At 35.1% G+C, this 113,783-nt stretch overlaps 13 protein-coding genes and 2 long non-coding RNA genes across 21 annotated transcripts; 4 read left to right on the top strand and 11 right to left on the bottom strand.

The window, feature by feature from the left end:
- The first annotated feature begins 3,914 nt into the window (after window positions 1-3,914).
- On the top strand, window positions 3,915-7,509 carry LOC110227307. Its single transcript, XR_002331079.1, has 2 exons — window positions 3,915-7,071; window positions 7,193-7,509. It is a non-coding gene; the product is annotated as an uncharacterized LOC110227307 (long non-coding RNA).
- Window positions 7,510-14,659: 7,150 nt separating this feature from the next.
- Window positions 14,660-16,045, bottom strand: LOC9308568 (putative F-box protein At4g10190). The gene is given in 2 exon segments (XM_021021198.1): window positions 14,660-15,727; window positions 15,729-16,045. Coding segments are annotated over 2 exon segments (1,119 nt in total). The 5' UTR covers window positions 16,025-16,045; the 3' UTR covers window positions 14,660-14,904.
- Window positions 16,046-16,139: 94 nt separating this feature from the next.
- LOC9308567 (light-mediated development protein DET1) lies at window positions 16,140-19,032 on the bottom strand. Of its 2 annotated transcripts, none has more exons than XM_021021197.1 (10): window positions 18,827-19,032; window positions 18,092-18,748; window positions 17,831-18,019; window positions 17,488-17,556; window positions 17,336-17,392; window positions 17,151-17,231; window positions 16,912-17,073; window positions 16,734-16,829; window positions 16,552-16,651; window positions 16,140-16,455 (listed from the first exon to the last, which is right to left on the bottom strand). In XM_021021197.1, exons 1-10 carry the CDS (start codon window positions 18,896-18,898, stop codon window positions 16,316-16,318), a joined length of 1,623 nt encoding a protein of 540 aa, XP_020876856.1. In that variant the 5' UTR covers window positions 18,899-19,032; the 3' UTR covers window positions 16,140-16,315. The 2 variants fall into 2 exon arrangements, with proteins under 2 accessions (XP_020876856.1, XP_020876855.1); XM_021021196.1 differs by having other exon boundaries at window positions 17,825-18,019; window positions 18,827-19,031.
- Window positions 19,033-20,027: 995 nt separating this feature from the next.
- On the bottom strand, window positions 20,028-21,284 carry LOC9308566 (phytolongin Phyl1.1). The gene is made up of 2 exons (XM_021021195.1): window positions 21,167-21,284; window positions 20,028-21,037 (listed from the first exon to the last, which is right to left on the bottom strand). The coding sequence occupies exon 2, from the start codon at window positions 21,019-21,021 to the stop codon at window positions 20,239-20,241; it is 783 nt and encodes a 260-aa protein (XP_020876854.1). The 5' UTR covers window positions 21,022-21,037; window positions 21,167-21,284; the 3' UTR covers window positions 20,028-20,238.
- An 18,513-nt stretch (window positions 21,285-39,797) lies between these two features.
- LOC110227827 (RING-H2 finger protein ATL7-like) lies at window positions 39,798-41,248 on the bottom strand. The gene is made up of 3 exons (XM_021023572.1): window positions 40,874-41,248; window positions 40,706-40,788; window positions 39,798-40,248 (listed from the first exon to the last, which is right to left on the bottom strand). The coding sequence occupies exons 1-3, from the start codon at window positions 41,090-41,092 to the stop codon at window positions 39,864-39,866; spliced, it is 687 nt and encodes a 228-aa protein (XP_020879231.1). The 5' UTR covers window positions 41,093-41,248; the 3' UTR covers window positions 39,798-39,863.
- Window positions 41,249-50,862: 9,614 nt separating this feature from the next.
- LOC9310680 (E3 ubiquitin-protein ligase ATL59) lies at window positions 50,863-52,257 on the bottom strand. The gene is made up of 3 exons (XM_021020422.1): window positions 51,866-52,257; window positions 51,688-51,770; window positions 50,863-51,254 (listed from the first exon to the last, which is right to left on the bottom strand). Exons 1-3 carry the CDS (start codon window positions 52,061-52,063, stop codon window positions 51,011-51,013), a joined length of 525 nt encoding a protein of 174 aa, XP_020876081.1. The 5' UTR covers window positions 52,064-52,257; the 3' UTR covers window positions 50,863-51,010.
- A 4,607-nt stretch (window positions 52,258-56,864) lies between these two features.
- On the bottom strand, window positions 56,865-58,647 carry LOC110227119 (RING-H2 finger protein ATL7). The gene is made up of 3 exons (XM_021020421.1): window positions 58,119-58,647; window positions 57,944-58,026; window positions 56,865-57,392 (listed from the first exon to the last, which is right to left on the bottom strand). Exons 1-3 carry the CDS (start codon window positions 58,362-58,364, stop codon window positions 57,008-57,010), a joined length of 714 nt encoding a protein of 237 aa, XP_020876080.1. The 5' UTR covers window positions 58,365-58,647; the 3' UTR covers window positions 56,865-57,007.
- A 4,046-nt stretch (window positions 58,648-62,693) lies between these two features.
- Window positions 62,694-64,040, top strand: LOC110227411. Its single transcript, XM_021021506.1, has 4 exons — window positions 62,694-62,711; window positions 62,752-63,008; window positions 63,098-63,182; window positions 63,265-64,040. The coding sequence occupies exons 1-4, from the start codon at window positions 62,694-62,696 to the stop codon at window positions 63,901-63,903; spliced, it is 999 nt and encodes a 332-aa protein (XP_020877165.1). The 3' UTR covers window positions 63,904-64,040.
- A 1,815-nt stretch (window positions 64,041-65,855) lies between these two features.
- Window positions 65,856-66,903, bottom strand: LOC110227734. The gene is made up of 2 exons (XM_021023140.1): window positions 66,321-66,903; window positions 65,856-66,226 (listed from the first exon to the last, which is right to left on the bottom strand). The coding sequence occupies exons 1-2, from the start codon at window positions 66,885-66,887 to the stop codon at window positions 66,137-66,139; spliced, it is 657 nt and encodes a 218-aa protein (XP_020878799.1). The 5' UTR covers window positions 66,888-66,903; the 3' UTR covers window positions 65,856-66,136.
- Window positions 66,904-83,942: 17,039 nt separating this feature from the next.
- Window positions 83,943-84,622, bottom strand: LOC9308563. The gene is made up of 4 exons (XR_002331550.1): window positions 84,520-84,622; window positions 84,347-84,440; window positions 84,147-84,287; window positions 83,943-84,050 (listed from the first exon to the last, which is right to left on the bottom strand). It is a non-coding gene; the product is annotated as an uncharacterized LOC9308563 (long non-coding RNA).
- Window positions 84,623-85,563: 941 nt separating this feature from the next.
- Window positions 85,564-87,504, bottom strand: LOC9310679. Its single transcript, XM_002872447.2, has 5 exons — window positions 87,211-87,504; window positions 86,573-86,643; window positions 86,368-86,473; window positions 86,122-86,254; window positions 85,564-85,947 (listed from the first exon to the last, which is right to left on the bottom strand). Exons 1-5 carry the CDS (start codon window positions 87,285-87,287, stop codon window positions 85,780-85,782), a joined length of 555 nt encoding a protein of 184 aa, XP_002872493.1. The 5' UTR covers window positions 87,288-87,504; the 3' UTR covers window positions 85,564-85,779.
- A 4,138-nt stretch (window positions 87,505-91,642) lies between these two features.
- On the top strand, window positions 91,643-92,676 carry LOC9308562 (DPH4 homolog). Its single transcript, XM_002874565.2, has one exon. It carries the CDS (start codon window positions 91,671-91,673, stop codon window positions 92,349-92,351), a length of 681 nt encoding a protein of 226 aa, XP_002874611.2. The 5' UTR covers window positions 91,643-91,670; the 3' UTR covers window positions 92,352-92,676.
- An 804-nt stretch (window positions 92,677-93,480) lies between these two features.
- Window positions 93,481-98,746, bottom strand: LOC9310678 (probable sucrose-phosphate synthase 4). Of its 2 annotated transcripts, none has more exons than XM_021021135.1 (15): window positions 98,611-98,746; window positions 98,242-98,528; window positions 97,906-97,995; window positions 97,519-97,772; window positions 97,356-97,419; window positions 97,040-97,239; window positions 96,470-96,950; window positions 96,169-96,300; window positions 95,905-96,036; window positions 95,613-95,789; window positions 95,295-95,348; window positions 95,146-95,208; window positions 94,219-95,061; window positions 93,993-94,120; window positions 93,481-93,896 (listed from the first exon to the last, which is right to left on the bottom strand). In XM_021021135.1, exons 2-15 carry the CDS (start codon window positions 98,500-98,502, stop codon window positions 93,620-93,622), a joined length of 3,156 nt encoding a protein of 1,051 aa, XP_020876794.1. In that variant the 5' UTR covers window positions 98,503-98,528; window positions 98,611-98,746; the 3' UTR covers window positions 93,481-93,619. The 2 variants fall into 2 exon arrangements, with proteins under 2 accessions (XP_020876794.1, XP_020876796.1); XM_021021137.1 differs by having other exon boundaries at window positions 98,242-98,518; window positions 98,611-98,729.
- A 6,329-nt stretch (window positions 98,747-105,075) lies between these two features.
- LOC9308561 (RNA-binding protein 7) lies at window positions 105,076-106,471 on the top strand. 3 transcript variants are annotated; one of them, XM_021023096.1, is made up of 4 exons: window positions 105,076-105,216; window positions 105,310-105,512; window positions 105,594-105,756; window positions 106,180-106,471. In XM_021023096.1, exons 1-4 carry the CDS (start codon window positions 105,183-105,185, stop codon window positions 106,284-106,286), a joined length of 507 nt encoding a protein of 168 aa, XP_020878755.1. In that variant the 5' UTR covers window positions 105,076-105,182; the 3' UTR covers window positions 106,287-106,471. The 3 variants fall into 3 exon arrangements, 2 of the variants coding, with proteins under 2 accessions (XP_020878755.1, XP_020878754.1); XR_002331412.1 differs by having other exon boundaries at window positions 105,077-105,216; window positions 105,301-105,512; window positions 105,594-105,835; window positions 106,180-106,266; XM_021023095.1 differs by having other exon boundaries at window positions 105,081-105,216; window positions 105,301-105,512.
- LOC9310677 (molybdopterin synthase sulfur carrier subunit) lies at window positions 106,360-107,715 on the bottom strand. Of its 3 annotated transcripts, none has more exons than XM_021023098.1 (2): window positions 107,612-107,715; window positions 106,360-106,830 (listed from the first exon to the last, which is right to left on the bottom strand). In XM_021023098.1, exon 2 carries the CDS (start codon window positions 106,822-106,824, stop codon window positions 106,531-106,533), a length of 294 nt encoding a protein of 97 aa, XP_020878757.1. In that variant the 5' UTR covers window positions 106,825-106,830; window positions 107,612-107,715; the 3' UTR covers window positions 106,360-106,530. The 3 variants fall into 3 exon arrangements, 2 of the variants coding, with proteins under 2 accessions (XP_020878757.1, XP_020878756.1); XM_021023097.1 differs by lacking the exon at window positions 107,612-107,715 and adding an exon at window positions 107,040-107,141; XR_002331413.1 differs by lacking the exon at window positions 107,612-107,715 and having other exon boundaries at window positions 106,379-106,421; window positions 106,458-107,146.
- Between the last annotated feature and the right edge of the window lie 6,068 nt (window positions 107,716-113,783).

Here is a 113,783-nt window from a genome sequence, read left to right as displayed (position 1 = left end):
GTGCTCGCACCTGTCGACAACTCAACTCGCCACAATGGTCTCAACCATCGTCGTATTATCCGTCTCCGCCATCACAAAACACGTGGACTCCGTCACCACCGATGCCACCTCAACATTGGCAACCAAGAGCTCACTATACCGCTTCCACAAACTACTCCCAAGCCCCCTGGCTTTTAGATAGTGGAGCGACACACCACATTGCCACCGACATGAGTAATATGTCCATCACGGGATCGTACAATGGAGGTGACGAAGTAATTGTTGGTAATGGAGCAGGCTTACCAATCACCACTACGGGTTCTACTACTTTTCCTACAACTACAAAGAATTTATTACTTGACAATATTCTTTGTGTACCAAATATGAAAAAAAATCTTATTTCGGTGAATAAGCTATGTCGGTCTAATGGTGTTATGGTTCAAATGTGTCCTAATGATTTTCAGGTGAAGGATCTCAACACGGGGGCAACAATAATCAAAGGCAGAGCTAATGCAGGGTTGTATGAGTGGCCAACGATTTCTCCTGGATCTTCTTTTGCTTCAGCTTTTTCAATTTCAAAAACGTCTAATTCCGCTTGGCATGCCCGTCTTGGACATCCAGCAAATTCTATTATTCAGTTGATTTCTACTCGTTCTAGGATTCCTATGTCTTTCAAAACAATTTGCAATGCTTGTTCTATTAATAAGAGTCATAAACTACCGTTTTCTCAATCATCGCTCAAGTCTCATTCTCCACTTGATATTGTTTTTTCTGACGTATGGACTTCACCAATTTATTCGATTGATGGATATAAATATTATGTTATCTTTGTTGATCACTATACAAGATATACATGGCTTTATCCAATCAAACAAAAATCTCACGTTGCTACCATTTTTCCTATCTTCAGGGCATTGGTTGAGAATCGGTTCAAGACAAAGATCACCACGTTATACTCGGATAATGGTGGAGAATATATTGGCTTGCGGTCCTATCTTGCCAGTCATGGAATCTCTCATCTCACGTCACCACCACATACACCGGAACACAATGGCATTGCGGAGAGAAAACATAGACATGTTGTGGAGACGGGCTTATCGTTGCTATCTCACGCCAAATTACCACTTGAGTACTGGTCCTATTCGTTTGCTGCCGCGGTATTTCTTATCAACAGAATGCCTACACCGATTCTCTCCAATGTCTCACCATATGAAGCTCTATTTCATTCCGAACCAAACTACACAAGACTTCGTGTATTTGGTTGTCTTTGTTATCCATGGCTTCGCCCCTACTCACAACACAAGCTTTCTCCTCGTTCAGTTCCATGTATTTTTCTTGGATATTCTCTAACACAAAGTGCTTACATTTGTTATGATCTTTCATCGTCAAAAATTTTTGTGTCTCGACATGTAGAATTTTTTGAAGATGAATTTCCCTTTCCAAATTTCATAACTTCGTCTAACACTTCCCATGAGTCTTCTTCTTCTGTTTCCCATCCTGTGTCTACAACTCGGGTCTATCGTGAGCCACTCATCACCAGCTCAGCCCCTAGTTTGGATCCTTCCCCAACGTTACCACCTTCCGAGACGACACATGACACCAATTCACCGGCTACTACGTCCGATCAAGAAACTGAGCAAGTAGAAGATCATGTTGTGGAAGACAACAATGTTGTTGAAGAACCGGATCCTCTCCCAGTTGTCCCGGCAAATGTTCATCCAATGGTGACAAGAGCCAAGAACAACATTCGGAAACCAAACCAAAAATATGTGAATAATGTCACACTTGCGGAGGTAGAACCGACTTCTCATGTTCAGGCCATGAAAGATGAAAGATGGAGAAATGCTATGGGAGCTGAATTTGACTCTATTGTTCGCAATGGTACGTTCACACTCGTAGACCCACGTCATGCATCTAATGTTGTTGGAAATCGATGGATCTTTGTTATCAAGAGGAAACCAGACGGGACAGTTGATAGATTCAAGGCGCGACTTGTTGCGAAAGGCTTTCATCAACGACCAGGCATAGACTTCCAGGAAACATTCAGTCCGGTTATCAAACATGTGACAATACGTGTAGTTCTTGGACTAGCAGCTCGAAAAAATTGGGTTTTACGACAACTCGACGTGAACAATGCATTCTTACAAGGGAATCTTAACGAAGAAGTATATATGAGTCAACCACCGGGTTTTATTGACAAAGACCGTCCACACTTTGTATGTCGTTTACACAAAGCGATATACGGATTAAAGCAGGCTCCGAGAGCATGGTATAATGCGTTGAGAGATTTTCTTCTAAGCAATGGCTTTGTTAATTCATTGGCGGATGCGTCGGTTTTCATTTTTCACAAGGGAGAAGTTCTCATATACATGCTAGTGTATGTTGATGATATTGTTCTTACGGGTAATAGTGCTAAAGCAATTGATGGCTTTATACAAGCTCTCTCCCATAGATTCTCGCTCAAGGACATGGGTGAGCTCTCATACTTTCTCGGTCTTGAAGTCACACGCACGTCTGCCGGCATACGTTTGAATCAACGGAAGTACACGACTGATATTCTCACCAAGTATAACATGCTTTATGCTAAACCAGTGCCTACTCCGATGACTTCTGCGACGAGTCTCACAGGTTCTGATGGGGTTAGTTTGTCGGATCCGACCGAGTATCGTGCTGCTGTTGGGAGCTTACAATATCTTGCACTCACGAGACCTGACATTGGCTTTGCGGTTAATAGGCTATCTCAATTTATGCATAAACCTACAACAGTTCACTGGGATGCTGTCAAACGTGTGTTGCGGTACCTTGCTGGTACAGTAGATCATGGTCTATGGTTTTCGTCTCGTGCTTCCTTGGATCTTAAGGCTTACTCTGATGCAGATTGGGGCGGTGATAAAGATAACTATTCTTCCACGGGCGCATACGTTGTCTATCTAGGATCACATCCCATTTCTTGGTCTTCTAAGAAACAAAAAGGTGTCTCTCGATCATCAACCGAAGCGGAGTATAGGGCTGTTACGGAGGCTGCCTCTGAAGTCAAGTGGATTGTCTCGCTATTATCTGAACTTCGAGTTAGACTCCCGACGACTCCGATAGTTTTTTGTGACAACATTGGTGCTACGTACTTGTGCGCTAATCCCGTGTTTCACTCTCGGATGAAACATCTTGCATTGGATTATCATTTTGTTCGAGAACTCATTCAAGATGGAGTCATACGAGTAGTTCATGTTAACTCCATTGATCAACTAGCCGATGGTCTCACTAAACCACTTCCGCGGGCTCGATTTCAAGATCTTCGGGTCAAGATTGGAGTAACCAATGGTTCTCCATCTTGAGGGGGCATGTTAGAGTAGTAGATATATATGAAAATATTCCATATCTTCTTGTGTATATTTTAGAGAATATCTTCTAGAATTCTCTAGAATATCTCCTTTGTAACCTATAAATATAGGACTCCTTATTCATGAATAATACACAATTTTACTAAACCTACAATAATTTCATAATTATATAGTAATTTTTTTTTTTTTTTTGTCATCATTATATACACGTAACTATAATTTCATAATTATATACACGTAACTATAATTTCATAATTATATAATTTCGTAACTACGCAATTGCATAGTAACAACAAAACCACACGTTTATAAAAAAAAAGAACAAAACCACATAAGTTATATTACTCGAAAATATCAAAATCACACAATTTCATCGATTACAAAACGTAATATTTCATAGATTTTATTAGTCCGTTTTCTTACAAATCGATCCTATAAAATAATCACTATTACCATACACATGATAAAATGCATGTAGACCATTGAGCCTATTCTTCTAATATATGACCTCAAATATTTGGGTAGTGAAATTAAACTTGACTTGACATAAAAAAAAAAAAAAAAAAAAAAAAAAAAAAAAAAAAAAAAAAAAAATTTAAACTTGACTTTGGGCTATAAGTTTAATCATAGGATTTTGATCCAGAGTTCAATTAAAGCGTAAGTTCTAAAAAGTTTCTAAAGTACTTAAGAGTGCTAACACCAATTAAAGTTTTTCTAGAGAACTATATCTTAATATCTATATAAAAAAAAAATAAAAGATTTGTAAGATAAAAAGTTTAGCTTACGTAGCGGAATATTTTCTAGAGATTATGATATAATAAATAAGATATTTTCTAATTTTGGAACATATAGCTAGTTCTTCTTTCTTTCCTTTTCTAACAAAATCAAACAAGTTAAATAAAAAGATATAAAATTGTTCTTTAAATTCCTTTAAACTCGGTGTATTTGAATCTAGACTTCTATTTTGGAGATTACTAGTTAAAGCCGCTGAGAGAGGAAAATTTCACTGTTTTCCATGGATTTTATGGTTTTTATGGAAAACCAGGAATGAAAAGGTATTTTAAGGTATATAATCTGAACCAATAGATATAATAGATCACGCTTTAAGTGAACAATTAATCTGTGAAGAAACTCAATTGATTCCGATCGAATCAGTTGAAAATAGAGAAACATTCAACAATTATACTCAAATTCTAATATGTCGGATTGACATTTCGTGGAAACAATTGGATCCTACCATAAGTTTAGGATGGTGGTGCTTTCGGAGAGACCATCTTACAATTCTATTAGGAGCAAAATGTCACCGGACGAGCTCATCTCTTCTTCACGCGTAAACAGAAGCTCTTTTATGCGGTATGAAAATGATCCTCTTCAAAAGGATTGATTGTCAGATATTCAAGATAGATAGTACAAAACTAGTTTTGATGGTGCAGGCGCCGGAGGAGTGGCCCATTCCAATCAGATAGACGAAATTGGTTTGCTTCGTGATTCATTTCCTTCTTTCTTGCTTTCTAATATTCCTCGCTCATGTAATGTGATATATCATGGATTTTACCGTTTTTATCCATGATATATATGTCAATTTTAGAGTTTTTTTGTTATTTCTAGAGTCTTTTCTAGTCCTTTTCAGGTCTTTACACTAGGCCTGGGAATTCGAACCGTTCGGTTTATTCGGTTTCGGTTACTCAGTTTTTCGGTTTTTTTGGAAGATGAAAGCTATTCCGAAATTAACCAATTAAGATTTCGGTTCGGTTCGGTTCGGTTCGGACACAGTTTATTTCGGTTTTTGAATTCGGTTATTTCGGTTAAAAGAATTTGGGCCAAATAGTCTATAATGGGCCAAATAATTTTTAATGGGCCAATCCAAAACAAAAAAAAAGGTTTAAAAAAAATGTATTGAAAAAAAAAAAGACGAAGAAGATGAATCGAGGAGGAGATGCCAGCGGCTGAGATCTCCTGAAGCTCGCGGTGTAATCGGCGAAGCAGATGATTGAAGAAAAACAGGAGAAAAGAAGTGTAAATCAAAGAAGAACATGATGATGACGAAACAGAGAAGAAGATGATGATGATGAATGGTGAATTGAAGAAGCAGCAAACAAATCAGAGAAGAAGAAGATGATGGTGATGATGAATCGAAGAAGAAGAGAGAGGGTTATGGAAAGAGAAGATCAAGAACAAAATAATTGAAGAAGAACTCAAGAAGCGTAGGCGGCTGGGATATTAAGGTTAGGGTTTTTGGTTTCTTTGGTTAAACCGAAAATTTTGGTTAACCGAATCAAAATTTAAACATTCTGACCGGTTTTACTCAATTAACAAGAACCGACCGATTTGTCCAAATCTCGGTTCGGACAAATCGGTTTGGTTCGGTTCGAATTCCCAGGCCTACTTTACACGTTCAGAACCAATTTGGAGATTATGGATCATTCTGGAGCAAAACCGAGAAGTTATGCCACAAGAGCAATCCGGAGACCAAATACGTGCAAATGTCGATCGACACCACCCCTACTATTGGTCGACACCAACATCTGACGGCAATTCGATTTCGAGTCTCTTTGAAGTTATGAAGATTTGCAGAATCTCCCCAGAACATTTCTCTATTTACAAAGAAGTCTCTGCACGTTTTTAAGAACATATAAATAGATTTTTAGGATTTTGTTTTAGAGACATCTCTCAATCTCTTATTCTGTTGTATTCTTTGGAACTTGAACTCTTTGAGAGATAATTGGAGAGAGCTCCTCCAGAGAAGATCTTTCTTAACTCTATTTTCTTCTTTGTTTTCTTAATGCAATTCTATTCAATCATTTTGTTTGTTTCAATCTTCATGTCTGAGTAGTTTGCTTGTTAGGTTTAGGGATTCTCATTAGGGATTTAATTAGATGAATTAGTAGATCGATTACATGTTAGGATTAATCTTTAGAGTTCTTCACTTTATGTTGTTCTTAATGCTAGTTCTAGAGTAGCTAACTAGAACTTGATCATAGGATAATAGGTAGATTCAAGAGGTCACCTGTTACTGGAACTATATTAGGTGGGCAAAAATTAGATACATTCGAGAGGTGGTCTAGGAATATCTGTGAACATATCAAACCTGTTATTAATGCTAGTCTAATTCTAGGAGTTTACATTCGAGAGGTGGAACTTTCTGATATTAGGTTTAGTTAGTCAATACATTCGAGAGGTGATTGACTATACATTAGTGATTTGAGTTCTAGAACAGTTCGATAAATAATCCTAATTAATTTGTTAGATTTACTATTAGTCTATTTCCTGAGAAATCCCTAAAGCTGACGTTTTCCTCATCTGATTTAAAACCCGATTTACTTGCTTTGCTTTTATTTGATATTCTTATTTTTTGTTTAGCTTAATTCAAAACATGTTAGTCTATTGTGTGAACACGAGAGCTTTGTGGAATTCGACCCTGAAGTGCTACACACGATCTCTTATTTGAGAGAGTAGTCTTAGGTCTAATTTGACTCACATCATAATGATAAGACATATTGCCTAGCTAGTTACTCTAGAAGTTTATTTTCTAAAATTTCATCTGTAAACACTTTTCCTCCAGATTGAGCAACCAATCGTGGAATGACTTTTTAAATAATGTATGGTTGACAAAAAAAAAATCTCTTAAGTTTCTTTTTATTTTATTTTTCTTCATACTAAGAAACTTATTCTCTTGATTTTTTCAGACATTATTACAATTTTGGAATAATGCTAAGTCACTATCAAAGTTTATATACACCTAGGGCCTCCATAGGTAATAAGATGACCTACATGTGCCCAAAACGTCTCTATTGTATCTCTCACTTCATAACAACTGTCTGAATACCTCTCTGTGTTTTCCACAATTTGGTCGGTATTATAATTTTCGTCTACAGTCGTGATCAAACGGACATATGAGTCTTCTATGGGGCTCCCCGTCGGATACTGACTATTTCCCATCGGAGGATTTGGAGGCGAAGGGCTATAGACTTCACCACCCCATTCGACCCTTGTACCAGAACTTTCTTTGAATCTGCTTGATGGCCAGAACCCAATTTCTTCCAAGGAGGTGCCCATCAACAGCCACCAATTCCCGTTGATTTTGTCCTGTACCCAAACTTTAAATTATAGCAAAAAAAAATTTGGGGAACCGCGATAATCCATATCTGATCTCATTTTTGTTAAACTATAATTGACAAAAATTTTCATTGAATTTAATTTTTGAATTATTTTAAAATTTTAATATGAAAAATAATTTAGATATATTGGATGTGATACAAATATCCTAACACTAAATTTTTAGTACCCATATCCATATTCATATTTGCATACATCTACATATTACTATACATACCATATACTCAAACGTTCTTGAATGCCCGAATATACAGAGTTATGAGTACAATAGTTAGAAAAGAACTTACCTTCATTATGGTGAAGTCAATACCTTTTTTCCCAGTAAGTAGACCAGGAGTAAAATCTTCACTAACTAGTATCATTCCGGATCCATTTGGACAGAAGGGATTATAACACTCATGTCCTCCTGACTGAATCAAACCATATAATATGCGACTTTAAATCATTGAATTATCAATTATGCATAAGTCGTGTATATGGTATAAATTATATAAAAACAAGATCTAGTCCGCTCACATTTGTAAATACGAATAGCCGCGAGTTAGAGTCATGGTATAATTGCGGGTGTACCTAAAATGAATAGAAAATATGATTCATATACATTAATAATAGAAAAAGATACACCATAATACATCGAATATAAAAAATAGCGGATCTGAATTTATATTAACTTACGGTCCAACCAACTTGGATGAATTCATTTCCAATTTGAAAATGCATCCGAGTAGAGCTAAATTGCATAGGTTCAACTGAAGGAGTGAATGCATTAATATTCATAGACGCACCATTGTAACTCCTAGGTTTCCCTTTAGTAGTCCGCACCACAGCAAACTGAGTAGTGAATACAATGGTTGAGAAAACTAACATTGTGATATGGCTAAATTGTAATGCTCAGAAATTAGAATCAATATCTTATAAATTGGTATAAGTAATTTGAGTCAATAGAAACCACATTTTTGATGTATTCAAATATAACAGTATCAAATAATAGATAATATTAAATTATGAATTACAATATACAATTACTTATATTTCCTAATGTATCATCCACCATATATAAACTTTCCACGAAATATTAATCAAAATCACGTGTTTGTAATAAAGCTATACATTATTAACATGAATTTTTTGTAATATTTTTGTATTCATCAAATTAAAAAAAAAATATTAATCATTGTTTTAGTTAATAATTATGTGCAAACATTTTCATCTATAATTTTAGCTTTTCCACCAATCTTATTATTATAAAGTTCTATTATATATTCTTAACATTTCTTACTCGTAAGATAAAAACTTAAAGAAAGCACTTACATGATGACTTTCAATAGAAGATGTAGGTTTATAGGTTTTGCTCCACGAACTTTGCGGATTAGAATTATCGCCATCGAAAGATTTCATTTTCAAAAGAGCCTCTTTATTGACTCGAAGTATAGGAACGGTACCAATAGGACAGCCTACGCCATTCTCCCAAAAGTGACCAAATGTTTTGTTACTATGTGTCTCTCTTTTCATTTTTGACCCTCCGAGGTATGATATACGCATCTGCACATCAAAATCCAATATAAATTAATTAATTAGTCATACCAAAATTATATTTTAATAAAGGTACTCTTCTTAAATTAATCTACTATAAAAAATGTAAATTGAAAATCAAAAGTACATTTTTGAAATATCACTCGCTAATCAAAATACCGTATCAATTACTTATACTTCATATTAAATATTTTAAAAATTTTGGGTCATTATATGTGTATCCAATATCAGTTTTTAAAAAAGAAGGTAGCTTAGTTATTAGAAAGAAGTTTACCAAATAGCAATAGGGAAGATTGCAATAAAGAAAATAACAATAATTTGAAATATAAATTTGCATTTTATCTTTTTATTTTAACAATTACTGGAAACTTTACTTTTCTTTATGTAACATGTTATTTTGTTATATAGAAGTCTAATGTTTCACAAGGTAGGTGATATTTATTATTCATTACTGTTTTATTTGATTATGTAGACGTCTAACTTATCACATGACGTTCAAACCAAACTAAATCCTAAACTTAAATTCTTATTAGATTCTAATCTCCAATCTAGTGGACACACACAAAAATTACTTATCTCGTAATAATTACTAATTAATAAAATAATAAAAATAATCCAAAAATTATATCAGTCACAGTATTGCCAATTTCTTAATTACCATCTATTTACATAGAGTTGTAATCCTCTAAATATCAAGAAAATACATATTATCAATGCAATACCTTATAGTGAAATGTGTAGTTCTTCATGGATGAGTGGTCAAGTCCTGGTTGTTTGTAGAAATCCACGCAGCCATACCGCTCACCATTAATAGACTGCGTATTCATAAAGAAAAAAATATATTATCTGTTTTCATAATATTTCATAAGTGTTTCACGCATGATTTCATAACTTCTATCGTCTTTCTATTATACATATCCAAGGATACTTAGGATAAGAATTCTAATAATATATATATTTGATAAACACATTCAATTATTCTATAACATGGTGAGAAGATAAACCTTTATGATTTTAACCGCAGGTTTGTTGATAAGCTTAAGTTTTTGCTCTATTTCAAGATCTTTATTACTTTTTAATATCTTTGGTTCTTCTACAACGCCATGGCAATGACCCAATAGAAAGCTACAACATATAATATAGCACATCAATGGAAGTCCACACACTAATTTCATTTTCATCAACCTGTAGACTAGAAAAGTGAGATCATTAGTTTTTTTCTTATATATATATACAATTATTATTAAGATATAGTAGTTGGGGAAAGATTTGAAGAATTCATTTGGGATAATCACCTTCTCCCTATAAATGTAATATGTCTGAATGCTTCATTAGAGTAGAATATACATATATATATATACACTTAGTTAGGGGTTATAGACAAACTAATTACTTACAAATAGTAATTACATTTCCTTAAATCCATTCAAACCTAAATACATTGATATAATAGTATATATCTTTGAACCTTACACAAGTCAAACAAAATTTCTTCTTAAATTAAGTAATTTCTATCAATACATTTAAGAGATTTAGGGGGTGTTATTCAATGGTGGAGTTAAAGTCAATTCTTTAAGGTTTAGATTTGTTTTCTGATATTGGTTTTAAGAATCTGTTTGTGTGGATTTCAAAATCTCTGCAGTATATCTTGGATTTTGATTCTAATAATTTACTCATGAAACTCCAAAGAGGTTTCATTTGAAATGACTTAATATACAAAGATTTTACAAGTCTTTTAGTTTTGAATAACACTGGATTTTACAAACCTTAAAGAATTGACTTTAACTCCACCATTGAATAACACCAAACTTTTAAAATCTAATGAAGTATAAGATCTAATAACACCAGATTTTAACGTTAGATTTATAATCATTAGTTGAATAACACTGGATTAGTGTTGGATTTCAATTCTATTAAAATTCATCATTGAATAACACCACCTTACTGTTATCTTTAACGCTAATTAACTTTAACAACTGAAGGTTAGCATAATTAATTGGGGGACCATACATAAGTCAAACATAATTTCTTCTTCAACTAAATAATTTTCATCGATACATTTATGATATTTATTCATATCTTTGATGCTAATTGTTTTACACCAGCATGACATATTATTTTAACATTTTTCTTAAAAAGGAATCTGAAAATGATAATTTTAGTTAAGTATTTGTAATAAATTTATGTGTAGTTTGAAGATAGTAAATTTTTTGTTGCTTTTATAATCCTATTGTATAAAATATATTTATAAATAAATTAATTATATGTGTCGATTATTTTAACTAGAGAAATTAAATTCGAAACTTAATTTAACATTACTATCCTTATCGGCTAAAGCTGTGATTCATAAAACGGGAAAAATTACTAGGAACTTAAACCTTATTATTTCTAACATTCCTGGTGCAACAGTTGAGGGAGTAGTGAAAGGAATAGTTGATGAAACTACTGTTGAGGTGATAAAAACTAATTTATATCAATACATATAATATATTGTTAGTGATAATTAATTTTTTTACCGTACTTACAGGTCACTGCATATCCTTTTTATCATGATACCCTTTCTGCCAAGCTCTAGCAAACCAAGTTCTTTCGGTAAATCATTTTCTCCTGGCGAACAAAGTCTTTTTGGTGAATACAGTCCTTGAAAGTATGTTCGAACTTTTTTGTGCAACGATGATAGAAGTTATGAAGTTCAATATAAGTGATTTTAAATTGTTGTGTCTTATAACATCTAATGCTTAGCAAGTTTCAGAAATAGTAACTTATATATAAACTTTTGGCAGACAAAAATCATTAGTGAGGGACTGGCTAGAGAGTGCTTATTGTATTCAGTCATCTAACTATGAGATTAGTATTTCGTGATGTGACATATGAATTGTCAAAGAAGATATCACTCATGTCTTGACATGGAAATCGTAAGATCATGAAGAGAAATGTTCTCGAGCGATTATGAAGCATAGTGAACTTAAAGGTTATAGGGAATAAGGGAAATGGTTATTCATCCCAATACAAGCTGCAATTTTTGTTGCTAAACCATTGAGAAAGTGGTCTATGCTACAATACCGACAATATATAATCGTTAAACCATCCCAAGACATCGAACCTTCTTGCGCGCCCTATGTTTTTTGCGTACTAGTTCATATGTTATGAGGTTTTGTCCAATAGATTGGTTTTGATAAAAGGACCCGATTATCCTTGTTACGTGGGCAATCCAGTACTACAACATTGGGTAGAAATCACTTCCCCTCCACCAAGTATTTCTTCTGTGTTTGGTTTGGTGACACGCGTGGATAAGGATGGCGTTGTTTTAAGGTTCAAAGTGATTAGGTTAGTTTCACTGCTACCAACGAGTGATGTATTCTGAATTTGTTTGAATATTTATAGAGATACATTTTCACTCTCCGACACTTTAATGAAAGTGTTTGTGCGTTTAGGCACTTTCAAAGGAGAAGGTACTTTGCCAAGCTTAATTGTCCATATTGCCCTCAAACCAATTATCGTCTATTTCAAAACCGAAACCGTTTAGCAGCGACAATTTACCATCCCATTTTCCCATCTTCTTTACTATTTCTCGCACCCAGTAAAAACCCTAAATTCCTTGTTCTTTGCATGCTTAGACTTGGTCGATGATTTGGAGATCCGGCGATGTTCCCGGTTACATTCCTCGATTTCAGATTAATTACTCGTTCTTTGGTTCCACTTTGAAGTTTCCGTTATTAATATTCTCTAATTATCATCATCTTTCTCTACTCCGGCTACATTTTGCAGTCATCTTCAACATGAATATCCTTTTCTGCAATCCTAATTTTGCAGCCATCGTTAAGAGTTATCTCAGAATCTTGTTTTTTTTTACGTATGTTTTGAATGCTTTTTACATATAAATATTGTAAATATAGCATAATTTAAGTTCGAAAAGCTAAAGACTTTGAGTTTTATTTAATTGTTCGGTGGTTAAATCGATAATCTCAGAATAAAAATTGCTTTCTCACCATTTTCTCATTTTTTTTCAACTCGCCGGAAATCTGTTAATCTATTTAACTCTATTCTATCTACTTGATAATGAAGCAAAATCAATTATTGCACCACGAAATTTTAGATTTAAAACAAAATTTCTTTCGATTTTAGGATAAAGAGTAAATCTCCTTCGTTCTCGATTTATTTTATTTTTTCTCTTAAATTCGGATTTTCTGAATATTTATATATATATTTAAGTAAAAGAAATAAAATATAATCAATTTTTGTCGTTTATGTAGTTTGGTTGTAGAAAAAAAATTAAACCAACACAGTTACAAGAGCATTTTTGTCCAAAAAAAAGCCCAAATAGTCAAATGGTGATAACGCAACTTGACTTTGCCAAATGGTGAGAAGAAAACTCAATTTCTTACCAAACGTAAAAATTTATTTGAAAAAGAATCATCATTTGTTGGAGATGTGATTGCTTCTTTTCTCTAACATCCATAAGCGATACAAGTTTGAAAGTATAATACTTCACTCCTAGCCCAAAAAAAAAAAAAAACGCTTTCTCTTTTATGCTTTATCTTTATTATAACTTTTCATTCTCTGTTTAATCACTTACAAAAATGTTACTTTCATAAAAAAAAATGTTTCAAACGATCGTGTTATTAATAATAATTTTTCTCTTTTATAATTTTACTTATTTTAAAAAATTTTGAAAACCGTTTACAATATAACGCAAAAATTTGATAGAATTTACATAATATTTTAAGTATTAGTAATCAGTATCACAATAATTTAATACATAAACGTGATCCAAAAAGATTTGGTAATATTTGTTGAAAATGTGTCTGGTTCGTAACCTAGTTGTATATATAAGTCAAGTTGAGTGGTCATGGCATCGACATAACCAAAGCTAAGCTTATCATAAGAATTTCACAAATTGGAATATCATGGCCGTCTTTTAACATATACAAGTGGAGCAGGTTAACAGATTTCCAACTCAACAAAGAAAAGTTTGGATATAAATTAAACTACCAAATTAAAGTACAAGAGAAAATTAATATTTTGATCAAGTTTAGATATAGTTTTTGTTAATCCTAACTTTCTAAATCTTAACTGTTGTTGGAGCTTGTACCACAAGAGTTTATACAACACCGATTAGAGCTGTCAAAATAGGCTGTCCACGTCCATTAGCCCGGTCCAATATTGACCATTTTAGTTATGGACAAATAGTGACCATGTCCATTAACGCCCATGTCCATTAAGGACCATGCCCATTAATGCTCATGTCCAAATGGGCTGTCCATTGGTCACCACTAGAACAAATTTTTAAAAAAGCAAATTTCTGCAAAAGTATCAAATTCAATCTAAAAGTCTAAAACAAATATCTAAATAAACAATAAAGTATCAAATCCAAAAGCAAATCATAGCAATAAAGTATCAAATCCCTAAATTATCTATGATTTCGATTTTAAGAAACTTAGTAAATAACTAAATGAGTTACGATTTTTCTCCAAATTGATTTGACCTAACATTTTGAGTGCATTGGGCCGTATTGAGCCGCCCATGTCCATGACGTCAAGTCCATTAACGCCCATGTCCATTAAGGACCATGGCCATTAACGCCCATATCAAAATAGGCTTGTCCATGACCGGTCCAATAGGTGTTGGACACGGACAGCCCATGGGTGGCCCGCCCATTTTGACAGCTCTACCACCGATGAACCTTAACCCAACTCATTTCCTTTTTCTATGCACTCGCACGAGCAAAAGTACGGATCGGAAGGTAGGTGTCGTAAGACATAAAGAAACGAGTGGACACTTTTTTTTCTAAAAACGCCATTTTTTTTCTCTTAAAACGCCATTATATGACTTCTTTTAAAATCAAATATCAAGACTTGGATAGATAATACATAACTTAGTGTGACAATCATAGATTACTAGATCTTCTAGCTACTTCCTTTTTGCCTCACTCGAAGAATTATAAACCTTGTTGGATTTGAACCAAAGTTGGAACATAATTGTCGACAAGTGAGCATCGAGATTCTGCATCATGATGATCCACTTGTATACATTTATCCTTTCCCACAACGTGTAAGAAAACGTCAGAGACCCAATATTTACCGCGACACACCAAAACTTTGTTCTCCTGGTCGACCAAGAAATTCATCCCACGAGCAAAGCAAAAAGGCTTGTAGAGATTTGCTAAATTAACTGATAGGAATTTTCTCCATGACGCAGCTCCCGTACTCTCAATCGTAGTTGCAATCCATACATCTATATGGAGTTCTTGAATGATGCTCCGAGTAGCTATACAAATTTTTGGATCTTCTCTAGTAACTGATAAAGCAAAAATACGATCAGGAAGATGATCACCCGGAAGAGATACCCTTGCAAAACTCTCTGTTGAAAAATCAAAACCAAGTTTAAAATGCCCACTTGTGAAGTCGTTAGTAGAAGCAAGCCAGTAAGTGTTTCCATTAACAGACATGCCGCGGTCCGTACACCGCGGTATGAACCATTCCCTAATTATCTTACCAATAACTCTCCAAGAATTAGAGTTAAAGTCATAGATTTCGTAGTCAAGTAATACTGGGCTAGTATAATCAAATTGATCCATCCTCAAGATTTTGTACTTGTTGCATGAGGATTTACCGAAAGCATAGATATCGAATTTCTTGTAGGAATTTCTTGGTTGGATCCACTTAATTTCACATGAACACGGATTCGAAACAACTAGTCTATTGTCTATGGTGGTGCATAGCAATAAGCCGTCGCAATGAAAGACTTTGCAAATATCAATCTAAAGAATCAGAAAGAGGATCTTTTAGGCTAAATTGACTTATTACCTTTACCTTGTTGTTGTTAATCTCATGGAGATCGACGCTCACCAGATAAACCCTAAAAGCAATCAACATGATAATCAGAGAGTGCCTTGGTGCATTAGCATAGTGTTTCTTAGCAAATCTCCCATCTTTGATCAGAACGTTCCATCTTTTGGATGTAGTTCGTAATCGTACCAAAGATTCCGCCGGAACCCTAGAGAGTATCTCCACTACCAAATCCTCGGGAAGATCTATTCTGTTTCTCTTCTTCATCATCTAAAAAACAGATTGTTTAATGATAACTTGCTTCCAAAGAAACTAGGGTTGCAAGAGGAGGAGGAGATGAGAGACTTATGAGATAAACCTAATGCAGAATTTTTAAGTAATACAATTGTCGGTCAAAATTACAATTATTTCTTCGTAGTGAACATATATAATTGGTATCTTCCTTTTTAAGATAGATACAAACACTTTATGCATGTATTATGTGTTTTGAGATACTTTCTATTACAAACAATAGATTACAACATGTAGACAGACTACTAGACTGATGGAAACCACAAGAGGTCATCGCCGAAAATGGATATTGACGACAGAAGGCGGCATGAAAAGTGTTTGTTGAATAGAGATGGCAAGTGGTAAATGAGGATGGAACAAGAATGAACATATCTTCTTGCTTCGACCATCTGCAGTTCCACACTCTGGCCCTGTTCACCATTTAATATACAATCCCAACGTTAAATTGTGTTCTGTGCGGTTTGGTTTTTCGTCATCTTAATATCTAAGCAACTAAAACAGCCAACCTGGTTTTATCTTGAATTTCAGCGTTTGCGGTTGCCTTCGAGATATGAACTTGATTGGATTGTCTGAGGATTGTCTATGCCTATCTGCTGCGGAAATTAACTGTAACCATATCCGAAATTAACTTAAACTGGATAAACTCAATCCTGAAGTAGAAGAGAATAAGGGTTTAAATAATGGTTACCTTTTCGTCGAACCGGAAGAGAGATTGGTCGAAATATGGGGAGGGACTTTGTGACTGACAACTGAAAGGCAAAGAGAGCAACATCTTCTTCACAAACTGTGTAGAAAAATTGATTAGATTCAAGTCTCTATCTCTCTCTCATAAAAACCAACATATCGATATACAGAGATGTGCCAACCTGAGAAAAACTGTTTGATTTGTTTTTCATGTACTTTAGTTGTTCAAGAGCATGGACGCTGTTAGAATGCGATGTTACAAAGTTCATGAATGGCGTACTACTTGATACTGTAAAGTGATCACTGAACTGCTCAAATAATTGGTAAAGATCTTCTGCTGAGTTCTGCATAAATCAATATACTAAGTCAAGTTATAAGTAAATGCAATTTCCCACAAATTAACTGGCCAAAATCAATTTACCTGATAGAATGCTACAATGTCAGTTGTTTCCATATTATACACCGCGAAGAAAGCTGGATGATGATCAGCACTTCTTGTTACCTGATTAACCCATCAACATCATAAATCTAATCAACCAAATTGTAATTTCTGAAAATGACAGTATCAGTTCGATGTAACCAAAACTTGTATTATAGAGAGCTTACCCCACCATCTACACTGCCAAATTTGATTAGCAGGTGTTGTCGATCCAAAAACTGAACCTGGACATCAAGAATACGCGAAAGGTTAGGTTTTCTCTTCATCAAATGCAAACACTTGACACAGATTCCAAAAGCTAGAAGACATGATTGATTACCTTCCAAATAATCAAGTCGACATAATCCTGGAAATGGAAATAAAACTTCTTCTTAAGACTTTGAACCCTCTGGCAAATAAAAAATGTGTCTTTCGATTAGTTCATATCCAAGATGTAGTGTTTCAAAACGACATACATCGCAAATTACAAAGAAAGGTAGATAAATGCAACGAGCTTGTAAGATTAGCTGCATCAAGTAAGAAGTCACTGTCAACTGCATCAATCCTAAACCTTAAAATTCTGTTATCCTACTCAACATCTATGAGAGGAAGCAGTAACAGATTACGAAACTCAGAGCAATTTTATAAAGGAATAGAGAAGTTGAAGAACAACGAACCAGTACATTATCCGATTCTTCATTCCAAATCTCCCTGAATATAAAAGAAAGTAATCGTTGCTTAATACCACTAAGAAACGAATTCGTAGGATTTGGCTGAGGCTGACTATGATGCAACCCATTCTCCGCAACATCATCGTCATCCTTATTCCCCGATAAACTTTGCTGTTTGCTCTTATCTTGACTCATCATTGCCTAACATCAAAAACCTCACAAATCTCAAAACTTTATCTACTCCACAAGATTACAGAGAACAAACTCACTTACCTGAGAACTCGAATTGAGGAAAAGCTCATCATCTTCACGACAAAAGTAACCAATAGCACGAGCATCAACAAGATGACCAGAATCTCTAATCTGAAGAAGATGAATCCTCTGATAACGCAAGGATAAAATCGCTAAAAGATCATCATAAAGAAACACACCCATATTATGAGCCAAATTGACGAAATCATGAAGAAAAACCCTCTCATCAAGAACATCACCATCATCTAATCGAAGAAGTATGAAAGTGATCTTATCAATCGATGGAACACCAGGAACCGCGTCATTAGTAGGAGATGAATCGTGGATCTGAGCTGTTGAAGTAGCGAAAAGACCGAAACGACGAGTTTTGTGGTAGAGGAAGAAGTCTTTGCAGATAAGTTCGTTCGATGAAGCAAGATTGACTGAGTAGAGTTGAGTGAAGAAGCTATCGAATTTCGAAGCACGGCGAGGTAGAGGAGTGGAATCATCATCATCGGAGGTTGTTGAATATGTGAGCCAAGAAGGACGATAGACTATGAGTTCTTGGTGGTTACGGCTGAAACTAATGAGGAAGAGTCCGTCTTCTGTGAATTTGCGGAAACAGTGATCGGGAGAATCGACATCGTAGAGTGTGTAGCTTGGGACTAGGTTTTCGTAGAAGTGTCTTGCGCGATTTACCTGCCATTGAAGAAGAAGAAGAGATAAGGAAAAAGAGAGATTGAGATTGAGAGATTGAGAGAGAGATTTGGAACTGACGGAAGCGCCGGGAGGAGGAGTTCGAATCTGACGTTCGAAAACCCTAGCGGTGACGTTACCGCTTGTGAACATTTGTTGGCCCAAAAGGGCACAATAAAGGAAGGTTTTTTTTTTGAGGTTTGTGTTCTGGTTTTAGTGGTGAAAATGGAGGAGACGATGGGAGAGAGAAACTGTGGCTTGGTTTTGGTTCTGTTGATTTTTTCTTTGGGAGGTTTGGTTTCTCATTAATATGTTTAGATTAGTAATGGGCCTGAGATTGGTGTTTGGTAATGGGCCAAGAGCTGCAAAATTGGGTTATTGCCTTATTGGGTTATTTTAGGGAAAAAGCGGGAAGCGGTAAAAGATAGCGGTACTAGTTCAAGTTCGGATTCGGTTTGGGGAATCTGAAATCCCAAAACACTAGTCCCCATTCGGATATTTTTCATTAACGAGTTTGGATTTGGATCGGGTTTGGGTTTAGGGATTTTGCCCAAGCCTATTGGTACTACTTCCTCTTTGTAACAATTTCTTTTGTTGTACTGCTTGCTTTGTCTAGCTACCGCTTTTTACTTCTCATTTTGTTGATCGGTGACAACAAGAACAGTATATCCCTATACTGCAGTGGTAAGAGGTTACCGATGGGAACCATTAATCCGTTGAGAAATCGGGTTTTTCTATTAGATTGCATGAGAAAGAAAAATATTACAAGCTCATCCCATGTTATAGTGTTTAGTGATAAAAGCCTATTTTACAAATTTAAACTAGAGAGAAAATCTTTGGAGAAATTAGGTACTTAAATCAATCAACAAGGGGATTAACATTTTACCAACGGTTTCTCAAGTTTACGGAGAAGTCGAACCGTTTCTGCAAGTTGAGTGTAGAGGGAGAAGCTGAATGAGCAGATTGAGTATTCAGGATTGAGTTGGTCACTAAAAGAGAACGAGATCTTGAGAATCGCTAAAGCCAGTTTCGGATTGGAGTCTTTGACGCTTGAGGAATCCTCGAATCTATGAGAGAAAGGAACAAATCATACGATCAATATGCTTGTTACTACTGCAAGGACCCATATTTTGAGTTTCAGGTTCTTTACAAGTTCCAGCTAAGCCTCACATAGGGATTTAACTTGGACCATCATCATACACATTAGGATTTAACTTGAAAGAGATTTGAGTTCGAAGTTGAAGCTCAAACAGTTTAATCATATAAAGATGGACGTTACCCGTATCGTGAAGTCACAAATAACACTGAACAGAAACTAGATCCAACTGTACATATTCAAAGCTGTGAATAAAGCAAAATTGTAACTTAAGGCTTCACATACAATCAACAATGCTGCATAGTTTTGCCTACTGGAATTGCACAAGGGAATGTAAAGAATCGATATCGTGTATATCCGAGTTTTGTTTTACACAATCAGAAACAGAATTTGTAGATCACGAACGTGTACACTCGATACCCCGACATATAGCCAACCAAATACCAAACAGTGTCAAGCAAATAGCTGCATCAATAGCAAGAACAATCTGAACTAAACGCCGCCATTTCCATTCAAAGCTTTGAGTAACAGAACGTCCTCTACTCGATACACATTCCTTCTCCAACGACGTTCCTGCTCCCGCTCCCGCTGAAACATCGGTTCTGTTCTCCCTATCATTAGACTTTCTGTGTTCTTCAACCTCAATGCCTCTAAGTGAAATCACATGATCTTTCCCTTTCTTCTTCTCTTGCTTACTTGACCTCCCCAACAACGGAGCTTTAGTCGAATTCGAAACTTCGCTTTGTTCACCAAGATTACTCTTCAATTCATTGTTAGTACTCTCAGCAGCAACACGTTCAAGCGAAGCTATAAGTCTAGCAACAACAGGAACAAGCTGATCTTCAACATTAATAGAACCAATCATAGCAGTAAAACTTCCTCTAGAATTATTCCTCGCAGCTTTCTTGAATTCATCTCTCAAATGTTCAAGAAACTTAAGAACACTAGATCTCTTCAAAACCTCATCAACAATGGCGAAATAAACAAACCCATCTCCAAATAAAAACCCAAATCTTCTCTTCCCAATAGTTTCAAAGTACCAATTGTGAAAAGGAGGAGACTTTTCTAAACACAAAGCAGCAAGACTCTCGTTGGTTTGGTCTCCACCGTTGTAAGAGTAAAGAATCTGATTGTCTCTTGAGACACAACAGTAATGAACTGTGTTCTTGATTAAACCCATTGGAGAAAAAGATTGTCTTTTTTGTTTTTAAGCAATCAAATTGAGACAGAAGAGGAAAGAAGAGAAGTCTGTGATTAGAGCAAAGAAGAAGAGAGAAATTGAGATGAAGAAGTCAAAGAGAAAATCAAAGAGAAGAAGAAAGTACCAACAAAATCCTTCGGCGATGTATTCAAAATCGAGAATGAATTCTCTCATTCCCTCTTCTCTAGGGTTCTTGGGTCATGTGTGAGCTTTTGAGATGAGTCTATTATCTTTGTGAAGAATAAGTCAGAACTCACGACCAAACTAGAGGACGTGGTCCACAACGCTATTTTTTTTTATTACTAAATTCTATATATGTGCCTTCTTTGAAAAATTGCTAGGCGCTAGTTGGACGTTCGGTATGGACCTAGCGATTAATCGGAAAATTGGACTAAAATCAGGGAAAGTGGGCCTAGCGATTAACATAATTACAGTAACACGTAAAACTGTATTTTTGAGAAAACAGGGTGGACCTAGCGATTAAGCGGGGAGTAATCGGATTAGACGGAGATTTTTAGAACAGGGTATATATGTAACACTAGCATGATTTTAAGTTAAAAAAGTTAAGGAATTAGTAAATCAATCAAATATTCTTAAAACATAATTATACTCTCTAATTTCAATAAAAAAAAAACATTGCATTCTCTCTAGAAGAAATGTTAATCCGATCTAACACCGCAAAGACGATGACGAGTTCTCGGAGAACCTCACGAAGACGGCGACAACAAAACCTACAGTGAACATTGTGTACCAATTGTCAAGTTATTCAAGCTCAAAGGTGTTGTTATGTTTAAAACATGTTTGCAGAATTTTTGTATTCAATTTGGTTTTGTAGACTATATCTTATATATAAGAAGTGTAGTAAGCGGTATAATTCAGATGAGTATAGGAGACTGATTAGTGGGTGTGATGCTAGCAGAAAGTGATGTGGCTAGCCCAGCCCAGGCCAAAAAATATGAGTTTTGGATTTAAATTTTTGTTGTTGGCTTCTTGTTAATTCTACACAAGAAAAATTCAGATACTTATATATCCTTTAATAAATTTACTTTCAAAGTCTAATTTTGGGCTCTTATTTGTATTTTCGATAAATTCTCACTTGTTATAAACCATATGGATGGACTCCATAACCGGCCCATGCCCCATTAGGGTTTTACCTTATTTTCTGTATCCTGCTATTAGCCTTGTATATATATCCCTTTTTCATTAATGAAAGAGTAAGTTCACAACACGTTATCAGCACGAGTTTGCTCTAAAAAAAAAAAAAAAAAAAAAAACACCTTCAAAAAGCCCTAACCCTAAAAAAAAAAAAAAAAAAAAAACCGCACATCATCAGATCCGATCGCGGTACTGTTCATCGCGGTACTGTTCATCATCGACACTGTTCATCGTCGGCACTGTTCATCGTCGGTACTGTTCATCATGGTACTGTTCATCGCGGTACTGTTTGCGGTTCGTTGCAGCAGCGTGAGATACCGAGGTTTTTAGCTCCCGGTCCTAATCAATTCAAAATTCAATCAGTGGTTAAAGGTCTACCTAACTCTGAAAACCCTGAATCGAATCTGATTAATGTTCAAACTAAAACCCTAAAATCTGAAACCCTAATTTACGTGTGCATAGATTGTTTTGTTGATTAATTGAATGAATCTAAACCCTCAATCATAAAATAAAATCTGTTTTGATTAAATCCTATGCGCATATCTTAAACCCTAAAATCTTAAATCGCGATTCTCAATATATAAAACCCTAAAATATGTTGCTTGTTTTTGATTGAATTGAATCCCTAATGATAGAAATCTAAATCGCGATCTTATTCCCTAAAAGCCTAAACCGGTTTGCTTGATTGTTCTCTCATGCCATAAAACCTCCATAAATATAAATCCTAATCGCGATTGTAATCGCGAAAACCAAACCGCCATTTCCGTTTCTAATTCTAAATCGAAACCTTAATCAGATCATAACCGGTTTGATTAACCGGTTTAATCCTAATCGCGATTTAAAATGCGAAACCCTAACTGCAAGTTGCAGTTTGATTATAGACCTAAAACTGGACTTATGTTCGGTATAATCCAAAAGAAAACCGAAACCCTAAATCCTCGATTAAATCCGATTCTCGTAAACCCTAAGTCACGGTTTAAGATCAAGTTTCCCATAAATAGAAAGTTCCATATAAGGAAAGTTTCCAGAAATAGAAAGTTTTATAAAATAGCAAGTTTCCCAAAATAAAAGGTTCCCTAAAATAGCAAGTTTCCCAAAATGGAAAGTTACCAAAATAGGAAACCCCTTCATAAAGAAATATTCCAAAACCCTAAAGTACACGTTTGTTTAAGATTTTTTTCTAGATGAGAAATAGAAAGTTTCCATAAATGGAAAGTTCCATATAAGGAAAGTTTCTATAGATAGAAAGTTCCATACATAAAACCGAAACCCTAGTAAAAACCCTAGTACTATAAATCGCGGATGTTAAAACCCTAAAACTTAACCGCAAAATCCTAATATCCTAATCTAGTATGATCCGATTGTTTGGTTGTTTTTTTGTTGCATACTAGATCAATCTTCTAGGGTTGATTTCATCCACATATATATAACATGATTGTTTAGAAAACACTTGCTGAAGACAAGCATGGCTCGGTCTTAAATACCGCATGACTTGGTCTAACCGATTACATGAGTTCTCATTTAACTCTATATATTATAGATGTCAGAAATCAACTATTATGAATACACGACACTCAATGTCTCTGGTGACAATTATTTACAATGGACTTTGGACACTGAGATTGTCCTAAAGGAAAAAGGGCTTGGTGAATCTATTGTGGAAGGAAACAATGTCACCAGAAGAGAAAGATATAAGGCGATTACTAACATACGCCATCACCTCAATGAGAGTCTCAAAATCAGTACCTCACTATTAAGAATCCTCTGGACCTCAGGACAGAGTTGAAAAAAAAAAAAAATCAATATAACCACCAAAGAACGGTGCTATTACCCAAAAGCCCGATTCGATCGAAAGAATCTCAAATTCCAGGAATTCAAATCCATGAATAAGTATAACTCAGCACTATCTAAAATAGTGTCAATACTGAGATTCCGTGGTGAGGAAGTTACTGAGAATGACTTGCTAGAGAAAGCATTCTCGACCTTTCACACAAACAATATATTGCCTGAGCAACAATATCGTGAAAAAGGTTTTTACCACATATGCAAGTCTAAACTCTTGTTTTGCTATTTGATGAGCAAAAAATGAGTTATAAATAGTGAAATGAGACCTCCTGGTCCTACCCCATTATCAGAAGCCCATTGGGCTGAAGAGCCTAAAGAGACTAAAGAGTCTAACCACGTCCAAAGAGATAAGTATCATGGCCACAGTCATGGTAAATGGAATAAATGTGGTAGAAGTGGCAATTATAATTTATATGATCAAGAAAACCATTCATATGGTTAAGGCCGCCGACCCGACTTTGGTCGTAATCGAGGTAGAGGCCGCGGTATACCCAAACTACAACACTCAAATAAACTTGTTTGCCACTGATGAGGAATGGGGAAACCATTGGACTAAGACGTGCAGGACACCTAAGCATCTCGTTGATCTCTATCAAGAGAGTTTGAAAAGAATCTAGAAGCTCATTTAGTTCATCACGATGGTGAAGAAGATTTCGACCATGAGATAGATGACTATGAGATTGATTTATGAGTTATGAGAATTCAATAAACGAAATATCTAAAGACATGGTTCATTAGCCAAATTGCGGGTATAGCTAAATTTAGTGAAGGCTAAGGGCAGGCCCATGGCAGGCCCATATTCCCAAGGGCACGCATCCTCAGATGCTTCATATTCACCCATCTCAAAGGGGCTTGTTGAGTTTCAAAGAAATGTGTTTGAATGGTTTCATCATTGAAACTAAGGGTGAAGGGAACAAAGGATTCCCATATATTACTAAGAGCACCCAAGACCATGAGAAGGTCTTAGAGACTATACCCGCGTCATAGACCTTTACTATGCCAAGGTCAATATGATAAAGGCTAATACAGTAAACAAAAGGGTTTACTGAGAAAATTCACTAATGGATGACCGGCTTGGCCAGTCTGGTTCTAACATGATGCGTAAAGATGATATTAAAATCAAAAGGGTACACCCCTTAAGGACCTCACGTGTGTAGCATGTACACAAGGGAAACTCATACTAAGGCCATCACTAGTCAAAGCAACTAGAAACTTGGTGTTTGCTAGATTGCTGGCCCAGACCATAAGTCTGTGAGCCTTTATACTTAAGACTATATGTCTAGATAATGCTGGTAAATTATGTCCCAAACGTTTTATGGCTACAGTATGTCCATGAGGGGGAGAGTAGTATACCCCGTGGCACATGTCCATACTTGAACTCACAGTAGCTACTTGGGGACACGCAATATTACATGCAACAAGAGCTTATACGCATCAGGCCATTCTAGTGAGCATAGATATTCACCATCCCAACTATTCACAGGTCAGGAGCCAAATATGTCTCATCTAAAGACATTTGGGTGTGTCACCTATTTACCCATAGCACCACCACAGAGAGCAAATGATGGGACCTCAAAAGGGGATGGGAATATACATAAAAAATGATTCTCCCACCATCATTAAGTATCTCGAGCCAAAGGCCAGATACAAGGATTGTCATCTCAATGAATCCGTTTTCCCAACACTGGGTGGAGAGACTAACAAGCTGGTCAAAGAACTTACATGGAATCAAACATCCTTCACATGGCAAGATCCTCGGACTCCATCAGAGATCCAAAAGACTATATATCTGCAAAAGCTAGCTAAAACAGTTGCCAAGATTTCTATAATGACCCAAAGAGAGTAACAAAATCGTACATACCAGCTTGTAATGCACCAATACGTATTGATGTTCACAAGGAACACAATCAAGTTGCTACATAGGCTACAACACGTAAAAAATGTGGTAGACCCAAAATGTTCCAAAGACAAGAACCCTCAGAAATCAAAGAAAGGTGCAAGGGAAACCGAGAAGGTTCAAGAAACCATAGACATGGCCGGCTAATAGACATAACCCTAAGGTACCAATCAATGAGGTTTGGGACGCCAAACCTCAAGGTCCTGAAAGTGTAAAGAGATCTCTATAAACTATATCATGTCTAGAATACAATGGAACCGAAAAGATGTCGACATCAATGATAAAATATTTGCGTACAAGGTAGCAACTGAAATGAATGAGGATCAAGACGTGCAGGACACCTAAGCATCTCGTTGATCTCTATCAAGAGAGTTTGAAAAGAATCTAGAAGCTCATTTAGTTCATCACGATGGTGAAGAAGATTTCGACCATGAGATAGATGACTATGAGATTGATTTATGAGTTATGAGAATTCAATAAACGAAATATCTAAAGACATGGTTCATTAGCCAAATTGCGGGTATAGCTAAATTTAGTGAAGGCTAAGGGCAGGCCCATGGCAGGCCCATATTCCCAAGGGCACGCATCCTCAGATGCTTCATATTCACCCATCTCAAAGGGGCTTGTTGAGTTTCAAAGAAATGTGTTTGAATGGTTTCATCATTGAAACTAAGGGTGAAGGGAACAAAGGATTCCCATATATTACTAAGAGCACCCAAGACCATGAGAAGGTCTTAGAGACTATACCCGCGTCATAGACCTTTACTATGCCAAGGTCAATATGATAAAGGCTAATACAGTAAACAAAAGGGTTTACTGAGAAAATTCACTAATGGATGACCGGCTTGGCCAGTCTGGTTCTAACATGATGCGTAAAGATGATATTAAAATCAAAAGGGTACACCCCTTAAGGACCTCACGTGTGTAGCATGTACACAAGGGAAACTCATACTAAGGCCATCACTAGTCAAAGCAACTAGAAACTTGGTGTTTGCTAGATTGCTGGCCCAGACCATAAGTCTGTGAGCCTTTATACTTAAGACTATATGTCTAGATAATGCTGGTAAATTATGTCCCAAACGTTTTATGGCTACAGTATGTCCATGAGGGGGAGAGTAGTATACCCCGTGGCACATGTCCATACTTGAACTCACAGTAGCTACTTGGGGACACGCAATATTACATGCAACAAGAGCTTATACGCATCAGGCCATTCTAGTGAGCATAGATATTCACCATCCCAACTATTCACAGGTCAGGAGCCAAATATGTCTCATCTAAAGACATTTGGGTGTGTCACCTATTTACCCATAGCACCACCACAGAGAGCAAATGATGGGACCTCAAAAGGGGATGGGAATATACATAAAAAATGATTCTCCCACCATCATTAAGTATCTCGAGCCAAAGGCCAGATACAAGGATTGTCATCTCAATGAATCCGTTTTCCCAACACTGGGTGGAGAGACTAACAAGCTGGTCAAAGAACTTACATGGAATCAAACATCCTTCACATGGCAAGATCCTCGGACTCCATCAGAGATCCAAAAGACTATATATCTGCAAAAGCTAGCTAAAACAGTTGCCAAGATTTCTATAATGACCCAAAGAGAGTAACAAAATCGTACATACCAGCTTGTAATGCACCAATACGTATTGATGTTCACAAGGAACACAATCAAGTTGCTACATAGGCTACAACACGTAAAAAATGTGGTAGACCCAAAATGTTCCAAAGACAAGAACCCTCAGAAATCAAAGAAAGGTGCAAGGGAAACCGAGAAGGTTCAAGAAACCATAGACATGGCCGGCTAATAGACATAACCCTAAGGTACCAATCAATGAGGTTTGGGACGCCAAACCTCAAGGTCCTGAAAGTGTAAAGAGATCTCTATAAACTATATCATGTCTAGAATACAATGGAACCGAAAAGATGTCGACATCAATGATAAAATATTTGCGTACAAGGTAGCAACTGAAATGAATGAGGATCAAGAACCCACGTCTATACTAGAGTGCACTCAAAGACCTGATTGATTAAAATGGTACAATACCATAAAACGTGGAGCTAAGAATCATTAAGAAGAGGAATGTGTTTGGTCCAATACGAAGGACACCATTCAATGTAATGCCAGTGGGACAAATGAGTCTTTGTGATTGTGTGAAATAAACATAGTGAAAGCGTGATATATCAGACACGGCTTGTCGCAAAAGGATTCACACAAAGACCAGAAATAGAGGAGATATACTCCCCTGTGGTGGATGCTAAGACATTTAAATTTTTGCTAAGTATGGCTATATAAAAGAGAAAGACTTGATTTGCGGCTAATGGATATAATGGCTGCATATTTATATAAGTCCACTGGATAATATATGAGATTACCAGAGGGTATTGAGCTCAAAGATAAGAAAGATTCTCGAGAACATCACTGCATAAGGCTGGACAAATCCTTTCATGGACTTAGACTAAGTGGGCGTATGAAAGGTTATAAATGATCCTATCAGTCCATGTATTTTCATAAAGAGGTTTGCAAACAAAGGATTTGTAATCATAGCAGTGTATATGAATGATTTAAACCTCTGGGTAATCGACCAAACAGTTGAGTATATCTAAAGAAAGAATTTGAAATGAAAGACCTAGGCAATAATTAAGTTCTGTTTGAGATTACAACCTGAGTACGTGAATAATGGAATCCTTGTGCATCAAATGGCATACACTGAAAGAGTACTCAATGAGATTTAATAAGGACCAGGCCCGCCCATTGACCAGGCCCAATGATGGTGAGAAGCCTCAGATTGGATAGTGATCCATTCAGTCCGGAAATGCCATACCTCAGTGCCATAGGAGTTCTAATGAATTTGGCTAGACACACTAGACCAAACATTTGTTTTACCGTGAGTCTCCTGTCTAAATTTAGTTCATGATCAACCCAAAGGCACTGGAAAGGTTTAAAGGAAGGTTTAGTTAAATTTTAAAATTTATTCTTCCTGCGTTGTTTACTTGGGTTTATTCTATACTGATCTAACCAAAGAAGGTCCAGTTTGCTTTGGTTTAGTTTGATTTGCTGATGCAGGTTATTCATAAGATCAGATTATGGCATAGTCAATGAATAGGAACTACATGTGGCTTGATCCCTTCCACAGGTACGTAGGTAGCCTTCCTTAAGGCGTAGCTACTACTACATCAAAGACCATCATATTTGAAGACAACGCAGCCTGTATTGCTCAACTCAAGGATGGCTACATTAAGAGAGACCGGACGAAGCACATTTTGCCCAAGTTCTTCTTCACTCATGAATTACAGAAGGACGGTCAGGTCAAAGTTCAACAGATCCGGTCAAGTGAGAATTCAGCCGACCTATTCACCAAATCATTGCCGACTTCAACGTTCTGGTAGCTCATTCATCAGATCGGGATGCGCGGACTTAAGGATCTACAGTGATGCTCAAATCAGGGGGAGTAATGCGTGTTGTACTCTTTTTCCTTCACCATGGTTTTGTTCCACTGGGTTTTTCTGGTAAGGTTTTAATGAGGCAACATTCCCCAGCGCATTATAGAGATCCCGGTTTAGTATCGGGCACGGTTATATCTTTCAAGGGGGAGTGTTATAAACCATATGGATGGACTCCATAACCGGCCCATGGCCCATTAGGGTTTTATCTTATTCTATGTATACTGCTATTAGCCTTGTATATATATCCTTTTGTCATTAATGAAAGAGTCAGTTCACAACATCACTAATATTTCTAAGCTTTTTGTCTAAGAATTTTTTAAAAAATGAAGATGGGCTCTAAGGCATGCGTACTTCTTTTCATCTCACTTGGATCGGATGCATCTACCGAGATCATGCATATTCTGCAGTATATGTCATAAGGATTAACGCGCCAAAGCTTGTAATTTTTCGGTTGCCAATAAAAGCGAGTCGTGTTATAGTGCTACAGTCTAGATCTCGTATATTGCTAGTAGCCTTATAATTATAATTATTTGATAACTTGTAAACAAATTAGTTGATTACATGGGTGAAACTACAAATCTCGGTAGTGCGTCTCCATAAATAATTTATGAATTTATAACGGTAGAGCCGGTTTTTTTAAGAGTCCGGACAATAATTAAAATATTGGTTTTATTCTAATTTCATATATCATGAATATTGGTTATGTAAATCGGAAATATTTGACAATAGTAGGGAAGGTTTCAGTTGGTGGCTTTCCTACGCGCAGATTTGAATATAAACCTAGTCGAATAAAAATCGTTGGGAAATTTTTGTACACACCTGATAAAATTTTAAGAGTTTATCTATTTGTAGGGGTGTCAAAATGAGCTAGCTCGCTCAACTCGGCTCAGCTCATGATGAGCTCGGACATTTCATGAGCTAACTCAGCTCAGCTCATATATTAGATGCGCTTCAATATATAAATTCGGACTCAGATCATCTTAGTCACGAGTTAAATGAGCTAGCTCGCGAGCTCATAACAAATAAATATAGTAACAAAAATAATGTAAATTTTTTTAAAAAAATTAAAATAAATGCAATAACATAATTAATTCTAAAGTTAAATAATGGAAATAAATCCAAGAAAAAAATAATCTCAAAACACCAAACAAAAAAAATCTCAAATAATAAATCCTAACAATTAAATTAAATTAATTAAAGATAATAGAAATATGGAATGATCAAGAATCTATTCCGTATTACTCTTGCTCTTGAGATGATCCTAGAGCAACATCTTCATTGTCTTCATCTACAAGTAAACGTTTAAGATAATATCTAAATATGATAATTCCTTTCTTTTTTTTGGGAAACGTTTTAGATAAATTTTTAAAAGGATTATTTCTATATTACTTATATTATCTTCTAAAATTAATATGTAAAAACATACAAATTTTCTAAAGGAATAATTCTATTTTTGTTTAATTTAAATGGAAAAGATATATATAAATATATATATTTTTTAAAAAAGTCGAGCTTATGTTCATTAAAGCTCGCTCATATAACTCGCGATCTAAAAAAAGCTCGATCACATAACTCATTTATTAAATGAGCCTAAAAAACAGAGCTCGTGCTCATGAAAAATCGATCTGAGCTGAGCCAGCTCATGAGTTGCGAGCTCATTTTGACACCCCTATCTATTTGTAATTAGAGGGGAAAATAAACTAGAAAAGCGTTTAATAAAAATACTTCCTTTTTCTGTATTTTTAATGAAAATATCTAATAGAAACTCTCTATATTTTTCTTTATTTATAATTGAAAAATCTAATGAAAATTCTATAACTCTTCTTTATTTACATTTGAATTGTGTAATTAATTGTTAAATATTATTTTTACAAGTATCCAATATACTTCCAGTCAAGACATCCATCTTTTGAGATTATAAACTTTGTCGTAAAAGTTGATTTGGTCAAATCCAACCTATTAGTCTTTTCCATTGCTTGTGCTTATTCATTTGCTTTGCTAACTTTTCTCCCGCATCATCCTTTTTGGGTTCAAAAGAACTTGTTCTCAAATCCATCAACTCTTCATTCTCAAGATAGAGAAAAATCTCCCATATTGAAAATAATCGAAACTCCATAATCACATGAAAAAATCAAATTTGTAAGAATTTCACTCAACTTCTTAAATATCTTGTATGGATATTATTGTTAGAGTAATAGATATATATATATATATATATACTAGGGGAGGTCTCCGCGCCCTGCGCGGGGTTGTATGTTGATTAAGACCAGATTTAATCATGTAAGGTTATAAGTTATGGACAATTATTGATTGTGCCAAGTAGTATATCAGAATTAAAATCTATGAAGTTTGATCTATATTATTGCGAGAAAATAATATAATGCAAAACCGAAAATTAAAATCATTAGGACCGTAAAGTTTAGATTTAATAACATTGACCTTGCTCATCAACAACCAAAGATAATTAAAAGATCATAATTGAATGTGTGACATTTGCCGGTGATTCTTGTTGACAAAGATACCTCGCATCTTCGTTACATCATGACAAGAATGATTGAGTAGAATCTGCGAACACGTGTACGAAGCCGTGACTCTTCGTGTACCTTAATTCCAAAAGAATATACAGTTTTAATATATCCAACCCCAATATTATATATTAAATGTCATAACCAAAGCAAAAAATACCTTCACTAATTTCAGTTCTTGCAAATCTGAATATACATATGATAATGTCATCATTACATTGGCTCCACTCAGCGAGAAATTTACTGACATAAAACCATGGTAGTCGACAACGGAGACGCTCACAACTATAATCAACAAAATAACAGGATATAACATATTGTTTGGAAATTTAGAGATGATAACTTGGTATATAACTCTTACTTATCGTTTTCTAGCTCAAAGTAAATTTCCTTTCCATCAATATTGATCGTGTTTCCTTCGGCATCGCTACCAACACTCAAAACACGCCCAATTAAATCTACATATGTAAAATATTCACATTAAAATACAAAATATTGGTCATATCGTGGGAGGATATATTGAATAAACATTACGGTAATATCAAATTCATATAATGGAACATTATTACTTACCATAACTAATATCCAGATCAAAAAACCCATTGTTTATAGCTTCAAAAGACACAAAACTGAAATAGTCACCAGAGCTTAACGACTTTATTTTAGAGGGTATAGTCGACGATAACCACTGTATTTCATATTCGTGTGTAGTCAGTCTAATGCCGATAGAAGAGGGTACTATGTCATAATGTTTAAGAGCCATCCAATTCCCTTCAATAAGTGTTTTAGGGAAACGATAACCAACATCTCTTGGAATGATTGCACGTATCTTATGGCCCTACAAGATTAGAACAACTGATAAAGTAATAACCAAAATAAAAAACTGATGATATAATCACATGAAAATATATAGTTAACCTTTGCATCGACTAATATGAGTTCCAATGTCTCATAAAAGAGTGTACAAGACTCGAAAATCCTGAGTATCTTCACTTTAATGCGTCTTACGATTGACATCGGGTTTAACTCAGACACATCAACAAATATATCTCGTCTATCACTTTTCTTTTTTCCGGAGGAGTGAATATTGGTCGCCATTATATTCGATACAACTCTATGGGCGCTAGCTATATATATATATATGACTTGGCACAAAGAGCATAGATTCTCAACGGTAGCAAAAGCAGAAGAAATGTATTTATTTCAGACTTTTCAGTCATTAAACATTAACAAGAACACCACAAGACAGGAAAGCTCTACTTGTAACAATATTTGAGAAGTGTTTTTGCTGACGTGTCGGACTCTCGGCTCTTGTTGAGCCCTTGATTTTGCGTAATTACTTAAATACCCTTTATTAAATTAATTCGAATATTAATTAAAATTAAAAAAATAACTGACCCTAAAATATAAAAATTCGATATATTTTACATTTTTAAAAATAGTAATATTCTTAAACACGAAAAAATGAAAAAATAAATAAATTTGGATCAAATGTAGTTTACATACCTTTTTATGACGGTTTATCGTTCGACCAAGAACATCCAATGACCACCAAGAACTTGTTATCCTACCATAAAACATACATTCATAGCAATAACAGAAATTTGGCAATTTAATGATAGAAAACCACCTTTTGATCTGTTGGATCATCATAGAAAACCATCATATTGGCCATCCTTTGTCTTTAAACCATCATATTGATATGATCTTGCATCCTACAATTGCAACCAATCAAACAAACTATTCTTTTAAATTACCTTAGATAATAAAGAGACTAATGAGTCTCGTGGGAAAGATTTTCAGGATATTCGTTTTGGAGCATGCACAAAATCGACGGGTATATTAATCTCCACCAATCTAATCATGGTCGTGAGTCACATACAATTACGTCGGATAAAGGATTGGTCGTGTCTTCTTCTTTTCTCTTCCTTTTCCGTGTTTTTTTTTTATCCTTTTTGGTTATTTTTGTTTTTTTTTCAACAAAAGATGTGTCTCATAATTAATCGTTTAATTATATTTTTGATATATTAATGATCAATTGATTTTACCGATTGAATTTGCAAGCAAACATAACCCAAAAAGGATTTTAGCTTTTATTTGCCTTCATTCTCTAAACCCAGCTGCCTTCCTATAAGACACACATCAATGCTGAAACATAAGTGACATGAACTAGAAAATAATAGATCTTTAAAATAAAAACAGAGAGATTCACCGATTACGTAGAAGAAGACACTTACTTGTTGCATGATGTATGAGATCTTCTAGGCTATTTTTCAGTTTGTATAACATAAGAGATTTGAGGATGATAGAGACAAACACATATCGATATGTGGAAGAAAATTGGATTTTATATTTGTGGAAAGGATATGAATCAGAGGAATAGACGGCGAACAAAATCATCAAATATTTTTATGTTGTTCTAGTGTTTTTTTTTTTGCTTAAATGTGAAATTTATATATGTGAAAAATGACTATACATAACGTGGGAGTTGTTTAAGAAAGCACCAGAAAACAGAGTAAACTACGTGAGTATAAAATAAAAACAGAGCCACTCTAACATCTTCGTAGCTCCTCCCAACGAAGCTGCAGGTCGCAAATCTTCTAGGTAGGCGGCAATCGCAATGATGTTATCCGATCTCCAATGGCTTTATCAATTAGTTTGATCAACACACTTGATGTAGGACCGCGAAATCCTGATTTGAAAACAGAGAGAAAGAACTTTTAGAAAACACTTGATGTGTTGAAACCTTGGTTGTGACTCCTATTATTCCTCTCCCTCCAAATCATATAGAGAGTTGTTTGGAAGAGCATTATGAGCAAAGTCTTGTCTGTGAGGTTGAACTGAGTTGGACGGAGTGAAGCTAGTGTCCTAGACCAGTCTGGATTAAGCTTTCGCCGTAGTAAACGATTGGTGAGTTCAGACCATATGGTGAAGGTGTACGGGCAAGGAAAAAGAGGTGGTCTCTTGACTCGTCTCTTTCGCCACAGAACCCGCACGGTCTTAATACTCCCCAAGCTCGCATGCGTACTCCTGTAGAGAGCCTGTCCTTTATTGCGAGCCAGACGATGAAGGAGAAGCGTGGAACTCTCTGAGGGAACCAAACTGTTTGGTGCCACAGTACCTTATTTCTTGATTGACGTATCTGATTCCAAGTTTGACGCGTTGAGAAGTTTGGCCTGTATTCAGTGGCATCATGTCTACAAAGCGGGATGTCTAGTCCCTTGTCCGGGTGTGGGATTGGTGTTAACTGCAGCGTGGAGACTATGTTCCGTAAGACTTGGTTGCGACATCTGCGAACAGTCCAATGAGTGGTAGTTGCCGCTTCTGCAACCGAGCTACACTTAAGCACACCAAGGGAAACCGGCCCTGCAGCTCCTGTGATGGAAATTAAACGGCCTGATTCTAACCATTTATCCCACCAAAAGCTTGTACTTCTACCATCTCGAACCTCCCATTTGAAGAAATCATCCGCCACAGTTCTGAGCTTTAAAAGCTTTCGCAAAATCCAAGAGCCCTTTGTACTGTTTTTATCTTCCCAAAAATGATGTTGCTTCAGGAGATACTCTCTTGTGCATGCGACCCACAGTGAACCAGAAATGGTTAATAATCTCCATATCAGACTTAGAGAAAAAACCTGTGACACGTCTAGAAGTCGGCGGATGCCTAAACCCCCTTCCTCCACCAGTAAACAAACTTCTTCCCAAGAAACCTTTGCTTTGCTATGAATGTTTGGGGAACCAGACCATAGAAAAGCACAACACAAGCTCTCTATTTTATCAAGACATCTTTGTGGGAGCCGGAAAACCGAGAGCCAGAAATTGGAGATACTCATAATCACTGATTTTATCAATTGAACTCGACCCGCATAAGAGAGAGACTTACTTGTCCAGGACAGTAAACGACCTCTTATTTTTTCAATGAAAGGCGCATAATCAAGACGCGTCATGGATTTAGTTGTCAAGGGCAGGCCAAGATACCGAATGGGAAGGGAGCTGCTACCAATGCCATGCTCAGACGCGGCCATTACGGCTAAGTGCTTATCTTTACCCGCAGTGAATATGGAGGATTTTGAAGCGTTTATACTCAACCCTGACATGTTGAGTACGGCTAAGTGCTTATGTTGTTCTATTGTTGAATACGACAGATACAAGAAAAACTCCAGAACATCGAATAAATTAAGATCCATGACCATAACACTAATGATATAAATTTTATATAATAAAAAAATATTAGTAAACTCTACCATGTATATACATGAAATAGAGATTAATGCACAATGATCATCAATAATCGATCAAACCAAAAAATAAAAATACAAACGCACTGAAATTAAAACAAACACTAATAATACCTTATCATACTTTCTTTTTTACTTCAGCAACTCGTTTGTCTAAACTCGTTTTTATCGAAACTTCACGATCGGTATACCTAAAACAGAAATCAAAAGATACAAAATCAGTAAAAATAAATAAATAATTCGTAGAACAACCAACAAATTCATATAACAAAAAGCATAATCGCATGATAAGAAATTCGATAAGCAATATAAAAAACCCTAATAGCAAAACTATTTATTGAACATAAAAAGCTGGTTCGTAACTGTGGGGCAGAAACTCTGTATTTATAGCCTCAAACTTAGGGCAAACCTCCGATATTATCTTAAGAAATTTAACTTTTTAAATTAGAAACTAAATAAGAAAACTAACAAAAACGAATATTAACTACTAAGATATAGAAATTATCCAAAAAATAACAAATAAATTAAAGCTAAGATTCCATAATCCTTAAAGTCGAGACATTATGACATTCGTATCCCCAACGACTACACTATATAAAAAAAAAAATTTAAGGGTGATTAAGACTAATCATCTCAAAACACGATTAGACTTATATACCTCTAACAATTAAGAACAAAAAATTTCGAAATCGAGGGTGTTTAGGACATTAGTATAGAGATCAACACACGATTAGACTTATATACCCCTAATTACGAAGAAGATGAAATTTCGAGAAGAACAATTCATTAAGGGTGTTTAGGACAAATCATTCCAACTTTTAACCACAGGCCGACACGTCAGCAAAAACACTTCTCAAATATTGTTATTATAGATGACAATATTTCATATCTTCTTGTGTATATCTTTAGAGAATATCTTCTAGAATTCTTATTTGTAACCTATAAATATAGGACTCATCATTCATGAATAATATACAACTTTACTAAACATACATGGTATAAGAGCAATCGATCTAAAAAAAAAAAAAAAACTCTAAATTTTTTTCTCTTTTCTTCTTCATCAGCCGCTGCCGCCAGACCTAGTGTATCCTCCATACCGGTTCTTCTTCTTCTTAGGTCATCATCATGAGTGAAGAAATCTCGTCTGCATCATCAACGTCCCATGGAGTACCTATCTTTGATATTGATAGTGCAACGTCCCATGGAGTACCTATCTTTGATATTGATAGTGCATCTCCGACTCTCATTTCAATCAACATGTCAAACATCACAAAGTTGACATCAATCAACTACCTCACATGGCGTCGCCAAATCAAAGCCCTCTTAGAAGGTCATTATTAAAATATGGGCTTCCAACTCAAAACCAATTAGCAATGAGTGGAGTGGCCCATATATCTTATATACTAGTCAAGATCCCTTGTCCTTTCCAATGTGGGATAATATTATCTCTAATACGCCTCCTCGAGATGATGGCTCTAGCCATTGATCTCGGTATGCTTGGGCATGGATCGGCGGGCAAACTATTGGGCCAGGCCGATCGTGGATTGGATTAGACATGTATGGATCGGGCTCTGATACCATATTAGAATATGAGCTTCCAACTCAAAACCAATTGGCTATAAGTGGAGTGGCCCATATATCTTATATACTAGTCAAGATCCCTTGTCCTTTTCAATGTGGGATAATATTATCCCTAATAGTCATGAGCTGCAGGGTTTCATTAGTGAAACCAATCAGACTCCACCCACTCACATCACCACAGGGACCGTCACAATTGTGAACTTTAAGTTTACTTCCTGGACATGGCAGGATCACCTTCTCTAAAGTGCTATCATAGGCACACTCTCTTTTCAAGTACAATCGATGGTGTCCCGTACTACTACCACTCAAGATTTGGACTACCGTAGCCAAGACATATGGCAATTCATCCCGGGGACACATCAACCAAATTCGACAACAACTCCAATGTGTTTCTAAAGGGAATCAGTCGGTCCAAGACTACATGAAGAGTATTGTAACCAAAGAGTATTGTAACCAAAGCAGATCAGTTAGCGCTCTTTGATTCACCACTGCCACACGAAGACTTACTAGATCACATCAAGAGAGGCCTAGATGAAGACTATCGCCCGGTCGTGGAACTCGTCAATGGCAGAGACACAGCAATCTCTATTGAAGAGTTACATGAGAAACTCCTAAACAGAGAAAACAATCTTCTCTATTCAGCTGCAACAACAACGACACCACCGGCTTCTGCAAACGTGGCACAACAAAAGTTCAACAACAACAACAACTACTACTCTAAGCCACCACAGAACCAATACAACAACAACAACTATGGCAGAGGACGAGGCGCTGGACGTGGCTCACAAAGTCGGGGATACCAAGGAAAATATCAAATTTGTGGCATCCATGGTCACAGTGCCCGCACCTGTCGTCAACTCAACTCGCCACAATGGTCTCAATTATCGTTGTACTATCCGTCTCCGCCATCAAAAAACACGTGGGCTCCGTCACCACCAATGCCACCTCAACATTGGCAACCGAGAGCTCACTATACCGCTTCCACTAACTACTCCCAAGCCCCTTGGCGATTGGATAGTGGAGTTTCCGAAATCATTTATATTCTGAAATCCTACACCACCTTCCGATTTACGGCTACATAGCTTGTTCCAAGCCATCCACTTTGTATAAATAAAAATTTAAATATCTCATGTACCACCTCGGCGTGAATTACGGTGCATGTCACGATAAATAATTGCATGATTAACTGAAAGGTATAACATAAAAAATGAGAAATATGTAACTATTTCTAACAAATACGTGCTTTGTATTGATTATGTTAATTTGACAGGTCCATTGACTCTGCTAATTTTTTAGGTCTATTAAATTTGTTAATTTGCCTTTTTTTTTATCCTAGTAATTTGGTAGAAGCTTTGATCTGCTAATTTTGGAAGGTTCATCGATAATTGACTCCGCTAATTTAATATTTTCAATACTCTTATAAATTAGCGTATGCATTACAATGTTAATCCAAAAAAAAACCACTTATATATATATATATATATCATATTTCATGGATTCACTAGCTCGGATTATATAGCCTCTTCTTTTTTTACAACCGTCAATTTTGTCTGATTTTAAAAATTTTATTGGTTCCAAAATCTATATATATAAAATTGTAAAACTCATTAATTAAGAAATATTTTACCATTTCCAACTAATACCGTAATACGTGCTTTGTAGAACACAAGTCCATTAATTATGTAAATTTGACATATATGTGCCAAGTCTATTGGCTCTTTGCTAATTTTGTATGTTCATTAACTTTGTAGAAGCTTTCATCTGCTAATTTCGTAGCTTCTTTGTTTGTTGTGTACACGTACAAACACTGGTCCGACATATAGTCAGCCCAAACCCACACTCTGTGCAGTCCATCTTACAACCCACAAAACAATTATGATTTATGAGGTTAAGTTTGTTGAGATAACCCCACCAATTCCTTTCATGAGAAGATTTTATGAGAAAGTATGATCTTTTTAAAAGTTGTGACAATAATGCAAATATTTCCAAACTCACCATTTTCTTCTTATGGATCATGCATTCATTTCACTCATACCAATGTTACAAGTAACAAACGCAAGAGAGAAAACAAAAATCCTTATTTCTTACCCAAATATCATCAAAAGACAAGACAGAGCTTTATGCGTTTTAACCAAGTCTACAAGTACGACAACCATCAGATGTCCCTACGCTGTTTGGGTCATTCTCTTCGGCCGGTTCCTTAGAGACCTCTTGACTATCTCGGTTACCTTCTTGGCCATCATCGATGTGACTTATTGCTTCGGTTGTTGACTGGGAATCTGGTTGAGCCGAAGCTTCTCCTCCATTAAAGTTTTCTATGGGAGAGACTATCTCTGGGGTTTGCTGGGACAGGTCTAGGGACGGTTTGGGGATAAGAGAGAGACGACAAAGAGGGCACGTTGTGTGTGATGTGAGCCAACGATCAATACACTCCATGTGAAAAGTGTGCCCACATGCTGGCATTTGTTGGAGTTTCTCTTCTGCTTGGTAGTCCGCAAGACAAACTGAACATCTGTTTTCAAGTTTAAGTCAAAACCAGGTGATTCTTTATCATACTTTCTTATGTTTTAGCTATTCAAAGAAAGAAAAAAACAAACATACACAAAAGATTCTAACAAATCACAAACTCATAGAGAACTATTTCAAACAACTCAATATACAAACTGAAATTGCACCATTGAATTTGTCGGGCTTTAAATATGCTTCCACTCGAATGAAATAGCGATTTTACTTATGTCCAATCCGAATAAAATGATGACATTTTTCTCAGCCTAAGGTAACGGTTTCAATGCAATTATGTTCACTACACAATTATCCACTTATCAATTACAAGTACTCACAAGACAAATTAATTACGCAACATAGCTTTGAACTTGTCTATCACACAAAGGTTATTTTGATGAGATAAGCCTTAAAAAAGGGATCGTGAATCCACAAAAGATAAAATCTTTATGAATATGAGAACTCACTGTGAATCTTTGACTGTGAAACTCTCCTTGTAGATAACAACGGGAAGCATCTCTCTTATGTCTTTGCTCAGTCCTAATTCAACCTGTTCATATATATGAGTCAGCAAATCATTAAAGAACCAAACATATCTTCAAAGACCACAAAATCTTTCATAAATTGTGTAATACCGTTGAGAGATTAAAGTTGATGGGGAAGGCACCAGGAGGCATTCCAAGAGAAGACCTATCAACGTTGGTACATTTTCGACGAATGATGTAAAGAAGTATGAGGACGATGAATGTGAAACAGATAGCAGACAAGATAAGAGCTTGGTAAAGTTTCAGTTTCTCGGATTCAGTTGAGTTCGATGGAGCGTAAGTTTTTGGGTTTGGGTCTATGGTAGACATCGTCACCACTATTGTAATAATTGACAACTACACACAAACTCAAACTCAATATATATTCCACACCTAAGCTATCAATTTATGTCACAACAAATGATATATAGAATTAATTTATCAAATAGGAAAGCAACAAAATCTAAGATATGGCTTTAAAAGTAAAGAAATCTTTTCTTAATATGCGTAATTAAAAGTTGCAAATAAAATCAAATAATGGTAATAATATGGATAATTTTTATTTTTTTGACAGCAGAATAAATAATAATATGGATAATTAAGTGACAACTAATGGGAGTTTTTAAAAAACAAGGTCAACATGTTTTGAAACCGTTAGGTTGTTGAAACTGAGTCATAGTCACTAAATTCACCAGTCACACGGTTTTTGTTTTGCAAATGACTGCTGGAAACAATGGACATATGTTCGTTGTTTTGTTTTTACTTCATTTACCTTTTCCTAATACTAATATTTTATATTTGTATGCCTTTATATGATTTAAATTGTTTAATTTTATAGTCAAAGGTATTTAATGATTTAGCTGGAGCTAGCTAAAATGCTTGAAAGAAATAATATATTCTTAAGAACTTTGTTTTTCCCTCCTAATATAAAAATATTACTATAATATATATAATAGTTTCTCCTTTTGTAATATATTTTTCTATTTATAAAAAAATTCAATGTTTAAATATTTCTAAATTTCAAAACTCTCTTTTATGTTTCTTGTTTTAACAACATGAATTATTGACCTTACGAAATATAGTGGTAACAATTCGATAATACTTTTATGTTGTAAATAATTTAATCTAATAATTAAACTTAATAAGTAGAGTTTATTAGCATCAGTGCCATGAACAGTGACAAAACTTATACAAAGCGTCATGTTCGTTATAATCTTTGCTCCTATGCCATAAGGTCCACGTAAGAAAACTATAATACCCTGGCCGAAGATTGCTCATATTTATCCTTTAAAGTCAAAAAATATGTTTTTGTTCTCTGTCACGTCATATCATTATAACAGTTCCCGGTGATTGTAATCCTCTTGATCGTCTCCGGCAATATCGAAGTCGCAAGATCCAGTCTTCTCCATTATTCATCAAGATCTAGATCTTGTTCCTACTTATTTATCCTCCGATTTAGTCATTTGATTTTCTAAAAATCATTGTTTATCTTTTTCGATTCTCGTTGTCCTCAGTTTTTGTTTTTCTTTCTTCAGAAATTATTATCGAAAGATGCGTTTAAGTCCATGTCTATGACTAAATCTTGTTTTAAAATTATTTTTACTTTACTAGTTTTAGGGAAAAACTTGTCCCTGAGTGTAATAAAATTTGTCCCTTAATGTAACAAAAATTGTCCCCGAGTGCAATTAATGCAGCTGTCCTTTTATCTGACACATCAGTCCGTCGCCATCAAGGGTAAACTCGTCCACAAATTATCACATAGCAAAAAAAGTGGTAGAAACAAAAAACCTTTTCCAATTGTGGTAGATTTTGAAGGGAATCGTCAGAAAGTGGTACATCTCGCAAGATTCCCTAATAAGTATTTTATTGGATATCAAATGTTGTCAGAAAAATTAACAAAATCTAATACAAAACAGAGTTGTTCAATGAAGCGACAACGCTGTCGTTATCCAAAATATATCATAAAATGAAAATTATTAGTTTTCAGTTAATGTGATCGATGTCGATCAGTCTTTCTTTTTACATGTTCTTATTCACTTTTAATAAATAATATTTAAACAACTCAAGTATAACGTCCGACCGTGAATTTCGGCGTAGATCACGATAAATAACTACGCTATTAAGTGCAAAAGTACATTACTAGTTGAAAAATAATTTACCATTTCCAACAAGCACGTGCATTATGGAGTCTAATTCTAATGTTATGTTAATTTGTCATATACGTGTCACGTCCATTGATTAAATTGCTAATTCTGTATAACAATTAATTGTGTTAATTTGTCAAGTTTGTTGATCTTTAAGTAGTAATTTTGTAGAAGTTTTTTATGCGTAAAGCGGTAAACGTAAATGAGTGAATGAAATAAAAACTCTAATATGAAAATTTTGAGACCAAAATATTGGATTTTTGGATTTTCTAATTTTGAAAAAACAATTATAGTTATTAGATATATAGGAAGATATGAGACCACAATTGTAAAGGCTAAGCCAATCGAAACCACCAAAAAAACTTAGAAAATATTATCACTATCAAGTGATAAAAATGTTTGACTCAATTACCAGTGACTCCTCCTCCTCCACAACAACTCTTCCGTCCGGGCACAAAATTTCTTTGATGCCATTATGAGCTTCTCGAGTTTCAGCCGCTCGATGGAACGTCTTATTGTTCCTATCTCCCACATCTAACCAATGGAGTTTTGATTTCTGCTTAAGAAATTTCTCTTCTAGACCCGCAATATGATCCCAACGGAAGTAAGCTTCATTCTCCTTTGCCATCAACTGTGGAGATGGAGTGGTTGAGTTGGCTTGTTGCTTTTGACAAAGGGTGTCATACGCTTCTTTTGTTCTCTTGACTAGGTTTCCCAATCTGTCCTGTGCTAAACAACGCAGCTTAGGCTTTAGAGCTTTTAACTTTTTCGAGAATCGGAACATCGTGGACGTTGATAAAAACAGATTCTCTGTTTCCTTCCAATAGTTATCAACAAGAGGTAAAAACTCCTCCATTTCCGTAAGTACATTGACGAACTTAAATGGTTTGCGTCACTTTGTTGTGTTTTGAACTCCTCCAATATGCATGATTCGACATCTTAAATCATCAGAGATACCCCCAGCCTCAAAAACTGAATACACTTGCGGGAAAAACTGCAGCCACACATCATTCGTCATTACACGATCCAGTTTTTTTGAGATCAAGTCGTTTTCCCTTTTGTTACACCAGGTGTACAAGGGTCCTTGTGATGCCATATCAGACAGCGAACAGTAATTGACCAAATCCTGAAAATCTCTCATCCCCACTGTAACCTGCGGATGATCATCTACCCTTGAGTGCTCAGCCATGTCTAGTGTGACATTAAAGTCCCCAAAAATCAACCACGGTTTATTCCGAAAAATAGGAGAATCATAGTGATCCATTAGCTCTTTCCATAACTCTTTCCTTTCCTCCACATCATTTGATGCATACACAAAAGTACAGAAGAATTCCTCCTCTAGCTCTTCTAACTTCACCGAGCAAGTTATGAGTTGAGCACTCTTGATAAAAGGGCTTAATCTCACATTGTTCTGCCAAATAACCCATATACGACCTCTTGGATTATACTCATAATTTGTCATGATAGACCATCCATTGAATAATTGCCTCATTAGCTTTAAAGCCTTTGTTTCTCTAACTCTTGTTTCGAGAAAACAACCAAACTGAAACCGATTCTCCAATACCCAGTTTCTTATTACGGAATGCTTTGATGATTTATTTAGACCGCGAACATTCCAAAAAAAACCCGATATAAAATTTTTTTGGAGTTTATCTTCTTACTCTGATCTCTAGAGGGATCTCTAGTCGAAAGAGCAGGGAGATGTGCAGGGCCGGCCCATGGCTAAAGCCCATGAAGCAAGGGCTTTAGGCATCAAATAATTATAAGTAGATTTAAGGGCATCAATTTTTAAAATGTTATTGTGGTCTAGTGGTTAGTTTGAAGTCTTTTGTTGTACAGGTCACGGTTTCGAATCCCAAACATGTTAAAATTTGTATTTTTTTTTTATAACAGTTTTTTTTAATGGGCCAAATTTTTTTTTGCTTTAGGCACTCAAATAGTTTGGGCCGGCCCTGGAATCACATCAGAACAACGTCTACCACAGTCTCTTGGCACAAAGGAGTTTGATTCACTTATGACACTCCTAAGTACTCGTTTTGTGTATGGCTAGCAGTTCATGATAGGCTTTCTACGGGAGACCGTATGCAACGTTGGAACGGAGGCGGATCGGGACTTTGTGTTTTCTGTAACAAGTGCGTGGAAACAAGAGATCACCTATTTTTTTCTTGTGACTACACGCAGGAAATATGGGCTACCCTTGCAAAAGGGATCTTTAAAGCTAAATACACAACAGGTTGGGCTCAAATCATTGAACACATCTCAAATTCAAGGCAAGATCAAGTGGAGAGCTTTCTCATGAGGTATCTCTTTCAAACTACCGTCTATATGATTTGGAAGGAGAGGAATGGTCGAAGACATGATGAGCAGCCTCATTCGGGGACCCTCATAGCGGGATGGATAGAAAAGCAAATCAGAGACCAGATTTCTATGATTCGAAGAAAAGGAGATAGACGATACGAAGCGGCGTATCAAAGATGGCTACAAGCTCAGAACTGAACTCTAAAGCTCTCTAATTTTCTTTCAAAATTTTTTCAAACTTACGATGCATTTTGTTGTAACAACGTATTTTTTCTTTTGAATATAATTTAACATTAGATTCAAAAAAAAAAATTACCAGTGACTCTCTCAAAACCAAATAATAAAAGAGATGATCTAAGCATATCCAAAGGATCACAAAGACTTCCAAATTTCAAACTCGTTCTCTAACTTTACTCAATGAAAATGAGCCTCTATATAAGAGAACATATAAATCAAGTTATAATCAAAGTTAGCCTGCATGATTAAGACTTAGGGAATACTAAAAAGAGACTTCAACATGCATGAATGAAAGATACATTAACCAAAATATATAAATGTAGCTTTCTTTAGTGACGAATATGTCTCTTCAAATGACTTTGGACTCGAACAAGCAGCCAAGATATTTCAGCCTAAGACATCCAGCCCATGAGATTGTAACCCTTGTATTAAGAGAGTATTTCGTCCATAAAATGACATGGTCAAAGCCAGCCTGTTACACTTCTCCATTTTTGTGCCGTTTCTTTTGCTTGCAACTCTACTCCCACATGAGTCCCTTTGAGTTTAAAAGAACTTTTCCTCAAATCTAGCAACTCTTCATTCTCAGGATTTGGAGAAAGCTCTCCTATATTGAAACTAGTTTTTTTTTTTTTGGATAAACTATATTGAAACTAGTTAAACTTCATAATCTCCATATATAATCTTCATTCTCAGGATTGTATGCATTTTCACCAAATTTCTCAAATATTTTGTATAGATCTTATATGCCTTTGGTATAAGCTACAACTTGCATTTTCTAATAAATTGAAATTTCTCTTTCTTTAAGTGTAACCGAATACTTGGCTCATAAAAATTAGACCCCTAGTTCTTGTTGGCTTTCCTTTTCTATTTCTCATTCACATTTTCAATCTCTGTCCAAACATTCTCATATTTTTCCATTTTCTTAATCTGTTCCATTGCTTCATAATTTGTTGGGAACTCACAATGTAACGTTATCAAATCATGCGAGTAAGAAAACTCATACTATATCAAATTTTTGTTATTTCAGAAAATAATTAACAAAATCCAAAGCAAAACAAACCAATTTGATATGGCGGCAGAGTTGCCGGTACCCACAATCAATTTTAAAATGAGAAATATCAGTTTCAAGTTAACGTGTTTGATGTCCCATTTTTTTCCGAAGCTAACACATCATTTATAAATAGTAATTCAAACATCTCAAATGTAACGCTTGAAGTTCAGCATAGATCACGATAAATAATCGCGTTATTAATAAAAATATAACATTATTAATTGAAAATTATTTTATTTTCCAATGAACACGTGCTTTGTGGAGCGCGAATTTTTTGATTATGTTAATTTGAAATATCCGTATTACATTAACTCTTCTAATTGTGTTGAAGCTTTAATCTGCTAATTTTAGAAGGTTTGTTAATTGTTGACTCTGCTAATTTGATATGCTCATTTACTCTTACAAATGAGTATAGACATTACTTTGTGAATCTAAAAAACCACTAACTTTTGTTTGATTTTAGTTACTTTTATTATTATTTTAAATTGTAAATTGTTCAGATAAGATTATTTAGATCTTTCGCAAAGTTGAATTTGTTTATTATGGACAAACGTTGTTTGCAAAGAAATAACTAATGAACATATTGTAGGGTATTCAACTAGGAATCCGACCAAGCCTTGCCTCTATAGATATGTTAAATGATGAACGTTTTGTAGGTGATTCAACAACTTGGAGTCCGACCAAGCTTTGCCTCTATAAATATGTTCAATGTAGCATCCCCTCTTTCAAACGTTTTCATGTCACATTTAGAAGGTAAAAATATTTTGGAGAAGACAAAAATGGGTTTGTCTTGACGTTCAAGACATATTGATGTCAACGTGACTAGAAAAAGTTGTTTTATGGGAGGGAGAGTGGGGTTAAGTTATGAGCCTTGGTCAAAGCAATCTAAGGCCCAATATGATCGATGTTTGTTGAAAGCTAGAGGAGAGAGGGAAATTGTCTCCCTAATAAGAGTTGAAACTCCTCGAAACACGATGATGTTCATGGAGAAGTGGAAAGGAGGAATGGGAGATGAAAAGTTGGATGATCCGCGAACTGTTCTCCTCCTCATGAGTGATCTTTTGTGGTGTATTTCTGGGTCAGAGATAGCAAGTTAGGTTTTCTCTTAACTAGAGCCGGTGCAACAGATATGTGGGCCACAAGCAACAAATTTTTTTGGGCCTATAAAACAGATGATCTAAAAGAAAATAGTAAAAAGTTTAAAGAGCAAAAGAAAGATTCGAACCTTGCACCTATATTAGTCACTAAACTGAACATAACCAACTGAGCGAAAAGATTTTTTGTCGTAAGTGGAAGCTAAAATTTTAGATATTTTTTAGAGGGCCGCAAGCAGATGCTTTCATCTACATGTCCCTAGGGCCGGCTCTGCTCTTAAGGTCTGAACTAGTGAAGTACCACACTCTCTGCTACTCTTTTTAGGGAATACTAAAAAGAGACTTCAACATGCATGAATGAAAGATACATTAACCAAAATATATAAATGTAGCTTTCTTTAGTGAAGAAAATGTCTCTTCAAATGACTTTGGACTCGAACAAGCAGCCAAGATATTTCAACCTAAGACATCCAGCCCATGAGATTGTAACCCTTGTATTAAGAGAGTATTTCGTCCATAAAATGACATGGTCAAAGCCAGCCTGTTACACTTCTCCATTTTTGTGCCGCTTCTTTTGCTTGCAACTCTACTCCCACATGAGTCCCTTTGAGTTTAAAAGAACTTGTCCTCAAATCTAGCAACTCTTCATTCTCAAGATTTGGAGAAAGCTCTCCTATATTGAAAATATTTAAAACTTTATAATCTCCAAAATCTCATGAAGGCTCAAGTTTGTAAGCATTTTCACTAAATTTCTCAAATATTTTGTATAGATCTTATACAAACTTCTCAAATGTAATGCCTGATCGTAAATTTCGGAGTAGATCACGATAAATAATAAGCTACAACTTGCATTTTCTAATAAATTGAAATCTCTCTTTCCTTAAGTGTAACCGAATACTTGACTCATAAAAATTAGACCCCTAGTTCTTGTTGGCTTTCCTTTTCTATTTCTCATTCACATTTTCAATCTATTTCTAAACATTTTCATGTTTTTCCATTGTCTTAATCTATTCCATTGCTTCATAATTTGTTGGGAACTCACAATGTAACTTTACCAAATCATGCTAGTAAGAAAACTCATACCATATCAAAATTTTATTATTTAAGAAAAGAACTAACAAAATCCAAAGCACAACAAAGCAATTTGATATGGCGGCAGAGTTGCCGGTACCCACAATCAATCTTAAAATGAGAAATATCAGTTTCAAGTTAACGTGTTTGATGTCCCAATTTGTTCCGAAGTTAACTCACCATCTATAAATAGTAGTAATTCAAACTTCTCAAATGTAATGCCTGAGCGTAAATTTCGGCGTAGATCACGATAAATAATTGCGCTATTAACTGAAAAATATAACATTATTAATGGAAAATTATTTTATCATTTTCCAACGAGCACATGCTTTGTGAAGCGTAAATTCACTGATTCTATTAATTTGAAATATCCGTGTTACATTAACTCTGCTAATTTTGTTGAAGCTTTCATCTGCTAATATTAAAAGGTTTGTTAATTGTTGACTCTACTAATTTGATATGTCCATTTACTCTTACAAATGAGTATAGACATTACTTTGTGAATCTGAAAAACCACTAACTTTGTTTTATTTCAGTTGCTTTTATTATTATTTTTAATTAATTGTAAATTATTCAGATCAGATTATTTAGATCTTTCGCAAAGTTGAATTTGTATATTATGGAGAGATGTTATTTGCATAGAAATAACTAATGAACATATTGTAGCTGATTCAACTAGGGATCCGACCAAGCCTTGCCTCTATAGATATGTTAAATGATGAACGTTTTGTAGGTGATTTCACCATTTGGGGTCCAACCAAACTTGCCTCTAGAAATATGTATAATGTAGCATGCTCTTTCAAACGTTTTTATGTCACAATTAGATGTAAAAATATCTTTGAAAAGACAAAAATGAGTTTGTCTTGACGTTCAAGACATATTAATGTCAACGTGACTAGAAAAAGTCGTTTTATGGGAGGGGGAGTGAGGTTAAGTTAATGAGCCTTGGCCATGGCAACTGAGGCCCAATATGATGTTTGTTTAAGGAGAGAAAGATATGCGAGTTGAAACGCTTCGAAATGTGATGATGTTCATGGAAATTGGAAAGGAGGAACGAGGGAGGAAAAGTTGGATTATCCGCGAACTGTTCTCCTCCTCATAAGTGATGTTTTGTGGTGTGTTTATGGGTCAGAGATAGCAAGTTAGGGTTTCTCGTAAGGTCCGAACTGGTGAAGTACCACACTCTCTACTTTTCTTTTCGAGAGTGCAAAGATTTATGTATAAGTATTTTTTGACCTAGGTAAGAATTTGAGTTAATGCAACTAGTTCGAGTATTCAAAGCTGTTTTTTGGTAAAAAAAATATTGGTATCTATAATTAATGTTTAAAAGAAAAATATTAGTTCTAGGTTAATGTACAACGTCCCAATTTTTTCTCTCTAATTCAACCTCTATAAATAAAATTTCAGTTATTTCAAATATAACGTCTGAGCGTTAAATATATCGCAGATCACGATAAACAATCGCGCTACTAACTATAAAGTATCACATCATTAATTGAGAAATATTTAACTATATCCAACAAACACGTGCTTTGTATGGATTATGTTAATTTAACGTGTTAGGTCTTTTCTGCTAATTTTTAGCTAGGTCTATTAAGTTTTTAATTTGCTATTTTTTTATCCTGGTAAATTGGTAGAAGCTTTCATCTACTAGGTTTAAAATATCCATTACTGACTCTGCTAATTTAATATTTTCATTTACTCTTATAAATTAGCATATGCATTTGTTTATGAATCCAAAAAACCACTAATATATCATATTTCATAGATTAACTAGCTCCTATTTTTTTTCTTTACAACAGTCACTTTTGTCTAATTTTAGTTGGTCCCAAAAGTTTTATATATTGAATTATAAACTCAAAAATAAAGATATATATAATCATTGATTAAGAAATATTTTATCCCTTCCAACGAATAAGTGCTTTGTAGAATGCAAGTCCATTGATTATGTAAATTTGATATATATATATATATATATATATATGTCTAAGTCTATTGAATTTTGCTAATTCTGTAGGTTCATTAACTTTGTCAATTTGCCAGGTTCGTTGACCCTGGTAATTTTGTAGCTTCTTTTACGCACACAAACATCTGGTTGACATAATAGTCAGCCCAAACAAACACTCTGAGCAGCCCATTTTTGTTTTATGAGGTTAAGTTTGTTGAGAAGATCAAAAAATTTTAAAGTTGTGACAGTAGTGCAAATGTTTCCGAACTTACCATTTTCTTCTTATGGATCATGCATTCAATTCACTCCTAACAATGTTACAAGTAACAAGCGCAAGAGAGAAAACAAAAATCCTTATTTCTTACCAAAATATCATCAAGAGACAAGACAAAGCTTTTATGCTTTTTAACCAAGTCTACAAGTACAACAACCATCAGATGTCCCTACGCTGTTTCCGTCATTCTCTTCTATTTCCTTAGACACATCTTGACTATCTCCGTTACCTTCTTGGCCCTCCTCGATGTGACTTATTGCTTCGGTTGCTGAGTGGGACTCTGGTAGAGCAGAAGCTCCTCCTCCGTTAGAGTTCTCTATGGTCTCTTGGCTTTGATGGGACCCGTCTAGGGTCGGTTTGGGGATAAGAATAAAACTACATACACATAAGTAGTTTTGTCAGGTTTCTGTTGGAGCTAATACCCATACTATGAGGCCAATAATTTATCTAAGAATAAAAGATTCTTCCAAATCACAAACTCATAAAGAACTATTTTAAACAACTCAATATACAAACCAAAATTGCACCATTGAATTTTTTTGGGGCTTTACATATGCCTCCACTCGAAAATGAGATCGCAATTTCGCTTATGTCCAATCCGAACAAAATAATGAAAATTTGTCTCAGCCTAAGGTAACAGTTTCAATGAAATTATATACACAAGACAATTATCCACTTATCAATCACAAGTAATAATCAATTTTTGGAGAGAACAAGTTTATTTTATGAGATAAGCCTTAAAAAAAGATCTGACTCAAAATCGTGAATCCACAAAGGATAAAATCTTTATGAATATGAGAGAACTCACTGTGAATCTTTGACTGTGAAACTCTCCTTGTAGATGACAATGGGAAGCATCTCTCTTACATCTTTGCTCAGTCCTAATTCAGCCTGTTCATATATAAGACTTGAGTCAGCAAATCATTAAAGAACCAAACATATCAAATGTTTCAAAGACCACAAAATCTTTTACATATTTGAGTTACCATTGAGAGATAGTTGTTTCGATGCATTAAAAAAGAAGACCAATCAACGTTGGTGTTGCTGTTTCGACGAATGATATAAAGAACGAGGACGACGATTAATATGAAACAGATTGGAACAGAGACGAGAAACGTAAGTTTCAATAACTGGGATTCAGTTGAGTTCGATGGAACGTTAGTTTTTGGGTTGATGGAAGACATGGTCACCACTGTTGTATCTGGGACAAGACTTATTTCACTTTCGGTCTTTCTTGTGACTTGTCTGAAAAAATAAATAGAGAATCTCTCAAGATATAGAAGATGAAAGAGAGAGGTAGGGAAAGTTTAAGGTGTTATTTGGTAAAAGCTATCAATTTATGTCACTATATAGAATTAATTTATCAAATAGGAAAGCAACAAAATCTAAGATATGGCTTTAAAAGTAAAGAAATCTTTTTCTTAATATGCGTAATTAAAGGTTGCCAATAAAATCAAATAATTATAAGAATATGGATAATTAAGTGACAACTAATGGGAGTTTTTTGAAAAACAAGGTCAGCATGTTTTGAAACCGTTAAGGTTGTTGAAACTGAGTATAGTCACTAAACTCACCAGTCACACGGTTTTTGTTTTGCAAATGACTGCTGGAAGCAATGGACATATGACTAATTTGTTTTGTTTTTAGTACTTCATTTGCCTTTCTCTAATACTAATATTTTATATTTCTTTGCCTTTATATGATTTAAATTGTTTAATTTTCTAGTCAAGGGAATTTAATGATTTTTCTGGAACTAGCTAAAATGTTTGAAAGAAATAATATATTCTAAAGAACTTTGTTTTTCCCTCCTAATATAAAAAATATTACTATAATATAGTTTCTTCTCTTGAAATATATTTTACTATTTATATAAAATATCAAAGTTTTAAATATTTTAAAAATTTTATAACTTTTTTATGTTTTTTTTTATGCTTATGGAGAGAACACAACAGCAAGCGGCATGGTGAGACTACTATCCCAGCTTCGAAACTTGCAAAAATCATCGATAAAAATGTTCGAAACAGATTTAGCACTATCCAACAGTTGGGAGAACTCAAAAGTGGTTGGCGGCCTGCAGTTTTGGTTCTATACCCGCAGTTCAAACTCTATCTAATTATGTTTAAATTCTTTTCCAATCTCTTCAAATAGAAAAAGCATTTAGTGTAAAAAAATATTTTTTTGTTGAATAAATTTTACATTCATACAAAAAAAAAAACAACATGAATTATTGGCCTTAAGAAATCTAGTAGTAACGATTCGATAATACTCATAGAAATCATTTGATTTTATGTTGTAAATAATTTAATCTAATAATTAAAGTTAATAAGTATTTTATTGGATATCAAAAGTTGTCGAAAACATTAACAAAATCTAGTACAAAACAGAGTTATTCAATGAAGGGACAACGCTGTCGTTATCCAAAATATTTCATAAAATGAATTTACTAGTTTTCAGTTGATGTGATCGATGTCTCAATCTTTCTTTTTTCATGTTTACTCACTTTTTGTAAATAATAATTTAAACAACTCAAGTATAACGTCCGACCATGAATTTTGGCGTAGATCACGATAAATAACACGCTATTAATTGCAAAAGTACATTACTAATTGAAAAATAATTTACCATTTCCAACGAGCACGTGCATTATGAAGTCTAATTCTAATGGTATGTTAATTTGTCATATACGTGTCACTTCCATTGATTAAATTGCTAATTCTGTATAACATATAATTGTGTTAATTTTTCAAGTTCGTTGACATTAAATTAGTAATTATGTAGAAGTTTTCTTATGCGTAAAGCAGTAAACGTTAATGAGTGAATGAAATAGAAACTGTAACATGAAAATTTTGGAGACCAAATTAATGGATTTTGGATTTTCTAATTTGAAACAATCATAAGTTATTAGATATATATATAGGAAGATATGAGGCCACTATGTTAAAGGCTAAGCCAATCGAAACCACCAAAAAACTTAGAAAATATTATCACTATCAAGTGATAAACATGTTTAACTCGTTCTAAAATTACCAATGACCAAATAATAAATGAGATGATCTAAGCATATCCAAAGGATGACAAAGATTTCCAAATTTCAAACTCGTTCTCTACCTTTACTCGTTAGAAATGAGCATTTTTTTTTTTTTTTTTGAACACCGCAAATGAGCATCTATCTAAGAGAAAATACAAATCAATTTATAATAAAATTTAACCTGCATGATTAACACTTGGGAATACTAAAAACAGACTTCAACATGCATGAATGAAAGATACTCTTAGCAAAAATTGAATGAAAGATATATTAGCCAAAACATATGTAGCTTTCTTTAGTGATGAAAATGTCTCTTCCAATGACTTTGGGGTCGAACAAACAGCCAAGATATTTCAGCCCATGAGATTGTAACCCTTGTATTAAGAGAGTATTTCGTCCATAAAATGACATGGTCAAAGCCAGCCTGTTACACTTCTCCATTGTTGTGCCGCTTCTTTTGCTTGCAACTCTACTCCCACATTAGTCCCTTTGAGTTTAAAAGAACTTGTCCTCAAATCCAGAAACTCTTCATTCTGAAGATTTGGAGAAAGCTCTCCTATATTGATAGTAGTTAAAACTTCATAATATCACGAAAGCTCAAGTTTGTAAGTATTTTCACCAAATTTCTCAAATATTTTGTGTAGATCTTATATTCCTTTGCTATAAGCTACAACTTGTATTTTCTAATAAATTGAAATGTCTCTTTCCTTAAGTGTAACCGAATACTTGACTCATAAAAATTAGACCCCTAGTTCTTGTTGGCTTCCCTTTTCTATTTCTCATTCACATTTTCAATTTCTTTCCAAACATTTTCATGTTTTTCCATTGTCTTAATCTATTCCATTGCTTCATAATTTGTTGGGAACTCATCACAATGTAACTTTATCAAATCATGCTAGTAAGAAAACTCATACCATATTAAATTTCTATTATTTCAGAAAAGAATTAACAAAATCCAAAGCAAAACAAAGCAATTTGATATGGCGGCAGAATTGCCGGCACCCACAATCAATCTTAAAATGAGAAATATCAGTTTCAAGTTAACTCACCAATTTTTTGATGTCCCAATTTTTTCCGTAGCTAACTCACCATTTATAAATACTAATTCAAACATCTCAAATGTAACGGTTGAGCGTAAATTTTGGCGTAGATCATGATTAATAATTGGGCTATTAATTGAAAAATATAACATTATTATTGAAAAATTATTTTATCATTTTCAAACGAGCACATGTTTTGTGGAGCGCAAATTCACTGATTATATTAATTTGGAATATCCGTGTTACATTAACTCATCTACTTATTTTGTTGAAGCTTTCATCTGCTAATTTTATAAGGTTTGTTTATGGTTGACTCTGCTAATTTGATATGTTCATTTACTCTTACAAATGAGTATAGACATTACTTTGTGAATCTGAAAACCACTAACATTTGTTTGATTTAAGTTGCTTTATTATTATTTTTAATTGTAAATTGTTCAGATCAGATTATTTAGATCTTTCGAAAGTTGAATTTGTTTATTGTGGAGAAACGTTGTTTGCACAGAAATAACTAATGAACATATTGTAGGTGATTCAATTAGGGATCCGACCAAGCCTTGCCTCTATAGATATGTTAAATGATGAACGTTTTGTAGGTGATTCAACCACTTGGGGTCCAACCAAGCCTTGCCTCTATAATTATGTTCAATGTTGCATCCACTCTTTCAAACGTTTTCACAATTAGATGGTAAAAATATGATGTTTGTTAAAGGCTAGAGGAAAGAAGGTAATTGTCTCCCTAATAAGAGTTGAAACTCTTTGAAACGCGATGATGTTCATGGAGAATTGGAAAGCAGGAATGAGAGAGAAAAAGTTGGATGATCCGAGAACTGTTATCTTCCTCATAATTGATGTTTTGTTGTGTTTTTATGGGTAAGAGATAGCAAGTTAGGTTCTCTCTTAAGGTCCGAACTGGTGAAGTACCACACTCTCTATTTCTCCTTTTTAGAATGCAAATATTATTTATAAGTGTTTCTTGATCTAGGTAAAAATTTGAGTTAATGCAACTAGTTCGAGTATTCTTAACTGTTTTTCGGTAAAAACGATCTGTATCCATAATTAATGTTAAAAAGAAAAAATTAGTTCTAGGTTAATGTACGACGTCTAATTTTTTCTTTGTTTGATTCACCATGTATAAATAAAAATTTAATTATCTCAAATGTAACGTCTGAGCGTTAATTATGGCGTAGATCACGATAAAAAAAAGTGCTATTAACTGAAAGATATCACATCATTAATTGAGAAATATTTAACTATTTCCAACAAACACGTGCTTTGTATTGAGTATGTTAATTTAACATATACATGTCAGGTCTTTTTTGCTAATTTTTTAGGTCTATTAAGTTTGTTAATTTGCTATCGTGATAATTTGGTAGAAGCTTTCATCTGCTAATTTTAAAATATTCATTAATAATTGACACTACTAATTTAATATTTTCATTTACTCTTATAAATTAGCATATGCATTAATTTAATATTTATCCTTTCCAACGAATAGTGCTTCGTAAAACGCAAATCCATTGATTATGTAAATTTGACATATAGTATGTGTCTAGTCTATTGAATCTTACTAATAAGATATATCATAAATACTTTACCATTTCCAACTAACATGTGTTTTGTAGAACGCAAGTCCACTGATTATGTAAATTTGACATACTGTACATGTGTCAAAGTGTATTGACTCTTGCTAATTTTGTAGGTTCATTAACTTAGTTAATTTGCCACATTCGTTGACCCTGGTAATTTTGTAGAAGCTTTCATCTGCTAATTTTGTGGCTTCTTTTACACGTACAAACATCTGGTCTGACATATAGTCAGCCCAAACCAACACTCTGAGCAGTCCATCTTACAGCCCATAAAACAATTATGAGGATCAATTTGTTGAGAAGATAACTTTTTTTAAAGTTGTGACAGTAATGCAAATGTTTCCGAACTTACCATTTTCTTCTTATGAATCATGCATTCATTTCACTCCAAACAAACGCAAGAGAGAAAACAAAAATTCTTAAATCTTACCAAAATGATCATCAAAAGACAAGACAAAGCTTTTATGCCTTTTAACCAAGTCTACAAGTACAACAACCATCAGAAGTCCCTACGCTGTTTCGGTCATTCTCTTCCGGTTCCTTAAAGACTTCTTGACTATCTCCGTTACCTTCTTGGATATCCTCGATGTGACTTACTGCTTCGGTTGTTGATTGGGAATCTGGTAATTGAGCCGAAGCTCCTCCTCCATTAGAGTTTTCTATGGGAGGGACTATCTCTGGACTTTGATGGGACCCGTCTAGGGTCGGTTTGGGGATAAGAGAGAGACGACAAAGAGGGCAAGTTGTGTGTGATGTGAGCCAAAGATCAATACATTCCATGTGAAAAGTGTGCCCACATGATGGCATTTGTTGGAGTTTCTCTTCTGCTAGGTAGTCCCCAAGACACACTGAACATCTGTTTTCAAGTCAAAGTCAAAATCAGGTGATTCTTAATCATACTTTCTTATGTTTTAGCTATTCAAAAAAAAGAAAAAAAAAACAAACAACCACAAAAGCAATTTTGTCAGGTTTCTGTTGGAACTTATACCCATATTATGAGGCCAATAATTTATCTAAGAATAAAAGATTCTTCCAAATCACCAACTCATAAAGAAGTATTTCAAACAACTCAATATGCAAACCGAAATTGCACCATTGATTTTGTCACTCGAATGAGATAGCGATTTTGCTTATATCCAATCCGAAGAAAATGATGCCATTTTTCTTAGCCGAAGGTAACGGTTTCAATGCAATTATATTCACATGACAAGTACCAATAACAAGTAATCAATCATCAAACAGTTTTTATAAGATAAATTTGCAAAATTTGTGAAAGGTTACAATCATCAAACATAGCTTTGAACTTTTCTATCAAAAAAGGTTAGTTTTTATGAGATAAGCCTTAAAAAAAAATCTGACTCAAGATCGTGAATCCACGAAAATCTTTTTGGATATGAGAGAACTCACTGTGAATCTTTGACTGTGAAACTCTCCTTGTAGATAACAATGGGAAGCATCTCTCTCAAATCTTTGCTCAGTCCTAATTCAGCCTGTTCGTATATATGAGTCAACAAATCTTTACATAACCAAACTCATCAAAATGTTTCAAAAACCACAAAATCTTTCACAGTTTGAGTAATACCGTTGAGAGATTGTTGTTGGTGGGCACGAAGATGCCACCACGCATTCCAAGAGAAGACCAATCGACGTTGGTGGTGCTGTTTCGTCGAAGGTAAATGACGTAGAGAACGAAGAGGACGATGAATGTGAAACAGATTGGAACAGAGAAGATAAAAGCTTGGTAAAGTTTCAGTTTCTCGGATTCAGTTGAGTTCGATGGAGCGTAAGTTTCTGGAATTGGGTTTTGGTTTGGGTCACTGTAAGACATCTCGTGACTGGTGTAATGTTCCACACCAAAAAAAAAAAAAGACAAGACTTGTTTCACTTTCTGTCTTTTCTTGAAACTTGTCTGAAAAAAAACAGAGAATTTCAAGAAGCAATGGTGATAGATAAGATGAGAGAGAGAGGTGGGGAAAGTTTCAGGTGAAGTATCCAGGTGCTATCAATTTGTGTTACCTATTTATTTATTTTAAGAGAACATGTCACAACAAAAGATAATACTAATATAGAATTACATTACCAAATAGTATAGATACAAAATATGAGATATAGCTTTAAAAATAAAGATATTTTTTTCTGAATATACATAATTAAGTGTTTATTAGTATAAAAAAGGTTAAATAATTATAATAATATAGTCATATAGATGATTAAAGTGACAACTAATGGGCGTTTTTAAAAAACAAGGTTAACATGTTTTGAAACCGTTAGGTAGTTGAAAGTTGAAACTGAGTCATAGTCATTAAATTCACCAGTCACAAGGGTATTTGGACTGCTGGAAACAATGGACACATGTTCGGTTGTTTATGTTTGGGAAATTGAACAGACTATACCTCGAAGAGTTGTTATTTAGGTGCCAAAAAAAGCTACTGTTTGGCTGGAACTGTGTATGTGGAAATTGCGCATGTACCCCTATATAGCGGGAAGATCTTTTCCTACTGTTTGAAATATATTGTGTCAGACGGCCGTATTAAAATCTTAGTAGATCCTTATTTGTCTGCGCGTGTTGGATTTTTTTGGTTTTCCTTTATTTAATTGGTCTTGGGGAAACGAGTCGTCGTTATCCTTTTTCTTCCATATGGAGAGTCGCATCCCTTTTTTGTCTTAGTAAAACACATTGCTTTTCAGAGAATCGAAGCTCTTTCGTCAGCCTATCTTCTATGTTGTTTCAATTCGCCGTAGTGAAATTCTGTTTGTCGCAGAGCCGGAGTAATTTTCCTATCTATACTGCTGTCTAGGTTTTTTCGGAGTCTGATAAGATTTTGTTATATGATTGTCTAACTGCGGTTCACATTTTTCTTGTTAGATGCGAGAGATTGAACTTCCGAATCGTTTGATCGCTGCTGGAGAAGAACCCCTTGGGGAAAGAGTTAATGTATACCACAAAATCAAAACACTATGCGGCATCATTGAAGCATTGGATGACGAAGAACGTGAGTACATTGCGGGTACTTCGCTTGGTGGGATTTTGGATTTTCCTAATAAGCCGGCGTGGTCTGCGAGTTTTGGTATTTTCCTTTTGAGTCGCCAATTGGATGTAGCGAAACCCAATGAGATTTGGGTTGTATACGCCGGCACGCCTGTTCGTTTTTCGCTGCGGGAGTTCAAACTTGTTACTGGTCTTCCCTGTGGTAAGTACCCGTCTCAGAAAAAGAAGAAGATAAGAGGGACGGCTGGGAAAAAAATTCCTTATTATAGCACTTTGTTTGGGCTTGAAGAAGACGTGACAGTGGAAAGGGTTGTCACGATGTTGAAAAGGAGGATTGTCTCTGATAGAGATGTAAGGCTGAGATACGCGTGCCTGGCCATTGTTGACGGGTTTCTTCTTCCTACCTCTCATTACCCCAAAATAGTGAAGGAACACGCTGAGATGTCTGAAGATTTGGAGGGTTTTCTTGCTTATCCTTGGGGGCGGATGTCCTTTGAGATGATGATGACCTCAATTAAAGAGAGGGAAGTTGAGCAACTCGCTACTACTTGTGTCGCTGTTCAGGGCCTGTTATACGCTCTCCAGCTTGTTGTTTTGCAAGCTGCTCCTGCTATTCAGGAAGGCCCGTTGATGGATGAGGTTGCGGGGACTGACTCTGATGAAGATGAAGCTGTTGAAGTCGCTCCTCGTCAGTTGGTTCCCCTGATGCTTGGCAATGCGAAAGAGTTGGATGGTAACTGCTCGGTAAGAAATCTACCACCCGATAATTATATTATCTTGATATCATTTTTGTTAACGTTACTAATCTTCATCTCTGATATGTTTTAATTCGCAGACGTATGTGGAGCCTATCATTTGCCCTGACTTGGAGATGAACCCGCAAGAAGATTTAAGCTGGTCTGATGATGAGGAAGATGAGAGGGTTGATAATATCGTCAAGTTAGTTGGCGAAGGGATTACTTTTCGCAATGAAATGTTTACTGGGGGATGTATACCATCCGAGGTTGAAGTGGGGCCAAAAAAGGTTAAGAGGGGTGGCAAATCCAAAATAGTCCGTGGTAGGAAGCTACAAAACCAAGGGAGGAACCCGGTTGGTCTACGAAGGAAGCATCAAAGTCCCAATTTAGAGGAAGGTCAAGGTTCTGGTCATGTAGTGAAAGATGATTTGTCTCGATTGCTCGATGACAAACTCGACGGCCTAGAAAAAATGATTATTCAAGGGGTGATTAATTGGTTTGTCAGGAATACTGTTATTGACGTTGACAATTCTAAAACCCCGGCGACATCAGGAGACCCCGTTCCTGCTGATAAGTTGAAACAATCTGCTGTTGGAAAAAATGTGAATTCTTCCCCTGTTCACGCCTCTGCTGCTCATGCTATGTATGATTCTTTTCCAACTGGTGAATATAATATCCGGTCTTCTACCCGTGTTGACGTGATGGCTGGTGTTGAAGATGTAGTGAGTTTCTACAATTCTAATAACGTCGGCGGTGATGGTAATAATGTGGCTGGTGTGCCTCCTAACCAAGATAATGTAATGGTTAGTTGATAATAGCGTTCTGGCGTTACTTTTAATATGTTTTGAAATTTCGAGTTTTGAAATTTAACAGTGTTTTATTGTTGGCAGAATGAAAACGAGAAGACTATGCCACCTCCCGGGAATCCGGCTGATAAGGATAAGGTTAGTTTGTTAACATTAAAACACTGATCACTTGTTTCTTATCGTTTTTGGTGGTCTCGTGATTGTGAAGCCATTTTTGGTGATTTCATTCTGCCCATTTTTATTCATTTTGGCTTGTGTTGCCCTCTTAATCAATTGGTAACGCATTATTTATTTTTGTAGGTCCCATTGCCTGAGGTGTCTTCTTCCTTGCCAGACAGCAGCTTGCAGGTTACGTAGTATAGTTAAGTTTTATGTATTAGATATCTATATTTTTACCTGCTAACGACTAATACGTAATTGCAAATTATTAGGGTGATGACATGGAGACATCGTATCCCAGAGAGTCGGAGGTAAGTTAGATTGGAAATTTCGTCCGGGGAGTACCTTTTTTAGATTATCCGTTTCATAAATTTCTTATTCATATCTTAATTGTTTCAGTCGGGGAGTGAGACTACTCGTGGAAGCCAGGAAGAGGTTGATAATAATGAAGTTACCAGCTAATTTCTTTATCCGTTATATCTTTCTCAAACGAATATATGTATCTACTTATTGTAATGTTGTTACATTTTTGCTTGTTAGGCCCTCAGACCCCTCCATTCTGATTTGCCACCTACTACAGATGCTGATGTTAGTTAAATGTGTTTTATATTTTATTCGTTTTATATAGTAGTTTAGCAGCTAAGTATTATATGTGGCTAGCTAATATTTAATTCCCTTTCTTTTCTGAAGCTTGGGGATACAAATCTCCCTGCTTCTTCGTCCCCAACATTACCTGTCCTCCCCGATGGCAGTGGTGCGATTGTGGGAGCTTCTGATTCTGTCTTGGTAATGGTCGATCTTCATCATTTTTTTTTTAAATTATTTTTTCTTTTTGTTTGGTGGTTTTTCTGATTCTGGAGCCGAGGTTACTCAATTTTCTCCACGATTCCCCAGGTCAACAATTCTGCTGAGGCCCTCGAGCATCGAGCTCACGAACTGGTTTTTCCATTTTTTTCTTAACCTTTCTATTCATTTTTGTACCCCCTTCTTTCTTATTTAGCCGGTAAGATCGTTATCATTCATTTAGTTTTAATTATTTTATTCTTTCTTCCAGGCAAACAGCAGTCCTTTGGAATCAACCTCTGCAGTCGAGGAAGAGAAGGATTCTGATCAGGTCAGTAGTTTCTTCTCTTTCACTAACTTGCATTTTGGCAAATCCTTATCCGGTGATTTCAATTTAAGGATTTCACCAATTAGTAACCGGTGCTTTAGCAGGTAAGATTGGTATCATTCATTCTCTTTTAATTATTTTATTCTTTCTTGCAGGCCAACAACTATCCGGCAAAATCAACCATTGCAGTCGAGGAACAGAAGGATTCTGATGAGGTTAGATATTTTTGCCCTGTTACAGATTTAATTTGGTAAAATACTTAAACGGGGATATATTGCTTGTTTCATTTTTAGGATTTTACCACTCCACCCCCGTCAACCCAGTCTCGATCTAACGTCAAGGTTATCTTGTAACTATGGTGTTATCGCTTATTGTTTATATTCATCAGTTGTTTCTAATTTTTCATTTTGTAGGAGGTTTTGTGTGCCAAACCTCTGTCCTTTGTTGATGGCAAGGCCGCCCCTGTTGCCCCCTCCAATGTCTGTTTGAAGCCTGGTAGGAGGAGCAAAAGGCTTAGAACCTTTTCTAGTAAATTAGATGAGAGGTTCCATTTCGATAAGAAAATTAAGGGCTTAGTTGGCCACCCTTCCCCGTTGGTAGTAGGAAGTAATCAATGCGTTGACCCTGAGGAACGATTCCAAGGATCTCTTAAAAAACTAAAGGCGACAAGGTTAACTTTGTTACCATGTAATGTTGGTTATCCGATAGTTACAACATTATTCGCTGTTTTTAGGATTTATTATTTCTTTTCCCTTGCAGTTCTGTTTCCCTGGGTGGGGATATTTTGCTTGCTAACAAGGATATTTTTGAATTGATTGAGCGGAAAAAACATCTCAACAACAAGGTATTAAACCCTCTACTTTTTATGTATGTATGTTTTAATTTATTATTACCCCTTTTGTTTATTTCTCTTGTTTTCTTTCAAGGTCTTGGATGCACTAATCAAGTTCAGTCGGCATATATTGAGGGTTGATGATGGTGACGGTGAGAAGTTGCGTGTTGAAGTCCTCGATTCGAAGTTTGTTTCCCAGCTAACTCGTCTTTATTACAAGTTTTCCAAATCTGATCCCCTTGGAGATTTCATTTTCCCATCCCCATTGATTGATATCTTACGTGGAGCTGGGGATCCTGAGCGGGTTGAATTATTTTCCGAGGCTGATTTTCTTTACCTGCCGTTTAACTTCGACAAAAAACATTGGGTTGCATTGTGTGTTGACCTCAATGGCGGCAAGATTGTAGTCCTTGACTCTAATTATCAGCTCCGTAAAGATGCAGCTCTACAATCTGAACTTCAGCCTCTTGCTGTCATGCTGCCTTTCCTTCTCAAACAAGCTGCATTTAATCCGTCTATGAAGCAGTTGCCTGTTAACCCATTTTCTATTGAACGCCCTCTGTCGATCCCTCAGGTTTCATCTCCATTTGATTCTGGGGTTGTATCTGTCTTCTTAATCCATGCGCATGCCACTGGAGGTCTGGAGGAGTGTAATGATTTTGACGTTGGGGCGATTGAGAGTGAAGTGAAAAAGCTTGTTTGTGCTATAATGATTGTCGGTGTTGCTTCCTAACCGTTTTATTAGCGGTCTTAGTTGTTTCTTATCCTGAACCAATCTCTTACATCTTTTAATGTTTGGTTATTGCTACCTTTTTAATTTCTTGGTTTGTTACTATTTTTAAGTAATATTTGGAGTTTTTTTTTGTTGTTCTTTTTTATGTGTTAACTGGTTGGTTCGTAACCCCTCAGTCCGTACCCTTCCTGTTGTTATGTAAGCCTTTTGTTACCACCTAACAATTGGAGCAATATTTTTCACTAAAACTAAGTGTTTCCTGAAAGCGTAAACGGCGACGTTTACCTAAAAAATAATTAAATTTTTGCACCCACCCTTGTTAAATATCGACCGCAATTTGTTGCTAAAGCTCCTATCCTCCTATTGAAATCCCGAACCCTTGATATAGCAGTTAACCTAAGATATAGCAGGTAAGCTTAGATCTTTTTTCTCAGAAATACTGGGGATAGTAATCTCCCTGCGTCTTCGTCACAAACATTACAAGAGTACATTAGAGACAAAAGACATCCAAAATGACAGAAAACCAATATTCAACAATGACTCAAAATAAGCAAGGACAACAATTACGCAAATCTGAGTCAAATACATGACGATGACTCAACCTAGTACCTTAATGAGACCTACCATGATCAAACAACCAAAAACAAAAAAAATCATCATCTTATTCATCTTGGACTTGAACTCAGACATTTTTTCCATCATAGCATCTTCCACTCTCTCAATAATCTCTTTCTGAAGCTCCTTCTGCATTTTCTCAAAAATCATCTCGTCGTGCTTCATTGAATTTGTTATGATCTCTTTGATGTCTTCTTGCAGCCTCTTAGTTTGCCCATTCAATGTCGATACCTCATCACACAATGCCTCATCCACCCACTTAAATGTGTGGTTATCATTCATAAGCTACAACGAGAAAGACAAGTATAAGTACAATGAGAATCTAAAATAAACATTAGCCATCAAAGTTCAACGGAAGGGTATTACTCTATTTGTTGCAGCATAACCACAACGAAAGTAGCGGCGGTATGGATTTGGGTCGGATTTTGAAATTTTTTGCACGATTTGTTCTCCACACCAACATTTCTTGGGCACGCCTTTCACTCTTTCCCGGACATTTGATGATCCACTTGAAGCTCTAGAGATATTGCTCATGATTAGAGAGGTCGATTTCAGAGATTGATGATTTTAGGTTTTTTTTTTTATTTTCGATTTGGGGATTTTGGAGAAGAAGATGGAGTACATAGATACGCGGGTCGGGTTTTAGACATGGGTCGGCTTTCAAATTGTATCTTTTGTTATCGCGGTACCTCACAAAGTATTGGATACTAAGTTTTTAAGTAATTACTAATTACTGTCTGTCATGTTTAATTGTTTGTTTTAACATCTATGTTTAAGATTTTATTTATGTAGCTTTTGTTATCGCGGAACTTAGTAGTCGATATTCAGTTTGTTAGTTGTTTAAGATAGTTTTTTTGGTAGTTTCTAAATCATCTTCCATATCATGTTTTAAGTTTAATTTTCCTAAATTATACAACTTCTCATTTTATCTTTCAGTTTGTTACTTATTTTAGATATTTTTTTTGTTAGTTGTTAACCAATATACGTTTCTAAATCATCTTCTATATCATATTTTAAGTTTAATTTGTCTAAATTATATAACTTCTCCTTTATTTCTTTAATTTTGTATCTCATTTATAACCATTTTACGACGAACCTTTATTTCTTTCACATTCATTAGACGGTAATCTTATTCTTAGCGAAGTCGTTGTTGTCTTATCTTTTTAGTACAGGACGCTAGTTACCTTTCAAGTTGCTAAATTTCAAAGAGGGTATATATCGTGGTACATATTTTGTTGCCGCATATCATTCAACATAAACATATATTTAACATTCATAAGGAAGGTTTGTCGGGATCGCCCCTGATTGCAGATAATACACATTTTTAGGATCAGGATCCGTACGTATATACATTGAAAATTTTCTGATCTCCGAATTCTTGTTATTTATAAAACATGACTTCTTCTGAGTCTTCTAATCGCGGCACCATCCTTTCAAACCCTCCCTAGTCCAAAAAACAGTCTCCTTCCTCCATCTGCTACCGCCAAAAAACCTTTTCCCTCCTCGATCACTTGCCTCCCTGCAGGACATTATTTTTCAATTAGCACACGTTTCCATGTGTTATCTGATAACACCCCCCTTATCGAATCTACTTGTACTCATAGAGAATCATTGTTAGTTATATATTTTTTACCGCTATCGGTCCCCGGCATGTTGCCTTGTTATGGCCAAATCCCCTGCAGCGTGAACACCTTTTCGCCGAAGTTCTCTGAAATTTTTTAAAAACTTCATTATTACATATCACAAGAGCCCGATAACTATATATGTTATTTGTTAACACTCTTATCCCGTAGCTAACTTACCTTAAACTCCCCCCTTGACAGCATCCTTCTTTTTCTTGGGCGACCTGGCGGCCTGCGGACATATGGTGGGGCCAGTTTTCCCCCTCCGATATCATCTGGGGATGGAGTTAGTGTATCCATATCTGGGACCGGCATTATTATGCCTTGGTAGGCCAACCTTAGATGAGGCACTGTGTGATGTATGCCTACCATTGTGTCTACCCGAATCCCCTCTTTTATACTTGCTGCTATTGCGTGGGAACAAGGAATTGTTAATAGCTGGAACTCCCTGCATGTGCAAGTTCTCTCCCACAAGTTTACAACAAATCCGGAGTCATTTCTATCTCTCACTTCATAATTGGCCTCCCCGATCTTAAGCACCACATATCCAGCTCCTTTCTCAAAATTCTCAATCACCATTTCATTCACTTTGGGTGGTAAAATGTTTCCCTCCTGCTGAGCAGCTTCTCGCCTGAGGGCAAACCATGTAACCAGCGTGGTTCGGAGTGATTCTAGAATAGAAATTACCGGATAATCCCGAGCCATTGTTAAGACATTATTTAGCGACTCCGCTATGTTGCTCGTCATGAAGTTAAACCGATCTCCAACGAAATGCGATCTAGTCCAATGCTCAAACCCGATTCCTGTTAGGTAATCTGCGCATGGTGGGTGCATTGCTCTTATCTCAGCAAATATTCTGTTGAAATCACTTAGTCGGTAAGCTCTTGCTGCTCTCGCTACTAGAACACTTAACGCCTCAGATTTGAACATTGCTACAATGTTCCTTTTCAGATGTACCACGCAAGCTGCATGTGAAGCCATTGGGTAAACATGTACCATCATTAATGAGGCGTTATTTTGTTTATAGAGTATATCCTAGCCATCTCAACAAATGTAATATGTAATTAAATATTTATCTTGCTAATTCGTATATTATCTTGCTATTGTTTAAGTTATTGCTAAAAAATCAACCTACTAGTCTTCTGTTTGAGGATTTCGTCATACCTTACGGATGCTTGTATAAATTGATGAGTGTCTGTCTGACACAAACACTAGATCTGGATCATCAGGTATCGCATCCGTTAGCCTCTCCATGAACCATGTCCATGCATCATCGTTTTCGCTGTTCACTATCCCAAAAGCAATTGGGAAAACTTGGAAATTGGCATCCTGAGCGCTTGCAGCGATTAAGCATCCTCCATACCGTCCCCTTAGGTGAGTGCCATCAATCACTATCACTTTCCTCATATATTCATATCCTTGGATGGAAGCTTGGAGTGCGAAGAACAAATACTTAAAGCGTTCCACACCGGAGCTATCTTTCTCTGTCTCCAAGGCCACCAATGAATTAGGGTTTGTCTCCAACAGAAGTTTGAAGTAAGGTTGAATTAAAGCATAGCTCCCCATTGCCGAACCCATCGCATTGTCCATTGCTATTTCTCTGGCCCTCCACGCTTTCCAGTAAGACACATTAAGGCTAAATTCTTGTCGTAGCATTTTCCTCAACTCGTTAGGTCGTGGTCCTCCCCCAACTCCAAGATACTTGGTCCGCATTAATTTCCCGATAACCGCAGTTGATGCTTGCTTATGGAAGTCTCCTCGCGCGTCAACACTACAAGTATGATGGAGAGTCGCGCTTTTTACTTCGAAACGCTCGCTACCCTTTAGCTTTGTTGCGTAAACCCGCCACGGGCACGTGTGGCTGACGCAAACCGCTAACAGTATGTTGGGGCATGATTTGGCGTAAATGAAATGAAATTTTCGCCTTATTGCATGAATAGCAAGCTTTGTTGCACAGTCTTCCTTACTTTTGAACAACCTGCCAATGAATATGTCATCCCCTTCGTAGTCTGCATCCATCAGGGCCCGATGCAAATAATCTGTCAATGAAAATAGTAATCGATAAGTTAAGTAATGACTTGATAACACAGTTAGCACATTATTTTCGTTAGCAACTATTGTCGCTATCGAATCAACTGTTATCATCGTAATAGGTATCTGTAACTAGGATATGTTATCTGCTACTTTTTTAAGCAAAGGCAACTAAATACACTTAACCTACCTTCTTCTCCCGGGTCGTCAAAGTACGGTGGTGCGTCTCTATCATACAGGACTGTTGGAACCGGAGTTTCCTTCAAAACCATCTCCCCCATTTTTGTTCCTACCGTCGCCGTTGATGCCTCTCCTAAATCTTGAATTGTTCTGGCGCCGGGGACTGATAGTGCCTTTCTCTTATTCATGTTTGTTGTATCAGTCGGTCCCATACATAGCGGCCCATCTGGGTCTGAGTAATAGTGAGCTAGCATGTCTTCCCCTACATTCAGTAATAACACTCCAAGTTAGTTAGCACGTAACACTACAATTACGATAAGTTCACAGTTATCCAGTAACTTACCTATCTGTGACAGGCAGTTGTTGCTCGATATATCTGTGTCATCCATCAGCTCGTCACTCTCGTAGCTTAAGCTTTCAGATAGCTCTGTTGGCGTTCCATATGTTGAGTCCGTTGATGATACAGATACTATCATTGGCCCACCCGCATTTGGTTCCGCACTTGCAAGTGTTAGTTGGACTTCGCTGTTTGGATTTGCACCATCTTTATGTTGATCTCCGAAATCAAGTGCTCTTGCTGTTCTCTTGTCCGATGTTTTTTCCTCCACTGCTCTGTCTGGAACCCCCAGTGTCATCTCTGTTGCATAAATTTCTCTCAACATCTCAGCTTGTTTATATTTTCTCCACACCTCAAATTCCAAATCTCTCCTTGTCTCCTCGTCAATGGCTGGCTCTTTCCCTTTCGCGCTTACTCCATTATCTGGCTGTGTCATGTTTATTGGATTAACACTTCCTGTCCCGGTCATGCCCTGGTTGTCATTGATTACTACCCCTCCGGCCTGTTGTCTTCTCAACGCGCCAGCCATACCTTCTGGTAGGGTAACTTGTGGGCTACTACTCCCGGCCGCGTTATCTGATAGATTACGGAGTAACATCTTCGTTATCGCAGTGTCCCAGACAGCCCTCGTCTCTGCACTGTTCCAATATCTGTCTGATATTGCCTCTGCGCTCATGCTTCCGATGTCGATGTGGCTTCTGTATGAGTTCACTGTACGCTCTATCATCGACCCTCTCACGATTTTAACCTTCAGATGCATCTCCTCAAGATCTGCTCGGATGGCCATAAACAACGTCATATCTTCGTCGTCGAGAATGTGTATGGGGTTCGCTCGCTGCCAATCTGGTCCCATCATCCATTGCGGCCATTGATAAGACAGCTCGATATCATCCTCCGGTCGGAGATTAAGTTTGTATTTCACTACTTCGACAACTCTTGCTTAACTGTCTTTTTCTCGCAAACGGACGGCTAGACAGAAACCTTCTATCTCGGATACATGTTCGTAGCACCCGGTTTCGTCCTTTTTCCACTCTCCTCGCACAAGCCGGACGGCCAGCGACATTTTTCTCCTGTATAAACAGCATGGTAAAAGTTTTGTTAACGACTGCCCTTTTTTCAAAAATAACAAGTAGCTATATATATAGGTAGAAGACCAAAGAGAAATCTCCATAACTACACACCTGAGACTTAAATGCTCTGTCTTTCTTTCTCTTTTAGTTTTTAGCGGTTGCAGTGTTTAATATGTTAGTTGTTTGAGTTCTTCTTGTTGCAGCAATGTCGATATGGAGATAATAAATAGCCAAACATGTAGCTTCCATATCTGCGAAATCGATTGCGTATCACATCTAATCATTACTTCTTAACTTCTTTTTTAGTTTCCCAGCGGGCGGCGTAAAATCTTGGTAGATTTTCCCAGCATTTAATGCTCGTTATCTCGCGGCAGTTGGCTATCGATTTTTGTGGGGTTCTAGGAGTAATTTCGTCATATTTATTTTGCAAGAAAATGTCAACCTAAATAACTAAATGAAATGTACAGATCCTTAATTATTTGCCACTGCAGGTATAGATATTTTATTAACCCTTTATGTTTTTACTTGTTTTTATCTTTCTCAAAACCAGTACTTTATGTTTTTTTTTTTTGCCTTTATATGATTTAAATTGTTTAATTTGCTAGTCAAAGGAATTTCATGATTTTGCTGGAACCAGCTAAATTGCTTGAAAGAAATAATATATTTATAAGAAATTTACTTTTTTTTGACAAAAAAAAAAAAGAAAGAAATTTACTTTTTATTCTTACTATAAGAAAAAGATTAAAATAATAATGGTTATCTCCTTTTGTGTCTTCCAAATTAATTTTACATATATTTTTAAAATTTCAAAACTCTTTTTTATGTTCTTTGTTTTCGACAACATACGATGTAGAGTTAAAACTCAGATTGGTAACAAATCGATGATACTAATATAAATCATTAGACTTCATGTTTTACGTAATTCTAATCTAATATTTAAAGTAAATAAACATCTGATTGGACATAAAATAGTGTTAGAAGAAAATATCAAATTTATTAGTTTTATGTTAGTGATCGATGTTCCAAATTAACAACATAAAAATAAGTTATTCGATGCAACGAAAAATCCAAAAAAAAAAAACAAAATTCAATCTTAAAATGAAAATTATTAGTTTTAGGTTAGTGATCGATGTTCCAAAAATTTTTATGTCGTGAATCACTTTATGTCAAAAATCTTAAATATAACGTTTGAGCGTAAATTTCACGTAGATTCCAATAAATAATTGCATAATGAACTACACAAATGCATCATTAAATTACAAATTTTGTATCGTTTCCAACGAACACCTGTTTATACATCCCAAATCCATTGTATATTATGCTAATTTGGTATATTCGGATGAGATTCATTGATTAAATCTGTTAATTTTTTATAACAGTTAACTTTGTTAATTTGCCAGGTTTGTTGACTTTGGTTGTTTTGTAGAAGCTTTTTAATATGTGTAGCATGAAGCATAAATGAGTGAATGAAATAGAAACGATAACATGAAAATTGTGAAACAAAATTAATGCGTGTTTTATATTCTAATCTTGATATAACCATAGGTTATTAGATAGATAAGAAGATACAAGACCACCATAATTTGTACAAGCTGTGAGCTGAACATAACCAATAAAGAAACGTCTAAATAAAGTTATCATTATCAAGTGATAAAGACGCTAGAATCCACCACCAATTGTTTTTACAAACCCATATGATCTAAACAAATCCAAAACGTTACAAAAACTATCAAAATTCTCAAACTCGTTTTCTACCATTATTTAATAAAAGTGAATCCTTGTATAATATAAAATACAATAAAGATCATCATACAATTTAGTCTACATGAATGACATTTAGAACACCCAACATACACGAATAAGAGAGAAATTGACTAAAATAAATGCGGTCTTCTTTAGTGACGAAAGTGCCTCTTCAAAAGACTTTAGGGCTGAACAAGCATCCAATATATTTCAACACAAGACATCCATCCTCTGAGATTGTAAACCTTGAATTAAAAGTTGATTAGACCAAAAATAACATGGTCAAATCTAGCCTATATACTCTTCTCCATTGCTTGTGATTATTCATTTGCTTGCAACTCTTCTCCCGCATCACCCATTTTGGGTTCAAAAGAACCTTTCCTCAAATCCATCAACTCTTCCTCATTAAGATATGGAAAATGATCTCCCATATTGAAAGTAATTGAAACTACATAATCGCATAAAAGCTCAAGTTTGTAAGAATTTCACCAAACTTCTCAAATATCTTGTATGGATATTATTATGTCTTTGGTATAAGTTTTGATTTGCGCTTTTTCAGAAACCATTCTTTCCTTAAGTGGAATTAGACTAGATTACTTGGTTTCAAAAATTTCAGACAGCTAGTTCTTGTTGGTTTTCTTTCTTTTTTTACTTATCACTCACCTTCTCTTGCACGAACATTCTCATATAATTTTTTCATTGTCTTAATCCTTTCTATTATTTCATAATTTAATGGAAACTCACAATATAATGATATTAGATCAATAAGAGTAAGAAGAATTTATACCATATTAAATTTATCATCTAAGAAAAGAATTTTGAAGAATCCAAAACAAAACAAAACAAAGCTATTTGATTTGGCGACGAGCTGTTTGTACCAACAACAAATTTACATAATATTAGCTTTAAGTTACAGTGTGATGTCTCAGTCTTTTCTTCGTTTAATTCACAATGAATAAATAATAATTTAAATATCTCAAATGTAACGCCTGAGCATGAAATCCGGCACAATCACGATAAATAAGTGCACTATTAACTGAAAGATATAACATTACTAATTAAGAAATATTTAACTTTATCCAACAAATATGTGTATTATAGACACAAGTCCATTGATTATGTTAATTTGGCATATATGTGTCAGGTCCATTGACTCTGCTGATTTTGGTAGGTCTATTAAATTTGTTAATTTGCTAGGTTCTTTTATTCTGGTAATATGGTAGAAATTTTCATCTACTAATTTTGGAGGGTTCGTTGATATAATTGACTCTTCTAATTTCTTATGTCCATTTACTCTTACAAATTAGCATAGGCATTACTTTGTAAATGCAAAAAACCACTAATGTACCATATTTCATGGAATCACTAGCTCAGATTCTATAGCCTTTTCATTATTTTAGTTTTATAACAATCACCTTTTTACTAATTTTAGTTTATTAAAAATATTATATATTGAACTATAAACTCAAAGAATAAGGAGAAATGTTTTACCATTTACAAAGAGCATATATATGCTTCGTAGGACGCAAGATCATTGATTATATATGTAAATTTGGCATTTCCGTGTCAAGTCTATTGACTCTACTAATTTTGTAGCTTTATTAACTTGGCCAATTTGCCATGACCTTGGTAATTTTGTAAGTTAAGAAGGTTTGTTGATAATTCATTCTCCTAATGATATATCTATTTAGTCTTACAAATTAGCATCTGCATAACTTTGGAAATCAAAAGTGAAGTGGTGTGGTGTGTATGGATCAAAGATTGCAAATTAGGGTTTCTCTCAAGATAGGTGAAGTACCACCCTCTCTCATCCTCTTTCTTAGAGAGTGCAAGGATTATTTATAAGAATTGTACCAGACCCGGGTCAAAGCCCGGGTTTATGCGACTAGTTCGTGTTCCAAGCTATACGAGTTAGAAGACCGAGTATTGTATATGCTTCTAGCGATGGCGAGGTGATTGGAATGTCTCATGCAGTCCGTTATCTTTGATTTGATGACTTCCTAGACGAAAGAATGTGCTTCTAGTGTGTAAGTAATGTGAACACCTTACATTAAATATCTTGTCAGCTGTGAGGTGGTTTAGTCAATGGCCAGCTAGATCATCCGAAAAGTGATCGTGATTCTTATTCTTGGAAAATGTTATTTTGAAAGTCCATTCGCTGAATTGCTGCTGCTTGTCATAATTATTCTAATATTTTTAAAAGATCAAGTCTTAAAATTATTTCCAAATTCTAAGCGATTTTTTATTAAAACACTATCAACCACCTCTAGTTCAAATGAAGTTGTGAAATCTAAAATATATTATTGTTTCTTTTATTACGGAATATCTCCACAAATAATATTAAATTTCTCTAAATATAATGGTGACAAAATGCGGCTATTGCAAGTGAACCAAATTGCAGTCGATTATTATTCTCTCTGTTTCAAAATATAGGATGTTTTAGGAATTTTTTTTTTTTCAAAATATAAGATGTTTACAATTTTCTATGCAATTTTTCAATACATTTGATATTTTATGACCATTAGTATTCAACAGTCTTTTGTACCATTAGTTGAATTTTATTAAATTAAATATTAAATGATAGTTTTTTTAAAAAATAAAATTTTAAAGTGTGTGCATTTAGCTAAAACATCTTATATTTTAAAACAGAACGAGTATATATTATGATAATGTCACCAACATCTCAAAATAGGCCATACGTAGACTCATCCAAAGTTATATATTTTAATGACAATAGGATTCATTCTATAAACAAAAATATACAGAATATTCAGATATGGATGATGAACACATCAGCTTTGATCAATCCCACGGACGCGGAGATTCGCAGATTTGCCTTCTCGCTCTGCTTTTTAGTTTTGTCAACGCTTCTTGTACCTTATTGGTACGAACCAAGAGACACTTTTCTAGATTCTTTTTTTTTTTTTTGACATCTTCATTGTCAACTTCAAAAGTCAATGGCTTTTGTTATAAGTTTGGTATATCCAAGTTAGAATATTTCTCAAGAGGACCATTTTTACATCACAATAAACAGGCCAATGTTTACTTGGAGAGAGATTCGAAGTGGCATTTTGATTTATTATGTATTTTGATTTGATTTGGTATTAGTTTGTTATAGTTTGGATTCGGTTTGATTTGGTATTAGTTTGTTATAGTTTGGATTCGGTTTAAATGTGAATAAAAACTAACAAAACAGATCGATAGGAGAATACAAAACCACCTTTATCGTTATTCAATAATTGAAATAAAATAAGTGATAAAGAGATGCAAATTTCATGATTTAGACAAAACACCTAAGAATCTTCTTGTTATTATGGTGATTAGAAAAACTCCTAAATCTATGTAGGCTAGTGGGGGTAGTAAATTTATAGTATAAAATAAAAAATTATATAATATTAAATTATCATTACAAATTTACTAATTAGTCATTACCTTGTTTATTTAACTAATAGTTAAAATATGTAGATTAGGTATAATGGTTCGGTTCGACTTCAAACCAAAAAAGTTCAGGTTTAAGAGCAATTTAACCAGACGGTTATGTGCATGGATTTTACTTTGGTATGGGTTGGTGATAACATCGTATTTTTACATATTTTTAGCTATTATTGTTTTATGTTTTAGGAATCATTTGGTGTGATTTCAAGGCCAAAGAGATGATATTTACGTATTTTAGGAGTTAAGAAGGCTTTATGAGTTTTAAAGCAAAAAAGACCAAAAGAGGACACAAACACGTTTCTGGACAGATTCGAAGCTCCGAAGGTTTTGCATCCGTTGGAGACCTTCCCCTGCATAAAATTGAGAGATCTTGAACTCTATGGAAAGCTAGAAGAGTCAGGATTCACGGCAAACTGAAATTAGACTCATACGATCAACAGTCGTTTTTAATGCATGTTTGAATGGAGCCTTGTCCGAGACCGGTCACAAGGAGTGTGACTGGTGGTGAGGCCCCTCTTGGGACCGATCACGGCCCACCTGTCAGTTGTGGTGCCTTCTCTAGAGCCCGATTAAGAAGCACATACTCGTTCTGAAGCCTCGTCCCTGCACTTAAATGAAACTATGTAGTTTTGCCAGAAAAACCTTAAACCGACTTCTGACATTCCGAGACTTATAAATACTTGTTGTAAACTCTAAAAGAGAGGGTATCTCGAGGAGTGTCTTTCTTGTGAATATCATAAATATTGGTACCGTCGAGAAATTTGTGATATTTTAAAGAAGTACCAAACTAACGAAAACAATACTTATCTACACGAAACTAAATTCACATCCTTTTTTATTTAATTACAACTTTTACATGTTTATGTTAATTTTATTTGACATGAAAGTGAGCTATGAACTAGTCATAATCATTTCATTAAGTTCCTATGTGCTAACGTTCATATTTGTCTATGATGTAGATGTTGGTGAAAGGACTTTCCTAAAATTAGGTAAAATTCATCAATATTTTCTATAATGAAGAGCAATCAAAATAAATTCTAATTAACACAGTAAAAATACTTTTTTCATAAACATTTAAACAATTTTTTGTATTCAATCAAAAATATCTTTCATTTTTTATAAGCCACATTTACTCTTCTTATATTTATGAGTTAATTATATTAGTAAGTTATGTTGCATTATCAATTATACTATAGTTGTATACACACAGAGCCGTTCCTAGAAATACGGAGGCCGGAGGCGGTATTTAAAACAAAAACTTTTAAAATAACAATTAAAATTCTACATGAATAAAGAATGAAAATAAAACAAAATATTTAATTTTATTACTATATTAATCTGAGAATGTGAATATATTAGTAATAGTAATTTATAATTTCAAGGTTTGATTTGTTATGTTCATTCAGTTTTTAATTTAAAAGACCATATAAACTATACCCAAGAAGTGAGCCTTTAATTATTACAATAGACAAAAGTATACGAAATCTTTACAATTTTTCCAAAAAAAAACTGGCCGTGGGCGAAAGTTTCATTTTGCCTCACGTAGCCACGGCTCTGTATACACATTTGATAAATGATCATCTAAATGAATATATGTCAATATTACACATAAATTATACATGGTGTAAATATTCATAGATTATTTAAGCAATTTGCATAAAAGATGCTCAGAAATTAACTTAAAATATATATATTTTTTGATTCAATGTAAAATTTATTCCAAAAAAAATCTTTTTTACAAAAAAACTTTACATAAACTTACTTAAATATATCTTAAATATGCAAAAAGAAACAACTATAGACATGTATGTTTTGGAGAAGGGAACACTTACATAATGTCACTAACTCTCCATGCACGTCCAAGCCACACTCTTGCGCATCCTTTTATCTTGCAATTCACGAAGGCAAATCCCATTCACTCTGTTAATGTTTCCTTACCATTTGTTGTAATACACTTGGTTGTATTTTCCTTTGCAATGGACTGAATTGTACAATCGTGCAAAAATAATGGTTTGAGATTTGTTTATTTACATGTAAAAAAGTTTATATGCGAAAACATTAATAACGACAATGTTGTATTTTTTGTTACTTTGTAAAGCAATCTCCCGTTACCGAATATGAAATCGATCGATCCTTCGATGAAACACTCTTTGAACAAATGTCATCCTTCTTGGTCCAAAAGTGTGTCTTGGTTCTCATAGAACCCACATCCATAGAAGGCGGCATTGTCTCCTACAACTTTTAGAGCCACCGCTTGTGCACCGATTGCTCCAGGGTTTGGTGCTGGAGACATGTTCTTATACTGCGAGAGACATGTTTTTATACCAAGCAAATTATGAACAAAAAAACGTTAAGTTAAGTACTAGGTTCATATAATACTAACTATCTACAAATGACGGAAAATTCAATTAGATATTTGTATATATAATTGTAATGAGTTTATCTTGACAAACATTTTATGATATATACATATTTAGTGGTTTGCTTTTAATTAAAATTTGATAGAAGTCAATTTTATTTGTAATGAGGTCAATTTATAATAACTAATCAAAATTGAACTAGTTTAAAACATCTATGGATGTCAATTGACTCTACGGTAGAACACAGCCTTTGCCAGTCCATATGGTGTAAATGTTCATAACTTACTTAAAAAACATAACTTATCTAAAAAATAGCACAAAAACATAACTATATTCACCCAACAATTGCTTGTACTTGCTTGAATCCGGGACAACATTGATAGTATAAGGATTGTATCAATCTTATTAATGAGAGAATGAGGATTACACATATTTATACAACGTCTAGAGAAGATTAGGGTTTAGCTAATTATACAAAAATTACATTTAGTATTCTAACTAAGCATTATTTACATAATACTCCTATACGCCCCCTCAAGATGGAGGTACCGGTGTAACTCCAATCTTGACACATGCCTTTTGAAATCGTGATCTTGGGAGAGGCTTGGTTAGTGTGTCCGCCAATTGATCATCGGTAGAAACGTGAGAGACACGAAGCATACCACCTTGAATCTGGTTGCGAACAAAGTGATAATCGAGAGCAATATGCTTCATACGAGAGTGGAATACAGGATTTGCACAAAGATACGTCCCCCCAATATTATCACAATAAATAACCGGCGCTGTAGCAATAGGTATTTTGAGCTCAGTAAGGAGAGAACAAAGCCATTGTACCTCGGAAGCAGTGTTGGCGACAACCCGATATTCAGCCTCGGTAGAAGAGCGAGCAATGCCGCGCTGTTTCTTGGAAGACCATGAAATGGGATTTCGACCATGATATATCAAGTAGCCATTAGTGGAGACATAGTCATCATTGTCACCAGCCCAATCCGCATCCGAGTATGCATGAAGGATCATCGGTGACATAGCTTGAAGATAGACACCGTGCGATAACGTACCCGCCACGTAATGCAGAATGCGTTTGGCTGCCTGCCAATGTGCATCACTTGGTTTGTGAACAAACTGTGAAAGACGATTAACCGCATAAGAGATATCCGGGCGTGTGAAAGCTAGATATTGTAGGCTGCCAACAAGTGAGCGATACGGTGCTGGACTTTCAAGCGGAGCACCATCCAAAAGTGTTAGTTTCGGAGAAGACTGCATCGGTGTCGTTACGGGTTTGGCATCTAACATGTTGTGGCGATTAAGCAAATCAGTAACATACTTGCGTTGCATCAAGTGAAGCCCTTTAGCAGAACGTGTGACTTCTATTCCAAGAAAGTAATGGAGATCCGTCGGGTCTTTGATGGAGAAGCGTTCTGCAAAAGATGCTAAGACTTGGGAAACCACACGATTATCGTTACCTGTCACAATGATATCATCCACATAAACTAGGACGTATGTGATTGTGTTGGCGGTGCTGAGAATGAATAGCGAGGTATCGGCTAAGGAATTCGTGAAACCGGTTGTGAGAAGAAACTGTTTAAGAGCCATATACCACGCCCTGGGAGCCTGTTTCAGTCCGTAAATAGGCTTCTTCAAGCGACAAACATATGAAGGACGATCCTTATCAACAAATCCCGGTGGTTGCGACATATAGACTTCTTCGGTAAGCTCGCCTTGTAAGAACGCATTGTTAACATCCAATTGCTTGATTGGCCAATTCTTTGTAACTGCTACTTCAAGAACGAGACGAATCGTCGTCGATTTGATAACCGGACTAAAGGTTTCCGCATAGTCTTTCCCATATTGTTGATGAAATCCTTTGGCGACGAGTCTTGCCTTGTATTGATCTAACATTCCGTTTGCAAGGAATTTGGTGGTGAAGACCCATCGGCAACCAACAATATTCTCAACTGTTAGTGAAGGAACTAAATCCCATGTCCGATTAAGTGCTAGAGCATCAAACTCACTGGAACACGCCCGGCTCCATTTCTCGTCTTTTAAGGCTTGTTGTATCGTTGTAGGCTCCTTTACGGTTTGTGGATGAGCTGTAACTGTCAGGCTTTGTTTCTGTTTGGGTTTTCTGATATTGTTTTTGGCTCTAGTTTGCATATTGTGGTTATTTTGTGGTGGTGCTAAAATTTGGTTATGTGGTTGAATAGACGTAGCTTGGTGTGATGTTTGGGAATCTGTTTGTGGCTAAGTCTGAGCTGTAGGTCGCAGCTCATTTTGGCGGTGAGCAGTGGGCTCGTGGGGAAGTCGGTTTTTCTGAGTCGAGGTTTGCGACTCATTTTGATTTTGAGCAGTGGGCTCAGAATTGGTAGAAGAAGAGGAGGAGATAGAATTAGGAGACAATACCTGCGTAGTGGAGTTCGGCGGTGACGGCGGGTGAAGGTCGTAGCGTGGGGGTCCCATTGAACTTGATGAGAACGGCGATGACTGTGAAGAGGAGCTGCTGTCAGCGGAACCGGAGGAAGAAGACGACAGATCGTGGTGTTGGTGAGTGGTGGACGGGCCTAATGGTGTTATTTGTTGATGGGCCTCCTTATTAAATGTTGTTGGGCCTGTCTCATTTAAATTCAAGTGATTTGTAGGCCCACCAGAACCAACTTCTTCTTCTTCAACACTTCGAGAGTGAGGAGCATCGGTAGTCAACGGAGCTGCAGCCACCGGTGCCACAAGCGCCGGCGACGATACCGGTGGTGGTAATTCCGGCGAGAGACGGTCTGGCCCGGAGAGAGAGTGCGATAAAGGAGATGACAAGCTTGAGGTGCCGGCCTGCGTTTCTTCCTCAATCGTTGGATTCGGCTTAGTGTCAAAAAGAAATATGGACTCCTCAAATTGAACATGACGAGAGACATAAACTCGTCCCGTCGGCTCATGTAAGCAATAATACGCACTCTGAGAGGTAGAGTAGCCAAGGAAGACACAACGTTGCGAGCGATCGTCAAGCTTGTGTGTCGTGTATGGTCTCAACCACGGGAAGCATAAACAACCAAAGATCCGCAGTTTCGTATAATTCGGTGACTGCCCAAACAGTTTTTCAAATGGAGATGCCATAGAGAGAACCGGGGTTGGCATGCGATTCAACAAGTAGACAGCAGTGGCGAAGGCATAGCACCAATACTTCTTTGGAATTGAAGCAGTAGACATTAAAGTTAGACCGGTCTCCACTATGTGTCGATGCTTGCGTTCGGCAATCCCATTATGTTCTGGCGTATGTGGTGGAGATGTGAGATGTGAGACACCATGCATTGCAAGAAATCCGCGTAGAGCAACAAATTCCCCTCCGTTGTCCGAAAAACAATGTTCCAAGTTTGTTTTGAAAACGATTTTCAACAAGAGCTTTAAAAGCTGGAAAAATTTCTTTGACATCCGATTTGCGTTTAAGTGGATAAAGCCATGTATAACGGGTGAAATGATCAACAAAAACAAGATAGTATTTGTGGTTATCGATAGAAAGAATTGGTTATGTCCAAACATCGGTATAAAGGTATTCAAGTGGTCTTGTGGAAACAATAGAGGTTTGAGAAAAAGGTTGCTTGTGGCTTTTATTAATAAGAAAATCGGAGCAAGATAAATGTTTTTGTGAAGAAGATGAAATTGAAAGAGAAAACTTAGAAATAATTGAATTCAAAATAGACGAAGAGGGATGTCCCAATCTTGAATGCCAAGATGTGAGAGTAGCTTTTGGACCAGAAGAAGACACCATTGCCATCGGTTTTGAAGATGTCACCGGCCACTCATACAGCTCGTTCTTAGTCCTGCCTTGGAATAATGGGACCCCCGTGCTGAGATCCTTCACCTGAAATGAGGCAGGGAAAAATTCAACAGACACACGATTAGTGTTACATAGACGATATACCGAGATTAGATTTTTTTGTATATCGGGAACACATAGAATTTTATCAAGTAGTAAAGCACGAGTTTGATTTGGTAGAAGTGAAGAACCCGTGTGTGAAATGGACATGGTAGAGCCGTCAGCAATGAGAACATCATCCCCGCCATTGTAAGGTTGATGAAGCGCGAGATTATTGAGGTCAGAAGTTAGGTGATGTGTCGCACCCGAGTCAAGAAGCCAAGGAGCTGCCGGATACGTGGAACCCATCGCAAGATTCGCGCGTGGCTGCCACGGGCGAAATGGAGAGTTCGGAGGAGCACCGGCGGATGCTTGGAGAGCATTGAGTTGTGGGCAGCGGCGAGCACTGTGTCCCTATGTATTACACAATTGACACTTGCCCAAGTAGGGTTTGGAAGCACGGGTGTCGGGTTTGTTTTGGTACTGTGATGGCTGCCACGAGTTGTTGTTGGTGTTGTTCCGTTTGCCGGAGTTGTTGCGGTTGTTGTTGTAGCCGGTGCGCTGTTGGACGTTGTTGGCGGAGACTGGAATTGTGGATGTTGCCGCAGCTAGTCTGGTGAGGAGTCGGGCTTCATGATTAAGAAGCCTTTCATGGACTTCCGTGATCTGAGGGGTTTTGTCTTTGCCTTGGATTTGATTAATGGCAGGCTGATATTCCTCGGGAAGCCCATTGAGAATGAGCTCGATTTGATCCTCGTGCTCCATAGGGCTGCCAAGGAGAGCGAGTTGGTCAAGGCGAGCAGTGACAGCTTGAATGTATTCGTCAATCGATTTGGTTCCCTTGTTCATCACCTTGAGTTGATCCCGTAGAATAAGGAGATGACCACGAGACGGATTGGCATATGTAGAGGCTAGCTTTGTCCAGATTTCTGCGGCAGTGGTGGTGCGAGCCACAAGTTTCTGAAGCGGAGGTGAGATAGTCCCAATGAGAGCGCTGTAAATGAGCTTGTCCTAACGTCGCCATTTCGCAAAATTTGGGTTGGGTGAAGTGGTGGTTCCAACCGTAACAGTGGCTGGTGGGACTTCTGAAGATTCATCGAGATGCTTGACGAGGTCATACCCATCAAAAAGGGCATGGACCTGAAGTTTCCAGGTGAGGTAATTGTCAGCGGTGAGCTTAGAAATGTTAGCCATGTTGATGTGAACAATGGCGTTTGAATTGAGAGAGATGACGTTATCGTGCGTGTTGGAAGACGACATGGTGTTGACGGCGGCTGGAAAGAAAAATTTGAAGGTTTTAGGTTTAGGAGCGTTTGCTCTGATACCATATAAGGATTGTATCAATCTTATCAATGAGAGAATGAGGATTACACATATTTATACAAAGTCTAGAGAAGATTAGGGTTTAGCTAATTATACAAAAATTACATTTAGTATTCTAACTAAGCATTATTTACATAATACTCCTATAGATAGCACTCTAAACACTGCTAAAGATATCTATGGATGATATCACTCTAAACACTGCTAACATTTACTCAAAACATAACCATGTGCATCAACAGTGAAAACAAGAGAAATCGAGAGATAGGAGCATGATCATAGAGAGATGATATTGTTGAGAGAAGAGCAATGGTGATGGTGAAGTTCATTTTGACCGACATACTTAAAAGAGTTTTTGAGTTTCTGAGATGTTTCAAGATTCAAAGCTTATCAAAATCTTTAGCACGGTGGTGGAGAATGGTTTGAGGAAAATAGTTAGGTTGAGAAAGTTTAGTAAACTTCGCTTAGTGAAATGCATTACTCCATCCATCCCAATATATATATTATGTTTTAGGCTTTTTCTTTGTTCCATCTTGAGTTTAATAGTTTTTAATTATTTAAATTATTTCATGTCTTTTTCTATTGATTGAATTTTTATAAATGAGAAAATATTTATTGTTTTTTAATCTTTGTGCTTTTAACCAAAACATCTAATACTCCCTCCGTTTCATATTACTTGTCATTCTAGGTTATTTCACACAAATTAAGAAAACGATTAAAGTTATTGTTTTACCCCTAATTAATACTCCTTCCGTTTCGTTTTACTTGTCATTTTAGAGTTAAAATTTTGTTTCATATTACTTATCGTTTTATATTTACAATGCAAATTTATGACTGATTTTCCAGTTTTAACCTGCTCATTAATTACATATATCAAACAAAAATACAAAATAATGTATTAATTAGGGGTAAAACAATAACTTTAATCGTTTTCTTAATTTGTGTGAAATAACTTAGAACGACAAGTAATATGAAACGGAGGGAGTACATTATTTTGTTTGATATATGTAATTAATGAGCTTAAAAAGTAGGGTTAAAACTGGAAAATCAGTCATAAATTTGTATTATAAATATAAAACGACAAGTAATATGAAACAAAATTTTAACTATAAACGACTAAGTAGAACGAAACGGAGAGAGTATAAGGACAGAGAAAGTACCATTTACGTAGAGAGATGTGCTAAACCAACAAAATTATTTCTCTTCAAATTTCCAATATTAAAATCAATACAAACATAACTATGGCATCTTGTGGATTGTACTACAATCCTACTAATATATAATTTTATTCCACTCAGTTTTGTTTTCACAATAATTTTGGTGGAGCATTTGAATAGATAACACACAAATAAATTGACAGAAACAATCTTGATATATAATCCATAGAAAAACATTTTTCTTATTATAATATTATCTCTAAATCCATGACTTGCTTTACTTCAACGCAAAAGATGAACATACAACTAATTGGCTTGTTTCAAATCCAAAGTTTCCATTTTCAATGATTTGGTGTGAATCAACTGGTTTCTGCAGCATGGATGCTCCTTTGAACCTCACCATTTGGTAGCATATCTTTATATACTTACTGAGCTGTAGCAACGAAGGGTGTTTAATTGTTGTGAGATTCTCTTAGAACAAATTTCAAAAGCTACACAATTCACAAACTAGTTAAATTCATCGCTTTACTTGTTCAGGTGCAAGTTTTCTGAACCCAAATTTGTTCATCCATAAATGCTCTTCCTCTTCAGCTGCTGGAACCACTATGCTTCCAACATTCAGGGATGAGAGTAGCTTCTCAATGCATGAAAAGAGCAATTGAAAGTAGCCCTGTTTTGTATAGAAACCTCATGAAACCTCGATTAAGGAAGGAACCTCAAAGACATTACCTTCTCTCGGCTGCACATGCGTGTTGCAACTAATGGAAGTTCTGCAACCTCTCGGCCAAATACTCTTAGTAGTCCAGCAGCAACAACAGTCGCACTGTATACAAGCCAAACCAATGTTTAACCGCAATATAAATGTGGCCTCTGGCTAGATAGCGACAGGGAAGAAATCTTACATAACAGTCAAAACAGGTATTTCAAAGTCAGGCTACTTGAAGCAGGCATTGATGGAAGTGTCCTCACCCGTAAACCATTCTCGGAAAAGACACCGCATAAACTTAGGGAACGATGGTAGAGTTTTAGCAAATTCCTATTGAGAGAAAATGTTTGTCATATGATTCCATTAAAAATGCAGAGAGAAACATAAGTTTCTGCATTTCAAGACATTTGTACATACTAACCAAATCAAGATGATAATTTATTTCATACATGATACATATATATACATGATTCAAGTATTAAGTTACTATACTTTAGGATAATGTAGACCTATTCAACCTTCCTTTGCCTTTTGTGTATTATGTACATAATTTTCCTTTCAAGATTTAAATGGAAAGAGAACCAGTCATCATCTATAAACCAGTTTGTTCTTTGTTTAACAGCACTAATTATCAAATCGAAACAAAATAATTGCTATCACATATAAATTTCTAACTCTAAATTTCGAAATGCAGAGGCACTTACATGAAAAATAGCCAATGCCTAAGATAGTAACATTCGGCTTTCAGGTAAAGTAACTTTGCCGCTGGTCAGTCTCCATCTGATGGAATATACATCATTTCTCTATTGCTTCGTCTGTATTATTCCGAAACAAGAATCTGAAAGCTTCTCCGCCCCACCAAGAAGTAACTTTTGTAATGTGGAGTTGATCCTCGTACAGTCCATGGAGCAAAACCAATTTCCTTTAGGTAATTCCTGTCAGAAAATCATATTACCATTGGCCAACCATAAACAGAAAACTCAGCTACCACATCAAAACCTGTGCTTTTAAGACCCTATCATATTTCCCGAAGATTGCCTCAAAAGTCAAAACATGTCCCCCGCTACAAAAAGGTGAAGCGCCGCCGCCTCTTTCGGTCGGTGCAACACCGCCTCCTATGTAAATGCTCATTGATAGATCTCAAACTTGGTAGTAGTTTCCTTTTAGTCAAACCTCACAAGTATCTATTCCGTTTAGTCAATACAAGAACAAACCCATAAAAATGGGCTTTACGCTTATGTATGGACTGCCAAGTTTAGGCGTTCAAATGTATAACCACCAGTACTTTCAGTTACTGACATTTTCAAAAGAGTTTACAAACAAACAAGAGTATGAGGTTTTGACAATGCAAGTGTGTGTGGTATACTCTATACATTAGTCTATGCATATCGATGTTACAATTTCAGGGGCTTCGTGTTGATAAAAAGAACAGTGAGGTTTCTAAGTGTTGTTGAATTTAAGCATCTCTTGGCTTTGGGTTGAGCTCTGTCTCCATACTTGTAGTAGGTAACTTTGGGGTCGAATTACCGGCGCCAAATTTGCGGACGAGGATTTTGAAACATGGCAGCAACACAACATATAACGTAATAAAGAAAAATGGAGTTGCTACGAGCCACCCTAGTAACTGCAATAACCATAGAAGTTAAATCAAAGACTTATCTTTGAGGTATGTGAACATTGGCAATTTACGAGCTAAACATCAGACTAGCAAAAATAATATCAGGCTACGAAATGCAACAAGCTGTTCAGCATTTTCCACTAGTACGCTAAAAGAAAAAGACTCATTGTAGCTACTTACCGCATTACCAATGCTTAAAAAGACTTCCTGAGAGGCCTGACCAGTGAAAACCTTCTTTAGAGCATCTGATGTCAAAGGAAAATGAGGTCCACCAGTGACTTTTTCACCAAGTCTTAGGAAAGGCACCACGAGACTTCAATAAGAAAGACATGGAAAGGAAAACCAAAATCCAAGTCAGGAACAAAACTGATATGCATAGTTTTTTTTTGATAAAAGTGGTAAATTTCATAAGATTAAAAGGTTTACGCTAGTTCTACTGGAGTGGCAATAATATTAGCCAACATCACAGTTGGAGCATGACAAGCAGATCCGAGCAACGCAAAAGCTACTCCACATAGAAACACAGGAACACCTATTTCATAGCAAAAATGACCCCCAAATAAGATACATTGCAATCTCAAAGCAAAAAGCAGTAAGCTTAGGAAACAAACGAATGGAGAGAGACACGTACCACATATCGGAAATATCCCCAAAGTAATACCCAGTGCGGCAGAGAAAGCAAGCTGCTTTGGCTCGGTACCTCTACGAAAATCGAAAACAAAAACAAAATCAAACTCAAATCACTTTACAAACATCAAACCATTCTGCAACAGAGACAGAGATGCTGATACATCTATCTCTAACAGATGCCCAAAAGATCCTTTAGGAGCAACATGAAACTACAATGACAAAGCTTCTGCCTTTAACTGTTCTAAATGGTCTCTCTTGTGTTCAAACAACAGAGAAGCAGATGTTTTCAAGATCCTTTAGAAGCTACATGAAGATACAAGAATAAAGACTATACCTTTAACTGTTCTACATGGTCTCTCATGTATGCCAATAACAAAGAAAGAGATGTTTTAAAGATCCTTTAGAAGCTACATGAAAATACAAGAATAAAGACTCTACCTTTAACTATTCTATATAGTCTCTCCAACTTTCCAAATTAACAAACCAACAACAAGAAGCAAAAATGCATAAGTCTAGTTTTTAAGACCAACAAATCAACAAAATAGCACATGAGATCTATCTGATTCCATATCAATAACAAAACTAGTCCTAATTCTAGATCCATGTAAAGAGAGACAAAGATAGTCAAAGAAGACAAACCTACGCAAGATCTGGAGAAGAGGATCAGTGATTTTCTTATTGAACCATGCTTTTAATCTACCTTTTGATAAACCCATCAAGATATCTATAAAATCTTCACGAAAATTCTCCAGGAAAAAAGTTAACAGATTTCAGTCTTTCACAAATGAACGTTGATTCGGTTTTGCGCGTCACCTGTTGAAGATGGGTATTTCCAGAAACGGGTTCGGTTGATCGGGTCAAGTATTGATTTTTGAAAACCTGGCCCAAGCCCAAAACTTTAAGATCCGAAATGATTAAAGCGGGTTGATCCGACTGGGAATGGAGATCCAAAAAACTTTTTTTTTGGGCAAAACATACTTGATTTCATTGATCATAACAAGTACAAAGTTTAAACAAACATCCAACACATGGTTGGGAACATCAAAGATAGCAACTAGCATTCTAACAAGCAAATGGTAGAGAAAGTAGATACAATAATTCGACGGAAGATCCAAACATCGGAGACAAGAACTTGAGAGTAGCTTGCCACAAGCGAGAGAATGGCGAGTCGAAAACAATTCCACGAAGACTTCGGGAGATTGATGATTAGTCACGGTCCGATAAAGGCATAGTGACGTTGAAAAGAGGTTCGTAACCACTGTATCTTAACCATCTTCCCGGAGATCCAAAAAACAAAAACTTGAATCGACCCAAAAAATCTGGTTAAGTACGGTTTCGGTTAATTTACCCGAATAGATCCTAAATAGATTTGTTTTGGGTTTCAGTTTGGTTTGGGTTGGTTTCAAAACCCAAATCCGCAAAACCCAAAACAATAAAATTGGTAAATTTCGCCAAAATTTAAGATCCGAAAGTGGGTCGATCTACCAAGTGTCGTTAACTCAACTGGTAAAGACCCTAGGCGAAGCTTAGAGGTCGCTGATTTTAATAATGTTTGGGACAAAACTAATATTATATGATGTGGTTTTAGATCTGGAGGAATTGCGGTTTGGTATTCAAAAAAAAAAAAAAGTGGGTCGATCCGACGAAACCTAAGAATCCAAAATATGACGTTTTGGTTGGTCTGTCTTTGAAACTTTGAAGCAAAATATGTTTCGATTATATGTCCGAGATTAATTAAATTTTGAGAACCGATCTAAATCCAATAAAACTACAACCGAACCGAACCGAAAAAATTCTGGCTTTTCTATCTATACTATTAATTGGGAAGCATTTTGTGAACTACAACATTGTAAGGGTAGTTTAAAACTAATTAAATGAATTTTTACATGGGTAGTTTAGTAAATAAACAATTACTACAACTAAATAAATATATTTGATTCGGATCCTTCATTAATTTTTTGCAAAAACAAATAACAAGATTAAATGATCCAATATATTCCGAGATTTGCTTCGTCAATATTTTTGGTATGATTTGTCTACAAAAACAAAAAAAAAAGGAAACAACATTAAATATTAAATAATAACTGAATATTCAGCATCAATATATTTATTTCGAATATAAATCAAAATATTTTGTATTTTTCAATTTGTTAGAGATAAAACAAAAAAAATTCAACATAAATCGAATGTTATTAATTGAAAAATACAAAATATTTTAACAATAAAATCTAAGTAATAATATTTATGTTATAGATATATTCCGATATTTTCTCATTTACCAAATATAACAAATTAAGTATATAGCCAAAAAAAAATATGCGACATACATTCCATCCAATATTTTGTTTTTGTCAAATCGTAATATGTAAACAATTAATAGTATAGATGTAAACGTTGAATTATTTGTAACTAAACTAAACTAATAATAGAAATAATATGTTTTAAAATAAAATTAAATATTTGCGGGTTGGTAAATACTAAAATTATAAATATTTATCAACGATATTATCAGTTTTGCAACAAAAAATATTTATCAACGATGTTACCAATCTATAAAAGTTTATGATATTAATAGTGTGGATTTATACTATTAATTGGGAAACATTGGATAAAATATAATCTTATAAAAGGTAAATAATTACAAAGAATGCCATTGATATTTTTAAATTTGAAGAAAGAAAATTAATAAACCGAAACGGGTAATTGTGTATATTTAATTCAAAATTGCATATATGTAAACTAAATTATTTTCATAAGATATTATTAGATATTTTTGAAAATGGCAATCTAATCTAATAACAAATTATCATTTCGTTTAGATTTTTAAAATTTTCCTTAACAATACTATGCTAATTAATTCTGATTAGTACACATGGAAAAAAGATTTTTCAATTTTGATTTTCCAAATATGAAAAAACATTTATTATATTTGTCCTATATATTTTAAACGAAATATTTTCATCCTTTAAAATACAGCTTATTCAAAAACTAATTTTTTGGATTCTAAATTTGTAAATATCTAGAAAATATTTCGAAGATAGATTAAAATATTTAACATTTAATTAGAGTTGAAATGATATAAAATTTTAGAATATATATTTTTTAAAAATGGGTAGTTTTCATTATTTTAAATATATATAACTAACCTAAATTTTTAATATATTTTTAAAACGTACTATAATAGTTACTATATCTCAAAATAAATTATTCAATTTCAAATCAAATAATTATTTTATTTTGTATCAAATTGTTACAAGATTTTGGAATACACAATCTTCTAGAATTGATTATTATTTTTTTCAAATAACATTAAAATAAATTTAAATACAAATATTTTAATTTTTAATGCAAATATTTCAAAGTGAGAAATATTAAATTTAAGGAACTATTGAATTCAAATCAAGATGACTAATTTAACTAATTACAAGCTACTTTTTAATTTACACAGTTTTTACAATTAATTCAAAATGATTCTCTACTACCGTATATTGTATGGTGTTTAAAGATAAGAAAAAATGAACTCGAAAAATGATATTTAATGTAATATAAAGAGAATAGGAATTACGAAACAGGAACGACATGGAAGAAGACAGGACAAGTTACAATTCAAACAAATTAACGTTTGCAATCAAATATGTAACATGTGTTTTCAATTTCTATAGCATAAAAATGTTCAAAATAAGAAATGTTATTATAGTATGTTCTATAATAGTTAAAATTTAAAAAACAAACAAATGTAATTTAATATTTATGAACAAAATATAAAACAATAAGAATAAATAAGTCAATTAATTTTGTAATATTTTTATTATATCATCATATAAAAATATACTATGAATCTTATTTGTGTTTGTCCCAAACAAGATATCGAGAATTTTTGTTTCCATCACGTCCTGTTTCTAATCGGGAATACAAAATTTGTCTTATATTAGAAATGCATTCTCTTATGAGATATGAATTGGAGAACGGGTAAGATATAATGGAACATGATAAAATTAAATGGTAATTACGCCTATCTCTAAATATTTATATTTCTCGCAAACGATCATTTTAACGGTTTTATCTACGGTTTGATAGTTTACAAGTTTAATTTTCACAAGTTTAACAAAAATCTATCTGACCATTAACTCAATTCATTTTGATCTCGATCCGACCGTTTGATTGTTACGAATTTTAAAATACTACTAAAATCATTATTATTTCAAATATTTCAACCAACTAATATGAGTTTTGGTTATAGATACTATAACTATATAAATAATTTTTTTAACATCAATATAATCTAAATTTTTTTATTTTATCATATCATATAAAAATATACTATAAATTATATTTGTATTTGTCCCAAACAGGATATCGAGAATTTTTGTTTCGTCACGTCATGTTTCTATTCGGAAATACAAAATTTGTCTTATATTAGAAATGCGTTCTCTTATGAGACATAAATTGGAGAACGGATAAGATATAATGGAACATGATAGAATTAAATGGGAATTACGTCTATCTCTAAATATTTCTATTTCTCGCAAACGTATTTAATCATTTTAACAGTTTTATATACGGTTTGATAGTTTACAAGTTTAATGTTCACAAGTTTAATAAAAATCTACCTGGCCATTAATTCGATTCAGTTTGATCTTGGTCCGACTGTTTGATTGTTACGAATTTTAAAATACTGTTAAAATCATTATTATTTCAAATATTTCAACCAACTGATATGAGTTTAGCTTATAGATACTATAACTATATACTATTTTTTTAACATCAATCTAATTTATATTATATTTCAATTTAAGATTTTTTTCTAATCTACTCATCAGTTTCAAACTCCAAAAAATGACTTATGGTTGCTATTGTGTCATAAGCAAACATAAATAATAATTTATATTTTTCTGTGTACATTATAATTTATTCAATACAATATATGTCACTAAAACAACAAAATAATTATATATTTAATAAAAATTTATTACAACACATTTCTTAAAATATGAAATCCCGCACGTATGTGCGGGTCAGGATCTAGTGGGTTGTAAACCTCATTACAGGAGTACCCGAAATTTAGAAAAAAACTGACCTGAATCGACCCGACAACCCGAATGGTCAGACCAAGATCCAACAGCGATAACTTCTCTCCTCTCTATAACTCCCTTTTGGTTCTCTTTAACCTCCGAATTTTCTCGCCGTCGCCGGTCAAATTTCAAGCCCTAGCAGCGTCGCGGATTAACGGATTCAACATGCTTTTCGGTGAGAATTGTGTTCACGAGACATACTATGAGATTCTCTCAGTGAAAGAAGATGCGAGCTATGAAGAAATCCGCAATAGCTACCGTTCTGCGATTCTCCACTCTCATCCAGATAAGCTTAACAACAACAATTCTCGTCGTACCTCAGACGATGAGAAGTTTCTGAAGATTCAAAAAGCTTGGGAAGTTTTAAGTGATGCAGAGCTACGTGTAGTTTACGATAATGATCTTAGATCTTCAAGACATGATGGACTCACTGCTGATGAGATTAGTATTGAGGATATGTCAGTGGAGATTAGTGGTGAAGTTATTGATCTTTTTTATCAGTGTAGGTGTGGTGATTACTTTTGTGTTGATTCTAGTGAGTTAGGAACAATGGGGTTTGCTTTGTTGAGAGATGGTGATTGTGTTCGTGTTAAGAGATTGGGTGCTTTTGTTGCGTCTGTTGTTCTTCCTTGTGGTTCTTGTTCTTTGAAAACACGAGTTTGGGTTGATTCGGATATGAAGATTTCTTTTCAAGAAGATGTGTTGTGAGCAATGTGGTGATCTGGGTTGGTTTAGAGTTGAGGAATCTCTGTTCAAGGTGGTTTCTTTAGGCCGAAGTGATCGTCATGGTCAGGTTTGGACAGGAGGAGTTCTGCTTGAGGATGGTTGTTTATGACTGTGTGGATAGATTCATTTAGGAAAAGTATTCTTGTGACCAATGTGATCGTGGTTGGTTCAGATTTAAGAAATTCTCTTGCAAGTTTTTTCTGTTGTGATTTTTGTACTCATTTGTTATATTTGTTGAAGAACTATTAGTTCTATAAGGAACTTGAATAATAATGGGAAACAAAAGGGCCGTTTGGTTTTGCTACTCGTTTCCACCTCTATAGTTTCAATCATGTCACCTTTTGAATTTGCTCGAAGCTGAATATTCATGTAACATTGTCTTATTTTTTGCGTTCTTGCGAATATCTGATTCAGAACCTTCTTTAAGTTTCACTGTGCTTACGTTTGCGAATAAGAACCTCTCCGAGGAGAAGTGATGTAGGTGTACTTTGCCGACTTGCAGTACATCAGGACTATGTGCTTTCAAAAGAATGGTATTTCTTCTTCACCACCATAATTTTCCATTTTCTACTGAATCTATTTACGGTGGTAATGTCTTGCCTTATCTGATACTTTCGGTGAAATTGATTGAGGTTAGATGTAGAGAATCAAGTGGTGATGATTTCTGTAGGGACTGATACAGATAATTGCAGTCCCGACTTTGTTGAAAGACCTAGATCAGGGTTAATTTTGTGTCATAGTTTCTGGATTCAGTTTTGTTATTGTTGAGACGTCTCCTTGTGATTTGGTAGAATCTTGTGCTGATTGAGCATATTTTAGTTTAAGAATCCACATATTGCGAACAATTGATTGTAAAGTTGGATTTCAGGCTCATTTGGTTTTTAATTTTGTTGTCACAACAACTTCCACTTGTGGCAGGAAATCTTTTACACTGCAAAATATGGATGTGATGAGGTCCATGAGGAACAAATTGTTGGTCTATGGTAGACCGAAGGATGGGCGTTAGCACGCTAGATAGAGTACCATGATCCTTCAGGTATCAATCTTTCTAAAGTTTGAATGTCTAAAAACTAAGAAGAAGCTGTGCATACTTGTTTTATTGGATCTGTAGTTCTGTACTAAGAAAAGTTAATATTCAACTCTTTTTTATTGCGGTATACAATATATGAAAGTATGTAGTCTTGTTATTTTCACTGTTTACCAACCACTGAAGTATATGATCTGAGATAATAAGCTGAAATAGAAAATTATTACTTGATCCCATAGGCCTCTAAAGTGGACAGAATTTCCTGATGTCCGCCATTCTCTTTGACATAGGAAATGTTAGGGCTCTCTTGTGGAACTGCGTCTTCTCTTTTGAAATTTTCTTCACTACGCAGAAGCTTCTCGCTGTCAGATCCCACTACATTTTTTAGAATGATGGTTTTATGGAGGCCACCCAGTAAGTCCTCATAGTCTGTGTCTCCCTTTTCTCCCAAAAAGAAAACAGTCTTCGACATGTCAATTCCCCACCTTATAGAAAGATACCTACATAAAGCCATCAAGTCGTGTCATTTTCACTGTAGATATCTTACACATAGCGTATATGATTAAAGAAACTATTTTTTCTTGACAGTTTCTAACCTGAGTGCTTGTATTCTTGATGCACATAGTGGTATAACATTTAGCCTTGTTGCTGCATGCGTATAGACAATGTTGCACCTTAAACCTCGCATCCGAAGCCTCTGCCTAAGGTCATCAACTCTTCGAGTCTGCCATTCACACATATATACATCAATTCTAGTTTCACACATATATTTATGATTTAAGCTTTCCTCTTGATGAAAAAGATATTCTTTGAAAGAGCTACCTTGACTCCTTGTTTCACAGAAATTGCATAGCATCTTGTACTGCATGCACTAGCATACTCTGTGATGTCATCCTCAGTTGCAGGTTCCGTACATGCAAGTCGCAGAATAACAGACCTTATACTTTCACCAGGCCATTTGTATTCCACATGAGTTTCATAGTCTGCATCAACCATCATATCTCTCCATGGATAGTAGATTTCACTTCCGCTGTTGCAAACTATTGCATCAAAATCTTCCAAATTAATCAGGTTTTTCTGCGTGATCTCCACAACTTCTTGTAAGCTTGAACCTGATGCCAGCACAAAACCTATTTTCCCTTTGCGCGATGTCAAATCTGCAGCTTTCATCACATCCTTGATGATATCGTCCAAATTCGCTTTGATGTTTCCTTTGTCATCATATGAATCAACAGCAACCACAAAGAGCATCTGCCTTCTACCAGGGCTGTAGATAACAGATGGGCGACCTTTCATAGAATTCATTTGACTTATGGCATCAACTAGTTTCCTCTGTCTAGTACCTGCATCTAGTTCCCCGTTGAGTGTGAAATCTCCTTCTGTGGAGAATCTCAAAGATATGTCGTCGACATCCATTAGAGAATCACTTGTGAGCTCTTCTGGAACTTTCATGATGTCGAGACTACTGGTGGGGTGACGGTTTCTGCAGTGTTCGACATGGGATAGATAGTTACGGCAGTGCTCTGGCCATGAAAAACGGTGGATGTTCTTGAGTCCGTTTTTTCTACACTCAGCCCAGAGATGTTTGTTAGCAACTAGCTTTAGAAGGGCATCAGAAATAGCTTGTTGATCATGGGGGTCGACTAGGAGACCATTATTTAGTGCCTGCAACAAAACATATGCACTGTTAATAAGCTTACTGGGATCAGTGAGGTGTGACTATGTCTTTATACAATTAGCTTTGTTTACCTTCACGATATCAACAGGCCCTCCATTTCTGGTGGCAACAATGGGCAGACCATAAGCAGCTGCCTGTCATACACACAAGAAATAGTGTGGCATGAAGATCTGGTTGTGTATAATAAGTAGACAAGTACACTGACATAGTTGCTAGTTACCTCAATGAGCGTGAGACCAAACGGCTCCACAAGAGCTGGATTAATGAAGACCCCCTTCAAGAGAGAAAACCACCTTATAATTATGGTGTTCATGTTGCAAAGAGGGAGGGCTAAGAGTTCTGGTAAACTACTAACGATAACATATTTTTGTACCATGTAGACTCAGGAGAAACTACCAAAGGTCTACGCACATGGGAACTAGTAATTGTAGATGTTGCATTATAAAAATCTATGATTTATGTTCTACTGGAATCAAGGAAGTAGTAAACAGTGTGCGTCATATTGTTTAATAGGATTTTCCTGTTAAGTGTTAAGTACCTTTGTTTTGGCTGCTAAACGATAAATATCTGGAACTTCAGATTGTTTGTGATGCTTGGGATAAGCTACTTGGCCGTACAAGTCGTACTGGTCTATCAGCTTTAGTACGTTCATGAGAACAACTGAGCTGCTATTAGGCATCTCTTCGATGTCATCTCTGTTACCTAGTATAAGTACCTGGGACAGTTTTATTAGCAATTTAGTTGGATTAGTAATATGCTCGTTCACAATCTTCATTTACATATGAGAGTTCACTGGATAACATATGTGTAATAAATGCTGAGATACTTACCAGGTTGGCTAGTTCTCGAAGAGGCTGACATTCACCAAAAGCTTTGACCAATGTGGTGACATTTTTCTTGTGGTCAGGACGAGACAGCGCAAGTATTGTTGGTTTATGAGGATTTGAGAAAAATCGCATTATCTGCAGGTAATAGGTTCATGTAAGTATTTGCTCCATGGATCGAAAGACAGGGAAAAACGAGAGTGTAACCTTTCTTGCATAAAATTGGATATGACTTCTGTTGGTAATAACACAATAATGAAAGAAGAGTACCTCAGACCATATTGGAGGCACAGGCTTTTTTATCTGGTTTCGGTCAGGGCCAATTAGTGACTTAAGATCACCATCAGGCACTTGCGAATCCTGTGTCAAGACGTAGCTGAAATCCATGCCTGGCGGTATAACCTGATGCCACCAAGACAGGTCAGATTGGTGAATGATTCTACTTTCACTTCAGTTTGCTTTTTCAATTAGCTGGCACTAGTTACTGCAGTGTCTACTTGATTATAATTATTTTGATACTAATCGTGTTATCATTTGTCAGATGCTATCGGAGGCGGAAAAGGACTTATACCACCATTCGTGGCATGTATCGGCCAAGGCAGCTGACTCCACGCCGTCGTCTAACCCTGAGCTTCCTCTCCAGCTTGATATCAAAACCATCATACAGCCCCCACTGTGCCTCAATCTCTTGTCGTGTGCTTGTCACCACCATCTCGGCTGCATCAAGGCTCTGTTCTTCAGCCTCTATCCTCCTCATGATCTTATATGTTCTGTCAATATCCTCTCTGGTAATTCTCCCTTGTTGAAGCAACTGCTCAAACTTATTCCTTCCCAAAGAATGACCAGTTAGCACCATTGGCACATTTAACGCTCCTGCCAAATGTGCAGCTACTTCTCCTGCATCAGCATAGTGGCCATGAATTACATAAGGCCAGATTGGTTTCCCTCCATTCACTTGCTCTCCCAGAGATCTTGCTATGCTCACTATGTGATTTAGCGCCCCATCAACAAACTCGGGAATATGGGGCCAGAGTGACTCCTTTGGTATGTACCTGCATTTAAAAAAACGTGAGTATAGAAAAACGTGAGTACCTGCAGGAATTTGAATACATAAATTCCAAGGAGTTTTATGTGATAGTACTTGTCCCGTGAACCGCAGGGGATGCGGATAATGTAGGAGCCACAGCTGTCGCTACCTTCTGGAGGGCATGATAACATCTCAACTGGCTCGCCGTAGCTGTAGTCAACCTCTGGTGAACTGATCTGCCGTGTTAAGAGATCGACCCTGTGGACACCTTCAGTGTTGGCCAAGGCACGAGCAAGCTCAACAACATATTTCACCTATTCGTCCATTAACAAGACTCTTCAGAATGAAAAATTAAGAAAGCCAGAAGCGACACGTGAAGCACCGTAAACTGTTCAATTACTAAGAAGTCTACAAGAAGATGGCTAAATACCTGTCCACCAGTATCAGAGTCTCTTCCAAGCTCCATGTTTTCTCCACGCACGAGTCCATGCATACTGCAAGTGGAAAAGGATGGAACCAAATAGAAGCACGGGGTAAGTCCCATGACCATATTGACAATAACAAATAAGTCAGATAAACCAATCTCTACTTGCCTGATTAGGACAATATAAAGGTTTCGACTTGATTTATCATCTTCTGACCAAATTTGCATTTCAGAGCGGATACGGGGCATGTGATCTCGGGGTGGTTCGAGAGTTGTAACAACTTCATTCTTCTCTTTCTCTCCGTCATTCTTCTCCTTTTCTCCTTCAGAAAGCTCAGAAAGAAGATCCTCTTCCGCATCATTGCGGCCTTGTTCACGTTCGATTCTCCGTTTGGAAAGTCTAATCCCATCATCCCACACAATCTGTGGAAGGAAATCAAAGCACGGAAAAGGATTCAATTCAAACGACCGAGAACTAGCCTTTTCTGTATTTCCGATGCATAGGCTTTTAAGGGGATGCAGAGATGAAAAAGTTGGATAACTTAAGGACACAAACCTGTTTTTTCTTGCGTGCGAGATGCCAAATACGCCAGCATATATTCTCAAGCCTGTTACTGCGTTCACGAGTATTCCTTGTTGCTATCACCTGCCACAAGAAGTGAAAGATCTCTCTACCATCACTCGCAGGTACTTAAATTTATGTGGAACTGTATTTGTTTTGGTTTGAATAAAATCATTTTGTGTTTTAGACAATGTCTCCCACATTCTTTGGTTCTTACTATTTTAACTCCGGTCACTTCCAGACATATGGGAGATTATGTGGAACAATATTCTCTCCGTATCTTTTTGTATTTATACCATTTAATATAAGGATACAGATTGAGAAACAAACCTTAATCCATGTTTTATACAGGTCAGACTCATCGAAACTGTTGACGACCTCTTCAACAAAATATTTGATGGGACTAAACACCTTCTCTTGATGATGATCCTTGCTATTCATATCTCCAAACACCTTGTCTTGATGATCCTTGCTATTCATATCTCCAAGCTTCTGGACGATCTTGGAGTTGCTCTCAAACCTCTTTTTGTTGCTAGTTCCAACATCAAGAATAGCTTCCAGGTAACTGTTGATCCAATCATTTCTTGCCATCTCTCTGATTGTTGCACTGAAAACTCCTTTGATCAAAAGTTACATAAACATCTATAAACACAACAATAGAGAAAAGGAACAAATTCGAATTTTCGGCATTTTACATACCGAATCTCCTTCAGGGTAGAAGAGAGAGGCCTAGTTTTGTATATCAACTTAGCTTTGCCATTTTATAATCTCATACAAAAGGTCCCTCCTTTTTCTTTTTATTTCCTGATATTTAATTTTAAAATTTTGTTTAACTCTGGTGTGGTTCTGGTTCTCTGTATTATCTCTCAGATGGGCATATTATAACGTCATGTAATAACCGTTAAACTCTGGAAAGACAAATATTCTGTCCTAATCTCAAAGAGAATCTTCCTTTTCAGTAAGTTTTTTTTTTGCATTATCAGATTCTTTAAAAGAATAAGAATCACCCATTTCCTTTTTCAAGTTTGTCTCTTCTTTTTTTTCTTTTGTAGAGAACTAGAGATAGAGAATAATGAGTGGTACAAGGCCTATTCTCCATTTGTTCCCATTAGACTTGTTTCTATAGCCTCATGTTTTCTTGACTCTCCATCTCTCACTGAACTTCAACGTCTTTGTTCGGGACCGTAACCTCTAAACACTAACCCGATTAAACCCTGTTTTCGACATATTTTTTACGGTGACCAAGTTTGTTTCAGTTATGCTTGTAGTTTTCTGTGAATATATGATTGGGATTGAGAAAGATAGGTTCAATATAATGATGTGTATTTGCAGGTAGAGACGTGAAGAAAAGAGATTTAAAGTCGTATAAGTATGTTGTTAGCTCTGTTTGGCATGTGAAGTAATGGAACAGAGCATATTCGAGGCTTTCACAAATTTGATACCTTTAAGTCACTTCAATCTCGAAAACTAATGTGAATGGTTTCCATAGTTGAAGATAGAATCTGAGTAGGAAATGGTAAAAGTTCTATATAGATCATGTTGATGCTCGTTTGCATAATATAATTTACTCACCCGTTTCTAGAAAAAATGTATGTACATGATCTTTCATAGGGAAAAAAAAATCCAAACCCAATATTGTAATATAAAGTGGAATATATATTAACAACAAATGACAAAAGCATAGATATTTTATTATTATTGTTTTATCTACCCAAGATATGTTGTATTCTTTTGTTATAATCTAGCCAAAAAATTTTATTAAAAAAATGGTTTAAACAATACAAGTCCAAAACATCAAATATTAAATAGGTTAATTAAAATTCTAAGAGATAAAAATTAAAAGATTCAAGTTCAAATAATTTATTTAGACCAACATTTTCATTCTCATTTTCATTAGTTTCATCAAAGATCATATAGAGCGGCCTCCAAATCTGGTTTATTTAGAGAAAGATCTCAAAACTCAAAGTCTTCCAAAACTAGATATATGTATTATAAATCTTAATATTTCTAAATTTTATTTATTAAGTTTCCAAAGTCAATAAAAAAGATTTGTCGCGTTTCCATCGTGTTTCCAAACATAGATTTTTAGGAAACGCGTTTCCGTAATCTTTTTCGTGTTTCCGAAGAGTTTCCGTTTCTGAAACGTTTTGGAAACGGGAAACGGACCTCGGAGAGAGTTTCCATGCAACATAGAACAAAACACAGAAATTATATTATCTAAAATCTCGATTTCTCTATTGTTTCCTTCTTCAAACCGATCTTAAATATTCATCGGTGAGGCATTTTGATTCAGAGTACTACATGTAGTGCTCTATAACTCATTAGAAAACATTGAGAATTTAAATCTAATGGTATCAATCTCTCTCAGTAACTTCCACTAAGCTAGGATTGTTTTTACTATGAAATTTTGGTTCTCAAGTTTTTTTTTTTGTCACGGGGTTCTCAAGTTTAAAATTAAATTCTCTGAGTAAATCTTGAAGAATCTTAACTAAATCTGAATTTAGTTTTGTAGTTTGTAGAGGTGCGGGCCAGGGAGTCTGCCAAGTTTGTATAATACTTCATCAATCAAAGAGGACCAAAACAATGTTTTTGTTTGCTAAAGACACTTTACATAGGTGGGAAAATGGGAAAAATGCGCGAACTTTCAAATTTGGGACGAAAAAAACATGAACTTTCGAAATGTTATTTAAATCGTAAAGTTTGGTTTGACTTTTTAATTAAATGGTCAAGTTTCGTTGACTTGGCCATTTCGAGCATGCCGTCAAATTTTCGTTAACAGAACGATCACGGGTTAACTTTCCGTCCTACGTTTTCAAATAGATATATAGAACCTGTTTATAAATCTTTTGAGAATATTTGAATGGCCTAGTGGTATTGTTTGTGCTGCTTTTTCAGTGAACCCGGTTCCGAGCCACCTTTCACGAGAGATTTTTCAATTTTTTTTGTTTTTCCATTTTTAATTTTTTTTACGTCATCAACATCAAAACTGGACTTTTCAAAGTACGTCGGAGGCTATTTCGAATCTCAACTCGAATCCGTAACCTCAATCCTGTCGCCGTCTTCTTCCCTTTTCTCTCCCCGTCGCCCTCTTCTTCCCTTTCCTTTCCCAAGAGTCCAATGACGCCAATTTCCGAATCAGTTGCAAATCTACATCCTTACTCTCCCGTTGCTGACCCTTCACTATTACGAGATCCGATTTCCCGATCTCCTTAATCGAAATCGCTGGTCTTGATTCGAAGGCCGTCTCGATGCATTTGATTTCCTCACAAGGAGGCGGCTAGGGTTAGGGAGAACGTTAAAAGAAAAAACCTGCTTATGATTGGCATTGAACCCACGTTCTGTGAGTACTAAACCTCATGCGTTACCACCTAGCCACACCAACATAACCGTAATCTCTTGTAATCAGTTTATATATAACTATTTAAATATGTGGATTATTCTGCTAACAGAAAGTTAACCCTGGGATCGTTCCGTTAACAGAAATTTAACAGCATGCCCAAAATGGCTAAGTCAACGAAACTTGACCATTTTATCAAAAAGTCAAACTAAACTTCGTCCCAAATTTGAAAGTTCGCGCATTTGAAAGTTCATGCTTTTTTCGTCCCAAATTTGAAAGTTCGCGCATTTTTCGACATTTTTCCCGTGGGAAAATAGTAAAGATCGATGTTTAAAGAAGGAATCAAATCACAGAGGAACACTTGGCACAAGAACGCTAAGAGCATCCTCATCAGTTAGAGACTCATTTGAGTTTCTTAAAGTTAAAGTATTTAATATTTTAATGATAAAAGAAAATTGACCAATAAGAAGAAGACAGAAGAAGGGAAAGGTTTCTTAAAGAGGCTCTGAAGTATCTAAAACTAGATACGTTTCTTCTATTTTCTTTGCTCAGTTCTACTTTTTCATTCTTTTAATTTTTTAACAATAACATACCACCGTTGGGGGTGCTCTAATACTCACAAGTTACAAAGAAAAAAAAAATCACTTAATTTACCATTTATGGATGACTCCATTTTTTTGGAGTCACATCTCTCGCCCAAGTTCAGCGGATGCATTGGGCATTCACTACGAGCTCTTCCAAAGATAATGCATGACAAACCCACAAAATCGAATGTAAAACGCAATATAACCCGTTATCATTATCATCGCCAAAATTTTGAAATTATGATAAATAATATACCAAATCGAAATATTCGCAATGACGATTTTAAATATATGATTGCATATATGCACTTGCATTTATTTACAGAACTTATAAAATTTATTAGGTGGTAATTACTATATCTAGCTATGATTTGAATAGAACTAGGTATTTTGAGTAATTTGTTAATCCCTGAGTGGGACACGATGAAATAATTATATGTGTAATCATAATAAAACGTTCTTGAAATAAAACTAAAATTAAAAATGAGTAAAAATCTCATTTATAATTGATTATTAATTTGACTAAAAATAGCATTTTTACTAACCACATATTCTCGATGCAATTAAAAAAAAAACAATTTCAACCACATATTAATTAAAAGATATTAATTATCATCAATTTTTCCAACCACAACCATTTTTTCTTGTTTATATTGACACATTCAACTTCAAGTTTCTAAAAATCATCAATTCGTACAACACACACTAATCTTTTTCTATCTCATTGACTTTCCCTGGTATATATTTCCTTTCCATTTTTTGTTTTTTTTTTCTGTATTTTTCTAATAAAATAAAAATCTATTTTTAGTGAGTGTTAAGTATATTTATCAAGAAAAACAAGTTTCTTGCAAGTAAAAAAAAAAAAAAAAAAGTAAGATATAAAAAGGGAAAAATGTCAAAAATTCATGAACTTTCAAATTTGGGATGATTTAATCTTGGACTACGATGAAGACATTTAAATCATAAAGTTTTTGTTGACTTTACAATTAATTAGCGAAGTTTGTTTGACTCGCCATTTTAGACATATTGATTTCATATATGAATTCATATTCAACACGTAGTTTGTGTATTTTAATAAATTTTTGGAGTTCATTTGAGGTATTGTTTGACGATAAAAAAAAAAAATTCTAATGAATTTTATCATTTCATATTGAATCTTAGTTTCATTTTTCACCTAATCATTCATCAATATGTAGTGTTCTATAACTCATTATAAAGCTATTGAGAATTCAAATTATATATCAATCGCTCTTCATGACCTCAACTAACCTACCAGGAATTTCATGAAGTTTTTAGTATTCAAAATATAAAGTGAAATTCTTATGATTCTATAGTGAATCTTATAGAATTTTAAGGGTTGGCTGGTTTTAATCTCACACAAAGTTTAATTTCTAAACACAACCCCATCCAATTTGAGTTTTTGGTTATAATAACACATGTGAAAGTTTTTGACAATGTATTCTATACCCATTATATTTAAATTCAAGTTGTATATATCTTTTATGTTGTTAATGTCTAACAATTTCATCAATTTCGTACCTAACCGGATTAAAATATCTGAAAAAACAATATAAGCCCCAAAACTTCAATTTTATGTTTAATTATGTCACTCGAGTAGCTTATCTTCGTGATGAAACTCATTATCTCTACAATTACTTTTGTATAAATTATTTTTGTATCTTTGTTTGAGTGTTATGGTTCGTTATGATTACATCAATCTATGTATTTTATTTTTTCTCATGTAAGTTTAATAGTTTTCGATTGGCTCTCTTAAAAAAGAAAATTATTACGTATAATTTAGTGAAATAAAGCTTTGTTGTCAACAAAGAAAAATGATTACCAAAAATATTCATGTTTGTTTAATTTGATGGCGGGTTAAATCTTAGTTAGTTATTATTTGAATACTTTTGAGGTTATTTTAGTCATTTTCCCATTTGACAACAATTTATTTCAAAATCTTAATAAATTATGTATTTCATTTTTACTCATGTAAACTTAATAGTTTTCGATTAGCTCTCTGAAAAAAATTCTTGCGTATAATTTAGTAAAATAGAGCTCTGTTGTCAACACAGAAAAATGATTACCAAACCTATTCATGTTTGTTAATTTGATCAGGTTAATTCCTAATTAGTTATTATTTGAATATTTTAAAGGTTATTTTAGTCATTTTCTCATTTAACAACTTTGAGTTTTTTTAGTGGGTTGCCGGATTTTTCAGCCCCCAACTATTTGCAAACTCAAGGAATCCCCCTATACTTTTTCGCTCTTAAAAAATCACCAACAACTAACAATTTCCTTAATAAAACATCCTCAACTTTCAGATTCATCTTGATTAATACGCCTCCAATTAAACCGGCCATTAAACCGGGTTTAACCACAAATCCGCGTTTACTATACCGCGATTAGGATTACCCGCATAAGTAGGGTTGCCGGATTTTTCAGCCCCCAACTATTTGCAAACTCAAAGAATCCCCCTATACTTTTCGCTCTTAAAAAATCACCAACAACTAACAATTTCCTTAATAAAACATCCTCAACTTTCAGATTCATCTTGATTAATACGCCTCCAATTGAACCGGCCATTAAACCGGGTTTAACCACAAATCCGCGTTTACTATACCGCGATTAGGATTACCCGCATAAGTACCCATGACCCGAGAGTTAAAACGACGTCGTTTTGACTCGTCTCTTTTTCTCAAAACAAAGCCAAAACGACGGGTTGCCGGATTTTTCAGCCCCCAACTATTCTTGTGTTTAGAATATGTAAGATCAGAACACCTAGTATCTTTTTGTATGTTATGGATGTTGATCTTTTGGATGTTGATCTTTTGGATGTTATTCTCGGATCATTATGTCTCTATTTAGATGTTAACAACAATGGTTCCTCAAGTTTAATAGGGGGATTCTTGCATCATTATCATAGCATTACAAAAGGAACACAAAGCACAAATCTAAAGCTAAAGCACAAAGTCATTTTGTCATTACAAAAGCTAAAGCACAAAGTCATTACAAAAGCTAAAACACAAAGCTAAAGAGACGAGTTGGGGGCTGAAAAATCCGGCAACCCGTCGTTTTGGCTTTGTGTTGTCAACACAGAAAAATGATTACGAAAAATATTTATGTTCGTTTAGTTTGATCGCGGGTTAAATCCTAGTTAGTTATTATTTGAATACTTTTGAGGTTATTTTAGTCATTTTCTCAAATTTTGTAAATTACAATTCGACCCTCTCGAAGCTTCTTCATCTTCTTCTTCTTCTCCTCAATATTCACAAAACTCAGCTTTTGATTTCTCAATTCATCTTCTTCTCAGCTTTAGGGTTTCCATTGTTCCGATCAACAAATTAACTTCAATGTCTACGAATTCCAATTGCACCGTCTACATAGGTAAGTTTCTCTTCCCACATCTCCATTGATCTCGTGTTAAAACTTCTCGAAACCAATTCGAAAATGATGATTTTGAAAAATCAGGAAACGTAGACGAGAGAGTAAGCGATAGGGTTTTGTATGATATCATGATTCAAGCTGGTAGAGTAATCGATCTACACATTCCTCGTGATAAAGAAACTGATAAACCTAAAGGCTTTGCCTTTGCTGAGTATGAGACTGAAGAAATCGCTGATTACGCCGTTAAGCTTTTCTCCGGTCTTGTTTCGCTTTATAATCGGAATCTGAAGTTCGCTGTGAGTCTTGTTCTCTCTGTCTTTGATTATTGTGGTTCTTGATTTTGTTGTGGTTCTTGATTTTTGTTTGGTGGAATTTAGATATCTGGACAGGATAAGTTACAGGCGAATTCCGGTCAGAGGACGAGACCGCAGTCTTTGGCTTTCGAGCATTCGGATAGAGGTTATAATCATCATCACTCGGAGAGGTTTTCGTCGCAATTGATTTCTCCACCTTCACCATTGCCTCTGGATTACACACAAGGTTTCTCTTTTACTTGTTTCTCTTGATATATCGAACAACGAAAAAGATCGAGAAGCTTTCGTTTAGAGCATTGACATAAGTAAGCCAAAATCTTGATGGTTGTCTCAATTTATGATTAGTTTGACTTCTGAGTTATTAGAATTTAGCTGTTTCTTTACGGAATCAAGAACCTTCTTCTGCTCATTCTATTTGTCTTTCTATGTATAAGAGTATAAAGACTTAATGTACTTTGGTTTGTTTGCTTAATCTAATGGCTATCATTAGTTTGGCTGCTGAAGTTTAGAGAATTTTAGCTGCTTCTTTACCGAATTCAACACAGATTACGATATGAAGAACCTTTACTTCGTTCGAACTCGTTTTTCGGAGTATAAGAGTTAATGTACTTTGATCTGTAATTATTTTTGTTTTTGTGCATTTTTGCAGAGCCACCTCCACCAGGAGTATCAAATGGAGCTAGTTTGGAGTATAGTAGAAGGGTTCTGGGTTCGGCACTAGATAGTATCAACCATTCAAGACCACGTCGCTACTGAACCAGTGATAAACACTTGCTTTTCTCTGTTAGAATGATTATCGATCCACGGGAAGAGAAACACAGCAAGAAACTGATGTAACCTTTTTTCCCTTATAAAAGACAGATATATCTGTGTTGTTTGTGACAAAAGTACCTTAAACTGTTACATTTTGGATTATCGCCAAAGTACCTTAAACTGTTACATTTTGGATTATCGCCAATGAAAATACAAACCCGAGTTGGATTTAAGCAGTGCCGATGAATTAGCCGCCGCTTATTGGAGGTATGATGGCTAACTCATCTCTGTGTTGAACAATGGCGGAGTCGGTTGTATATTCCTCATTCAAAGCAAGAACGACACAGCAACGTACCTCTTCCAAGCTTGGAAACTTAAGCACCAACTCATCCATACATTTCTGTGTTGTACTACCTGATGGCATCTTCAATGTTAGATCAGGCACGCCTGCGAGCTCTCGAGCTCTGGCGAATAGCAACACTTTGATCTCCACTGATGAAGTGTCATCACTTTCAATCTTTGTAATAACTTCTTTGTCCATGGCCACCTGAAAACACACACAATGATTGAGTCTTAACACTTTTGAAAGAGTGAATTGAAGAAAAAAACGGTGAGGTGAAGAAGAAAAAGATCGAAAACAGAGAAGATGGATCTGTGATGTCGCGGCGGCTTGATAGAAAACACCTACGAAAACAAAAAGGCGGAGAAGAAGAACGAAGACAAGGAGAAGAAGAAGGATTGATAGAAGACACTTACGAAACAAATAGGTGGAGAAGAAGAACGAAGACAAGGAGAAGAAGGAGAAGAATGAAGAAGAATTAGAAGGTCAAAGATAAAAAAGAGATTGGAGAAGAGGAGAAAAGAAAAGGCTCGTGAGGAGGAGAGATTAGAAAACAAAAAGAAGATGATGTATAGATCTAGGGTTTTCTATTTTTATAAGGTGTCTCCCATAACCGAATAAACCGATCGGAATTGATGAACCGAACCGAAAAATCCGAAAACCGAAGTCAATTTAAAATTCTGCCGATCGGTTTACAACAGTAAATCGGTTTGAAACCGAAAACCGAAATCGTCGGTTTGTTCGGTTCGGTTTAAACGGGTTATGCCGAATGCCCATGCCTAATTGTTATAGTCTGAGTCATGAGTTTATGAACATATAATTGGATATTTGATTTAGTGAACCAACACTAAAATTGATCTAAGAGATTCAATTTTCATGTTAAAACAGTTATTTGATAATTGAGCCAGGAAATGAATAATCAACCTATGTTTCTCAAAATAAAGAAATTTTATGAATCTGGAAGATATAAATGGAAGGAAGAGTTTACCAGAGAGATTGATTAACCGGAGCAGTAAAAGTTGATCGCCGAAGATTTAGGTGAGACAGGAAGAGATGGAGCTCGAAATCGCGAAACCAACCACCGACGGCTCTAGTTAGTCAGCGACGACTATTTCTCTGGTTAATAATACTATACCTATTGTTTTTACTAAAATGCCCCCTGAAAATGATAACGTGTCTGATCTGGATTTTGGTGTAGTTTTTTTTGGTTTTGAGTTTTTGGATTTTTTAGTTCATAGATAAATTAGTACTTAAAAAAATTATTTAAGTTAATATTATTAAATTTACTAGGTTATGAACCCCGCGATATCGCGGGGGAACTCATTTTCAACAAATATATTTTATTACGTTTATGTATTAAATTATTATTATAATATATTCAAATAATTGAATTATTATATAAAATTAACTATGTCATAAAGTTATATCGTAAATATTTTCTAAAGATATTAAAAAAATTTATGAATAAAAATGTAAAAAAACAAATTATGATTAAAAAACACTTTTGAAACATTTTTTGTGAATATAAAATTATTTATAAGTGACAAAATAACTAACGAAGAGTTATAATATAGAGAGGAAAAATTCTATCGGGTCAAAACCAAAAAGATATAAAAACACAACCAGAAAAATAACCGTCAATATTTTAACGAAGAGTTGCGATAAAAAGACATAACCGAGAAAAAATAACCGTCGATATTTTAACGGAAAGTTGCGATAAAAAACACAACCGAGAAAAATAACCATCAATATTTTAACGAAAAGTTGCTATAAAAAGACACAACAAAAAAAGTAAATGTCAACATTTTTACGAAAACTTATGATAAAAAGACACATCAGAAAAAATAACTGTCAACGAAAAATATAACCGTAAATATTTTAACGAAGAGTTGCGATAAAAAGACACAACCGAGAAAAAATAACAATCAATATTTAAACGAAAAATTACGATAAAAAGACACAAAAGGAAAAAAATAACCGTCAATATTTTAACGAAGAGTTGCGATAAAAAGACACAACCGAGAAAAATAACCGTCAATATTTTAACGGAAAGTTGCGATAGAAAGACACAACCGAGAAAAAGAAACCGTCGATATTTTAACGGAAAGATACGATAAAAAGACAAAAACAAAAAAAAAACCGACAATATTTTAACTGAAAGTTACGATAAAAAGACACAACCGAAAAAATAACCATCAATGAAAAATTGTAACCGTAAATATTTGAACAAGAGCTAGGAAAAAAAAAATACAACCGAAAAAAAATAACCGTTAATATTTTAACGAAAAGTTGCGATAAAAAGCACAAACGAGAAAAGTAATGTTAATATTTTAACGGAAAATTGCGATAAAAAGACACAACCAAAAAAATAATCGTCAACGAAAAAAAGAACCGTCAATATTTTAACGAAGAGTTGTGATAAAAAGACACAACCGAGAAAAAATAACCGTCAAACTTTTAACGGAAAGTTGCGATAGAAAGACACAAACAAAAAAAATGACCGTCAATATTTTAACGGAAAGTTACGATAAAAAGACACAACCGAAAAAATAACTGTCAACGAAAAAAGTAACCGTCAATATTTTAACGAAGAGTTGCGATAAAAAGATACAACCGAGAAAAAATAACTGTTTTAGCAAAAAGTTGCGATAAAAAGACACAACCGAGAAAAAAATAACCGTCAATATTTTAAAAGACAAAAAAAGACACAATCGAGAAAAAAATATCGTCAATATTTTAACAAAAAGTTATGATAAAAAACAGAAACGAAAAAAGTAACCGTCAATATTTTAACGGAAAGTTGCGAGAAAAAAACACAACCAAAAAAATAACCGTCAACGAAAAAAATAACCGTTAATATTTTAACAAAAAGTTGCGAGAAAAAGACACAACCGAAAAATAACCGTCAACTAAAAAATTAACCGTCAATATTTAACGAAGAGTTGCGATAAAAAGACACAACCGAGAAAAAATAACCGGCAACATTTTAACGGAAAGTTGCGATAAAAAAACACAACCGAGAAAAAATAACTGTCAATATTTTAATGGAAAGCTGCGATAAAAAGACACAAACGAATAAAGTAACAATCAATATTTTAACGGAAAGTTGCAATAAAAAGACACAACCGAAAAATAACCGTCAATATTTTAATGAAGAGTTGCGATAAAAAACACACCCGAAAAAATAACCATTAATATTTTAACGGAAAGTTACGATAAAGAGACACAACCGTTCGGAAATGCAAAATGCATTTATGGAGGTTGTTATTTTGGTTAATAAAACCAATTTGATATGTAGTCTAATGGTTGATGTAAAAAAAACTTCGTAGTATTACTAACTATACAAAAAATGCAATGAAATTATATAATGGAAAGACGTAACTTTAAATGAATGAATGCAACTATAAAGATATAACTGTAAACTTAAAAGATACGACTGTAGTTGAATAAATATAACCGTAAATAATTCAACAAAAATTCAAAGAGAAAATTCAATAAAAAGACATAACCGATTTAAACGAAAGGTTGCGATAAAAAGACGCAACCGTTCAGATGTGCAAATGGTATTTATTAGATTGCTATTATATATAGACTATATAAATTTCTTTTTCAAAATTAGTAATTCAGATCATCGTGATAGCTATCATGTCGATTGATCATATTTTGATACCTATAAATATATATATTAAAAATTCAAAAAGTAAAAGGACTACAATTTTCGTTATTATAGAAATTACTACTTAAAATCAAATTAATGAAAATATTTGTACAAGTTATAAACTACATTTTTACTAAATGCTATAGAATTTATAGATAACTTAAAAAATGCAAAATATGACGTAAAAATATATAGATGTCGTAGACTTACATAATGAACAAGTTTGAAATTAAATTGTTTGAACAACATTTGACCCTAGATGATTTTAAACTAAAATGGTTTTAGATTTATTGGACTCGGTTTTAAGCCCATTGGCTCAAATCCAAGGAAATGATAATTTGGTTTTGTTTGTTTAGTTTAATTAAAGAAATACTATCCCAACTATCATAATAAATTGTTTTGGTTTAATTGAAGAAGTATTTTCCCAAGAGTCATAATTTCAAGGAAAATGCTTATTCAATTCTCTATAAGTGTTTGCAATTAACACATTTATTTCCCAAGTATTGTGTAAGCAAATTTATTCATGAACTTGTTGTTGATTTAATAATTTTAGCCTAAATAATAGTCAACATTTAGTAGTTAACTAAGACGTTAAATGGCTCGATTAAAACTTCATAAATCCAGAAAATCCCCAAATCCCCTCCCCTGTCAAATTAAAACCTACGATCCCTAGAGCGATTTCTTGTCAAAAATAATTTTGGTCGAGACACAGAGCCATTGAAATCGAATTCGTTGATTTTGACAAGAGTACCATGAAAAAACGAAGGCCCAAGCTTCCAATTCGAGAGAGTTGCAGACGATGGATTTGCAAAGCATGGAGTTGCAGAGTCTGAAATTACAGACAAGATAGTAGACGACGAGGGTTTAGAATATGATTCTAGTGTGAACGAAGGTGATTGTCCAGTTATGGTCGAAGATAGCATAGGATACAAAGAGGTAGAAAATGTTTCGGTGAAATTCAGAGGAAGAAGAAAATTAGCTCGTCGATGATGAAATCTGCGACAACTTAGAAGAACATTTTGGGCTTGATGCGTGTGAAGATGATGCAACTGGTCATAATTCTGATGATAGCGGAGATGATATTTGGGACGACGAGAAGATCCATTATCATATGAAGATAACAAATATGAAGCAAAGAGGCCATTCACTTATGGAGATAGTATTGATGCTCTACAAATATCATTATGACTTATGAGCTTAAGTCTTACATTCATCGCTTAAACCTACCCAATAGAGAAAACATTATTGACCAAAGAGCAGGTTTTTTCCACCACCCTTGTGAGACATAAAATAGTAAATGATCATCATAGCCAAACCAAAAAAATAATAAACAATCGCCATGTTCTTCATTTTGTCTTTGCGTAATTCATTTTTGCACCATCCAATCTCCTCTTTCAAATTTAGGACCATATCTTTCACTTCATGCACTTTGATCCTTTTATTCTCAATCTCGGATTCCCTTTGTAAAGGTGTCTAGAACCTTCTCATACATTCCGTCTTCTACCCACTTAAAACAAGTGACCATCCTCGGACAAAAGAGAACAAAAGCATCAGAAATATGTTTCAAGCCAATGATTTTACTATTTTGACTCAATGGAGAATGAAGTTAGTAGCTTACAGCTTTGGATCCACCACAAAGCAAGTAAGGCCGGCCAGGATTTTGTCAGAGTTTAAACAAACGCTAATTAATTAATGCACTAGTACAACACACAATAGTGTAGAAGAGAGTTGACTCCACAAATAAATAAAATTAAATGAATTAGAGCGAGCCGCTCTTTTATTTATAATTGATTCTTGTTTGAAATCAAGCAAGCAAAAAGATAGGTATATCAAATACTACAAATTAAATTGGGAATCACATAAAACAATTTGTCGATGTAAAAAAAAAAATTCTCTCATGTCTGGTTTAATAAAAAAATACTTAAATATAACATAATGATATCCTTGTATTAAAACTCATTAGTAAATCAAACACAGTTCATAAATAAAAATCAAGAGATGTTCAACCAAAGAACTATTGATTAAGTTAAAATTTAAATCACTAAGGTAAAAATCAACCTACTCTCGCAGAATTGACTATCTAAGCAAGTGATTTCTTAATTACTAAACTCTTGTTTGAAATCAAGCAAGCATTGAAGTTCAAGTTTGGATTGTTTACAAATTGTCTCAGCTTATCGTTGGTTAGTGACAATTTGCTCACTTCTGTTCTTTAGAGCTTTTCAACTACATTTTGTATGCGTGAATTAAATTTAAAATCAAAATTTTAGAAGAACTAAAGATTCAGCAGTAAAGACAACAACAGATGAAAGAACAAAAAGATCAACCACAATCTAACAATCTACCACTTATTTATTATATATATACACACTCTCACAAGTAAGATAATTGAACCAGCCTAGAATATACATACACAATTTAATTCAGATCAGCTCTGTGTAAAAAAATTAACTCTTTTTTTCTCTTTGGAACTCGATCGAGCTTGTAAATTTTAATAAAACCTAATATACCTCTTGTATCTAAAGAAATGGCAAGGAGAGGAGTACAAATTCCAAGGGAATACCACAATGATAAGATTCACCTTGACTACTCTGTCTGATATTTCTACCTATATTTATAACTAGATTTTGTATCCGCGCGTTGCGCAAAATTTTAATCTAACATCTCTTCTATTAATATACTTTTAAGCATAAAATATACTCATTAAAATTAAGAAAAATATATTTGAGCATAAATGTAATAATTCAAAATTTAAAAGATAAATCTATATAAACACTAAACTTATTTTACGAAGCGATATACAACATATATTTATTATCGACGATAATATTTTCTTGACAAATAAAAGGTTTGAGATATATCATGTGTTAACAAAAATCACTTAAGAAATTTGCGGGAAAATAAACGGTTTCAAAGACTATCTAATGATCATTTATCTCTAAAAGAGTTTCTTTCTTATTTATATTCCATGAAAATATTTTTAGAAAAGGTTTGACATTAATTATCGATTGTTACCTTAATTGTAGATATTATTTATAATTAAATGATGATATGAACATAATATCATTCCATATCAAATGCGAATATCCCGAATTTAATGAACATTATTTAGTGTAGAGGTACATCTATAATACCATGTTGGTAAAAGATGTTTAGCGAACTTTTTTTACCCATTAAAACAAGTACAACGTGTCATAAGAGAATTCTCGACTAAGTCATCAATATACCTATCTTATCCCACTTTTCATGATTACATGGTCAAACGGTTAAGTCCAATTTTGAATCTAACAGTATGTTTAATATATTTATCTAAGAACTCATTCATTTTGACACGATGAATGGGATCTCAAAGATTTTACCTTAGTCATGTGCATTATCTCTCTAAAGTTTAGAAATTTATTTTCAAATACTTTTAACTACCAATTTTTTTGTCAGCTTCTATGATGCAATCGTTGCCTCTCGACATCTACTTTCTGTTCACCTTTTATTGACTCACATATAATAT

Source organism: Arabidopsis lyrata (assembly GCF_000004255.2).
Source record: "Arabidopsis lyrata subsp. lyrata unplaced genomic scaffold ARALYscaffold_6, whole genome shotgun sequence".
Lineage (NCBI taxonomy): Eukaryota > Viridiplantae > Streptophyta > Magnoliopsida > Brassicales > Brassicaceae > Arabidopsis > Arabidopsis lyrata.
The sequence above is the reverse complement of the archived record's forward strand: the minus strand, read 5'-3'. Positions and strand labels throughout refer to the sequence as shown.

Bases quoted from the DNA above. Each gene is read 5' to 3' on its own strand.
- LOC110227827 (XM_021023572.1), bottom strand. From the start codon at position 41,092: ATGTCTACCATAGACCCAAACCCAAAAACTTACGCTCCATCGAACTCA. The intron at 40,789-40,873 runs GTATTACACAAT...ATATATGAACAG, and splicing joins TCAACTTTAATCTCTCAACG to GTTGAATTAGGACTGAGCAA. The intron at 40,249-40,705 runs GTGAGTTCTCAT...ACTTGAAAACAG, and splicing joins TTCACAGTCAAAGATTCACA to ATGTTCAGTTTGTCTTGCGG.
- LOC9310679 (XM_002872447.2), bottom strand. From the start codon at position 87,287: ATGGGTTTATCAAAAGGTAGATTAAAAGCATGGTTCAATAAGAAAATC. The intron at 86,474-86,572 runs GTACGTGTCTCT...GCTATGAAATAG, and splicing joins GGGGATATTTCCGATATGTG to GTGTTCCTGTGTTTCTATGT. The intron at 85,948-86,121 runs GTAAGTAGCTAC...TGGTTATTGCAG, and splicing joins TTTTAAGCATTGGTAATGCG to TTACTAGGGTGGCTCGTAGC.
- LOC9310680 (XM_021020422.1), bottom strand. From the start codon at position 52,063: ATGTCTTCCATCAACCCAAAAACTAACGTTCCATCGAACTCAACTGAA. The intron at 51,771-51,865 runs GTAACTCAAATA...ATATATGAACAG, and splicing joins GAAACAACTATCTCTCAATG to GCTGAATTAGGACTGAGCAA. The intron at 51,255-51,687 runs GTGAGTTCTCTC...ATGTGTATGTAG, and splicing joins TTCACAGTCAAAGATTCACA to TTTTATTCTTATCCCCAAAC.
- LOC110227119 (XM_021020421.1), bottom strand. From the start codon at position 58,364: ATGTCTTACAGTGACCCAAACCAAAACCCAATTCCAGAAACTTACGCT. The intron at 58,027-58,118 runs GTATTACTCAAA...ATATACGAACAG, and splicing joins CCAACAACAATCTCTCAACG to GCTGAATTAGGACTGAGCAA. The intron at 57,393-57,943 runs GTGAGTTCTCTC...ACTTGAAAACAG, and splicing joins TTCACAGTCAAAGATTCACA to ATGTTCAGTGTGTCTTGGGG.
- LOC9310678 (XM_021021135.1), bottom strand. From the start codon at position 98,502: ATGGCAAGAAATGATTGGATCAACAGTTACCTGGAAGCTATTCTTGAT. The intron at 97,420-97,518 runs GCAAGTAGAGAT...TTCCACTTGCAG, and splicing joins CTTTATATTGTCCTAATCAG to TATGCATGGACTCGTGCGTG. The intron at 93,897-93,992 runs GTTAGAAACTGT...GGCTTTATGTAG, and splicing joins TCAAGAATACAAGCACTCAG to GTATCTTTCTATAAGGTGGG.
- LOC9308562 (XM_002874565.2), top strand. From the start codon at position 91,671: ATGGTCAGACCAAGATCCAACAGCGATAACTTCTCTCCTCTCTATAAC.
- LOC9310677 (XM_021023098.1), bottom strand. From the start codon at position 106,824: ATGGACAAAGAAGTTATTACAAAGATTGAAAGTGATGACACTTCATCA.
- LOC9308567 (XM_021021196.1), bottom strand. From the start codon at position 18,898: ATGTTCACAAGCGGTAACGTCACCGCTAGGGTTTTCGAACGTCAGATT. The intron at 17,557-17,824 runs GTTCGTTGTTCT...TTTATTTGCCAG, and splicing joins AAGAATCGGATAATGTACTG to AGGGTTCAAAGTCTTAAGAA. The intron at 16,652-16,733 runs GTAACCATTATT...ATATGGTTACAG, and splicing joins TCTTCCGGTTCGACGAAAAG to TTAATTTCCGCAGCAGATAG.
- LOC110227411 (XM_021021506.1), top strand. The intron at 63,009-63,097 runs GTTAACTTTGTT...TTTCCCTTGCAG, and splicing joins AAAAAACTAAAGGCGACAAG to TTCTGTTTCCCTGGGTGGGG. The intron at 63,183-63,264 runs GTATTAAACCCT...TTTTCTTTCAAG, and splicing joins AAAAACATCTCAACAACAAG to GTCTTGGATGCACTAATCAA.
- LOC9308561 (XM_021023095.1), top strand. From the start codon at position 105,183: ATGTCTACGAATTCCAATTGCACCGTCTACATAG. The intron at 105,217-105,300 runs GTAAGTTTCTCT...TTGAAAAATCAG, and splicing joins CAATTGCACCGTCTACATAG to GAAACGTAGACGAGAGAGTA. The intron at 105,757-106,179 runs GTTTCTCTTTTA...GCATTTTTGCAG, and splicing joins GCCTCTGGATTACACACAAG to AGCCACCTCCACCAGGAGTA.
- LOC9308566 (XM_021021195.1), bottom strand. From the start codon at position 21,021: ATGGGTTTAATCAAGAACACAGTTCATTACTGTTGTGTCTCAAGAGAC.
- LOC110227734 (XM_021023140.1), bottom strand. From the start codon at position 66,887: ATGACGAGCAACATAGCGGAGTCGCTAAATAATGTCTTAACAATGGCT. The intron at 66,227-66,320 runs GTAAGTTAGCTA...AAAAAATTTCAG, and splicing joins TGTCAAGGGGGGAGTTTAAG to AGAACTTCGGCGAAAAGGTG.